Source organism: Diadema antillarum, unplaced genomic scaffold (assembly GCF_040938485.1).
Source record: "Diadema antillarum isolate AM-2024a unplaced genomic scaffold, OU_Dant_1.0 scf00000183, whole genome shotgun sequence".
In the NCBI taxonomy this organism is placed as follows: Eukaryota; Metazoa; Echinodermata; class Echinoidea; order Diadematoida; family Diadematidae; genus Diadema; species Diadema antillarum.
The window spans coordinates 2818826-2963004 of NW_027271072.1; the positions used below are offsets into that span (position 1 = coordinate 2818826).

The 144179-nt window shown below is 39.4% G+C and overlaps 7 protein-coding genes across 7 annotated transcripts in view; 4 read left to right on the plus strand and 3 right to left on the minus strand.

The window, feature by feature from the left end:
• LOC139723214 (sodium/potassium/calcium exchanger 3-like) overlaps positions 1 to 17456 on the plus strand; it is a 125433-nt gene extending 107977 nt beyond the window's left edge. The window contains exons 5-17 of the mRNA XM_071634473.1: positions 962 to 1046; positions 3321 to 3424; positions 4918 to 5018; positions 5980 to 6033; positions 7392 to 7495; positions 11505 to 11598; positions 12185 to 12281; positions 12759 to 12883; positions 13619 to 13713; positions 14147 to 14428; positions 15664 to 15776; positions 16542 to 16607; positions 17274 to 17456. Coding sequence (XP_071490574.1) covers positions 962 to 1046; positions 3321 to 3424; positions 4918 to 5018; positions 5980 to 6033; positions 7392 to 7495; positions 11505 to 11598; positions 12185 to 12281; positions 12759 to 12883; positions 13619 to 13713; positions 14147 to 14428; positions 15664 to 15776; positions 16542 to 16607; positions 17274 to 17420 — 1467 coding nt within the window. The 3' untranslated portion in view covers positions 17421 to 17456. The remainder of the gene's footprint in view (positions 1 to 961; positions 1047 to 3320; positions 3425 to 4917; positions 5019 to 5979; positions 6034 to 7391; positions 7496 to 11504; positions 11599 to 12184; positions 12282 to 12758; positions 12884 to 13618; positions 13714 to 14146; positions 14429 to 15663; positions 15777 to 16541; positions 16608 to 17273) is intronic.
• Positions 17457 to 48575: 31119 nt separating this feature from the next.
• On the minus strand, positions 48576 to 64267 carry LOC139723215 (serine hydrolase RBBP9-like). The gene is made up of 5 exons (XM_071634475.1): positions 64149 to 64267; positions 51352 to 51391; positions 50494 to 50599; positions 49724 to 49809; positions 48576 to 48813 (listed from the first exon to the last, which is right to left on the minus strand). Exons 1-5 carry the CDS (start codon positions 64248 to 64250, stop codon positions 48587 to 48589), a joined length of 561 nt encoding a protein of 186 aa, XP_071490576.1. The 5' UTR covers positions 64251 to 64267; the 3' UTR covers positions 48576 to 48586.
• Positions 64268 to 66751: 2484 nt separating this feature from the next.
• LOC139723263 (actin-related protein 2-A) lies at positions 66752 to 98800 on the minus strand. The gene is made up of 10 exons (XM_071634521.1): positions 98684 to 98800; positions 93855 to 93965; positions 86817 to 87032; positions 84276 to 84348; positions 80782 to 80918; positions 77694 to 77779; positions 75807 to 75870; positions 74659 to 74784; positions 72791 to 72943; positions 66752 to 71074 (listed from the first exon to the last, which is right to left on the minus strand). The coding sequence occupies exons 1-10, from the start codon at positions 98729 to 98731 to the stop codon at positions 70904 to 70906; spliced, it is 1185 nt and encodes a 394-aa protein (XP_071490622.1). The 5' UTR covers positions 98732 to 98800; the 3' UTR covers positions 66752 to 70903.
• Positions 98801 to 99024: 224 nt separating this feature from the next.
• On the plus strand, positions 99025 to 103292 carry LOC139723216 (neudesin-like). The gene is made up of 4 exons (XM_071634476.1): positions 99025 to 99183; positions 100471 to 100531; positions 101158 to 101261; positions 102059 to 103292. The coding sequence occupies exons 1-4, from the start codon at positions 99025 to 99027 to the stop codon at positions 102179 to 102181; spliced, it is 447 nt and encodes a 148-aa protein (XP_071490577.1). The 3' UTR covers positions 102182 to 103292.
• Positions 103293 to 108751: 5459 nt separating this feature from the next.
• LOC139723217 (JNK1/MAPK8-associated membrane protein-like) lies at positions 108752 to 117455 on the minus strand. Its single transcript, XM_071634477.1, has 6 exons — positions 117364 to 117455; positions 114624 to 114706; positions 112604 to 112724; positions 111469 to 111638; positions 110609 to 110685; positions 108752 to 109355 (listed from the first exon to the last, which is right to left on the minus strand). The coding sequence occupies exons 1-6, from the start codon at positions 117438 to 117440 to the stop codon at positions 109155 to 109157; spliced, it is 729 nt and encodes a 242-aa protein (XP_071490578.1). The 5' UTR covers positions 117441 to 117455; the 3' UTR covers positions 108752 to 109154.
• A 7419-nt stretch (positions 117456 to 124874) lies between these two features.
• Positions 124875 to 132042, plus strand: LOC139723264 (protein yippee-like 5). Its single transcript, XM_071634522.1, has 3 exons — positions 124875 to 124968; positions 126833 to 126996; positions 127568 to 132042. The coding sequence occupies exons 2-3, from the start codon at positions 126856 to 126858 to the stop codon at positions 127796 to 127798; spliced, it is 372 nt and encodes a 123-aa protein (XP_071490623.1). The 5' UTR covers positions 124875 to 124968; positions 126833 to 126855; the 3' UTR covers positions 127799 to 132042.
• A 1795-nt stretch (positions 132043 to 133837) lies between these two features.
• LOC139723218 (protein yippee-like 5) lies at positions 133838 to 138371 on the plus strand. The gene is made up of 2 exons (XM_071634478.1): positions 133838 to 133938; positions 137370 to 138371. Exon 2 carries the CDS (start codon positions 137404 to 137406, stop codon positions 137767 to 137769), a length of 366 nt encoding a protein of 121 aa, XP_071490579.1. The 5' UTR covers positions 133838 to 133938; positions 137370 to 137403; the 3' UTR covers positions 137770 to 138371.
• The last annotated feature ends 5808 nt before the right edge of the window (positions 138372 to 144179 follow it).

Here is a 144179-nt window from a genome sequence, read left to right on the forward strand (position 1 = left end):
GTTGTATGTATGTGTGTGTATTAATGTATGTATGTTTTGTACGTGTATATATATTTATGCATGTATGTTATATTATACACATACAGTGTACATGTATATGGATATATATACTGTATATCCATATATATATATATACATGAATATATACATGAATAGATAGATTAATAGATGGATAGATATGAAATGATTGTATGTTTTGATGCTTGCCAGGATAGCTATTCATTCAAGCCGTCTTTTCAGCCAGCTGGCATTTGTTCCTGATTTTGCTTGAGGGCAACGATATACTAGAGCTTTATTCATCAAAGCTGTCAGTAACTTGATTAGCAAACTCTACGTTCGAAGCCTAAATACAGACCTTGAAATCTCTAAGCAATTATGAATTGCCCCAGAACGCATTCGATAGATCACGCACTCATCATAAAATGGAAATAGTATATCTGTAAAATCGAACACTTCGATTTTCTCATTTCCTTAGGCAAGGTAATGATATCCATACTTGGTCTCGTGTATGGATTAAATTGAAATTTTGTTATGCCTGCGGGATTTCAATTGATTCTCGTTTTGACAAGCTGCATGTGACTTGTTTGCTCATTGTCTTCCTAAATTCTTCTCTATCTCTCTTTCATTTTATATCTCTATCTATCTATCTATCTATCTATCTATCTATCTATCTATCTATCTATCTATCTATATCTGTCTGTCTATCGAGAGATAGAGATAGAGAGAGAGAGGGGGGGGGGTGGCAGGACGAGGTCGAAATAGAGACAGAAGGAAAAAGATGAAACATGTATTCTTCAACCTGCCTTCATAGCCAACGATCTGCAGTATGTAACATGTATTCTACCATGAGTCTTTATATCCATCTCCCATTGCGGTTCGCATCTTTATATCACTTTTTTTTTCTCTATCTCACCCTCTCTTTCCTCTCTCGCATCTCACATCTATTTTCTCATTCATGCAGAAACTGAATCTCGCGGAGGATGTTGCCGGGGCAACGTTCATGGCTGCCGGAAGTTCTGCGCCGGAACTCTTCACCTCCATCATAGGTATGTGATTACCGAGTGCATGCGAGGCAAGATCGTTGGGGGGAAAAGCGGTCACCCTGTTATCTCATGTTTCTTTCAGCTTCTCTCTAGGGATATCAACGGGAAAGCGAAGCTGAGGACATTTTGAGGTTTACGATAACAATGATGGCATTGCTGATAGCTATAGAAAAATGCATTGTGTTAGTGAGGATATATTACAGTACGCTTTGGAACATAATTTAGATATGTGCATTTATTTTTGTGTGCATATGGATGTATAAATGCTGACACGCACAAGAAAATAAAGACAAATCTATTGTGGTCATCATAGAACACTATTAACTGAAAACAGTTTTTTTTTTGTTGTCTATCATAATTATGATTAAAGCACAAACAAATGAAACGAGGGAGTTGTATAGAACAATATCATTGGTTGCTTGGTTGTTTTATCTATTCACTGTAAAATCACAAAATCTTAGTGTAATATACATTAGAGTAATAATCTGAGGAGAAACGGCTGGATTGCCTCAAGTAGCCGCTCTAGTCTTCCTAATAGTCTTTACCAGTCCCAAATGAATAATCACACTTGGAACTTAACACAATGAAATCAACAAAAATAAACGAAATCATTTCAAACTAACACAATATTGTACAATAATTAAAAAAAAAAGTACAAGAGGTCCAGAAGAAAACTACCGAAATCCCTCCCATCCCGACTTCCACTATCTCCCCACCCATCCGCACTTCATCCCAATATACCGTGATCATTCACGTAGGGAATTTTCATATTACAATGTCCAATGCGAACGTAATCATTTTATTGCGTTCTTAAATGAAATATGTGATAATTAAGTTAAACGGGTCAAATCCCGTTTGCATGATTGTGAAGTCACTGTTTTGCGAAAAAAAAACCCCGACGAAATCTGAAAAGTCTACCAATTTCTTGGATTATATTCGTTGATAAACAGAACAAATAATCAATGTTTTGTTCGTATGTCATTACCTGCAGCCTGAACATGTTTAAGGAAAGCCCTGTAATGTCGGGGACGGAAGGGAAAAATATTCCATATCATAACATCCAGTGATGATTATTTATCGCACTTAAATGAATTACATGATGATGAGGTTAAACGGGCCAGATCCCGTTTGCATGGAATCAATTCACTATTCTATCTTTTAAAAAAACCCACACGAAATCTTTAGAGCCTACAACTCTCGTAGATTAGCTTCGTTGGTCAACAAAACACAAATTCAGTGCTTTGCTCATGTGCTCAACCTGAACATACGGTTGGGAAGCCCTTTAATCTAGGTAACAGAAGGTGAGGAAGAAAAAAAAAGAACAAAAGGAAAGAAAACAAAACACTACATCAAATCGTGACGTCACGAAGTTTGCTCGACTGCCTCGTGGTATGCGTTCATCCCGCAATCATATTTCTCCAGCGAAGAGTGGCATGCAAGTTCGGGAGACGTCAACAGACGTCTCCGAAAACATGTCGTTTCAAAAATAACTTGATATCTACACTTAACGCACACGCACACACATGCGTACACGCAGACTCAGAACACTCTCACGTACACAAATATAATACACACACGCAGACGCACAAACACTGGCGCGTAACGAGAGCGAGTTAGCCCGTCACCACTTTTGTTATTGCGTGTGTGAAGGTGAAGGTAAACATGACTCCTCGCACGATTGATGGTGCTTAATCGCGCCACACAATCTGCCCTAAAAAATCTGACATTGCTCTTTGTTGGACATCTAGAGAGGGCACAAAAAACAGCACCCATCTGCCTGCTACTGAAAGCAGACGACTCATATGTCATTTCTTCCTCCCGACGTCACGCGGAATGCCATTGAAGAGAAATCTAGAACCTGATTGCTTCGCGCCAACGTGGCTGATCCGCGTATGACGTCGAGGGGAAACCAAAATGGCGGATTGTCTTACGGCGAGTCAAACTTGAGAGTGGAAAGAAAATATTATCATCGAAGTACAGTTGCGTGCCTCACATTAGAAAATAAAAACACAGTTCACGCCATCATTAGCCCACATAAATTTAATCCAGTCATGTCGTCAAGAACTTTAATGTCTGATTATTTACCTTAGAGATTTTTTTTTTCCGCGTCTCGCCTCCTGTATAGGTTAAAGTTGACGACCGTGCAAGAAATATAGTCCTTGATTCAGCCGCTCGCATTATTGGGTTACGTGCCATGCGGTCATTCTCAATACCATGCTTTATTTGTTGCCGTGTTTCAGGCTTTTAATATGTGTTCTCCTCTGCCTGTCACGTTAGGGGTGTTCATCGCCAAGGGCGACGTCGGAGTCGGGACTATCGTAGGATCGGCGGTGTTCAACATCCTGATCATCATCGGAATCTGCGGACTGTTTGCCGGTCAGGTAAGAGAGGAGGATGAGAAGTCGAAAAGTTAAGATTTCATGAAGATGAAGATGATGATCTTGATGATGATAACAATAACAATAACATAACTGGGCGAAAAAATGGATGATGGATTTGAACACAGATAAGTGTAAGGTTTTGACAATATCCAGGAAAAGAAGAAAGGTGCAACACGTGTATCATCTAAATAACGCCCCTCTTGAATCTGTTGAATCCGTGAAGTACTTGGGTGTAACCATCACTTCTGATTTGAAGTGGACCCAACACATCAACAATACTGTCAATAAAGCCAATAACGTGCTTGCATTTCTAAGACGCAATCTTCGCATAAAATCTTCTGATGTTAAAGCCACAGCTTACAAAACGTTGGTTCGACCAATTGTTGAGTGTGCTTCCACAGTTTGGGATCCATCTACCAAGAACCTAATCCACCAAGTGGAAATGGTCCAGAATAGAGCTGCGCAATTCACTTTAAATCGCTATCATAACACCTCGAGTGTCACCAAAATGCTACAAGAACTTAATTGGACCACTCTGGAACAGCGCAGAGAAAATGACAGGCTAATTATGATGTACAAAATACACAATAATCTTACACCTCTTTCAGCACAGGACTATATTATCAAACAGGCTACTCAGATGACGAGAGCCTCGCAACCACACTCCTATCAGGTACCATATTCGAGAACTGAATCGCATCGCCATTCGTTCTTCCCAAGAACTGTAAGGAACTGGAATTCCCTGTCGTCAGAAATTGTTTCAGCGCCATCTGTGGGATCATTTCGAAACCGTCTAACGGTTGATCACAGTGGCTAGTTATTTTCGTCATATTTTCTATGTGCTTGTAAATATCTGTAAATAAATTGTATTATAATGTAAATAGCACCAGTCTGCAAGAATCTTCAGTCTATTGAAGGAGGCAGACTTAATCAGAAGAAGAAGAAGAAGAAGAAGAACTCACTACTACTACTACTACTGATAATAATGATAATGATAATGACAGTAATATTCATGGTAATGATAATGATGTTGATGATGATGATGATGATGATAATGATAATAATAATAATAATAACAATAATAACGGAAATATCTATGATAATAGGAAGAACAAGCAGAAAAATTTTGACGATAATGATATTTACAGTAGTGATTACTTGTATTAAAGAGACAATGAGTATGATCTTTTTTACTTAGACCATACGCACCTTCTTCAGCATTAGGACAACTTTTCCAGTGAGTCTTGCCACTGGCATTATCCCAGCATTTGAACCGTCCATTTGTACTCACTAGAAGATTATTGATCAGGGATGCATTCTTAATGCCATCACCTCCATGCGAGTTCCCGCGCCGCCCGCTCTGCCTGTTACAAAGTTTGTTGCGAAACCGGACCAATCCATTATTTGTTTGTGCTATTCATGGTGTACAGATGACTGTTGATTTTCTTTGGCAAGGTTCATTCTCACCCATTTCTATGGATTTTTCCTCCTAGGTCGTCCCTCTAACCTGGTGGCCCCTCTTCCGAGACACATTGGTCTATTCCCTCTCCGTCATCACCCTTGTTCTCGTAATACGCGATGGATACATCCGGTGGTAAGTAATCAGTGACATTAAAGTTACACAGACGGAAATAGATGAGATTAAATTTTTGGATTTATTTTATTATGATTATTTTCTTTTTTTGAACTGTGCAATGAAAATCTGGAGATTGTCGTGTATATGGACGTTAGAGGTTCACACAAGTAAAATTAGAGAAAGAAGAACGTGAATATCTCTGCACGCTCCCACACAAACACCTTACTTAGATGCAAATTCCGGTAACTAATAATAGTCATAATGTCCCTTTCGATGCTGAGCGAGTGATGCAACGTGAAGCCTTAATTTTGGGCTTAAATATTGTATAGTTTTCTAGAAGTGAAACGTTAGGTTTAACAGTGCAACTGGATTTACTCGACGAGATTGGACTATTTTCCCACCGAGGCGTAAAAGTTCCTCGTTTTACAATAGGTCGTGTCCGAAATCTCAGTGACGGGGTCTGGGGGCATTTCATGAAGCATTTTGTCCGACAAAGTTGGCGGACAAATTTGCTCTCAGCCAATCAGATGCAAGGATTTCAGTAGCTTGTAACAGTTTGTCACAAAAAAATCCGACCAAACTGCTTCATGAAAGGCTCCCATGGTCGCCTATCTTATTACGACGTCTGGAGTCTCACGATCGCACAGCGGTATGGTGTAGTCCGCCCTCTATAGGTTGTGTGCTTCGAATGTGTGGAAACAAAATTCTTCTGAATCTCACTGATAATCGCGATGAGATTCGCAATGCAAATCGTAAGAAGTCGTGCGATCCGAGTATGACTATCGCAACTATACAGTGCGATTTATATTTCCCATCCTGCGGTCTATTAAGAAAAGATAGAGTGTTAAAAGGTATGTTAAATACTATCCTTCTGTATGTTTTTCTCTTCTTAAGATATATCTCTGCTTGTAAGTGAACCGCCATCAACTAATCTCTTTGTATAAATGTGTTATGATTGAATTTGTATTTCTTTTGACAGGTACGAATCTCTCGTCATGCTGTGTATGTACTTTGGCTACGTCATACTGATGTCGTAAGTTTAAAAGCTCATTGTAACAATCACATGCTTTCTTGCTTTAAATACTCTTTTTAAAGTACATTTCACTTTCCCTCTTACCTTTCCTTCCCTTCTCCATTTATCTGTCCTTATTTCTTCCCATTCGCTAGCACTTTTTTTCCCCTCCCCCTCCTCTTTCTTCTTCTCCTTCTTGCTCTCTTCTCTCTTATCTTTATAGTCGCGGGGAAACATTTCCATTTCTGTGCTTTTTTTCCCGATTATGCAAAGTCTCTCTTCAAAAATTGTTTTGCATATACAGTATGGTATTCTGTTTACATGATTCGGAATACTATGACATGAGAATCTTGAATGAATCCATTGATTTTGAGAATAAGAGTTAGTAAAACGTAAACGTATTATTATCACTTATTCGAGCATTCGAAAAATGCAACAGAATATTAAACCAAATATCTTTACATCCTATAATCTGAGAACAATGAAAAAAAAATTCTGATATACTTGTCAAAAGTATGTTCTGTATACTTGATGATTGTGTCGTAGCGACTGAAATTAAATGTTCAAAGTCAAAACGGCGAGGTGGCTCAGACGGTAGCATAATATCTGCCTTGCAATCAAACGGCTCGGGTTCGGGCGCGTGTTCGAAGCCTAGACATTATAGTCCCATCTCGTAGAGGCAAAACACCCTGTACCTCTAATAGGGCATAAAACTAGAGGTCCAGTGTGTAAAAGGTTACAACCCAAGCACGTAAAAGATCCCGCTTCATTCTTTCATCGTAAAGAGCAGGGTGCATAACCTGTGGCCCGTTGCATAAAACTTACCGTTGAATTTCAATGGTAACTACCATCAAAATTAGGCGTCATAGCCAATCAGCATCAAGAATGATAAAATTTACCGCTAATTTGAAGACTTACCGCTGGAAAGGAGCGGTAAGTCCAGCGGTAAGTGTTTTATGCAACAGGGCACTGATGAAGCGGTCCTCCCCAAGTACAGTACACACAATCACTTTGATGCAACTAGCCTCCATGGGAGACCAGCAACACTTAGCGGCTGAATATGGGTCATATGGCGGTTTTGTCTAGTTCAGGTGGAAACTGGAAGCAAACAAACAACGAACAAACAGACAAACAAACAAACAAACAAACCTTAAGTAGGAATCGAACCACCACTTGTAAGAGCTCAGGACATCAACCAGTGTACCACAAAGTCTCTTAAATTGTTGTAAGTGTACCGAATGCATTGAACTTTTTGTGAAATTATTATCAATCATATTATTATTCATATGAATATTGATTGATTAATTAATTTTCTTTTTTTATCCAGTGACCAGACAGGTATTCATGTTTATTCTATTTGTATGGTTTTTTTTCCACAGGTGTAATCCACGCTTAAGCAGTGGTGTTCGGAAGTTAAGCGAGAGGAGGAGAAAGAAGAGGGAATCGTGCAATAACGAAAAATCAGCCATCCAACTCGAACAAGGTGAGACGAGTGACGCAATCTACGTCACTATTAAAGAGTCGGACGAGGTCTCCTTTTTCGCAAATCCATCACAACGCAGTATCTATAATGATTCGTCATTTCAACGCGCGAAGTAATGGATGTTAGAGCCCGTCTTCTCCTTAATATAATGGTAGTTCATTTGCATCATGTCACTCAAAGTGTATAGGCCAAGTCGTGTTTGATCACAGTGTGTTTGTTTTTGTTACTTTTTTTGGTGCAGGCGTGACGTCACTGCCATTTTTTGGGAAGTGGCCATATTGACACACCTATGTTAGTTTTCTTCTGTATTTTTACCTAAGCTTGGATTACATTGTTAGGCAAGGAGAAAATATTCTGTGTCCAGTTTGGAATGTTGACTTTTTGTTCCCCTCTCTGTCTCTGAGTGGTTTGATAGACGAAGCAGCATGCTTTCCAATGTGAGCGAAATATTCTTTCGAGACTGGAGGGATTTTGAGAGTAATTGTATTTGTTTTGGTCATTTGATGGGCACGATGCCCCTTCAGGGGTGTTATATGACAGGGGGATGACGTCAGACCAGATTGTATTTACCTTTTAGCATGACATTTTACCGATGGTGGCGCTGTCTGTGTGCCAACGGCAGGACGGCAGTGGCCAACGGGCAAGTGGCCGCGGGCTCGCACCGCAAAGCCATTGCATGCTAATAAAGCGAACCGGGTGATGACCATGATCAATATACATCTCAAATCTGGATAGCATGTAGTGCGAGACACACGTTCTAGGCTAAAGGCAGCGCCTCTTATAAGGACAAGAATTTTCTGTTGTTACAGTGTGAGGCAATTCGATGGTTGTCCCTCGGCATAGGTAGATGAAAGACCATTGCTCTTTAAGCACCATTATTTTCCTCATTTAATTATTTTTTAGCCCAAACTACCTATACACACAGGACAAACTTTTCAATAGCACACAGAACTTGCGCTCAGCTGGTACTAGGCTACCTGTTCAAGCAGTTCATGTAAAAACAAAAACAAAAACAATCCCCATGATAACACATTAAACCAAGCAAAAAAAAAAAAGCACAAACCAATTAAAACAACAACAACAACAACAACAACAACAAGCGGGTGTGTGTGCAGGGTGGGTGTGTAAATGGGTGGGTGGATGAAAGGTGGATGAGATGAGAGGTGGATGAGAGGGAGTGTGTCTGTCTCGGGTAAGGAGGTGGATGTAGTGTAGAGGGTGGGGAGGTGGTTTAGAGATGAGAAGGACGTTTTTTTTTTTTTTTTTGGGGGGGGTTTAAAGTTTAAAGTTATGAGTAGTTGAGGGTTGGGTATGGTGGAAAGGTGGGAATGAGGGTGGTTTATGTTGTTGTTGTTGTCATCGTTCTTTTGATATAATAGAAATTTCATTTCCTGTTTTTTTAGTGTTTGGCTAAATTGCTCACAAATGCATATATGAATTCCGCTTGTTTGTTTTGTAGTTAAAAAGGAATGATCGGATAATTCATTTTATTTCCTCTCTTCTGTTTGATATCTGCCTTACAATGAATTGAATGATTATTCTTGTTTTATGGATTATGGATTATGTCTCATAACTGTAGGAATATCTATATGATTTATGACAGATGTTATGCAGGATGTGTGTAATTTTTTTTTGAATTGTTATATTCTCAAAGGAAATGGAATTAATAAAAAGATCACTGAAAACAAAAAAACAACAACAACAGCATCAACAACCAACAACAAAACAAAGAACTGACGTCAGAGACATTTCTAGCGGACATGAAACTTTAACCGATTCTCTTATAGGTGTGGTTTTCTCATTCTGATGTCTCCCTCCTACCTACCAAGTACCTGTTCGAAGGAATTAGAAGGAAGACACGTTCTTTGTCACACATGACAATCAAGTTTCCTATAACCATATAGTGGCATGTAGCCGATTATTGGGCGTGGTTTTCGCATCGCGTAGCTAGCTGCCTGCCTTGTTCGCTGGAACTCGTCTGAGTGAAAGAATAAGATACGATCTAATGTTCCCCATAACATCATCAGGTTCCTATATAACGTATGGCATATAAGATTTCAGCTGGCTTATACATCTATAGCTCATTTGCGGCAGACTATACCCTGACAATGTCCCCGAATATAACCTCATTCCATCACGCTGTCCAGGGTAATTGAGGTGTTATTGCCACTGATGTGGAAGGGCTTCATCGTCGGATGCATGTTTTCGGTGTTACTGGGCTTCTAAATTGTGGCGGGTTCTCTGTTCTGTGGTAACAACACTCGTTGATCGCTCGAGCAGACGACAAGGCAGGAAGCGGGGGCGTTGTGGGGTTCGCAACATAGCGCACATAGCATTTTGTTTTTCTGTGTTGCTGTTGCTGTTGTTGTCTATTCTACCGCGATTAAGACACCAGACTTTTTTTTTTTCAGAACACGTACGTGAAAAGTTATTGGAAGGTATCATCACTCAAGAGCATCTCAACAGGCCTCTAATGCAGTTAATGCGTCACGTAGATATACGTCGTGGTCTTTAAAGGGGACATGGATGCTGAAAAATATCACCATAGGGAATAGTGATGCGTTTGTTACGAAGAAATGTATGGGATGACTACACTAACAGACATCTTACTTGTTTTCTAGTTTCAGTGTTTGTTTTTTTAATGTTGATTTCCATTTTATTTTTGTGTCGTTGAGCTTGATAATTACATCATCAAGAGGTTTGTGAAGTAGAGTTTCGTCAAGGCTCATGCACGAAATTCAAATTTTCAGGTGGATGGCTTGTGCTTGGCACGTTCGTAATTATGTCAGTTCCGTATAAACGTCTTGTATGGAGTCTATTCTAAATGAACCTCTGCCCATCCAAAGCGAAAGCAGTAGTGCGTTATAGAGAATAACATGTCGGTGAAACGTAGCTCCTGATCTAAGTGTGAAACATGAAAACAGACTGCTTTTATCCTAGGACTAAAATTGCAATACTCACGTAAGCGAATCAAGGCACTCATATTCACACCCAAGATAGTAATCCGTTTTCCCGCCCTTTAAAGAAAAAAGAAATAGTTCCCCTTGATGTTTATAAGAATCAGGATTATTCAACATTATATACAAGGATTAACGTGCTGCTATCACTCATAATCCATAGAAACAGGAGTGGGTAAGAAAAGAGATATTAGTCTGTTATAGGGAAGAACAGTGCGTTCACCAGCAATCCTCAGGAAAATAAATTTCTTTGACTTTTTAATCATCTTTGAGAATACCAAAATTAGTTGAGCAAAGCAAGCGAAGAAGAAAGCAGGACACAGGAAGAATGCCATAGTTTATTTTCTTAAGGCGTTCTGCCCCCTTTTTTTTTGTTGTTGCAATTTCTCTGACACCTCAGATATCCCAGTGCAACACTCAGTTAGATTAAAAAAGTATAGACGCATATGGTATGCTTCCTTCTTTTACTTTCATTTGTATGCTTGTCAGTTTTACACCACCACTCCGGTGAAATTGATATTGCTCTCATGCTCACGAAAATGTTGTGGATATAGCAGAGTTGGATCTGTGATTTGAAAGTGCAATTCTATCATAGCCGTTATCTTCTGTAAATCGCATCGGTAGTTGAACAAAGTGCCTGCGTTCACTAACCTCCACTGAAGACGGACTAAAAGACGTGATGTGTACAAGGAACTTTTGTTGTTGTTGTTGTTGTTGTTGTTGTTATTGTTTTTGCCATTGTCAATAGCCAAGGGGGAAAGGGGAGGGGAGGGGAGGGGGAGGGGGCTCAGAAGTAGTTTCCTTGTCATCTCTTTCGATTGTTTTTCAACTTCAAGAGTTTAAAGTCTTCAGTCCTTTTCTGTTTTTCGACCTGTTATTATATCATTTCAGTTCTAACGCATTACTCTGTACAATAAAGTGGCAATCATGATGGTTATGTGTCTGATGGAATACACATAGGATTCCACAGATTTGAATGCATCACTCGCACACATACTTACATATTACAAGGGAGTCGTTTTTTTTTTTTTTTTTTCTGTCATTTTGTAAAGTTACGCCACTCAATGCAACAGAAGAGCCTACGTCAAACGGAGAGAAAAAAGACGCGCGGATGGTGGACGAGTATATCGGGAATTCCCCGAAGAGGTGAGTGAAGCAGGTTTCAACTTTTGGGACCAGAGTTCTCTCTTTCTATAACAGAACGTGACGAGAATAAGACATGGATACCGAACGTGACATGGGTGTCATCCCGTCTTGTAAATCACCACGGTTTCAATGCACATAATCATCGAGATTGAATATGAGTTTCCCTTTGAATATGGTATTGATATGCAATTGAGGGATGTCGGTATCTCCGGCCGGAGAGAATAGAATGCAGTTCGTTGACATTTGATACTTTTTCTTTAATTATTCAGAAGATGGTCACGTATTCCGGGAATATCCGCGAATATACTTGCCCCACATAATGTAAGCTCGAGTAGTTCTTTGTGTGTAATGAGAGAGTGTGTAGTTTCGCGTTTCTTCAGTTGATGACTGCAATAGCTTCACCTTTTTTTTCTATAAAGACAAAGAGAAACAACAATATCTTGCATACAATCAATACACAATTGTCATGATTAATCAGCAGATTTAGGATGGGGGAAGTTTATGGGGAATTATAGTCGGTCTCGCACGACAGTATCCTGAAACCCCGAGAAATCACATTCTGTTTTTATTTTTCCGGAACCCGCAGGTTAACATTTTCAGACGCTGGGTTGAGACTGATGTTGACCAAGCAGTTTCCCGCTCGCACAAGACTCAGAACCGCCTGCCGATTGATCATCACCGAGGTAAGAATTCGTATACCAATACGTCTTAGACCTTAATGAAGTTTTAGAATATAATTCAAGTGACAAATGTTTGAGAACAGATGCATTCCGACGCCGCGAAAATAACCTAACACTAACTGTGCTGTCGTTTTATTGTCAAGAAAAGTTACTCATTGAAATGTGACTTTAGCATCGACAAGTCCAATTTCTCAGGTTGCATTTTTAAGGAAAATTCCTATAGCGTTATGAGAAGTAGGGTTGAAGTTTTGTCTTTATAACGTTTTTTAGGTCGGAAAGTTTTTTTTTTTTCAAGTCTACCAACGTAAACAATAATTCTCTGTTCAGTCTGATCAAGATACTGATTGATTGCGATATTTCACTGCGCCGGTCTACATAAAACATCCCAGGTATGTCGCAGAAAGAGTACTTGAAAAATAAATGATAAATTTATCATTATTGATTATCATTACTATCATTTTCTCCTTAAAAAAAATCCAGCAAAGGCAGATGATGGAAAATGAGGCGGCCGAGTTTCCGTCGACGTACGCACACAGACCAAGCCTGGGCGACACAGAGAAGAACGGCAGTGTACCAAGGAGTGACTCCATTTGTAAGGACGAAAGGTGAGTGGTGCGTTCTTGTCACGTGACGTGAACACGTTGCCAAGGAGATACATTTGTCGTAGATCTCATGGGGTTATAACGGCGCACATCTGATGCAACTGAGGACTGGTTGTATAAGAATCTGTCACGTGACGGATGAGGACTATGTGATGTGTGCTTCTCTAGAGTACAGGTTGAGTGTAGACATCCATCTTGCAGTCGCATCACGAATAACATTCGGTATAACGACTGCTTGTAGCTAATAGTCTGCCCACTCCCACGTTTTTTGTTTTGTTTTGTTTTGTTTTGGTGTTGTTTATTCACGCCGTAGATAACAATTGTGGAAATAAAAGACATTTACAAAAATTTTTAATGGTAAAAATAGTGATGATGATAATGTCATCATAAATCTAGTAATAATGATAAGATATCAATTGTAATAATAATAATAATGATGATGATGATGATGATGATAATAATAATAATAATAATAATAATAATAATAATGATAATAACAACAGCAACAACAATAATAATATTAATGGTAGGGCCTAATAATAATTATAATAATTGAAATAATGATAGTGATACTAACAGTAGTAATGAAAATTGTTATTATCATTATTGTTATCGTTATCATCATTGTCATCATCATCGATATCATTGAAATATGTCTATATGTATGTATGTATGTATGTAAGTCTATCAGTTTGATAAATCATTCATGGCGTCTTTCTTTGGCTCTTTTATTTTCAGTGTGGATATGTCGGTAGAGAAGGAAGGTACTGAGGATGCCATGAGCGAACAGACCTTCCCCGTTTCGGAAGCAGAGTCGCCGCTGGCAATACCAGGTGAGGAATTTCTCAAATATTCCGGAAGTGGGTATAGTAGGCCCTAGTCATATTCGATTACTGGTGACATCGTAGAGCCGAGATGTACCGAGAAGTGTCGAACTGGTGTCGAAACACTTTGCGAAGTCGCCCGAAGTCCGGCGAAGTGCTCCTTCTTGCTTTTTGGAGTCTGATTGAATTTTGTTGAATGGTTGCATGGTGAGAGGCTAACTGCTTACTGAAGATCAATTAGAGAGACTGCTTCAGTGGAAGCTGTAGATATAAAATTCGTGTTTACTTTGTAGTGCGCATTGTGAACACCATCTAATGATTTTTTTCCAGACCAGAACCTCAAACATTCTGTCAACATCACTTGGGCAATAATTATGCCAGCACCCCCAACGGGACACGCCCCTTTTCATCTTCTGTTTCTGTCCTCTACCTCCTCCTACAGACGGCAAACTGAACATTTTCAAGTGGCTGATGACTCTGCCCATCAGCGTGCTCCTCTTCTTCACAGTGCCGGACTGCCGGCGGAAGCGCTTCGACCGGTGGTACATGGTCACTTTCTTCATGTCAGTGGCCTGGATCGCCATCTTCTCTTACATCATGGTGTGGATGGTGGCATACATCGGCTACACCCTGCAGATTCCCGACACCATTATGGGCATTACTTTCCTAGCCGCTGGCACCAGCGTTCCGGACGCCATCGCCAGTTTGCTGGTAGCACGGGAAGGTAATAGCACCAACAAACAGATCAATCTACCAACCGACCAACCAAACAACCATCTCTCAAACCCACCAACCAACCGAACAAACAAACATCAATCAATCCATTCAACCACCAACCAACCAACCGAACAAACAAACATCCATCAATCCATTCAACCAGCAACTAACCAACCAACCAACTAAACAAGCAACCCTCCAACCCACCAACCCGTGAACGAGCCCACTTACCGACCAACCTATACCTACAATACCAACCTACCGATGAAGCAAGCAAGCAAGCAAGTAACCAAACAACTAACTAAACCTTTCACCTACTAACACACCGACCAACCGACCAACCAACCAACCAACCGACCAACCGACCGACCCACCAACAAACCAACCAACCGACCGACCAACCGACCGACCCACCAACAAACCAACCGACCAACCGACCGACCCACGCACCCAACGATCGGCCGACCAACCAACCAACCAACCAAGCAACCAGCCAACCAACCAACGAACCAGCCAACCAACCAACGAATCTACCCACCAATCAACTAAGATATCAATAGCATAAACAACATATGAAAAATGAGTCATGCAATCCGGAGGTCTCGGGTTCGAATCCTGATGAACTTTCATCTTCTTTGCTCAATATTAATTTTATATTATAAGCTTTTCTGGCTAGTTTCCCTTGCTTGCATATCATTTAAATTACACGTTACGAAGAAGTCAGCATCTCTCAAAATAAGAGGTTAGACACTAGTCATATTATGATGAATATAATTATCTTAAGGCTGCTGATTGTGAGACGACAACACGTGATGTTGTACGGTCAGACAAAATATGTGCATCCAATGACGCTAAAGTTAGGTGTTCTCTGGTTTTCATTTTACTGCTTTCATGGAAAATGATTTATCGTGTGACGTGAGTCCTTCATGGATAATGCTGTGCCTCTGCCCTTATTAGAAAGCTCTTACACTGAAATTCATGGGACTCCGTTTGAAAATAGATGATTGAATAAAATACAAATTCCTTTAAAAAAAAACATTTTAGGAACATTACACCCATGGGCATTACACCCACAAGATTTACTTCATAATTAAACCTCTGAAGACTAGTTCCTAGCATACTTGTGTCTATGGGAAGTGCGTGTTACAGGAAAATCTGCTTGTCCTCAGTAGGTTAAAGCCGGATAATTGATTGATTGATTAATTCTTTAATATTTGCCGTTGATTCCCTACTATCTTCAAGGTCTCGGTGATATGGCAGTATCAAACAGTGTCGGTAGTAATGTCTTCGACATCCTCGTCGGCTTAGCATTACCATGGTTCGTGAAGACAACGTGTATTAATTACGGATCAGTGGTGAGTATATAGCGTGCCCCTATCATATCAGTGAGGAAATTACGGGGTGTGCCCCATCCCCCATACCCCTTTCCTTATCATAAGCGTGGTTGCTGATTCATTAATGCTTGAAGTATCGTGTCACTCCATGTTGAATAAATTGATAAATTAATTCAACACATTAATGAAAAAGTGAAATCAAACGAATGGGATATTGGAGCACTTTGAAATGTTTCAGTGAGGGGTGTTTTATGTTACATATTATGTATATTTAGGTTTTGGGGGTCGCGTCATTTTTTTTCCCTCTAATGACTTTTTTCTTGTCAATTCTTTTCCACCTTTCCCTTCTTGTTAAGTTTTTCTTATCTTGTCTTTTATTTTCCTGTGTTGCATGGAGCAAGAGATGATGAAATGACTTTTGAGGAAACTTTATCCTGCCCTGAAAACATTAATAACCATTTAATAATTACGTGAAATATGAATGTCTATTTACATATTCACGAGATTAAGGTAGCCCAATAAGAGGGTTTTACCACAATTTTCCTTCATCGTGTAGTTCACCTATGTCTTTCCATGGTTTAAATATTTAGCATAGCATAGCGTAAATCAAATGCAAGCAGATTGTGATCTTTTTGATAAACTTTGACCGAAGGTATAATCAGTTGTTCGTTTATTGAGTTTATCAATAATCACACCGTAACAGCCAATTGATAAATTAATAAACGGATGTAGACATTCCTTTAAGGAGCCACTTCTCACTATATTCTATTTTCCCCTCTATTTCAGATTCGAATCAACAGTAAAGGTCTCCTATACTCGGTGCTCCTCCTCTTTGCGTCGGTAGCCGCTACGGTATGTTTAAAAAGCAAACAAACATAAAACATTTAGCTGCCTTTCAGGAGAGTGAAGGTGTTAAAAACGTATAACTCCCCTTTCGAATGGGAGGGGAAATATAAGTGTCTCTTACACTGCTCAAACATAACAAAATATTTAATTTTGCTGTCACTATGCCACAAACCAGCTATGTGATACATTTTAACACAAAGCGGCAGAAAACGAGTTTTTGATTTAACAAAATGTTTAGCTTTTCTTTGACTCTCCCATAAGTAAACGGTTTTACTTAACTAGTCTTTTTCCAAAAGACGAATGTAGTAAACACGTTCTCCTTTGGGAAGACCAAGTTGATATCCAGGAATGTTTTACCCAGTACAATTACCAATTTGAAGAGATTGGTTAAAACTGTATTGTAGATTTTTAATCAAAATCTTTAAAGTTACGAATGATTTTTTTTTTGTGTGTGTGTGTGTATAATCTGAGCAAGCAATTGCAAGTCATGACTACTTGAACCTCCAGTTTTGGTTAACAACAAGAAAGTAACAAACTTATGATGGAAAAAAAAACAGCAAGAGTAACGGCTGTAACGTAATGACATATTGCACAAACGCATAATTTCTATAACCCGTAAGTACTCCTTATACGCGTTATCTTATTTCAATAAAACCATTGATTCCATTTCAGATATTGGCTATTCATTTCAACAAGTGGAAGCTAGACAAGCGGCTTGGAGTGTTGCTGGTCCTCTTTTATCTCGTCTTCCTTTCCTTCTCGATCATGGTGGAATTCAATGTATTTGGCTACGTCAACCCGCCAATTTGCGCCCACTAGCGATTACGGTGCTCCCAGCCAACACCGAACGCAATGATTGGGACTGAAATTTCTCGTTGAGAGAGAAGCCCATTTTCTTCTTGTTGTTGTGGGTGTTTTTTTTTTTTTCATCAAATTCTTCTTTTTGTTATACGATAACTGACGTTCTGTTGTCACAACTCAACTCCCGCCAATCCTGTGACTCTTGATGAACGTGTGACGCAGTTTGCGATGAGGAGTATTATATTGGACATGGGAAATGACTACTTCACCATATAAAAGTGTTGTTTGTATATTATTGAAGAATCGCACAACAAAGTTTCTGAGTGAAAGTCGCAGCGCCGAGAGAGGCAATCAACTGTATGCATGTCTATTTCAGCAAGTGAATATGAAAGGAATTGTTCTACGAGTTTGTATCAACGAGACATCCACGGAATATACCAATTATTGATATGTGCACTTCCAACTTTATACTCTGTGAAAGAGAGACGGCTCAAATTATGAAAGACCAAAAGGACAGAAAATGAGGATGGATAAAAACATGAAGTGCTTAACAAAGAGTAGATATGCGCTTTTGCTAAAGCTTTACCTTCTTTTTTTTTTGTCAAGAGAGACCAATTCTACCAGTGATCGCGTACTCTGGATTAAATTTTATGATCCTGCTAATATGAGTCGACGATCTCTGCGACATCGACTTCGACAACGCCAGCAGCTCGTTCCACCCGTGAGCAGCCTCCGTATTCATCATAACTTTGGAATGCGAGCTCCAACGCGCATGTGCAGAGGGATCAAAAATCCTCCCTGGGATTTCATAAAAGCTTCGTAGTAATTGCATGTTGCATTACATCAAGGATATATCTGATTTCTGTAATGAGAGATTTGGGCGAAGGGAATGAATGTGATGCTAAGTAAAGAACATTTCATTGTTTGCTGTCACTAGTAAAAGTTATATATATATATATTTTTTTTTTTTAGACGGAAACGCCAGAGCTATCTACAGAATCAAATCGCGAGTTGTTGTTTATTTAAACGTGGAATGGACACATTATAATTGCTCATGCGCAGCAGGTAAAGTTGAGTTAAATAGAGTAATAATTTTGTCCTTTTAGATGATAGTTAAGATTATAGACCGTTTATATCTAACCCCGTAAGTCATGCACTCAAAGTCGAATATTGTTTATCCAAAGTTGTGTCCCATTTGTGTGTGCTTTGTTATCCTTGTTCCATAACCTATATAGGTATATTGAAAGGCTGTGGATTCCCTTTTCTTGAAGCGAAATTTAGAAAAGTGGACATTCAGAATGAAAAATTTATAACACAGAAATAAAGGAGGAAGACAACTGAATATACGAGTTTTGTTCTCCTCCGTGCTCTTGGAACTAAACAAAATAATCGCATGAAGTTGAGTTGAAAGCAATGCTGTAACTATCAGTGTGGTAAAATGTCGTCAAAGAAGCAATAGGAGATGAGTTTGTTGAAAGTAAAATTCGTGTTCTGCTTCAAATGAATAGGTAAGGTACTACTGACTGTTGACAATTCTAAGGTGATTGCAAGTTGTTGTATAATTTCATAATTTGTCATAAATTATGGTGTGCTCCATGGACAGTGTGTTCGGAATTTTTGTCACGTGTTTCAGACGATGGATTTTGGCACCAGAGGGTAAACGGCGATAAGTAAATAGGCGAACTACGTGCGGTGTTCTTGGCAGTAAGATTGTTTTCCGCCCGGACGACTCAACGGACAAGTGCAAGTTGAAAGCGCCAAGAGGAATTATCGATTTATTTATTGTTTTTCAAGAGTAGTAATTTTGTAGGGTTATACTTTCATATGAATGATTCTGTTGAGCACATTATTACTTAACAAAATGTCATTTTTATGAAGCATTTGTTGCAATACACAGATGATTATTCGTCTTTAATTCTCTGTCAGTATACTGCAATATGTAAACATTGTTGAAAACTTATAACCGGCTGTAAGTGCACTTGTAAACGTTGATGACGTCTTAAAATGGTTTCACGTGCCTATCACGTGACTTTGAGCGTGATGTGTAGAAGTAACATATGATATGGACCTGACCTCTTTTAATACCATTCATCCGCATGACATACATATTTTGCGGGACTAACTTTTAGTGGCTGCGTTTTTCGCGGTGTGGAATATGGAATATAAAAGCTCTGATACCATGCGTGTAATACTAGTACTGACCTGTCACTCTCAACGAATCCATATCCAGGACCTATGCTGACTAAGATATGAAAGTTGAAGAAGACGCTGATGATTAGATACTGTCACATTGTGAGATCGACGGCGAGCTTTGGACTCCCATGCCATAATTTATATCACTGTGCATTGTACCCTCTGTTACGAAGGTACTGCAAAAAGCAATATCCACAAAGAACAACTACACTTAACAGAGAATTATAATAGGCACTTCAACAGCTCTCCCATGACGTCATAATACAAAGAAATAAAAGGGTTATACTATGATGATGTAATCACTTCTCATAATATATAGCTTATTGTACTTTTGACAAGGTCTCATGCACTTGTGTTTAGACAATATTCTTACTCCGGTGGAACGGTTACAGGGATAGAGACACTGTATACGGATAGGGGATATACTACATCTTTTTTCGAACCCATTTGTCAAATGAAGGGGTATTCAGAGCAGCTTTAACTTCTAACCAGGGGGATGTTTCATCAATTTAGTCAGCGCTGACAAGTTGTCAGTCACTGACAATTTCAGCAAAATCCTTGGTTTTGATTGGCTGAGATGCTCTGGTCACTGACTGTTTCTATGGTGATTGTCAGAGACTGACAACTTGTCAGCGCTGACAACTTTCATGAAACGGTACCCAGAAAATGCTCGATCCACGAAGTATGCAATACTTGTTCCATAACACTGGAGTTGCATTCTCAAAAACAGCACACTCCAAATGAGTTGAAATTTTGGAACACTGATTGTATTTGTCTTCTGAGACGGTCTTAGATATCTGACAGGTTATATTTTACAAGAAGGTTTGACAAGACTAAGATATTACATGATATATAAACTATGCAGGCGTTTGTTACGTAATTAACTCTTTTGGTTGACATACTATACTATTGTGTTTACCCACTTTACATCATTGTTAGATACACTAGGAAATTGATTAACAAAACATTTATAAAGTATTACAAATGTAACTATTTCTGGAAGTGTGTAATATAGAGTTGAGTGTACAGCCACAAAGTAACTGTTTTACATCAAACAGGATACTTTGACACATTTCAATGTGGTTTATAATATTTTGTATCGATATTAACCAAACAATGTGAGTTCAATTGAAAATATCTGCAAAATGTAAATTAAGTATATACTCAATATCAGGGGACGATTGCTTAATGTCGCTTTAAATTGCATCTGGAACTATACAGAAAAAGGGTATAATGTTGTGTGCAAAGGTATGATTATGATATCGTGAAGACGAGTATTTCGTGTAATCGACGTTGTACATAAACATGTACAGACCGGAAGTGTAGATAAAACTGATGAACTCCATTTTCCTACGCTGTGCGTAAGGGGCGCTCGCTGTATATGCATATTTTTACATTCTCTGAAGTTCAGCGCCAATAACTTGTATCACGTGAGATTGTGTTGTGTCAATAACGAGCCAGGTTTCTCCTCTTCCTCCTCCTTCTTTCCTTCTTCTCTTCTTCCTTCTCTTTCCTCCTCCTCCTCCTTCTTTCGTCTTCTCGCTCTTGTTCTTCTTCTCCTCCTTCTGCTTCCTTTATATGACTTTCCGAACATGGCCTGTCAACTCAGTATATCTTGCCAGTCGCATGCATTGTACTCTCAGATTGTGTGTATAAGACAGTCGCACCACCAGCCCCAAATCTGTAGATTTTATTTCAATTCATAAAGTGAAATTCTGTGCATTAATGTGAGCATAGGAAAATAGAGCGAGATAATTTATCCTGTTACCTCTCCTAATTCTTCTTATCTACCCTAAATCAGTGAATTCGTCCTAGCGCTATGTCGTCATCCAAGACATTTTGTAATGCTAGACAATAAAGCTCTGTTCAACATTTTTACGTTTCATGAAATACTATACTATTAAAAAAACACATGACGATTTTCGTTAGATGCGCCCAATGACTGTAGCATAGGTTGTTATGCCTCCGCCACGAAGTGGTGCCGGAGGCATTATGTTTTCGGGTTGTCCGTCCGTCCGTCCGTCCTTCCGTCCGTCCGTCCGTCCGTCCGTCCTTCCGTCCGTCCGTCCGTCCGTCCTTCCGTCCGTCCGTCCTTCCGTCCGTCCGTAATGACTTTTGTGGACAGGGTAACTACCAAAACCTTTTAAGGTATCCTAATGAAACTTGGCATGTATGTGTATTAGGGGGTGAAGTTGTGCCTATCAACTTTTGGGTGCACATGCTCAAGGTCAAAGGTCAAAAGGTCAAGGTCAAATGCTTAAAATTTTACTATTTCCCCCATATCTATGCAATGCCTGAAGATATTTTCTTGAAACGTAGTGTATACATGTACTACCCAATTAAGATTCTCTGGTGAAAGTTTGGGGTCATTAGGTCAAAAGGTCAAAGGTCAAAAGGTCAAGTAAAATGTTAAAATTTTACTTTTTTCTCTGTATCTTGGAAATTGTTCAAGGTATCTTCATGGAACATAGTATATATGCCTCTACTGACTGGCAGTGGTTATCTAGGGAATTTAGGGTGCATGGGGTCAAAGGTCAGGGGTCAAAGAATAAGGGCAATACTTCAAAAATTTTTACTATTTTCCTTATATTTATGCAATGCCAGCAGGATTATTTTTTTTAACTTGATGTATGCATGTTTAACCCAATTAAACACAGGTCAAAGAAGGTAAACATTCAATGCATTTGTGACAATCATGTCATTTCAATATTTTGCCAATTTTGTGAAAATGTAATCACACATTGTCCACATGTACTATAGACCTATTAGGAGAATCATGCATTATGGTGGAGGCATACCAGTCGCCATAGCGACATTTCTAGTTTCTGTATGATTTACAACTTGAAGCGAGCATTTATTGTTCTTGGTAAACTGGGAGAGAGTTATGATATCATAATTCCCTGCCTCGAATTTGCATGGCCATTGCGCTGTTGTCGCGACTGCCCGTGAAGTATCGACGCCATTATATACAGCCCGCTACCACTGTTTGTTCTGAAAGTAACAAAGCGATTCGCAGAGATTTCAGTACGCCTACATATCGTTTGATCATCTCACAGTATGATGTTACAGAGACAGCAAGATTAATATTAAAATTTGTTGCAAATTGTCTACAAATTCAGTTATACGAAACAATAATTGGCTATTCTGAGTTTTAGGGGTTTAGATCAGATTGACTGTATAACCGTGGTGTTTTATGAGACCTTGTCCCACCTATGCATATCTCTGTTCGCGTTTTGTCTGGATTTCCGAGAAAGGGGGCACAGCAGAATTTTACATGAAGAAACCGCGATGACAAGTAAATCTGCCGAAAAAATCACAACCATGCACGGACTTCTTCAAAGCTCTCAAAGTATGTTCCCATAATTTGTCTCATGAAAACTATAAATGTCCAGTCTGCAGATGTGTCCGCCAGAAAAGAAGGAAAAAAAGAGGAGGAGGAGGAGGAGGAGAAGGTTTGCTCCACTGATCCTCTCATGTAAGAAATCCTCTGCGCAGACGATCGATATCCCGCAATGAATCGGTTTGCTTCTATTATCGCGATATAGGTTTTGCTCAATGTTTGCAACAACTCTTATAGGAGAACGCTTATAGGGATCATGGGTATAGGAGTCTTGAATCACAGCTTTAATTTGAAATTTGTAATGAAAAACGTATCACGATATACTTTGTAGTCAAATCAACAGATTCACTTGAAAATAGTAACTGATTCTAACCCACTTCCACATCCGGACGCAATCAGAATGGTATAATGCTGGTACGCACATACTAATCCTGGATGGAATTTCGAAACTTAGAAGAATATATTAAAAATAGATTATACATGCAGAGTTGTCTTTGTTTTTAGACCGCAGTCAATACTGAATGAAAAAAAGAAGAAGGAATGAGCAAATTAATGTGCACTGTGCACCTTTAATGGTTGTATGCAGGAAAAAAATGGTCTAAGATTTGTTAGTAAATTTAAGTGTATCTCGCACATTCAAGTGAAGACAACGTTCTTCCAGTAAAGTTCGAACGCGTTTTCACGCGGGCGTTTCACCATCATGTTTTGTTTTGTTTTTCTTGACGATTTTGTTAATGTGTACAGTATATAGAAGCAAGAATGTATCAATACTATGGTTTAATAGAATATTAACGCAACTCTTTGGCTATAATGTGCTACCACCAACTCTGTATCATTATAGTAGTCTTCCATGTGAAATAGAAGTTCTAGTAAATCTTTATTCTATTGTGCCGTGCAAATAATACAGTGATTTCGTTTGCTATTGTGCAAGATGAAACACATAGGACTATTCATTGATTTTTTGAAAGAGGTTTATTGATTTTTGATGACTGTATAGGTAATAGATCAGGGACAACGAATTTGCTGACTGTACGATCGATGAAAATGGAAAATTTACAATAAAACTGTATAGAAAATAATATGTGTATATATAATTATTATGATAGAGCGTGACGAGTACTAACATATTTATAACTTGTGCTAATTGAGATATTTGAAAATCGTGTCGCGTTTGTTTATTTCTCCCAAATAAAATGATTTTTGTTATCATTCAAACAGTATATAAAGAAACAAACAGACGTTTTTGTGTTTGGACTTAAGCATACCGAGGTGTCCACTAATTGATAGAAAAAAAAACAACAACAACACCCAAAACATGTTAGACCGGAGCAGTAGCGTCAAACTCATGTTAATGGCTCCGTCACATTAAAATGACTTGTATACGGAAAGAAACTACGCTGCATGTTACGTACTCTTGTACTCTTGTGGATCTGTACGACGAAGTTTGTTGAAATATCTAATGTCAAAGAAACGTTGATTTCAGAGAGAAATCATGGCGTCATGGAGTCACTACCCCGGAATATGATTTGGTTCATCATGACGACATTATAAGAAGCAATTTTATTATGGTAAAGCAATTTTTGTGCAATGTACAGCCATGAAGCAATGCTTTGAAATGTTCTTGTTGATGTTTACATGCTATACGCAAGGATTATAGATATCGACGTTTGAAAACAAAAATAATGATCTTGTTAAGAATATGAAATCAAGATCGCTTTCTTATCTAGTGCAATTGATACATAATGATGAGTGGTCATTTATGATTTAGATATGATCATGATTTCGTAGCCTTCCGAGCAATGGAATTGCACCTGATGGGGCATATTGTATTTGTTAGTTTGGATGCCGTTCTATAATTATGCAAAATATACGTTCACATAATACACACAGTTTGATATAGGCTATAGGTCCTATACCTACCAATAAGTCTTATGTCAAAAGGAAACCAAGTCGCATGAAAAAGAATGGGAAAATCGATCAGGCTGGCATAGCTCATTGAAGAAGACTGTGCTGGCTCGCCGGTTCGAATTCCCTGCGATGTATCGCGAATGTCAAGCATAATATGTAGCAAAATTCTTCATCTTCATTGGCCAATACGGTATTACACTTGCAAGGTGAAAGATCGCATAATATGATATACCTACTTAGGTTGCGTGTGGTGTTTTGGCATAACATATTTTACGACACAGACTAGCATCCACATAACAAGTGTACATAATTGTGTTTGAGGAAATTAAACTGGGTTTTCCAAAGAACCCGCATACTTATATGTGTGTATGCTTGTAACAGGGAGGTGGTCCCTACTATTGCTGTGATGGTGTTATCTTGTCCGCGGGATTGTAAACGACTTTGCCCGACGCTTGCCAGTTTTAGCATGAACTCGTGGGGTATCTAATGTCATTATTAGATTGAAATACTATGCACGTAATTAATGTTTCTGGACGTCCGATGGTTACCACTGCTTTGATGTGATGATTATGAATACATCATTATGCACATTTTCTACTCCAAACTATAGAAGCATATGCCCGAGTAGATTACTGCTGCTGCCTGGGCCAGAAATTCTGCCACATTTCAATTTAAACCTCTCACATTATTAGGCCTGTCTCTACTTCATTTCCCACTTGACGCATACCAACCAGTAATTGCCATATTATGAGAAAATAGATAAGCCACTCCGCGTGTAATGGCTGTGATCATGTGGACATGCGAAACTGTCGTCCGACAAACTCTTAGTTTCTTCACTCTTTTGTATCACATTTACAGCAAGGACCAAGTTGGTAATGGGCCCAATCGTCCAGTGTTTGACCGCATTAAACAATGCCACGGGACAACTATTTTCCTGGCATGAAGAGAATCATTGCCCAACATTGGCTTAGAGAAGGAAATGTACTCATGCACCTGGTCGGACCCTGGGGTACCAAAGTGATCATGTCACAATAGCTTGTGTTGGAACCAGGTGCGAGCATGGTTTTAACAATAGTGTTTACAGATGAGGCCAGGTGTGGTTGTTTGTAACCGAATTCCTTGGTGATGAACAGCTATGACAGCACACTCCGGTATGTTTATGACTCTTGTTTACCTCATGGCCAAGTGTGTGTATATAATTATATACATAATATACGTTTGCACTGTAGACATGGTTTACTTTGCTGAACTATGTGGAGTTTAAGGTAGTGGTGTGTTTTTCCACGTTTCCACTTGTACAAAAAAATGTTCTTCATTCTCGTGAGAGTCCTTTGTGCTTAAAGGCGATAAAACTTGTATGATACTGATCGTTTCGTTGTCGCGTGTAATCGCGAAGGGTATTCATTTGCGACGCTCAATGACAATCATGTGAAAAAAAAAAGTTTCATGTGTAGAATTGCAATAGTGGAAAAGAATTATGTGGTACTTTTTGGTTGATGTAACATAATGTAACTAACGAAATTCTGCTCGATCCATCAGGTGATAATAGGTTATGTTCCCATGTAGAGATAGGAGAGTACAAATGCCTTTATACACTCGAAGAAACACATGTTCAACTTTGCACCATTACCAAGGGTCACACTGCAGGGAGCACCTTTACGGGTGGAACTTTGCACCTTTTAAGACCAGAAAGGTGCGAATTTGCACCTTAAAGGTGCTCCCAGCGTGACAATGCTAACTCTATAAAGCCCAAGGGGCGGGGGAGCGCATTGTGCACCCTACCCCCTTTTTATTTGCCGCGCTTATGCCTTTAACCCAATTTCAACCAAATTTGGTGACTTCCTATAATTTTCTTAAAATATTGCTGGTTGCCATGGCAACTGTAAACTGACAACCATGTCAGTCAGATTTTGTGTTTTTCTGTTCGAATTTCAGTTAACATTAAAGTACTGGATGAAATGGGGTTCTCTTGGCTGTGACGTGCTGAAGGACCAACATTTGAAGTAATTATGGCTATGAATGGCCCTGAAATTGTGTTATTTCCTTTATTTCTGTATGTGAAATAGGCATCAAACAATACGTATGATAGAGATAATTAAACACAGTATTTCCCAAAGATTACCCTTTTATTTTGGGTAATTTTCCATTTTGAATTTTTCACACAAGTCTTGCTCGTAGTATTACATATACGTATTTATTTATCATGTTATTAATCTGCAAACTCAAAATTCCAATAATATCACGGAATTATGAAATGTGATGTACCTATACAAGTACCTGGCACAAACAGTACATCATAGGTCTCATTATATTTCTTCATATTTTAACGAATAGCGCCATATGCGGTGACCCTGATAAATTTTAACCATAACAAACAATGAAGCTTGACTTGCTTTTTCTTTTGTGGCAAATATGAAAATGACTGGTTTAAAGTAAAACATTTCAAATGCAAGATCATATAGAGTTTAAGTTGCTCTACCCATGTGCTACATAATGTGACGGTGATACATCAAACTAATAATGAGGAAGGTACGTGTATATAGGGGGCTCAATATGCCCTCCTTGGGCGTGGAAGGGTCAAAATAACTTGGGCTTTATTTGGTTAAATGTGGTAGAATAGAGGTGCAAAGTTGAACCTATTTTCCGTAGAGTGTACAGCCATTTAGTTTCCATTGCTGGTTTGTAGAGAGAAAAGAGATTGTATATACACCACTTAACTTATTGTAAGTGGTATCTATGGCTGGTTAAGTATACACAGTGTGTATTTAGTCAAAGACCCTATAGGTAACGGACTAATATTCAAAACAGGATATTTCGAACAACCGATGCATGCTAAGTTGTATTTTTTCTTTGACGCTCATGTCGTCACAATTAACATGCATAGGAATCAGGCCTATAGCGACATACACAATACTTGTTACCGTCGTAAAAAACAAAAGCCTTTGGAATTGACACAGGGCCTGTACATACAGAGATAGATCCATGTACTGTATGTAACAACTGAAATAAAATCGAATCCTTTCCTATGAGATTGGTGCAAGAACGTCGAATTAGACCTCTCACAAATTTTGTGAAAGCATTCAGACTTTCTATACCAAGGACGACCCACACCAGGGACTGTGAAAACGGCTTTCGAACTGAAGTGTGCACGATGAATTTATTTACACGACTGGTGACTGATGCGTTGTTATTGCGTCATTTTGCGTTAATTTTGGTACTAGGTATTTTGTATTTGGAAACAGACAGATGAGTTGCAAACTTTATCGTCCATATGTCGCGTCCCATACACTTCCTTCTTTGACCAACGTAGTCTGTACAGTGACGCAGCATGCATGACAAACTCTCGCGTGTCACCTTAAATCTCGCATATCAGATGCGTTGCTTTAGGTTTAGTCATAATCCGGTCCAGCAGATTATTCAAGCAATAAGTATGACGTAAGTTGGGATGTGTAGTTTATTTGTAATTGAGAATTTCCAAGTATGTGCTCTAGTTTGTTTATTCAGGAAGTTTAATATGTATATTTTCTGTGGATTATTTTTGTACCATTTTGTGTTTCCTTTCGGTGTCCATGAGCCTTAATTTAGAACGAGATCAGAACTTCGCGAGAAATTGTACGACGGTTGTTTTTGGAAAACTGCAAATTCATGGACAAGTCCATGTATGTGCCGAGAATTTGTTTTTGTAAGTGAGTTATTAGACTTCTTGATATGTGGACCCATAATCATTCTTCAGTTGGGTCCTTTAAGTAAGTTGATTTTCATTGTGATGAGGAATGCTACAAAACGGATGTAGATACTTTGTATTAAACGTCATTTCAATTCCTACCAAATTTGTACGTTTGTCAGGATGAAACAGGTAATATATCCGTTACGTAATCACAATTTGCCGAAAGTAGGGTCTATAGATTGCACATACGATTATCATTTTTGATCATCATCTCTGCACAATATTAAGACATGCAGTTGATATGTGTTGCTGACATTAATTTTGAAGGCTAGGGGCCGCAGATGTAACGAGGAGGGGAAAAACAACCTAAAACAAAAACAAACGGAAATTTGGAAAGCGCCTTTATGTGTGTAAGACTTTCCTTGCATTGGTATTGCTCGTCTCGTCGGGGCATTACATCACTTCAAAAGTCGTACAAGGTTGTCCGTGTATTCTAATCAACCTTTGCAATCAATCGCAACACTCGATTCTGATTGGTCAACTTGACATTGCCATCAATCACCGTGCACTGACTGGTTGATTGACGGAATCGTTTACTGGAACTGAACCCGTATCTTAGTTGTACCATAATTACGCTCACCGATCTGTTTGAATAATGAGTAATGCTTGAAGTGTCTGTGCAAACAATCCCCATTGCAGATACATTGTACAATTGTATTTGGAAACTTAATATTTTCGTTAGCAGGTGGATGATTTTGTACTACGAGTGTACCGAAAACAACAATATGTTTTGACAAACATTTTTACGCCCGTTGTATTACAGCAGTGTTGATTTTACAATACTTCAATAAATGTTTATGTGATATCTTTGAGAGATGAGCCGTTTACAAGGCGTTTACTTTGGAACACGTACAGGTGTAATATGAGCGACGGTTTAGTGGTGTGTTTGTGTGTGTGTACTGGAGATGTGCCTGTGCGTGTGTGCATCCTGGTGTGCATCCGCTCGTACCTATAGGTGTGTCCTAGGGCGGTTCCGCAGTCCCTGCTTTCAGTGGGTGTGTTTTAGTCTTTAGTTGGGTCTGTATGTGAGACACTGACTTCAATGGTGTTCACATGCCGCATTAAAAAGAGGAGGTACAGGAGTACATTTTGAAGTACATTAAAAACACAAAAACACTATCACCACCAACACAAACACTGACACAAACATCTAATACAGGCAAAAGAATAATGATAAAGATTAAAGAAAAAAATAACACCAACACCACACTAAAAAATGTCACACTAACACAAACACCAACATCCAAAACAATTTCAAACCACACCTTCACCACCACACAAACACATTTACACATACTGTCACAAACGCCTGCAACGTCAAAGACAATCACGAAACCACTACGCAAGCAGATACACAACCACCAACCACGTGCAAAATAATATCACAAAAGTACAAATTCCTTAATGTTATCTGGGTAATCGTCATATCAAATTTAATGAACAGATTGTATTTTGATACATCACACGTATATACAATGTAGATACGTTTTGAAATCTATATCTGTATCGCAAGGAGTACACACTTGCGTTGAACACAGTGCTAAATCTCCGAAGGTATGGCCAAGAAGAGACATTTAAAGATTTCAAGATATGAAACAGACTGTTGCCTCGTAGCCATCAGGTTAGCTATTGAAATTGTTAACAATGAATGGGTGAATCTCAAGGTATCAGGTATATGTCACAATGATACAGCCACCTCATCATGGTCCAAGCAAGGCAGACAAGAGAAAAAAAGAAAGAAAGCGATGATATATAAAAAAGCAAGAAACAATAATGAAAACTTATCCAAGTTGTAAAAATTTTCGTCATTGGCAGGAGAGGGATGAAAAAAGCGAGGATATTTAGTAGTACACGTACCAACAAACATCCCCTAGGTTTTAGAGCAAGTTTTCAGAATTGACCATTCATTGTGTACAGCCATAATCATTCTCTACATACATTACATAACCATGTTTTCACTATTCTGCACGGACATGGCATGGCACATAGTTCGTGTAAAAGTATTGCAAAGCTGCAGAAGTACACTGTATAAGAGTCTGACAAGTTTGTTCAAATTATTTTGGGAAAACAACATAGGCCAAAATTTGATTATGTGAAAGTCGGTAATAGATGAGGGTTGGGCTGGAAACCCGACTTTGGATACATCAGTGCACGTGTTTAAGCCAAGCTGGAGTGCTGGAAAAGCTGACCGGATGTCACCTTGGTTCATGTTTTTGACCTTAGGCCTAATGTTGCGTTTACACCATGTTCCCGGCAACCACGGCATCAACGTTTCAGGCCATGGTAGACACACCGGGATGGACGTGAAACAAAACGGTGCGACGGGATAGGCAAACGTGACAGGCCGTGATTGCCGTGTCAAATTTTTACACAGTCAAAAATTTACCATGGCAGTCCCGGTGCTAATAAGGAATCTTGTATGCCGTGATAAAACGGGGTGAACGCAACGAAATACGACGGCACGCAACAGGTCGTAACAAAAATGCAATACTTGGAGGCGGTCCCAAGCAGGACGCGACGGAAAATATTGATAGTCTAGCCTGACAAATCGCCGTGAGAACAGCGTGTAATGGCCATATGTGCATCGGGGAGAGGACTGGAACGAACAAGACTAGAATACGAAGGAGGGAAAACAGGAGAATGTCTTATCTGCCCACGGCGCACTACGTTTCGGGCAAACGGGGCAGCCGTAGCCGCCGGGAACATGGCGTAAACGCAGCTTAACAATAACAACATTGTTTGAATGAAGACTGCAAGGAAACTTATCCATGGACCAAGTTGTCCCGGAGGTATAGTCACAGTAAGGATCAATGTGGACTGTCGTCCAAAGAACAATGAAAGCGGACCGAAGTACATATCATGAGCTATACGAGCTTCACGTCACTGTATTCAATTGTAACAGTTTCAAATATTAACGGGATTCGGGAAGTTCTGAAAGCCCTGAAGTTTGTGATCAGTATTCTCAACTGAACAAGAATTCAAGTACACCGAGTAACATCATGTCTGTCACATGTTTCCGGTAAACTTCGTGGGGGGCCCACGTTGGTCACACTACGAGTTTAGTCAGTACAAGATCAATCATAACGAGCAGTTCATAGATGCCATACAGGATCCTGATTACCGATTTTGAGCCAATAATGGTCATCCTTCTTCTCTTACTGAAGCTATATTGGGGCAGCCGTAAAGGTCGAGGCATTTCAAATAGCCAAGTGCAGACGACATTTTTCCAATGGAAATAAGTCCGTAATCACTAATGTGAACATAAGGAATAAGGTGGGTAACGAAAGAAGATGAGGCGGTCGTCTCTGCAGAAGCAGTGGAGAAAATTGTAGCTGCGGGCCTGCGGTTATGGCAGAGCTGTCAGAGGCAGGAGTGATGAAAAAGACTGGCTTACAAAGAGATTCTGAGCCCACACAATGAGCGGACGTTCGTCTGGTTCGCCGAGATGTTGGAAATGTAGAAGACTTGGACACCTCCAGAAGGATTGCAAGAGCCAGAGCCCCGGAGGTAAAATGCCTGCACAACATGGTGGAACTGTAGAAACTAGGCAGGGAAACGTAACTCAGCTGAGTCCAAGGGTCGAGGACCGACAGTAGCTAGCTCACGGCCGAACACAGTGTTCACGTTTTTGCAGTGGAGAAACAGATGGCATTATATACCAGGACAATTCAACGGACAAGAAATTCACTCTTTGGTAGACACGGGAGCAAATGCAACAATATTGAAGTGTGAAGATGTCTGAGAAGTTCCAGCCAAATCAAAAGCCTTATTTACAGTGGACTGATCTACACACATGACTATGGCAGATGGAGAAACCACACCAATACAAGGAAGGGCAGAATAATCAAGACTGGGAAATGTATAACCCAGAACCATGACATTCGGACAGCCGACATAAAGGCACGAGCAATAGTCGGGATGGATCGGTTAAAGAGATGTGAGTGTACCATTGAACTAGGCCAAAAAAAAAAAGGGTTCGGGTTTGGGATGAAATCATTGATGCAGAACAGCATGGACCCCGTTTACAGTGCGAGGCTCGGCCGCGGCTCGGCCGCGGCCGTGCCCAGCCCCGCTTCAGTGTAAACGCGCAAAAGGCCAAATGCGAGGCCCAAATTGGCCTCGCATTTGGCCTCGCTCTGGAGGTGGTCTCGGCCGCGGTCGAGCCGCGGCCGAGCCCGGCCTTTTCTTGGTGTAAACGCAAACTGGGCCAAATGCGCGGCCAATTGCGCGGCCAATTTTAGTCTGACTTCCAAACCCTCTGCCTGTATCTTTCGCTATTCAGGATATTAACCCCCTCAACGTCGAAAACTAGTATAGTTTAAGGTGGTTTTGTCCTGCAAAGGATTCTTTCCTTCGGCAAAGGCCTTTGCCCGAACTGCGACTTCGTCGCCACGGAATTAATTTGGCAAAGGGTCTGAAAACCAGACAATACCAAATTGCATTTGTTTACAAGCAGAGCGCCACTACGACAAAATATTGAAAGGTTTGAATCAAAAGTGCGGCTGAGCCCAGCAGTGTAAACGGACAAAATTGCGAGGCTCGGCGCGCAATTGAGGCCGGGCTCGGCCGCGGCCGAGCCCGGCCCCGCACTGTAAACGGGGTCTTTGATACCCAACTGTTTACACAGTGCGTATAAGACCCCGTTTACAGTGCGGGGCTGGGCCGAGCCGCGGCCGAGCCCAGCCTCAATTGCGAGGCCGGGGTCTTTGATACCCAACTGTTTACACAGTGCGTATAAGACCCCGTTTACAGTGCGGGGCTGGGCCGAGCCGCGGCCGAGCCCAGCCTCAATTGCGAGGCCGGGCCCCGCAATTTTGTCCGTTTACACTGCCGGGCTCGGCCGCGCTTTTGATTCAAACCTCTAAATATTTTGTCGTAGTGCAGTGGCGCTCTGCTTGTAAACAAACGCAATTTGGTATTGTCTGGTTTTCAGACCCTTTGCCAAATGAAGTCCGTGGCGACGAAGTCGCCGTTCGGGCAAAGGCCTTTGCCGAAGGAACAAATCCTTTGCAGGACAAAACCACCTTAAACTATACTAGTTTTCGACGTTGAGGGGGTTAATATCCTGAATAGCAAAAGATACAGGCAGAGGGTTTGGAAGCCAGACTAAAATTGGCCGCGCAATTGGCCGCGCATTTGGCCCAGTTTGCGTTTACACCAAGAAAAGGCCGGGCTCGGCCGCGGCCGAGACCACCTCCAGAGCGAGGCCAAATGCGAGGCCAATTTTGGCCTCGCATTTGGCCTTTTGCGCGTTTACACTGAAGCGGGGCTGGCACGGCCGCGGCCGAGCCGCGGCCGAGCCTCGCACTGTAAACGGGGTCTAACAGAGACGATATGCATCGAAGCCGAAGCGGGAGAAGAGAGGTCAGGGAGGCTGGAGGGAACAGTAACTGTTCGAGTTATAGTTTTCGAGTTTCGAATAATCTTTTTTCGAGTTTTGAGTTATTTTTTTTTTCGAGTTTCGAGTCAAGGGCTGATTTCACGGAGCTCGCACACGATTTACAAAGGGTGGGAAAGGCAAAGTCCAACATTCGTAGGCCCTATTCAGTCTGCAAGAGTTCGACAAACGAACGCGGGGGTTCGGAAGCGTCGTCAAATTGTTCGCGGATGTCGTTTTAATTTTACTTTGGCGAGAATTTCGAAAAAAATCAGATTTTTGCGAACCTTTTCCGCACACTGGGTCGTGATCTCCTCCTGATTTGTTCTCGAAAATGTCTTTAAAGCCTCGTCATATGTGCGCGACACTCGCGATGTTCGCAAAATAAAGATATTCGTAAAATCCCAAACACATCCCGATAGTTTAGAGAATGTATCACGCTTGTTTCGCAAAATCCGCGAAGTTCTTCCGATCGTTTCTCGACCTAATCGCGAACTGTTCGCGTACGTCCCGAGACATGCTTTTGGGTATATTTCAGGGTAAAATCTGCACCATGTGACGTCTGACCGCATGACTGACGTGACAGCATGACTTCATTTTGATTTCAACTCGCCATCATCTGCTGTGGAAATATACCGCCCACGGGAGGAAAGAGGCGTAGCCGAGGGTTTGGATCAACCAAGAAGAGGAGGATAAACACCGTCCCAGTGCAGGAGGTGGAACAGGCGCAAGCGGCTAGTGGTTTACAGGAGGAGCAGTCAGATGAGCCGCCTCAGTCTCAGCATGACAAGGACCTGGACCAGGTCCAAGACTTGCCAGAGAAGCCCATGCGCGAGAGCGGGGATTGCACCAGTGATGCGGGCAGCGCCACTTGCAGTATCAAGGGCCCAGACAAGCGGAAGAAAGAGGAGGCGGAGAAGAAGGGGTATCCATGGAAAGAAGAACACAAGCATCTCTTAGCATAGTCTTTTTTTTTTTTTGGGGGGGGGGCAGCATTCTATGACAAGACTCTGAAACGCTTCAAAGACAGAGCCTACAAACTCTCGCTGTGTGAATTATTTCCAACAAAGCGTCCTCCGACATGCAGGGAAGTCAACAGATCCAGCCAATTTCAAGAGATTGAGGCCAAAAGGCTACAACATAGATGTACAATCGCAATTACAATGCCCTGAAAAATCATATGCGAGGAGAGTGACCTGCTTGGTTGGCTTAACTGGTGGCACAAACGCAAGGAGCACACCTTTCGAGCTTTCAAAATACTCTCAACACCAGTTATGCAGACATTGGGCATGCAGAACTTCACAAACTCGCTAACGGCAAAAAAGTCGATCTTCTTTATTGGAAGCAGATTAGATGTATAGCTTTCGCACTAAGACAAGAAAATCTAGATGTAGCTTTCGCACTAAGACAAGAAAAAAGAAATGATGAATGCTACACTGACTGGCAATGTAAGTGGGCCCTCAAAGCTTGATCTGAAAAAAAAGAGCCATCAACGACAAACAAAAGAGCAAAAGCGTAGGGAAGGAACCTCAATGGGTCTTCAGATGAGGATGGAGATGGCCGTGAAGAAGTAAGACCACAACAAGATGAAACTTATTCAAAGAATCGTTACAGATCAAGAATCAGTTGATGTAAATGATTATGTACAACTGAAAGTGAAAATATCAAAATTGCTTCTAGTAAAAGTATTACTTCATGTATCGGACGTTATTTAGCATTCCATCCATTCTCAAGAAGTTAAAAGAGATTTGCTAGGAGTTAACCCTATTTTAACTGGGGGGGTCAATTTGATCCCCCCCCCCCCCCCCGTCGTAATTTTGCGACTACTTCGGAACCGCGGCAGATATGAAGTGCTCCTTTCATGACTTTTCTCTTTGAAGTCTTGCGCAATTTTTGGTACCAAGTTTTTTAAAATCGGACCGAGCACTCGAAGGTCACATGACAATTTAAGGTCACAGGTCATCCAAAAATAGTGCCTTTCCCATATATGTGTGTATTATGGAACGGACATGTTGTAAACTTTGTGTGAAACAATTCATTTCCTCTATACAGTAGTACATTTACATTGTATTTGAGGTTGTTATTTCAAATATTGTCAAGATAATAAAAAACATAAAAAACAATAGAATACAAAAGAAAATAAAACTATATGATACATAAGAAATTCAAACACGATCCTAAAAATAACACTTATACTTGATAATCACTGTCAATATATTCTGTTACTTTATATATCACTCCATATTGAAAAGGAAATTAATAATACAAAACATAAAAAAGGATACAAAAGAAAATACAAGAGAATACATAAAAATTCAAAGACGATCCTGAAAATAACATTTTTGCTTGATAACAACTGTCAATATTTTCTGTGTTACTTTATATATCACTCCATATTGAAAAGGAAAGTAATGTAACATTGTCATAAGATAATCAAACTTCTAATACTCAAGAAACAACCCCTAAATTTGGAAGGACAATTTAGATACAGCACTTGCACTCAAAGGCTAGTGTTGAACACACAGCTCTTTTGTTAGCTGTTGTTGACACTTCTCCCCTCCTTCTTCTCTTATATCTCCCTAATCCCCTTCTCCCATGTTTACACTTCCCCCCTCCTTCTACCCTTATCTCTCCTAATCCCTTTCTGCCTAAACTGAGTTAGATGGGTCTAAGACAATGGGAGTACAGAAGGAGTTGTCACTTTCACAGCTAATTTGCTTCATTCACTGTTGTGCTATAGGAGCAGAGTACACCTACATGTTCTTCCATGTGCACATGACAGGAGTACTGGTACTAGTGGAACTTTGTATTCAGGATACAATCATGGCAATATCTTTAGGGAGTGTTGCAAGAAAAAGAAAGAGAAAGGTAAGAATTTCTGTCTTTTCATTTATGGAAAACAGTTCAGTATGTGTATGCTAAAGCATTATTTCGAAATGGTTACAGCGTTATTGCCACTCTGTTGTTTGGCTCCGTAAGTTATATGAGTGTGTGAGTATGTGATGAATTTATATAAGTTCATTGATTCTTTTCATCATACTCTGATGTATTTACGAAAGTTTACTGATACATTTTATCGAACATGTATATATGCATGTAGTACAAAACCATCTGATTTTTGCCTCTCAATCTTTCTTTATATTACAGGAAAAGAATGTGGAGCCTGATCAGCAAACTGTTGACCCTGACCAGGAGAGTGCGCAGCTCAATCTAGAGATGACAATCCTCCAGGAAATATATGGTGATGATGGAGATGACCTGGATGAATTGTTGGGACAGCATTCTGAGTCTGATTCTGACTCGGATGTGGAAATGTATGATGCCGAGTCTGAGGTCGATGAACCACCCTTACTTCCAAATAGACCTGCGAGACTTCGACATCGAGCTGTGAAAGACATTGAGTCTTCTTTGGATCCTGACAACTATGACAAGTGGAATCCTCCAAGTGAGGTGAAGACCTACTCTGTTGTAACACAAAAGGCAACAAAAATGACCAGGGACAGAAGGTTCATTGGAAAAACCAGCCTCCCACTCAAAGAGGTAGGCAGAATACTGCAAACATTCTGACAGGAACCCCTGGAGTAAATCATTCAGCCAGTCAAGCAAAGACACCGGTCGAGGCATGGAAAGTCCTCTTCACAGATGACATGATGGACTTAGTGGTAAAGGAGACAAACAACAAGATTCGCGAGTTTCGACAGAACACCAGCCCAGCATTGCTGTCAAGCCCTAAAATCACCTACCTTCATGACACAAACATGCAAGAAGTCGAAGCAGTGATTGGCTTGATGTATGCCAGGGGTCTCCTGGGCATGAATAACCACGACATCACTCACCTCTACGACGATGAAGTTGGAAATCCAATATTTGGTGCTACGATGAGCAAAAATCGTTTTGCATTTCTACTTTCGAAACTCTCCTTCGATGACTTCACAACCAGGCATGACAGATGGAAACATGACCGTTTCGCTGCATATCGTGAGATGCATGTTCATCTTAACCGCAATTGTGCATCTGCAGTCACACCAGATGAGTTCCTCACCATCGATGAGACTCTCTATCCGATGAGGACATCCGTTGGCTTCAAGCAATTCAACCCAAACAAGCTGGCCAAATGTTTATGGAATGCTCTACAAGTCGATCAATGCCTCACGGTACCCATACACATTCCTTGCAGCCCCATATTGTGGAAAGCCTGTGGAAGAGCCAATGCCTTTCTACAAGTCAGGTACTGAAGAGGTTGTGAAGGACATGATGGCAGGAATGATGACGCATGGCCAACTCAAAGGACGCAACATATCAGTTGATAGGCTCTACACATCCCTTCCCCTAGCTGAATGGATGCTGACAAATGGAATAACTATCATAGGAACGATGCAGGCCAACAGGAAGGGATACCGGATGGGGTCAAGAGCACTGATGGCAGGGAAGAGTTTTCGTACCAGGTGGTTTGGAATGAAGCGAATCAAACAAACAGCAGCAAGCCCATGAACCAGCAAGCAAAAAGATGTTGGCGTTGTGGTTCCAGTAATCATCTACCACAGGACTGTAGATTCAAGACTGAAACCTGCCACAAGTGTTCAGAGAGTGGACACACACAAAGCCAATGTGTCAGTGTGCACGCATACAGAAGAGCTCGGAGAGAAAAGTCCACACATTTCCTGGAAGGAAATGATTATGACAGTGACTCTGAAGAACCGCCAAATTCTGCAAGCATGAGTCATATAAAGGATAATACTGTCAATAAACTCTCTAAAAATTCAGCATACCATGTCTCCGTTAGTGTTAATGGAAAGCCCATTACGATGGAGGTGGACACAGGCAGTCCATGGACTATCATTTCAGCAGAAACATTTTGTACGATTGGCAGTGCAAAACTGAAAGCAACGAACGTCAAGCTCAACACCTATACTGGAGATCAAGTTCCCATAAAGGGTGAAGCCATAGTGGATGTCAGTTTCAGCCCTGATCCAGCCCCTGGTGGTCAGACCTACAAGTTGCCTTTACTTGTTGTCGAAGACGGTGTAAGCCTCCTTGGTCGTGATTGGTTACAAGCCTCACCAATCCCCCTTGATAACTCTTCCTGCCCTGGACCAGACCACCCAGAAGGAAGCTACGGTTCACAAGATACAGAGCCTTGAAGATGTACTGGAACGAAACAAGGATGTTTTCGACTGCTCTACCTTAGGGAAAATGAAAGACTTCAAGGCCGAAGTGCATCCCAGGGAGGTAGCAAATGAGAAAATGTTCTACAAGGCAGCCCCAGTGCCCTATGCGAGACGGTCTAAAGTAGACAAAGCTCTTGATGAACTGCTGGCACAGGACGTCATTGAACCTGTCAAGACAAGTAGAATAGCATGCCCCATTGTCACCGTAGACAAACCAGACGGATCAGTCCGGATATGCGGCAATTACAAAGTAACCGCAAACAAACTGTTAGACTTAGAACAGTATCCGATTCCAACGTTAGAGGACCTACTCCAGGATTTGGAGGGTGGACAGCTGTATTCAAAACTGGATTTGTCGCACGCATATCTCCAAATTGAATTGGATGAAGAAGCCAGGCAATACACTACGATAAACACTCATAGAGGGTTATATCGATACAAAAGACTCCCATTTGGAATTGCTAGTCAGCGGGAGAACACCAGAGGAGCATCTAGCCAATCTGGAAGCAGTTCTGAAGTCTTTGGCAGACAATGGACTTAGGCTGAAGGAAGAGAAATGCGCTTTCATGCAGCCAACCATCCAGTACCTGGGTCACAAGATAGACCAGAGCGGTATCAGCCCATTACAGGAGAAGCTGGATGCAATCAAGGACGCACCCAGGCCAGTGAATCAAACGCAGTTACAAGCGTACTTGGGACTTCTCGGTTACTACCGAAGATTCATTCCAAATCTCACTGCAGAGATTGCCCCCCTGACAGAGCTTTTGAAGGCGGAATACACTTCCAAAGGGACCTCTTGGAAAGGCAACCAGAAGAGGAATAACCCCGTAGATCCTGACTCGAAGTTCCGATGGGGACCACAGCAAGAAAAGGCGTTCGTCAACTCCAAACGACTCCTTCAAAGTCAAAGAGTGTTAACGCACTACAGCACCAGCAAGCCTTTATTGCTACAAACGGATGCCAGCCCCTATGGCCTTGGAGCCCTGATAAGCCATCAAGATGAAGACGGCAGAGAGCAGCCCAAAGCTTTCGCATCCAGGACTCTTTCAAGCAGCGAACAAAAGTATGCTCAGTATGAAAAGGAGGCCCTGGCAATCATCTTTGGCTTGAAAAAATTCCATAAGTATCTTTATGGAAGGCATTTCAGCATCATCACAGATCACAAGCCCCTTCTTGGGATATTCGGGGACAAACCAGCCAGTCCCATGGCATCAGCAAGGATAGCCAGATGGCATGTGATCATGTCGGCCTACGAGTACGATATAGTGTACAAAGAGGGCAAAAAGCATCAAAATGCTGATGGACTGTCAAGGTTGCCTATGCCTACAGTATCGCCCGAGGAATGGTCAAATGACAACTTCGCCGAGTTCAATGACCAGCCTCTGTGCAGAGTAAACTTACTCACCGATGTGGACACCAGACCAGTTGATGCTGAGGAAATCAGGAGCAAGACCAGGAAAGACCCTGTGTTGTCGAGAGTCGTGCATTACACTCAGCAAGGGTGGACACAGAGTAATCTGAGTGATGAATTCAAGCCATTCACCTGTAGGAAGGAGGAGCTCACAGTAGAAGATGAAATACTTCTTTGGGGTTCCAGAGTTGTTATTCCTTCAGACCAAGACATGCGCAACAAGTTGATCGATGAATTACACAGTACACACCCTGGCATAGTCAAGATGAAAAGCCTTACTCGATCATACCTGTGGTGGCCAGGAATCGATAGAGAACTGGAAAGGAAAGTGAGAACTTGCCCCATCTGTCAAGCAGACCAGCGTAGCCCTCCAGCCACACCGATCCATCCATGGGAATTCCCTGACAAACCCTGGATGAGATTACATATTGACTATGCCCAGATCGAGAATCAAGATGTCTTGATAATCGTGGATGCACACAGCAAGTCGATAGACGCAGTGCGTGTCAGTAAAGCTACAGCTAGTGCAACTGTTGTTGTCCTTCGCAGACTGTTTGCCACTCACGGTTTGCCAGAAACCACTGTCAGTGACAATGGCAGCCAATTCGCGTCAGAGGAATTTACCAAATTCCTCACCAACAACAACATACATCACGTCCAAACTGCTCCAAAGCACCCCTCAAGCAACGGACTTGCCGAAAGAGCAGTTCAAACAGTGAAGAAAGGAGTCAAAAAGACATCCGGTGACAACCTTGAAATGAGACTCCAGAAATTCTTGTTGATGTACAGACTCACTTCTCAGGAGACTACAGGCAATAGTCCCTCCGAACTGTTGCTGAAGAGAAGGATTCGCAGCAAACTTGATCAGATCCGGCCAGACCTACACAAGAATGTGAAGCGCAAGCAGACATCCATGAAAAGCCGAACTGATAGGAGGAAGGATAGAAGGTTCACTGTACAGGATCTTGTCCAAGTCAAGAACTTCTCATGCGGACCAACCTGGTTGTACGGAAAAGTAGTAGAGATCATCGCAGAATCGATCTACTTGATAGAGCTATAGATGATGGCCGTCATGTGAGACGTCATGTAGATCACATGAGACATTGTATTCCAGCAGATACCGGGAATCAATTGCCTCGTGAAATCCTACACCCTGCGAGGTCATCTCTTGAAAATCCACTTCAGTCTCCACTAGAGCAGGCTGCAGGACCATCAAACAGCCAAGCAAATATGGAAATGCAGAATCGACTGAAAATGATGTAGGACAAAGGTCAGAAACTGTGGATATTCAGATAGAATCAAACACTGAAACTGTACCAGAAGTATCTACACCAAATACTGACACAACACCAAAACCACAAAGATCTTCACAAAGGCAGAGGAAAATGCCAAGTAAATTCCAAGAATATGTTGTGTACAAGTAAACTCACATGCATCATCAAACGGACAAAAACACCTAACATACCCATGTTATTGATATATCATAACCATGTAATTCACTCAGTATGCTGTTAGTTATACCCAAATACACACCAGAGGTTGACATAATCCTATACTATAATACTCGAAGTTGTTGTTGTTGTCGCGGCCTTATGTATTTCCTGTTTTATTTCGGCGTTGCTGGTTTCTCTATCTCCTCCCGAGCCGTCGGCTCCGGGCAGTTGCGACCGGTGCCGTCGGCCGCAGGAGAGTATCCTACATCGAATGGCGTGGGTTTCGTCCCCTCTCCGCCTCCGTGTCGACGTCGAGGACGAAAAAGAAAAATTAATTAGCTACATGCATAATGCATTTTTGTGCGTGACGAAAGAGCCGAGCTTTTCAATATTCACCGAACCTGCGCTGGCCTCCTGCTTTCTCGATCTTCCATCTTTTAGCTTGCAGAGACACTGGGGGATACTAAAGATGATGGTGCAGCGAAATCTCTGACATCTTCCGGCGGACGCGCACGCACACACACAATGTACCTCGCAGAACTCTATACACACTCTACACTGTGTGTATATAGTTCTGTGATGTACCTTTGCCTCCGCCTGTTACGTGTACTGAATGTGTTGACGATGGTTACACGAATCTGTGTGTGCGTGATATGGACTACAAGGGCATTTACGTACAGTTCGCCATTATTGGCGTCCCCAAATGAAAACAACGAACGTTGGTTATGTAATTGTATTTTGCACAACTGCAGAATACTATATGCAGCTCAGGTACGTCATTTAGTTTGCTCGCCGTTTGCTCTCAAGTCCGGTGTCATTGTACGCAGACTGTTTAGGACGCGGCTAAATATATTTGCCGATCGTACCCTTCCATATCAGATTACACGCGCAGCTGTGTCCATTCGTTTACTGCAGAGCTGCTGTAATCATACATATTCATAAGATGAGCGGACGTAGAGGAAAACCTCGCTTTGCCGACCGCCTATTTTTAAAATTGCAAGTGGAAATAGAATGTGTGGTTCTATGGTCTATCAAACCAAGTTTTGGTGACAAAAAAAAAGAGGGAGCAAATGACGAATGCAGTGATGTATATATTCTTCTTTCTTCCATAACATGGGAACAATATTAAAGAAAAAAATACGAGGTCGTGAGAACCTACTCCCACGGGTGCCTATTAAACCTGATATATGACTATGATCTCCCCCTCCCCAAATAATAAAAATGATGATAATAATGATAATAATAATAATAATAATGATAAGGATAATGATAATAATGATATAATAATAACAATAATAGGAGCAATAATTGTAGGCCTAATATTAATTATGATAATGTACAATCTGAAGCAGATGTAGTTCTATATTAATATGATATATCAAGCCAAGTTTTGGTGATTAAAAACAACAAGGAGGGAGCAAAATTATGAAGACGAAAATATCTTATTTTTCTCTCATAACGTGGGGAAAAGAAACATGAAAAAAAAAAACACAAAACAATTAACCGAGGCCTTGAGACCAGCCGTGGATTCCCGCGGGTGCCCGCGTGGATGCAAGAGCAGGGGGTAATCAAAGTCATAGTGTTAATATCTTCCCGTTTCGACGGGAACAACCTGTGGGCAGAACTTTCGGGGAATCTCATTTGCGTTTTTGGTAATTTTTCCCTGAATGTTTTTGTTTTTTGCCCTGCGGAGGTGGAAATGTGTGTGTGCGTGAGGGGGGGGGGGGAGGGGTGAGGGGCAACAAGACAACTGTTGGACTTCAACGGGTGCAAATAACCCCTCGAAACTCAAGTTCTATAATAAAAGCAAGTAGTGGCGGGAATGATCCCTACCAATGGACCGGATCGCCTGGCATATACTACAAAAATGTATTATAAAATTTCTGGGTGGTCATTTAGAAGACAGCACAATTAACGAAAGAATGAGAAGACTTTTCTTTTTATTTCTTCAATAAAAATGTGCAAAATCGTATTATGAGAAAAAAAAAATAAAACCCCTCAGACCCGTGGATTTCCACGGGTGCTGCTATGTTAACATAATTTGCAAGTGCTTGATAAGTAAATCAAACACTTAATGTTTAACATAATGGTGTAGTGATATATGTACTGAAAATATATAATTTGGTGATGTTAATCTTGTGTTTGTCAAGTGAGACAGCGGTTATAATTTTTTGTTCAAGACAAAGTTTTATATATAGAATTAAGTTGATCATGAGTAGTTTTTAAGGTCATATGTTGATGTAACAGCGCCTATACTATTCAAACCATAGTTGGGACAAGGAAAGAAAAATATACTGCACTTTGTTTCAACTTTCAGGATTAAGCTCAATATGGAGTAAATTATGTGTTGGCTATAGTTAATGGAGAAGCAGAAGGTTGACTGAAGTTGAAGTCAATAGGTTTATGGTTACATATATTGGAGATAGAGAGAGCTAAATTATACCATGACAGGAAAATATATACCCATCATTTAAAAGGAATACATTTGTATTTAGTTTGTTGTTATACATGTACTAAGGGATTGCAACATGATAGGTTATTCATGAAGGTGCTTAGTTTTGTACAAGCCAAATTTGTATAAAGTAAAAAATGGTCATATGTGTTAGTTTTTTGATAGATATATTGATGATATGATACTGTTATGAAAATGATTTTGTGAACAAAAACTTATGTTTTGGAATATAGTCATATCACTTTAAGAAAAACACAGCAGGAAACTCAAAATAGTTATGTTTAGCATTTAATAGGTACATGTATAATAAAGACATTCAGGATTACAAAATAAGTTAATTCGAATAACTGAGTTCATATTTTGAACAGTGTACATGTACATATAAGTGGAGTAAGCCAGTAATACATACCTGTAGTGTGCATTATGTATACATTTATGGAAGCAAGTTAAAGAGAACAAAGTTAATTTTTGGAACTACTTATTAACCAATACCAAAGTTATGGTTATTTGTTATATTGCCCAGCCGGCAAGTATTTTGAACCCTTCCATTCATTTAAAGGGGGAGGGATGCTATGTATCGACTTGAATGTAGACTATTGTGACGCATCCTATGTAACACACATGTTGTGTGAGTTGTTCGTGATCGTCAGACGCCGACCGAACCGAGTAGAATAGAAGTTATGTTTCAACCTTACTTCTTTGTGTTCTTGCAATTATTGGAGTGAGCCTCCACAAAAGTAATTAAAGAACATAACAAACAATGAAACCCATCCTATGAAAAACACGAGACGATGGCAAGAAGAAACCGGCAATCTACAAATTGTACGATTTCACAAAAGGTGGGACCGGCATAATCGATCAGCGAGCACAGAGCTACTCAAGTAAGGCAAAGTCCAAGAAATGGACCATGGTAGCATTCGCCTTCCTACTTGACACCTGCCGTGTGAATATAATGTAGTGCCACTATTCATGCAATGAACAATGGCCAGGATCCACAGAGAGTCGACTCATTCGACTATGGATGGTCCCTCTGTAAGAGCCTTACTGTCCCGTACATTCAACAACGGTCACTTCGAGGCCTGCAAGTGTCAGTTGTGAGAAAGGTACATGTCATGACTGGACAGCCTCTGCGTCAACTTCTAGAGCGCCTCCTGGAAAGCAAAGCCGATGAACGACGAAGATGTAGACAGTGTCTTGACGAATCACATGGTGATGGACACAAGCGCACTAAGAGAAACATGAACAAAGTCAGCACTAGATGCCAACACTGGTGAGGCCTATGTGTCCCACCCATGCAGTCCTCATGTGCATGTCGTGCTATTCGGAGTAGACTCTACATGGATAACTATGATGTGGAACTTAAGTTTGAAACATGGTATTCAAAGGACTGTCAGTAATGATCATAATTGTGTCATCATGCTTACTGATTTGAATTTCAGGTGGGTTTTTTTTTGTTTGTTTGTTTGTTTGTTTGTTGCTTTATTGGGCAGGATTGCTTTATGATTATGCCATCTTTTTTTTTAGTTGACTTATTTTAGTTCTGTTTTTACCCAAACAATAATATTGATGACTATTTTGAGAGCATATGTGACAGTATGTGGTGTAACTGCATATAGATCTAAAACTGATCCATCATTTATTGATTCATGTTACAAACCTACAATGCAGAGATTTGTGTTGAGGTAAGAAATACATAAAGGTGTGCCTATGATAGTACATCCTTTTGAAAGTTTTCATGTATGTATGACCCACACAATGGTATGCAGTGTAATTGGTAGATAATTAACACATTTACATAATAAATAAATCCAAGGAGAAGTTTAGAGCATTTTTGCTAGTCAGGTAGAAATTTCTGTCCTTACATTTTCCATATAAATTCTCCTATTCATGACTCCATAGGTAAAGTGGTAGGGAATGCAATACTGATGTAATAGGACCTACACAAGTTTGTGGTTGATTAGCATATTTGCATAATTAATGACTCATTAGAAAGGTAAAATATCTTTGCTGCAAGAAATTTCTGTTCCATACATACAAGTACTATGTTCACAGGGTATGCCATTTGTATACTGAGGGAATACACAGGTCTCTTTATTATAGGTACTGGCATGTATAAAATTATTCATGCTTTCAGTATAATTTATGCAAATTACATGCAGAATCATCTTGAATCCTGAGAGACAGATCATGGTAATGATGAGTAATAGCATAAAAACATGGAATTCTATGTATGTGTTCCGGTTCAGTGAGAAATTGTGTGTACTTATGAACAGCTCATCAGAATCATACTTTATGTTGATGCATACTCATCTCATTTGCATAATGAATGATATGACTGTATTTTGTTAATTAGAAGAAAAGAAGAGACTCAAATGTCATTAGAAGTATATCATGACAACTCTTACTGTGTCTATTTAGCTCAAAGATTTGCTTGGCTGACAGAATAAACACGGTTTTTCAGTGTCTTCATTCCCATGTGTGTATGGCAATATATGCAAATTTTATGCATATTCATGTAAATATGTAAAAAGATGACACCATGGTAAAAATATAAATACAAATTGTACCTTAATGTCAAAATTATCTATGTCCATGATTCATTTGAGTCCGTGTGAAACTTTTTACCCATTTTCTTTGCAAACTAGCAAAAATTACCATACTTCGCTAATTAATATGCATATAATTTGCATATTTTACATTCTATCTTCTAAACGAAAACATGAATGCCTTCCTAATACTTCAATGTATGTCCATGCAAAATTTCGCGTGAATCGGACAATCGGTCTCCGAGATCTTGGGGGGGGGGGTCAAATTGACCCCCACCCCCAGTAAAAACTTGGTCTGAAATAGCCCAGTTAAAACAGGGTTAAGTTATTGTGTTTGTTTTTCCTTTTGCAAAGTCAGAATGATATGGAACTGTTTATCACATGAATATCGATATCCTACTGGAGGCTGAAATTAAATATCTTCATGTACACTATAAATCAAGAGATATTTAAATCTATTACAGAAGAACCTCAATTGTAGTACATGTACGTATATTTCACTGCAGTGATACTTTTTATAGAGAATTTGTGATTAGTGTAATGTCGTATATGTACATATGATGTTTTCATTTATTTGTGCCATTTCAATAGTAATCCAATACCTGTACAGTGCGCTCCCGTTATAACGAACACGGTTATAACAAAATTCTGGTTACAACGAAGTAAAAATTTAGGCCGAAACATTATCTGCTCTTATGTATTTTTATTGTTTATCTGTTCGATATGACGAAAGGAAACTGCCGGTCCCGAGGACTTTGTTATAATGGGAGTGCACTGTATTTCTGCATCTGGTAAATGCAGACTGAAACCAGGACTGCCCTTCAAAGTCGAAAGGACACTGGTAACAAGAAAAAAGATTTTCTGTATCTGGAGTCTATCAGCCTGGTACCATCATTAAGTGGCATTTGGATGCCTTAATTTAAGCTTAAATTTTGCATTGGAACTGACAACAGCAAAGTCATCAGCAAAGTGGAGCACATTCCTCAGAACAGAGATGGAAGTAGATTGACAGTCTAGGAACAAAGCACACAGATTCCATGTCGTCATGGCAAATAGAGTTCACCTCATCCCACACCTCTGTCTGGGATGGCATTATGGGGTCATCCCACAAGACCGACACCCATGAGTCATACAGCCCACGAGTTCGACGCTATAGGCAAATAGGCAAATAAAGCCCATGAGACCGACACTAGGTAAAAACAGCCCACAAGTTCGACAGATACAACACGGGGTTTAATGTGTCGGTCTCGTGGGCTTTGTTTGCATAGTGTCAAACTCATAGGTTGTATGACTCGTGGGCTGTATTACTCGTAGAATGTATGACTCGAGAGTGTCGGTCTCGTGACGTACACCTGGCATTACATCCAACAAGAAAGAACTGTGGAAAGGCAAGAGAGATATTGCAAGATTTGTACACAGTTTTACCTGCATTTAGATATTGTGTTCATCCCCTTCCATGCATTTCATGAAAGTCATATGTTTCTACTCTGGATACATGTATTTGAACACATAGTCCTTCTACACACACACACACACCACACACACACATACACATACAAATACACACACAAAATGAATTATATCAAAATATCTATATATTGATGTAAATGTCTTCTAGTGCTCATAATCCTATACAGTCTGTAGGAATTTTCTCACAACATCCAAAAGTTCAGGAAATGTACGCTCCATGAAATGACCACGGTGCGGAATTATGTGTGTTTCGTCAGGTTGGAGATTGTCCACCACCTCCTGAATTTCTCTCAGAGGAATGAAGGGGTCCGTGTCTGATCCAAAGATGGCGATGCAGTTTGTATTTTCCTTGATACTCTGCCACTCCCAAGGGCGACTGTAATACCCTAAAAGTCACATGAGATGAAAGTAGTTCCAACTTTGGTTACTTGATCATGATACATTTTAGACGAGTTGAAGAAATTCAATGCTCTCATATATAGTAATCTATCCATCAAAGTAACTGAAAGCCCTGATATCAAAAGCAGTAAAGACAATATCTGACTATGTAACAGAAGAAAATATCTCAATGCAACGATTAGAATATTCATAGGTGTAAAAGGTCAAAACCACTAAAGGTGAAGACATAAATATACATTTATCTGTTGGCTAACCTATCATCAATATTGTTCTGGCAGAATTTTATATGCATAAATTTGTTAAAATTGCATCAGCAAATCTTGACATTTTGATTGTAAAATTTGACCAAGTACCATACACTTGAGCTGTTCTGCTCAATGTGATATGAATGAAACTATGTTGCAGTGTTTTCTGAAAAATGTCCTTATTTACAGATGCTTGCTCTAATTACACAAGTCTGAATCTATAAACTATTAAACATGCACCTTCATAATGTCTTTGACTGACAAAACAATTAACAAATAAGCACAAATGTCTACATGAACTTTATCTCTACGCAATACCTACCCCTGCCCCCAAACAATAATAAAATGTATGTACAATATAATTTACAGTACTCTTGAGTGTGATATTCTACAATACTCTTTACTGCCGTGCAATTTTACCTGAATATATAAGGGTGGTATTCATGATCCTTTTTGTCTCTTATGTTTCGAATCCACATCATTAAAGGATATTTCATAGACTGATATGACTGGAAAGCAAATATACTGACCTCACCGCTTTATCATTGTCCACTTACTTTATAAATAAGGAGCATTTTAACATTTATAAACATATCTTAACTGATTATTCTTGGATGAATTCATAGAGACATTCCCTCACTTTTCAACTTACCACTCGCCCTTTCGTTCTCATCTCCAAGATGTGTCACACAGGGGGACACCACCACAATCCCATGCACTTTGTATTTCTCAGCATACCTGAAAACAGAGAAAGAGAACAGTTTTAGTTTTCTTCCATCCCTTGAAAATGGGCATTCCACTACTCCTTTTAGTATCATAAGGACATTGACTCTCAGTGGAGACAACAGCCTTTTGCTTCTCAGCTGACATGCTTTTATGAACTTATATTTAATCAGTATATTTACGCAAACAGAAAGAAAACAAGTTGTTCAATATGCCTCCATAAGAAATCTGTTTGTTCGTAAATGAAACAAGATGAACATATGCCTTCTACTCAAAACTTAGGAAGTTGAAATGAATGGTACATTGTAATATCACACTACTAATCAACGGATGATGTAGTAATGCCACTTCAAAGGTGCACAACTTTCACTCTCATTTCAATCTCTTGCAAACAAAGTCATGCACTTCCATGCGTGCCCTACCAAGCAGTTATATACATTCAAGGTTAGGCTGCAGTGTTGCCATTAAACCATGAACAAATGGACAATGCTGACAGGCACTATAGGAAGATCACTACCCATGACTGAAAATTACATGTTTAAAACCAAAGTCCCACAACACCAGAGCATATAATTACAATTCTTTGTCATTTTCGTCTCAAACTATGAAAAAGTGTGATTAAAAATATCATCTAAAGAATGACTGAGAGAAAAAAAAATTGGGAAGAAGATCAGAAAGAAAGAGAGACAAAGGACTTGCCTGTTTGCAGCAACTGCTCCAGAACTGTGACCAACAATCACAGTCTTTTCATCACATCCCATCTCCTTATGCATAAAAGGAATCCAGATGCTCTCCCTGGCTACTTCTGGTAAAGGATTAAAGAAGAATTGCGATTTATAGGATGACTATCGAAAAGATATTCGAAGTCAAAGGTTGCATTATCTTTTGTAAGATATAAATATTTCTTCAAAGGAATTTACTACGGTCACCTAATGTTGTTGCACCTGCTCACTTCATGTTTTACTCACAGGTTGATGACTTACACATCCACTACCCAAACAAACAAACAAACAGGCAAACTGGATAACTGAACAATGTGTGCTGGTGATATACTGAAAGAGTGATATCTAAAATTTTACATTATTTTCTTTACCTTACATGTCAGTTTATTAGAAGAAAATAATTTCACTATTTCTTACCACTTGTCCCTTATTATCCTGAATTGTATGCTTTAACATGAACATTCCATAGATTATTCACCCAAGTAATGTATTGCATACGTACACATAAGAATGGGAAACTTCATGTATGTTGACATCGCATTAAAAATCCAAAAACAAACAAAAACAAAAACAAAAAACAAAACAAAATCACAGAAGTCGATGTAATGAAGAAAGTCCAGAATTTTCCTTTCTTTTCTTTCGTGATTTTGTTGATTTCCATGTAAGTCAACATTCACAGCAGTCAACAGATTTTTCTCTGGTCCTTTTTTCTCTAAATTTAATGTACATACATACAACTTGTATTATATTATGAAGTCCATACTTGACATTTTGAGCAAAACTCTTGTACCTAAGTGAAATCTAGAAACATAACTATAATTAGTATATATCCCACCTGGATCTGGCATTGACCTCAGTATCACTTGAATTCCTTCCTGTTGGTAAAATATAAAGGAACGTAATATAACAAATCATATCTTCAAATGCTCAATACCCTTGACAACATATTTTAGTTCACAAAGGCTGAAAGCTGATGCCAAACAGATTTGCAGGATTGACCTGTGCACAAGGAGTACATGCATTAGCACCACCAAAATATTAACTTTGTCATTATCTTTAGTACTGGTATTTTTGTGTATGTATGCAATATGCGTATAAAAGGTTATTAGGTAATGTTAGGTTAGATTGGGTTAGGTGGGTAGTAACTATACACAGCTCAGTGCTTCACACAGCGTCTGTTCGGGCTACTAGGTGGGTAGTTATACATTTAACAGTACAGCAAAGTCCTCATACAATGAAAGAATTACATTGAATGATCATGTCTTACAAATTGATTGATTTTTAGATTGTGTGTGTGCACGAGAAATAATTCACCCTTTGCAATTTTTAGTTCACCAAGGCTGAAAGCTGATGCCAAACAGATTTGCAGGATTGACCCGTGCACAAGGAGTACATGCATTAGCACCACCAAAATATTAACTTTGTCATTAATTGACATTTTTAAAAATAAATGGATTACTGATTGAAATCTTTATAAATACACACACACACATAACAAATACACACACAAACAAGTGTTTTCTGTGTCAAAATAAATTCAGTCTAGTTAATCGCAAACATTGCATTGTACAGGACCTCAAAGAATATGTCTGCTTAATCATTTTACCGGTATTTAAATTATCTTCTAAGAAAGTTCATTATATGTTGGGGTGGAGATCTGGAAGTGTAAGCCGCCAGATATTCTGCTTAATTATCTCATAATAAATTATCAATTATCTGCTTAACTATTTAACAATGTTGGGGCAGGGATCTGGAAGTGGAAACCGCCAGATATTCCTGGGTTAATTGTAATCTAGCTTAAGGCATTTGTATTGTGACAAATTTCTTCTTCTTCTATTAAATTCTTCTTCCGTGAGAGTGACCACAATAAACTTGCTGATTATTCTGTCACTTTCAGGGAGGTCCAAGTTATGTGAGTCTTCAAAGCATCCAATATAGCTGCAGAAAATGATCATCCAAATAAGTAGAACTCTAAATAAATAAATAATGAATAAACTGGCAAGTCCATAAAATAATACTAATAATAATTACAAAAATGAAAATAATAATTTGGAACATGTGACATTGTTGGTGTGTTCCTCTTGAACCTTGTGTAACAAAATTGGGTTTGCCCCAAGTCAATGGTCAACAGAGGGCGGTTGATACACACCCTTAAATGTGTCCAATATACACAAGTACATTTAACACAAGTTACCCAACTCAAGTTCACCTGCTCAAGTGCATGCACCTCAAGCCTTTGTCTGAATGCACTGAGGCATGTCCAGTGGACATTGGCTGTCAGTGACCAAGCCCCGAGGGGATATAAAAAGGGGGTGCATGCGCTGGGAAGGGTCAGTTGTTTTGCAGTTAGAGTTGTTTTGCAGTTAGAGTTGCAGTTTTGCAGTTAATTTTTAGTTCGATGCAGTTGGAGTGGAGTTTCAGTTTTGGAGTTGCAGTTCCAGAGTTTGCTTTTTAGTATGAGATAGCCCAGCAGTTCAGTTCATATAGTTTTTAGTTGTTCAGTCAGTTAAGTTATGAGTCTGTGTCATTAGTAGCCCATTGGGAAATTGCCTGTGTTGTAAACTACATTCATCAGGACGGAGCCGACTTGGTCTTCGTGAATAAAAGACAACTTTGAACGGTATGTATCCTCTTGGATAACTTTGCATTTTTATACCATTGTACATCATATAGTTTGTGATGATGTCACTATGCTCGAGTGTGAAGTGTGAAGTGTGATGTTGGTAGACGGATGCTGGATGCGGTGAGCGCGAGATGTTGACATGCCATATACCATATACTTTGGTGGAACTCTTGCCAATGTGCACTACAGGTGTGTGTGTGTGTGTGACCAATAGAAACATGACCGCTCGGATGTTGGGGAACAAAGGAGCAAGGAATGAGTAAGACTCCGGAGCCTTGTATACAAACAAGCCCCGACATAAAGAACAGCACACAAAGAAAAGACACACACCAAACCCAAACTTCCTAAACACCTACCTTAAACGAGAACCGTCACATTGGTGGCAGCGGTGGGATAATGGCATGTTAACAATAGACTCCCACACCAGCAGAAGTTTACAGCTTCATGCACACTATAACACTATAAGCAGCTCAGTTTTTGAGCACCAGTACGTACAGTAGCTCTGCCAAATACCAGTATAAAGGGGCTATATGTGCAGATCTAAAGGAAGTTCAAAAAGAGTGCTTTGGATGCAAAGCAGATGGCTCTCAATGATGCTAAAATGAAGCTCATGATATAGATGCCAATAACCCTAGCTCAATGATGCAATATAGATCTGTGTGGCCAGTAGAATTTGGCAGACAAGAGAAGTAGAATGTACAGAAAATACTAATGTTGCATATAGTGACACAGAAAAACCCAGTGCTCGTGAGCAGTGCTTGTGAGCAAATAGCAAACAGTGCTCGTGAGCAACGCTTGTGAGCAAATATCAAACAGTGCTCGTGAGCAACGCTTGTGAGCAGTTAGCAACCAGTGCTCGTGAGCAATGCTTGTGAGCAATTAGCAAGCAGTGCTCGTGAGCAGTGCTCGTGAGTAATTATAACAAACAGTGCTCATGAGCAGTGCTCATTACAAATTAGCAAACAGTGCTCATGAGCAGTACCCATTAGCAATTGGCAAACAGTGCTCATGAGGAGATAAAGAGAAACAGAGCTTGTGAGATATGAATGAGATGAGCAATTTATGGGTAGATACACCATATATTTGCAAAGCCTATCTGGTAATACTTATTGTTTGCGAAGATAGTTCCATATATCACAACACTGTTCGAAAGCAGTGTATACCAAGGTACGACAGTTTCTGACTATGAACGATTAGACTACATTGTACCTATTATGGCTCAAAGTAGAAGCATATTATGAATTGCTCTGAACTGATGCATAAAGAATCTGAAGAACCAAGTAAGCTTACATCATAGCTGAGTATAGCTATATATAATTATGTCCAATTTATCAGAAATACGCTAGTATGCAAGCTCATAAACATTAATGAGTCAAGTATACATCTATAGACACAAGCATCTGAATACTACATAAAGTATATGTAGATGGCTATGAGAATATTTCAGTGCTTATGATACCCATGTACGTGCTTACCTCCCTTGCATAGTTACCTGCACATACAGTCCGGTTGATATTTTTTTTTTATGATGAGAATGTATATGTTGTATATGTCTACTGGGTTATGAAAACTATTCTATCTTGGAGTTACTATTGTACATTGATGCATTTGTACCTAGAACAATAGCCTAGTACTGGATTAACCTCTAGACTTTGACCTTATCTACTGAGAGAAAGAGAAAAAAAATAATGGATTCTCCTGGGGTAAGGGAGATGGAGATAGAGAGGGAACTGGTGAAATTGAGGGAGGCATTAAATCGATCAAGGATGGAAAAGGAATTGTTGGACTGGGAAAAGTCCCACACAACAGAGTCTCCATCAAGGATTGAACAAAACAGAAATGCCGAGAACCCTCTGCCAAGAGACAGTCCCACAGAAACTCCTACCCCCAGACCTGAAAGACAAGGTGAAATATTCCAAGAGGTAGATTCTGAAGTGAGGTTCAAGTTGCCACAGGCAGCGAAGACATATAATGATAGAGACTATGCAACAGCCGAACGTACATTGCAGGTGAATAGAAATCGCTTCCTCCAAGACACAGAATATATGTCAACCCCAGTAGCACCCACGGTGGTGAATCCAGAACGAAATGCTGGAGACAGAATTACATCAGCTATGTACAGGGAAGATGCATTCATTCCGAAGCAAGGCACAGGGATAGGAAATGACTATCCGCACTACACTAAAGCCGGTGGTGAACCACCATATACACAGACCAGAATGCAGCATGTCAAACGTGAACGGCCAATTTTGATACCAGACAGGTATAATGGCCAGACAGCATGGGAAGAATATGCGCAACACTTTGATGCATGCAGACAAGTAAATGGTTGGGATGATCACCAAGCAGCAATATTTCTCAATGCCAGTTTACAAGGCAGCGCCTTGAGGACAATAAGTGATGTCAGCCCAAGATTAAGGGATTCTTACAGTGAGATGAGACAATTGCTTGCCCAACGTTTTGGCACTAGCCATCAAGCCGAAAATTTCTTGGCGGAATTACGGCACAGAAGGCAAGCCCCAAAAGAGTCTATCCAAGAGTTAGGCCAAGCCATCCATGAATTGTCGATTAAAGCTTATCCTGACATTCCTGCCCAATCCAGAGATAGGCTGGAAAGAAACCATTTTATTGACGCAATTGAGAGTCAGACAATCAGGGAAGGCATATACAGGGCTCGGCCAATATCACTAAATGAGGCAATTAGGGCAGCCTTAGAAACTGACAACTTTGAGAGGATCGAGACACAACGACGACACGAGCGTCAAATAGCGAAACCTCGCTTCATTCGTGCAGCAGACCACGATAATGAAGATCGTATGCAACGAATGGAAGCACTATTAGCTCAGCAGTCGAGACAGATGGCTTCACTCACAGAAATTCTGGAAAAACAGAAAAGAGAGCAGAAGTCACCAATCCCTAAGACCGATAACCGTACAGACAAGAACAAGTGCTTTAACTGTGGGAAAGTGGGTCATTATGCTAAACAGTGTCATTCCAAAAAGAGCAACACAAATGCTCCTAAGGGGAAGGGAAACGACACTCAGCCCACCGGAGGGTCCACGGAGAGGCTGCGACAAGGCCAGGACCCCCAGAACCCACCATCGCAAAACCAGCGATAGACCAAAGACTTGTTCACATTCCAGCCCTAAGGAATGAACCTCAGCAGGGCCTGTATGTACAGGGCAAAATTAGGTCACTCGATTGCTCCTTCCTCATTGACACAGGGTCAACTGACACCATCATAAGTTCAAGCATATACTATAGCATCAGGAGTGAACAAAGGCCAACATTAGAGAATTCTGATATGATCATTCGGCAGGTTGATGGGACACCACTGTCTATACTTGGTGTAGCCTGGGTAGAAATCCAGATAGGAAAGACCACACAAACAGTGAAAGCAATTTTTGCAGACATCAATTGCCATGGAATTCTGGGGATGGATTATCTCCTCCCAACACAAGGTAGCCTAGACCTCAGAACTCTAACACTCAACATCAATGGTGAGCAAATTCAGTGCACAAGCAAATCAGGCAGACAATTTAATGCCAGAGTTGTGGTAGCTGAAACCACAACTATTCCTCCCGGACATGAGGCCATTGTCCAAGCATATGTTGCAAAAAGAGAGGACCATATGCAAGGCCCAGCCCTAGTTGAATCTATAGAGGGAGGAGGCGAACTGGGAGAGAAAGGACTCGTGCTAGGCAGAGTGCTTGTAAAAGCAGAGGACGAGGTTATCCCAGTACGTATATTGAATCCTGGCAACCAAAAATTGATCCTGAAAGAAGGCACCACAGTTGGCATGATGACTCCTGTCAGTATTACCAAGAACGAAAGCAAACCAAATAAACCAGTTAAGGAAATACCTCAACATCTGACAGACTTATATCACAAAAGCATACAGAACCTAGACCCTGAATTCCATGAGGACATAAAGGCCTGTCTGATAGAATACCAAGATATATTCTCTCGAGACAGCAATGACATTGGGAAGACAGATATCGTCCAACATGGTATCAACACAGGAGATGCTACACCCATCAAAGAAAAACCAAGAAGACAACCTGTTTGTAACCAGGAGGAAATTAAGCGTCAGGTAAAGGAACTAGAAGAGCGTGGGGTCATTGAACCGTCAGACAGCCCATGGGCTGCTAATGTGGTCTTGGTAAAGAAAAAGGATGGCTCGAAGCGTCTTTGCATTGACTACCGTGGGTTGAATGCGGTAACAATAAAAGATGCATACCCAATACCCCGCATAGACGATACACTAGACGCACTAGGAGGAGCAAAATGGTTCTCCACCCTTGACCTTTCCTCAGGTTATTGGCAGGTTGCCTTAGATGAGGATGCCAAAAACAAGTCTGCCTTCGTGGTGAGGAATGGGCTGTATCAATGGAAGGTTATGCCTTTTGGCTTAACGAATGCCCCAGCCACATTCGAAAGACTAATGGAAAAGGTGATGAAGGGCCTACAATGGGAAATCCTCTTGATATACCTTGATGACGTAATAGTCTATGGTAAGACTGTACAAGAGGAGATTGAGAGGCTCCGAACCACTTTTTCTAGATTGCGAGCAGCCAACTTGAAACTCAAACCAAGCAAGTGCCACTTGTTCCAGACATCCGTCCTCTATCTGGGCCACATAGTATCTGGGGACGGGGTAATGACAGACCCCGACAAGATAAAGGCAATCAAAGAGTGGCCAACACCTCGGTGTCTGAAAGAAGTCAGAAGCTTTTTAGGCTTGGCTTCATACTACCGACGGTTTATCCGCGGATTCGCGGAGATAGCCAGCCCTCTTCATGACCTCACTTCGAAGTCAAAGAAGTTCCAATGGTCAGAGCCCTGCGAGCATGCATTTCAGGAATTGAAGCTAAGATTACAGAATGCTCCCATCCTGGCATACCCACTGCCAGAAGGAGAATTCATCTTAGATACGGATGCAAGCGCAGAGGCCATGGGAGCAGTTTTGTCTCAAGTGCAGGATGGAGAGGAGAAAGTAATTGCGTACTTCAGCAAGAAGTTCAGCAAACCGGAGAGAAATTACTGTGTCACACGACGGGAATTGTTAGCTGTTGTTGTGTCCCTGAAGCAATACAAGCAGTATTTGTATGGGCGCAAAGTTAACATCCGCACAGACCATGCTTCTCTTCAGTGGTTGCTGAACTTCAAGAACCCTGAAGGGCAAACTGCACGATGGCTCGAACAAATAGCCGAATACGACTTAGTAATCCAGCATAGACCTGGAAGAAAGCATGGAAATGCTGATGGCCTTTCTCGACCAAGGTGCAAGCAGTGTGGAAGGGAGGATGAAGAGTCAGCCAATACATGGGAACCTGAGCCTTCTAGTATGGAAGGGAAAAATGTCAGGCGTATTGCTGCAAAACCTACCCTTGAAAATCCACAAATAAGAGACGCTCAGCTCGATGATATCACAATGTCCTGGCTGGTAACAGCCAAGGAAAATGGAGAAGCAAAGCCGGAGTGGGAAACAATTTCTCACTTACCTGCTGCTTCCAAAACGTACTGGTCACAATGGGACCAGCTAGAAATTCACCACGGTATGCTGTGTAGGCGGTATGAATCGGATGACGGAAAGTCTCTGAGGTGGCAAATAATTTTGCCAAAGAAACTTCGGGAAGAAGTGCTTACCGAAATTCATGGCGGTCCTCTGGGAGGGCATTTAGGGGTGAAAAAGACCCTTGCCAAGGTGAAAGCTAGATTCTATTGGTCTGGTCTGACCGAAGAGGTTAGGTCCCATTTGAGGAAATGTAACTTGTGTGAGAGGAGGAAGTCACCTCCAAAGAAGAGACGGGCACCACTCCAGCAGTATCGAGTGGGGATGCCTGTCGAAAGGGTCGCCATTGATCTTCTTGGTCCACTACCAAGAAGTAAACTGGGGAACCAGTGGGTGATGGTAGTGGGAGACTACCAAACCAAGTGGATGGAGGCATATGCCATCCCAGATGCCCGTGCCTCCACCGTAGCCCAGAAGCTGGTTGAAGAGTTTGTGTGCAGATATGGCGTCCCATGTGAGTTACATTCAGACCAGGGAACCAATTTCGAGTCTGAGCTCTTTGCTGAAATGTGCAAACTCCTTGGCATCAAGAAAACTAGAACCACGGCCTATAATCCCAAATCAGACGGACTTGTTGAAAGATTCAACAGAACTCTGATGAATACAGTAGCCTTGCTAATTGAAGAAGACTCGGATGAACGAGACTGGAATGAGCTTCTCCCATATGCAACCAGTGCCTACAGGAGCACGCCACAAGAGACGACAGGAGAGACACCCAACATGATGATGCTGGGTAGGGAAGTTCGCCTCCCTGTCGAGCTCACTATGCCCACTATCCCAGTGGAACAGGAGGAGAGTGGTGACTTTGCACAGAATCTTCGAGATAAAATGCAAACAGCTCACGAAAGAGCAGAAAAAGTCACCAAAAAGAGAGCCCACAAGCAAAAGAAATTGTATGACCGGCAAAGCAGTGATGCAAACCTCACAGTCAATCAATTTGTATGGCTCTTCGACCCCTCCAAGAAAAAGGGTATCTCACCCAAACTCCAGTTGCGATGGAAGGGACCATATCTCATTATCAGCAAATTGTCTGATGTGACATTTCGGATCCAAGCTACTCCCAGATCCAAACCCATAGTAGTTCATTGCGATCGCTTAAAGCCATATCAGGGGGAAAAATTACAAACTTGGGCATGGCAGACACCATCTCATCCCACCATCGAAAATGAAGGGGAAGAAGATAAGGAGGAGACCCTCGATGAAGAGATGAATAGAAATTCCAATGAACAGACTTCTGAGTCAGAAGGAGAAGCAGACCAGCATCCCCTCTCTTCTCCAACAAATGACTCGAGACATGGATCGGAAGAGAATGAAAGTGATGATGATAGAATAGATCATCAAAATAGGAGATATCCAGGGAGGAACCGCCACCCTCCCAAATATTTTGTCGAACTTCACAACATAATGCACATATTCATATATAGCCAAATTTATTAATGTTGTGATTTTTTTTTTTGTATATATGTTGATTACACAGAATATGGCGGACCAACTTTCCATCCGAAAATCCAATGTGTGCCGAATTTGCGACGCAGGGTTCCAAAGGAGGTCCAGGCTGTTCGAACACCTCCAAGAAGCACATAACATTGGCACTCCGAGGAACTACCAGTGCAGGAGGTGCCCATACGAGACCAACCGTTCCAATAACCTCAATCGCCACATCCGCCTCAAACATGAAGGGGATCAGCGAGATTCACAAACTTGGTCACGGCCCAGGTCCAGATCCCCACTACGCCATACTGCCGGAAAGCCTGTGACAGAACAAAGGCAGGTTATCCGAAAAACTGAAAGTCCAATTAGACACCCAGAGACAGGAAAGAAAGAGGCAGCGAGCCCAACAATTTCAATTTCGTGCTCCCCCACATTTACCCCACCGAGGCCAAGTGGAAAGCCGCTGGCCATGTTGAGGAACCAAATGGCGCAAGAGTCCGACACATCAGACTCGGACTCAGAAGAGGACGAGGATGACTACAACAAAGAAACATTTGGAAAACCCCCAACACCTGCCGAGTCCCCAGCTCCATCCCCTCCCCCTTCCCCCATCCAAAACGACAACCGCGCTGCCGAAGAAAATCCGTCCCACATCCCCAAGGAGGTGGAAATCCCCACCGGAAGGGATGTTAGGAACATTCCACCTGGAAAAATCCTAGCCACCATGCAGGAGAGGAAGACAATCCAATACTTTTACAGAGGAAAAGTCATTCGACGGGCAGAAATCTTGGAGACATTCCCAGTTCTGCTGCCTGCCTCTTGGGACCAAGATGTGGATTGGCAACATGGATTAGAGAAGTACAATTCTAGTTAATAACTCTGTTTTGTTTTGAAATATTAATGCAGGTAAAATCATTCATGGACATTATGTAAGTTTTATAATCGTGGTTTACATAGGCCCGGTACATATATTTCTTTCTTCTTCTTCTAGCATTGGAGAATGCTGCGAGATAGTCATTACTTTTGAATTTGAAGAGATCTTCTAACAAATCATTCATGTGTGATATTGTGTAGAATTATAAGCAAGGAGAAAAGTCACACATGTATCTGTTCCTACCTCATTGGCTTTAATTTTGTATAATGATTTCCATGCGACATTTTTGCGCTTTTTTTTTTGTTTTCTTAATATATCTTTCCCTTACCTACTGTTTATTTCATTCTCCATCCTCTCTCTTACTATTTTCACTCTTTCTTTCTTTCTTTCTTTTTCTGTCACTTTGCATGATAGAAATACTTAAAGTGTATTACAGTGCATTGGTTTGTTATTGAAACTTTAACTCAGGTATTATAGTGTAAGGTGCTGAAGGATTTAAAGGTATTTATTTGAAATCTACCCGGTAGATTTATGTGGATAGAATAATTATCTTATGTATTTCATCATGAAGGGAAGTGAACATGGAGGATTTTGGTTCATTTCATTTAACTGTGCTGAAATGTTATATACGCATGTATACACGTGCTGCAAATGCCAAAGATGAAAAAGTGCCTTGAGGAAAATATGCCAAAGATTATTTTTCCTGCCATTGCTTCTTGCTGAATTTTTATATGTTTATACATTATAGCTGTAGCACCTTGTACACAGGCTATGAAGGGATATGTTGATAAAGTTGTTTAAATGTTGTAGATTGATTTTCATGAACGAAATTTTGAATGTGTATTTGTTGTTTTCGGACATTGATGTGATAGCATACATTATACATTGCATTGTATATTACCCTCTGTTTTGAATTTCTTTCTGCTCTCCTGTCTTACTTCCTCCTTTCTCCAATTTCACTCTGTCCTCTCCCTTCACTTAAACTATGATCCTTTTCTTTTCTTTCATGTTGCTCTATAGTATGCGTGATAAGCAATGGTCACACGATAATCTGAACTTATTTCAAATTTGTTTTGTGTATGATGTGGCAAAGTGTGTCAAGTTTTGAGAATTTGGTGTAGTATTGATCATTTTGATATGATACAACACACAGTTTAATCAAGTAATTTGCCCAAATGGGATTATCCAAGCGATGTCTCTGTTGTGTTTGCTGAACAAGTTGAGGTTTCAGCGAATTATTTACGCTTATGTCAAGTTAACCGACGATATGAATTGTTTTCATGATCGCTTTATTATTGAACGTTTTTTCCCCTTCATACGCAAGATGATATGACAGTGAGGCTTTTGATATGTTTGAATATGAAGGCTGAGAAGGTTGAATATGTTTAATATTTTGAGATGGCCATGATTTGCCACTTACATTGCATATTGAAATAGAGATACTCAATTTGCCATTCCATGAATACAACTCGTGTGTGAAAAGAAAGTACGGTGTGCATTTTAAGACATGGTACTTAACGTTGTGTAATGCCAAATGTAAATATGTTATTTAGATGCATGCATTTGTGTAGATTGATAGTTGTTGTTGTTTTTTTTTCTCTCTTTTCGTATTTACAATGAGTTCAACCGTTCAATTTTGTTATTTTTAGTGGATTTGTGTTAAACGAGGACGTTTAAATCTTGGAAGGGGGGCTGTGTAACAAAATTGGGTTTGCCCCAAGTCAATGGTCAACAGAGGGCGGTTGATACACACCCTTAAATGTGTCCAATATACACAAGTACATTTAACACAAGTTACCCAACTCAAGTTCACCTGCTCAAGTGCATGCACCTCAAGCCTTTGTCTGAATGCACTGAGGCATGTCCAGTGGACATTGGCTGTCAGTGACCAAGCCCCGAGGGGATATAAAAAGGGGGTGCATGCGCTGGGAAGGGTCAGTTGTTTTGCAGTTAGAGTTGTTTTGCAGTTAGAGTTGCAGTTTTGCAGTTAATTTTTAGTTCGATGCAGTTGGAGTGGAGTTTCAGTTTTGGAGTTGCAGTTCCAGAGTTTGCTTTTTAGTATGAGATAGCCCAGCAGTTCAGTTCATATAGTTTTTAGTTGTTCAGTCAGTTAAGTTATGAGTCTGTGTCATTAGTAGCCCATTGGGAAATTGCCTGTGTTGTAAACTACATTCATCAGGACGGAGCCGACTTGGTCTTCGTGAATAAAAGACAACTTTGAACGGTATGTATCCTCTTGGATAACTTTGCATTTTTATACCATTGTACATCATATAGTTTGTGATGATGTCACTATGCTCGAGTGTGAAGTGTGAAGTGTGATGTTGGTAGACGGATGCTGGATGCGGTGAGCGCGAGATGTTGACATGCCATATACCATATACTTTGGTGGAACTCTTGCCAATGTGCACTACAGGTGTGTGTGTGTGTGACCAATAGAAACATGACCGCTCGGATGTTGGGGAACAAAGGAGCAAGGAATGAGTAAGACTCCGGAGCCTTGTATACAAACAAGCCCCGACATAAAGAACAGCACACAAAGAAAAGACACACACCAAACCCAAACTTCCTAAACACCTACCTTAAACGAGAACCGTCACACTTGTAAAAATTATGAATAATCCCTGCAGCAGCTAGTAGAAAGCTAAGCCGATCTTTATTATAATACTCAATCTTGAGTGATACACGCCATTAACAGAGACTCCAACCCAAAGCACCTTCTGATCTGGAGATTCTCCCGCCCGAAACCCCTAGCAAACGGGAGACTCCAAGTTGATGTGTGCGAAGTTCCTAGGGTTCTAGATGTTCTCTGGTGCTATCTAAGGCTTATTTTTTCAACTATATTAGTATATATAGCACTAAGTAAGAAATCCTTTCCACCGGGAGACACAGAGCCAGGGCGGGAGAAATCAAATCTCAAGCGGGAGAACGGGAGATTTTGCAAAAATGGGCTTTCGGCGGGAGATCTCCCGTCGAAAACGGGAGAGTTGGAGTCTCTGCATTAAAACCAGAACAACAACAACAACAACAACAACAATTATGCATGTCAATACAGGTGTATGTTGTCTTACCACGAAGATAACATATGTCATAGGCTAATGTCCAGTAATGAAAGAAACACTGACTTACCTTCAACAGCTGGTCCCTCAACCATGCATACCAGTTTGCATTCTCAACATCTCCACACCCATTTCCCGGTACTATGACCACCTTGGCATCAGAAGACGACATTTTGGCTCTGTGACACAACACAGGATGTAGACAGAAAGATCCGTCTGTCCGGAGGACTCTTTTGTATTTTGCCATTAACGCCGTCCTCCGTAGACAGACGGAAGGTTGTAGTACCCATTGCTGTGTGGATGTTCTTAACCACTGTCTCTATGGAAAATTGGGTGAGGTACCTCACCCTTCTCGATTGCGTCTAATTCACGGCCCTAGTTCGGCAAATTTAAGCTTGAATAGTTAAATCAACTATTCAAGAATAGACTACACTCACCAGATTAATGAATAATCCAATATTTCGGTCGAATTTTCAACGCAAAACACACATCAACCAGCCCGTCGCGTCGTCACGTTCAAACTGCAGAAACATACAGTATGAATCTATTAGCCAATCACATGCGAGGTAGTTTCTATGTGTTTTTTTTACTTAATAAAGTACCTCGCATGTGATTGGTTTACAGATTCAAAATGGCGACTTACAGCTAGCGAACGGCGATGTTGCGATATGGATAAAATTTCTGCATTATAACCGCGTTACTGTGAGTATTTCGATTGCAAAATGTGAGAAATTAACCCCAAATATTGCTGCATAATGTGTCATATCATGTCAAACTTGTTTGAATGTAAAAAAGCTGCCTGTAATTTGGTTTATCGTAACGTTTTATCTGTGCGCTACTGCCACACAGTAGCTGGCATCATTGACTTCGGTCTGTATACGGAGGGGATCCGTGAAGCCAGACGCAGTCTCCGCGGAACATTCCCCGACGGACAGATACAGACCGATCTTTCGGTCAACACAGGATGAAGCAACGCTTACACGCTGACGTATGCGGCGACTAGTGCTGCAGCAGTGGTGGTGGTGCGTGGTGAATAGTCTCGATCGGTGGATAACACCAATATGTACGCGTGGGTCATGCATGTATAGCTCCAAAGTCCAAATGATGAGGAATGCATGCAATCATTCTATAGCTCTGTCCTGCCACAAGATTGAATTACATGAAATCAATAGCTAAAAGATAGCTGTACAAGTCAAATGTCACTGATACAGTTCGGCTTTTCCTGGGTATATAGTAAGGACGATATTAAAAGAGTAAGTTTGCGTTCTGCATACAGCAGCCGAAAATTAGTCTTGAACCCAGACGTACATGTGCATTGTTTAGTGAATGCAGGGCGGTACAAGTGGAAGAGATCAGAGACGACCACTCCTTGGTGAATGTATGAGAACTCACTTCATTCATGATATTATGGTAAAAAAGAATGGTTTATGTCCAGCTACATGTATATAACAAAGCTTGATGCTATGCTTTCTCTTTTCTTTTCTTTTAAAACTTTGTTGATTTGGCCTAAACATATTTACTGGTGTTGCAGCAACTAGTGAAACACTTCTACCGTTGACAAAATTGACAACATCGTGAAAGATATATCGTTTATGTTTGTTACTTTTCTGCTGTCTCAAAAATATTGCAAGCACATGACTGGCATACTTTCAATTCTTAGCTGTACTCTCACAATCACAAGCTGTAGACCTATATGGTTGTTGTGGTGAAAGAGTAGCAAGATTTTTTTTTTTTTTTTTTTTTTTTTAAACCTGGAAAGCTGTTAATGGCTGGTTCTTCAGTATTGACTGTGGTTGATTTGATTTCTGAATACATCTTCCCTCTAGAAATCTCTGATCACATTGGTGTGGCATGTTGGTTCCACACAACAAATCAAATCATATGTTGGAAATAGAGCATTTGTTGCATTTGCTCCTGTCTTGTGGAATTTGATGTCCTCCAGAGTATGCAATCAAGGCCCATATGATCATGTATTTCAGACAGCTTTGAAAACATTATTTTTTCCTTTACATATAATTAATTACTGAAACAGATGTATCAATTTGTGCTGGTTCATCATGTTGAGTACCCCTCTGTTCCTCAGAATAGAGACACTAGAGTTATGGCACATTATCAAGTGCTTTGTATTACTATCATTATCATTACATGGAGAGTAATATGCAAATGATACATATCAGCCAGAGCATTAGTTGGAATCACCCACTCAAGGTACCTTTGTTAACAGTCTAACACGCACATTAAGGCGATAGCTAAGGGCATTTGGACTGTTTTGAAGGTACAGATATTGGGTAATTATACTTAGGACCAAACAAAGTGTGTTATTTACTTTATAAAATGATGATACAGATCCTTGTATGATAAATTACCCTCATCGCAATCAAATAAAACATCATTATAATTCACTAATGACCAGTCATAAGTAAAATTACGTGCTAGGCAAAATGAATGCCTGGTGATATGTGTGCTCTCATCAACCAATCATCCAATTAGAATGTGCTCCATTTTTTCATAACAAAAAGTTCCACCCCAAAATGGTGTTCCTCAAAATGTAATCTGTTGCTCCGACACAAACCCAAACTCAAACACAAACACACACTAACAAAGATGCACTCATACATGCAAAAATACACCAACACAAAATGAAACTCCTGTTGGTTCAAGGTAATTTACTGCTTTTCTTTTCTTTCTCTTTTTTTTTTAATCATTAATATACTTCTGCAATATGAATAATATTCTACATGATCGTACAAGGACAGAGGTAACTATACTACATAATGAAGTAATTTGTTTGGTAGTGTATTTAACCTTCTCCTTTTTTTCCCCCTCAAATTTTCCTGCTTGGTGGCTATGGTGATGTTGTACAGAGCATCAAGCTCGTGTTAATAAACCTGATACAATACCAAATCTTCTTTCTACCTACACCACTGGACTCCTCTCGCCACTGGTGAAGGCACATTTCACTCCTAGCATAATACTTTAGAGTAAAAATCAATAATGTATAAAAACACCATATATGATCTCGAGACAAAAATCAAGAACAAATACACACAAAACAAATCTGTAATATGCTGAAAAGGAAAAGGGAAAAATAAGAGGGAAGAGCAAAAGGAATTTGTCATACATAATCTACATTTTCCCCATTTTGCAGGGAAAGACACTTTACAAATAAACAATCTATGTGCAAAATATATAGCAAAAGATTTACATTTATTTCATAAAGATTTACTATATTTCTACTAAAATGCCACACAATTATCACTCGAGTATAATCCATCAGTGGTTTGGTGAAAATTTCTCATCATGTAGTGAGATATAAGAATGAAAGAATGTTTTGCTGACGAGAAATTCCACGCAATACTGTCGGGAATTACCATTACAGATGATTTGGCAAGTAGTAAATATAGTATGCAGGGAGTGTAAATGATCTTTAGAATTACCTGATGAGAACCTTTACAAAAGAAGTCCTTAATATAGTGTTAATATCTTGCCTTTTTCATGGCTAGGCTGCATCAAAATACATTTCAACCACCTTTTGTTGTTATTGTTGAGGAAAACGTGTTGCACATGTTCAGGGAATGTGTTGATGGGTGAACAATGCCACCTCACTGGTACACACCACATGTAGCCTGGTACACAGTTGTTGCACTTGGTGATAACCATCCAAGCACCTGCGAGTATTGATAAATGTGCAAACAGCGCTAGCAGTGAGGCACACAGTAGATAAATAGCCGGATAAAATCACAGGAGACAGGATAGATGCATTAATTGAAAAATTGAGTAGGTACACACATAATTCTTCCTCCCTCCCCGAATGGAACATAGTGCCAATAGTGATTATTGTTTCAACATACAGTCAACCTCGCCTAGGCCGAATCCAAAGGGACCAAAGAACATTCATCGACTTACGTGAATTTCATTCACACAATAGAATAAACACATGTTTATGTTTATATCCATCCAGGATAATTATTATTTTTTTTTTTTTGACTTAGCCAATTATCCCACTTGTGCGATGTCGACGTAGGTTGACTGTATTTTCTCTACTAACAACAATCTTTGATTTCTTTCCCTGTCAAAGTCTCAACCTAAAATGATTACAGACTTCTTGTCTTCCTCCAATCCCTCTGCTAAACTGTTGAGGAAGGACGTAGACTCTGGCCTTCGGTATCTCCAACAAGCTAAGGAATCCATGCATATGCTTGTAAGACCAGAAATGTTTGCATGCATTTTGATTTTGCAAATTTGCGAAAGCAAAGATCTGCAAAATTAAAATTGCCATAAAAGTTCCTGTCTACATTCATTAAATATGCATTGATTGCCAGTTGGCAATTCGTGAAAATGTCATGCTGTCAAAAAGGCCGTCACCTCAAATTCATGAAAATTTCATGCTGCGAAAATCACTTGCTTTACAGTAGTCCAGTCTTTTTTACAGTATATGCCATAGCCACAAAAGGCAGGGGAGGGTCACACAATAAATTCTGTGTAGCAGCCCCAGAGACAGGAGGGAAACATGAGATTGTATGTATGGGACTGGTGATTACAGCAAAGACACACAAAGGAATGCCTAGATAAAGAACTATGTCCCTCTCATCTATACCTGTGCAATATCACATCTCATCCAAGATGAAGACCAGACTGTCTTCTACTACCAAAGTCCCATAAAGACTCACCATCATCATGGCTATAAACTTGAGCAATGTTTCAAACATGTCCCACATACAAATCTCTGATACAAAATTATTGAGTTATTTTTTTTTTTCTTTTGATCTGATGACATTAGTTTTATTTTGTTTTGCTTAAGCTTTGTTTGTTGGTTTTTGGTACAATTCCCAGGTATCAAAACATACATAATTCTAACTTCTACAATTTACATTGTGGGGGGGGGGGGGGGGGGCATTTGAACCATGAATTTGCTTACATGCATTAATTCACAGATATAAATTCATTGATTCACCAATCAAAAGAAAAAAAAAAAAAAAAAATCAAGATTATCTCTCAGTATGAACATAGTTACCACCATCTGACTCAATAGACATGTGAAACAATTACAGACAATGCATAGATTTAAATGTTCAAAGGTTTCCATTACACAGGACTCACAATATTTTGCCTTGCACGTATCATTTTCACATCTTATACTCGGCAGAAAGTGCTGCCTTTAAAAAATGTGGCAAATTGCAGGTTCACACATGTACATAAAACTGAAGAGAAATAAGAGAAGCCATATCTTTTTTTTAAATACAAAAACTTCAACGCCCGCCATCTTTGGTGAAAATGCATCACTCCGAGTGCACGTGAGAAAAGTAGTTTTTTGTGTATTTGTTTGTTTGTTTTTTTACAATCTGTACAGCAGAAATGCAAGGAAGCAAAAGTTTGACCCTCTTCTAGATCACTGCAGTGGTGTGCTTCACAAGCCATGTGAAACACAAGAACAACAGAGGGCGCTACAGCTGTCTATTTCTTTCAAGTCTCCCCCAAACAGCCTGGCTCTGGTAAATTTTCCTACCTAAATATGCTCTGTCCACGTAACTTCTACACCGAGTAAAGTGAGCATTACCAATCATCATTCGCAATTATCATATGTGCTATCTTCTGATCTATCCACACTATTATTCCTTTATGCAGAGAAACAAGAAATTGTTCATTTTGTGATTTTCGTCAAACAAAACCAAAATGAGACTGCAAAATTACAGTCACTTTCTGACATCTTTCCAACAGAAGTTTGTGTGAATGCACTAGCATGTTTGTATAATAAAATAGAGCTATAAGATCCATCGAGCCCACAGCAAAAAAGGAGTGTCTAGAGAAGCAAACCAAGACAGGCAATTTCTTTTCTTGTCATACGTATCGTGTCTCAATGGTTTCAGGCACTGCCACAGAGCTACAACTGCCTACTGTACAACAGAGCCTCACACAATGGAAGTAACAAATAAATTCCCAGCGATGCTGACATGAAAAAAAAAGAAGGTAAATAGAGTTAGCAATCTTCCCACACTCCCGAACAAACATTATCCATGGAATGCTGAACATGTGTGGCACGATGCGTCGTGTGCCTATAATCAACGCAAGGGTGGCAAGAACGTCAGGAACTTCCCCTACAACGCTCACTGAAAGAGAGCATCAGCGTCAGAGCTTGATGCCGAAGACTGTTTGAAGAACGACGAACGTCAATGTAACATGCATCTCGGAGATTTTTTGTTTTTTGTGACCATACACGGGGGAAAAACCATCCCTTCGTTCTCCTTGAGCAAAGATGTTTTGTACTTCTTTCAATAACCTTTCCTGCAAGATGGGCAAAGCAAGGGATCACTGCTTTGTGGGTAAGTATGCATCCCTTCTAAACAGCAATGTGTGGAATTGCCACCCTCACATGCCATAAACAATATCACAAATCAAACTGTAATGTAATACATTAACTGACATAAGAATCACTAACAATCTCAGTGACAGATGAAAAGATATCGTCACCAGTTGAGAAGCAAAAGAGTTCATATATTTGTACAAAGTTCATGCTCTTTGGCCTCTATGCTGATGACCTAATACAGTAATTCCCCTGCAAACAGAACATAACTAATCTTTAAGATCTTCCATTGATCTCCGCTGTGCATTTATTCTCATCACATGAAATTGATCAAATCCCATGGACCTTGAAAGGTGATAAATGACTCTGAAGAGCCCTTTTTTGTGTGTTTTCTTCTGTGGTTCCTTTCTGTTAAATATTCTATCTTCTTTTTGTCCGTCCTGTGTTTTTTCCTCCTTTCTACACTCGCTCATCGCGACAGGCTAGGCTGGACTGTCTGTCTGTCTGACCATCCCGACTCGACCTCATTTCGGGCTGACTCCTAGCTTCTCCAGACAGCGGACTCCCTTCTCCTCGTACTCCTGTCGACTGATCCAGAACGAGTCCTTGTCTTTCATGATGTCGGCCAGCACGGCTCCACCCAGGAACACCATGTGCTTACGGCGGGGAGGGTCCTCAATTCTCAACTTGAATTTCTGGGGGTGGATGTCGGAGATTTGGAAGAAAAAAATAAACAAGACAATAAAGAAAGAATTATAACAGATGCCGGTAAAGAGGTGACTTCAAAACATTCTGCTACTTGGGCTAGAAAGTTTGTGAAGGCACTACTCAAACAGTTGGGGTGAACTAACTATGTACATCTAAAACAAAGTGGAACTAAACTATACATTACATGATAGTTGAAGTGGTAATCCACTGTACTATGCCAAGGTGCACTAAGTGTTTCTTCGTTGATCCAGAAATATGGACAATATTTGCAGAAAATTACAGCGATGGGGGATTAAAAACTCCCTTACTTTGCACTGCTACATTTAATGCTTCATTGTCAAACACATGCAAATAAAAACAAAACAAAACAAAACAAAATAAAAACATAGTAACTTACTGCAACCATAGGCGCAGTCAGACTGGCAAAAGATCAAGAAGTTTAAGATCGCAATCTTTAAAGGTTGTATCTCATCAACGGAGACGTCTCTGCGACGTCTCCATCTTATCAGTCGCAGCAGTCGCGGAGACGTCTCCAACAAAAAAATGACTTGTGGTCTCACCAAGGAGACGTCTCTGAGACGAGTTACGACAGGTGTCAAAAAATTTCAAATATGATAGAGCCGTTGCAGGATCACCTGACTTGATCTAGGCAGAATGTCAGCACGCAGATGGTCGCATGGTTTCTAAAATTAAGTCAAACAGCGTCAAATAGAGTCGCGGAGACGTCTCTGCCAATTCTCAAACCAGTTTTTCTGGTCTCCAGCAGGTCTTGGCAACGTCTCGGAGACATCGCAGAGACGTCTCAGCAGTCGCGGATATAATTAGTCTCCGCGACGTCACAGAGACTTCGCGAAAAAATCAAACATGTTTAAATTTCTTGCGACTCCTCAGAGACATTTTCAGGAGACGTCTCTGCAACTAGCAAAACTTGGAGTCGCGAGCTAGTTTCAAGCCCGGTGAGATACCCCCATAAGATCTTGAAGTTTTGCCAGTGTGACTGCAAACTTCCTGCGAAACCTCTTGATCTGTTTGCGAGCGGTGCCTCTGAAGCTCGAGGCCATTGTCATGTACAGATGTGCATTGTTACGTCACAAACACTAGCCATCGGACGGCGCACTCTTGCTTGCGCGCGTACCAATGGCCCAAACTTCGTGATCTTAAACTTCTCGATCTTTGCCAGTCTGACCCACTCATTTCATTAACATCCACAAAATAAATCTCTTGCCAAGAGGAATTTTCACTGAGTAGCATCCCCAAAACCTGCATTCGAATCTTCATCACCAAAGTATCAGCAAGGCGTCACAAAATCAGGAAGTGGCCTATCAAATCAAAGGAAATTAAGGCCACATGCAATTCCAAAGCTCCTGAAGAGTACAAGTTCTGGTGACTCTTAGTACTTTGTAGACCAAGACAATCACCTAATGATTGACGAATGGTCATGAAGGTTACTTTCAAAATTTTATTGTATACCTGGTGTTCTTTGGTACTAGGAAACAAATGATGTGACTCTCCTGTGAAGAACAGGGTAATTCTTGGGAATTTCTTAATCTTTTAAAATACACTGCAAAGGGCATGAGGCAGGGTGTTTTTTTTTTTGTTTTTTTTGTTTTTTTTTAAAGCTTTGATGGTAGTTTTCATGGGGTAGAGAAATGAAGCTTGAAAAAATAAATAAATGACGGACAATAGCTATGAGTAGAACTTACCGATAATCTTGACGTGTCACCCTTCAACACTCTCTCAAGGTAAAGCTGCTTAATCTCCCTCTCCAGCCTGGAGGGGAATCCAGGGTACATGGTGGACCCGCCCGAGAGCACGATGTGTTTGTAGAACTCTGACCTGGTATCAATGTCTGCGGCCTATTGCATGTGAGATAAATGATTCGTGGGACAGAGGAAAAATGCAATTAGACATTTATCATGGTGATCATAAAGGCAAGTCATTGCTTGCAGTCTTGGAAACCAATTTTGTGCCAATAATTATCATAATTACCCATCATTATAGTCCCCAATGTTGTGAAGCTTTCTACAGCCAATTACACACAGTAACTTGGCCAGTATGTTTGTTCAAACACAGCTGGCAAGGCATGGGAGTTCTATTTTCATCCCATCAAAAAGAAATAGCTTAATACAAAGATTGCAAGAAAAACTAGAAATGTCGCTATGGCGACTGGTATGCCTCCGCCATAATGCATGATTCTCCCAATAGGTGTATAGTAAAATGTCTTCACAATGTGTGATGACAGTTTCTCACAACTGGCAAAATATTGAAATGACAGGTTTGTCAGAAACGTCTTGAATGTTCACTTTCCTTGAACTAGGCTTGCTATAATTGTCTAAGAGTGCAGGTACATGTATTGGGGGAATTGAGGAATTTTACTAGACTTTTGACTGACCCTTTTATAAATTCATTCATTGAGTAGGCCTAATTTTCAAGGTATGAAGAAAAAGTGTAATTACAGTATAGAATATAATATTTCATTTTGCATTTTTGCCTGGCCTTTGACCCTTAACCTTTGACCTGGCAGGAAATTTCCCAGAGAATCTCCGTTAGGTAATACATGTATATATTAAGTTTCAAAAATAATTCTGCAAGCATTGCATATACTAGTACATGAGGGAAATAGTGAAATTTGGAGGAGTTGACCTTGACCTTTGACCCCCTGACTATTGACCCATGACCCCTAAATTCCATAAATAATCCCTGCCAGTCAGTACATGCCTATGTACCAAGTTCCATGAAGATGCACTGAATTGTAACATTTTCACTTGACCTTTGACCTTATGACATGAAACTCTCTCTGGAGAATCTTTACACAGTAGTACATGTCTACACTAAGTTTCAAGAAAATACCTTTGGGCATTGCATAGATATGGGGTAAATAGCAACATTTTCACCATTTGACCTTGACCTTTTGACCTTTGACCTCTTGCCAACTTCACTAAAAAACTACTCAACTAATGGCCCCATCATATGTCATCCTTGACCAAGTTTGGTGAAAGTTGCTTCATCCAGTTTTGAGTTATCACATAAACAGATAAATTTTAGGATTTGACCTTGATCTTTGACCTTTGACCTCTGATTTCACTCAAAAACTAATTAAGTAATTGTCTCATCATACATCATTCTCGGACAAAGTTTGGTGAAATTTGCTTGATCCAGTCTTGAGTTATGGCGTAAACAGGTATAATTTCATGATTTGACCTTGACCTTTGACCTCTGGTCTTTAGCCGATTTCACCCAAAATCTAATCAAGAAATTGCCCCAGCATACTTTATGCTCGGACCAAGTTTGGTAAAATTCCAGTCAATATTACTCAAGTTATCGTGTAAACGAATGCGGACAGATGTACGGACGGACGGACAACTCGAAAACTTAATGCCTCCAGCACCACTTCGTGGCGGAGGCATAAAAACAGTGACTATGGCTAATGATCATGGCTGAAGAGCTAAGAACAGCTGCAATAGTGTTGTGGATAGTGTGGTTACAGACAAAAAGACCTCCACCGGCTTTCGCTGCATGCAAAAACAAGACCGCTTGGAGTCCATCATTATAGATAAGGGTGTGGTCTAACCTGGATGGTGTTAAAGAGAAGTTCTGAGATGCCCACTCCCTCCAGGTTGATGAGATGGGGCTGGAAGAGGGCTTCAGGGGCACCAAACCGCTCCCCTCCGACCTTGATCACACGGCCATCAGGAAGCTGGAAATAAGACAAGAACATTCATCACCATGTACTGAATGTAATACACATGTGAATATCTAATCTGGAATACACAAACACTTACAAACTGAAGCCTGATTCATGGTGTCAAAGGCAGATTTTTAACACAATTCAACAAGAAGTTTCCCTTCCTTTTCAACTGAGCGAAAAAAAAAAAATGTAATATTGATAGCGAGCTCAACATTAGTGGTGGCCCTGGGGACACTAAAAATTGGCCATGAAATTTACCTTTTGGTGGCCCAATCTGACAACCGAGACTCAAAATGGATTGTTATGCTTGTTTATTTCTGGCTAATACATTTCCTTTTTGGGCCATCAAAATTTTAGATTTTAAGATTTAAGTGGCCCGAATGGGCCACTAGAGAGAAAAGTGAATGTCTAGCCTTGTGTTAATAAAAAAAAAAGTATAGAGGTGTTCATGGATTAATCTGAATTAAACTGTACAAAACTTTTTCTGCACCTCGTACAGTGCTTTAGACTAATTCAACAGGAATTTGAAACATTATTCACGATGATGGCAAAACATGAAGCCTGGTCATTTTTTCCTTTTCCATTATGAACAAAGAGAGACAAGGCAAGACCAAAATATACTTGAACAAAATTAGGATTTCATAAACTACTTTTGTACACTTTAGTCCACTTTACGTAATCTTTCTTCCTTGCAGCAAACATTCAGAACTTCTTAGAGGTGTTCCATTTATTCACCACACATGATCGTCTGGGAAGATAGAAAGGTCATCCTCATGTCTGCACAGAGCAAGGGCTAAGAATATGAACAACTAAAATAAAGTAATAGACTTGCCCCTCAATTAAAAATCTCAAATCCAGCACAGTGTAAGTGCACTTGATTGCACAAACATTACAAATTAGTAGGTGTGTTTAGATAATTAATCAACAATGTGGTGGAAAACTGGTCACTCTAAAGTAAAATCTTTCACACATATGGACAGAATTTGTTTGTTCTGAAATGGTAAAGACAAAAAGACAATTTGTTCACTCACCGTGTAGTTTTCAACCAGTACTGTGGTCTCATTTGCCAAGATCTGCTCTTGCTCAACATTGTATCTGCAGATTAACCAAGAAAATATTGCTAATCTATATTCATTAAACACTCTGTCAGCATGTAGAGGTCTATTACAGGCCTATACATGGAGGCATAACCAGGTGTTGAAGGAGATGGCGGAGGTGGCGAGGGTGGCAGTGGAGGCAAGGAAGAAGAATGGGCCTCCTAGGGTGAGGGGAATCCGGTTTGTGAAGGAGGGTGTGAGATGCAGTGTGAGAAGGAAGGGTCAGAGGGATGATGGTGGGGGAATCTTAGCAGCGGGGGATGATTGGGAGGTGCGGGTGGATGAGGGAAACCGTACAGTGCCAGAGGAGGTGGTAGTAACTCCCCTTCGGCCGGACATGGTGCTGGTGGCTAGGTCTGTGCACAGGTTAGCAATGGTGGAGCTGACTGTGCCATGGGAGACAAGGATGGATGAGGCAAGGGAAAGGAAGCTGGATAGGTATGCTGAGTTGAGGGAGGAGTGTGAGAAAAGGGGGTGGAGAGCGGAGGTGCATACTGTGGAGGTGGGGTGCAGGGGATATGCTGGTCGATCGGTAAGGAGGTGGGTCAGAGGGATGGGAATAGGTGGTAGGGACGGGGAAAGGTGGATCAGGAGAATTTGTGGGGCAGCGGAGACAGGATCTGCATGGATAGTAGGGAAGGCTGGGGGGGGGGGGGGTGGTGGGAATAGGGGGGTGTAGAGAGAGTGTTTCGGGAGTGAGGAGAGGTGATTGATGCCAAGCTTTTTCTGTCTTGTTTTGTGATGTTTTGTTTTGTTTTGTTTTTTCTTTGAAATGCCATGGGGGTGCTGTCAAGGGGATCCCAACGCAGCACCGGCCAGCCAGGGGGAGGTGTACAGCACTTAAATGGCCGAAACACTGGCGATCCCTGGTGTGCTGCTGACGACCCATGGCATTTGCGGAGTTAACATCTTTCCGTTTATTTTCTTTTTTTTTTCTTCTTATTCATTAAACTGTTGTTGTAAACCTGAACTAGATTAGAATGTTGAAAACCTGTACTAGATTAGAATAATATACAGTATTTGAGTAATACATGCTTCCTGTAACAAAGGAGTACGTCACATCAATAAGAGCTGAAGCTAACAAAAATATAAATCACATCCTCTTTGAAATTCCGATACTTGCAATGACTAAACTGTACATGGAAGAGAGAATATAATCTAGAGATCAATTTGGGAGCAATAAAATGATAATTACCTCCCACAAGGAAGGAGTTTATGATTTCCTTGGTGTTGGTTTGTTTGTTTGTCTGTTTGCAAAATAACTCAAAAAGCTGCGAACAGATTTGAATGACACTTGCATGAAAAGTTGATAATGACACAAGGAACAGATGATCAAACTTTGGCAGTGATCCAGGAATTTTTATGGAGTTTTGAAGGATTCATGGATTTTTGATCCTTTGGCAAACAGGGTCAATGAACTTGGAAGTTCAAGCTGCGCATATCTGAGGTTTGCTCACACGCACTAAATCATGTACTCTGCTAAAGGTGCCACACAACATGCAGGAAGCTTTGTGATGTAAACAAAAGGTTTCTACATTGGAAAAGTTAGCAATTCTCAGCATGCGAGTATGGATGAAAATGAGCTGCTTGGCGGGGGTCAATGCTCTCTGAGTGCTTTTCTAGTTTTTGATGTTATCTTTCTTCATGGTTCAAACTTTTTTTTCTCTCTCTCTAAAGAAAGCATCTCCTGAATCTAAGTTTATCTTTGTGACTACATCATACAAATGACAATGATGAGAACATATCATGATTTTGAATAACAACATTTGCAATAACAAGGTTCATGTAACTAAGTACGATGAATTTAAGACACAGTCTTACCCAACATAGCACAATTTCTCCTTCATCTTGCGGACAGTCTCAAAGTCAGCGGAGTGGTTGAAGGCATACCCCCTCAGGAGCAGAAGCTGTGTACAAAAAAGAAAAAAAAACTCAGTTTCAATCAATGCACTCCAATATTTTGAGTTTAATTCATCAGACACCTATCCTTTATAAGGGAATTCAAGGCCAGTTACAAGTTACTTAGGAAAGAAAGAGTAAAATGTCACAAGCAAAAGAGTGAACATTTCAGCAAAATCAGAGAAAAATTAGGGAAGTTCTGAAATTTTAGTTTTGCCCTTTTTTCACGAAAACAGTTCTTGAACAGTCAATATGAATATGCAATAGCAAGTTTATGATGTCATCACCTCAAAACTTGCCCGTTTTTGGTTCAAAATAGATAAGCCACAGTGTCAAATCCTAATATATCTAACTGATCACAAATTTTGAAGTTATTCAGCCAGGAATACTTTACACTTTTATGGCAGAACAAATTTAATTTTTGTCATTCTTATGATCAACAGGAAATTGTGAGGTAATGACATCATAAGCTCACTTATTTGCCTATTCATATTGAAATGTAATACTGATAATAACGCTCCTACTTATATGCAAGAGGGTGATGCTCGTATTGATGACCCCATAGATATAGCCGAAGTTTTTAATGATATTTTTTGTGAACATTGGGCCAAATCTGGCTGATAAAATCCCTAAAGCACAGCGGGAACTTCGCTCTTTTCTGGGTGATAGGATTAGGAATATGGAATCTTTATTTTTTGTACCGATTGTTGAAGATGAAATAATAAAGATTGTTGATAGGTTGAACAATAGAAAAAGTTCGGGATATTATGGAATCACAAATTTTTTTGTAAAAAATGTGATTTATGAAATAATTTTGCCTCTTACTTTTATTTCCAATTAGTCTTTATCAAGTGGTAAAGTTCCTCACAAAATGAAAGTAGCCAGACTTGTTCCCATTTTCAAAAATGGGGGAAAAAGAATTTTTAATAATTATCACCCCATTTCTCTTTTAACTTCCTTTTCAAAGATACTTGAATGACTTGTATAGAGATGTACCCTTTATTTTCTTCTTTAGGCAAAAATATTTACTGAATCTCAATTTGGATTTCGGAAAAAATATAGTACAACTCACGCATTACTCAAGTTTGTTGACAAGTTTGCTCATGCCATAGATGATGTTTCTCATACAGTTGGTGTTTTTCTTTTCTTCTCCAAGGCGTTTGATACAATAGATCTGATATTTTACTTTACAAGTTAAATCATTACGGAATTCGGGGAAGGGCTCTAGAATGGTTCACTGATTATTTAACAAATAGAAAACAATTTGTAAGTATCCACGGTCACTACTCCCAGCCAAAACTGATTTCTCGCAGTGTTCCACAGGGTTCCTTGTTAGGCCCACTTCTCTTTATTCTACACATTAAAGATATCCAGAACTCATCTGAGATTCTTTCTTTCGCTTGTTTTGCAGATGATACAAATTTGCTCTTTTCTCATCACAATCCTGATGCACTTATAAACATAATAAATAGAGAATCTGTTTCTATTTAATCTTGGATTTTTGCAAACAAATTATCCTCAAACATTGATAAAACTCATTATATGTTGTTTAGTAATTCGCCACCTGTTTTACCTCTCTCTGTCAAGATAAACAACATTGATTTGTCACAGGTCAATAGTACAAAATTTTGGGGTCTTAGACTCCTTATATCAATAGTGATTTAACTTGGAGAACCCATGTTAGTTATGTAAGCAGAATCATTTCTAGAAATACCAGGGTTCTTAACAAACTTAGCTATTTATTTTCCTTGTAATGTTCTACAGAGTATATATTCAACTTTGATATCTCCCTACAATATGTATCTTAATTATGGATTCTGGCCTGGGGAAATGCTTCTAAAGACCTTATCGATTCGTTATTGATTGTGCAAAAATAGGCTGTTAGAATTGTAAATCACACTGGATATATATCCCACATGAATAAACTTTTTGTGAGTAACAAAATTTTGAAAATTCCCGAGTTATTTCATTACAACATTGACCCGTTTATGTGTCAATTCTCAACTGGCCAATTACCAGATGTATTTTCCCAAATGTTTAAAAGAAATTATACAGTTCATGATTATCCAACCCGTCAACGTTATGCATATCACCTTCCACGTACCTGAACAATTTTCGCGAAAAAAAACAACATGATGTTCACTGGGCCCAAGCATTGGAATGAACTCCCTAAGGAACTTATAAGTTGTACCACTGTAACCTCATTCAAAAGAAAATTAAAGCAATGTCTTCTTAGCAGCTACGGCATGCATAGTGTATAGTACTTGTTGCTCTTTATTTTACCCCTTGTCTATCCGTTATTAGTAGTCCAACGGGATCCTAACCATGAACACTATTTTTGATCAGTCTGCCTGTTGCACTCTTCAGGCAACTATTGTTCCACTTGATTATCGAAATTCTTGCGCGTGACGGTTACCATGGTCACATGGCCTGCATGGTTTTAGGACCCAAGCTGGAATGTGACTCATGAGCTCTATTGCCTTTGTACGTATTGTTTACATTCACGACAAATTTCATTATTATCCCACCTTCCACTTATGTATTTGTGTCATATTGTTACGCCATTATTTATACCTTCACATCCCCTGAATCTCTACAATCTAAGTCGTTGTTCTCCCAATGTCCTTACTTGTAGTAGGTGATAATATTGTTGCAACATGTGACCTTTCTGTATTCTATTCAGTAACACTTATGTGGTTGGATTTTTTTTTTTTTTTTTTTTTTTTAAATCGGTTCCCTCAGTATAGTTTGGTCTTAAAAAATACCTGTATTTTCAACTTCCCCTAATCTGATTTATCAGAGGACCTGCGGCTGTACAAATGAACTCTGTTCGGGGGATACAATTAGACCAACTGGTATTAGACCAAGTGACAAGGAACCCTTTCAACAGACTTTTTAAAGCCTCAAGGAAAACAGACATTGTATAACTTGCTTGGGGCTCCCTTCCCCTCCCCCCCCCCCCCCCCCCACTCCACTCCTCCCCTGCCACAGTCGTTCTCCCTGAGCTCACCTTGATGAGGTACCTGGTGATGTCCCGCCCGGCGATGTCCAACCTCCTGGTGAGATGTGGGAGGGCGAAACCCTCATAGACGGGACAGATGTGAGTGACACCATCACCGGAGTCTATCACCACACCAGTAAGGAGACCTGTGTGATGTCAAGACGACAGGTGTAAGTTTTCTTGTACAGTTCAGCAGCAAAACTGAAATATCATCCTTTTGGTAATTTCAAAGTTGGCAATTAATGACACACAATTCCATGTTTTCTAGTGTTAGGTTGTCTCTGATAGAGCCCAAACTGATTGCCAAAGTAGTATACAGTAAAACAATTAATTTTCGTGTGCATGGAACTTTTGTAAATTTTGCAAAGGAGCAAGAATTCATGAAAGTAAAATGCACGCGAAAGTAAATTGTCGCGCATGTCTGTCTCGGCTCTTTTGCTAACATACGCCCCCCCCCCCAAATTTGTGAAATTTGGAATTCCAAGCACTCATAAAGGTTTGAGAAATCATTCTCCTATCCCCCACACACACACACTCACGATATGTGACCCGCTACAACAAAAGGATCCGAAAGTCGGGGGAGGACAATTTTCTGAAAATGGCATATTATTCCCGTACTCTTCTACTTTAATTTCATATATAAGGCCAAGTAAAAAAAGAAAGCAGTTTCTCGTCCGGGTTTTTTGAGCAAGGCGATGAGGGAGGTCCTTACTATTTGATATCTTACTATTTTTTCGAGGATTGTCAAAATGGAAGTAATATGTGTTTCTCGTCGGGTAATTTTGAGAAAGGTAATGAGAGAGGGCTTTACTATTTTTCTATATCCAATTTATGAAATGAAATATCACTCTGGTTGCTGTGTTATGAGAGACCAGGTCCCAAGTGTATGTCTTGCCTGCACTCTGTGCATTTTCAAACAAATAGACCATACTTGAAATGAAGCTTCATGCATGCAGAAATACATTTGCTTTTTCTTTCCACTACAGATGTCAAGGGAAAATGACCATCTTAATACTGGTATTTAGGCCTAGTGTTGTAATGGCATTTCTGATACCCGGTACCAGTGTAAGCTTGCAATTCTGATGTATTGTGCTATTGATTGAAACAGTTAAAAACATGTCTTTCAACAAAATACCAATGTACGACTGAAATAAATTCCATGATATTCAAAACACTGATTTATTTATCATTGGTATTTGTGACTTTTTGTGTCCACATCACAGCTGGTATGTATACTCTCTAAAAAAAATCGAGTGAAAATATTCACTCTTAAAAGAGTGAATACAAAGAAGAGTGAATTTAGAGTGAAATTGGAGTTAATTTTGAGTGAAAATGTTCATTTTCACTCGTTTTAGAGTGACGTCAAGGATCACTCCAAAATCTTCGAGTGATCCCTGAGGTCGCTCCAAAATGAGTGAAAATGAACATTTTCATTCAAAATTCACTCCAATTTCACTCTAAATTCACTCTTTTTTGTATTCACTCTTTTAAGAGTGAATATTTTCACTCGATTTTTTTTTAGAGAGATATCTGCATCTCTTCACAGTACAAATATATTGTAGCACATTCAACTGGAAACTGGCTTGTACAATTGCAGATGGATGTCAAAATGATACTGATATGGCATTATAGCATGAAACCTTTAAAGATGTTTCTTCATGTTCTAGACATTTGATAATCATTTTTGATGATGAATGATTGTATACCACACTACAGGGGATACGACTCACGGTCGTGTCCGTGAATTTACATCGTAAAGAAAAGTACATGTATCCCGCAGAAATACGAGACAAACCAGAATCCGTGGAAAAGTTATTTATTTTGTAGATACACCCATTTAATAATTCTACATTTGCTGGAGAAGCGCATTCATTTTCTCTTCAAAATAGAACAAATCCGTCATCGCCGTCAGATGCAACGTTACAGAGTAGAGTGTACGGGCCTCTACACATTCGAATGTGTTCATGCGTGTGTGCAGACAGCCGACAGGCCAGGGGATGGGGACCCTGATGACACACCTACAGACAGTGCAGACAGGCATACGCGCGCGACCGGCACGGCCACGGTGCACTGGCACCGTACCGCGACACTGCACACACATGCACATAGTCACAATGACATGAAAATGTATACAAACTCGATACAATCCTCACAAGCATTTGTACAGAACAATTCATTCGCTTAAAATATGAGAAACGGGGAAAATACGAACAATGCGCGAAATATAGGTGGAATATCAGCGATTGTTCGAAAAAATGTTGCCGCTATCGCGTTCATGACGTACCGAGTGCGCTGTATCCATCACAGCCCAGGCCCGCGCCCGCCCGCGCCCTTCCAACTATAGTTCGACTGCTTTGTGGGTCATTCCTTCTTGCCGAGCTCGCAGTATGAAATGCATGCGTTATTACATACGCACTACGGAAGCTACAGTTATACTACAGCTAAGTAGAGGACGCAAGGCGTAATTAGAAATGAGACATCACGATTGGTACTGGTAGGTGAACTGTCGATTTTTTTTTTTTCGGAGGCCGAAAAATAGTAAATATCAAAAAAGTCGATGCGGCAACTGAAAATCGATGCGGGCGGGGAGCGGGCTGGGACGAGAATTATGAATTTCTTGGTATTTTCAGCGCCATTTTGAAAATAGTAAATAGTAAAAAAATCGATGCGGCGGCCAAAATCGATGCGCGCGAGGACGAGAAACTGGTTTCTTTTTTTACTTGGCCTAACACAACTAATAAACGTAGTGGGTTGCAGAGATATCGATGATTTTATCAGCATATGTCAAGTGGTTGAGGAAATCAGAGGTTCGAGAAAAACGCCTTCAAAGTTGTCCTTCCGACGCTATCATGGTCATGGGGAGGCGAGACGGTTTTCACCGCTTGACAATAGAAGGCACGCTCCTAGCGACCTCCGCCGTGTTCAGTCAAGCTTAGCGCCAGCGGTCTACGCACGACCAATCGGTAATCAGGATGCCACGCACTGACCAATAAGATCACTCCCTCGTTGCTAGGGGCGGAGTCCAGCTGCGGCGCTAAATCCAAATCTTCGGACACGTTTCTCTTACATTTTAAAGTCGGAAAATCATGGCCCAGAAAAAACGCTAATTTCTTGCTCTTCCTTTGATCATTTAGCTTCAAAATTTCGGCAGATAATTGACAAAACATCAGACTACAAAATTATGCCAAAAGCAGAAATCCGATTGTTTTGACCAATTTGGATGATGTGACTTCAAACTCGATTTCCTCGGCTCGGCCGTCAGCGACTTTAGGATCCTTTTGTTGTAGCGGGTCATATATTTCCACACACTCTGCATGTGTCAAAACATGCATTTTTTCAAAATTCCTCCACACATGTACAGTGTACTTCTTCCAAATGTTCTCTCCCCCACCCCCCCCCCCCCCCCCAGTGATGACATACTACTTCAGTACATAGTATTGTGATTATCACATTTACTCAGTTATGTAAAGAGAACTGATGGTTCCCCTACCAAACCAACTCACCTTGAGCGTACAGAGTTAGCACTGCCTGGATTGCAATGAAGAGTCCACTAAACTGATAGGTTTCAAACATTACCTGCCGCAGGAAGATGAAAACCAGAAACAGATTAAAGTTTGCAGCATTTTTCTTAAAAAACAAAGACAAATGCAAGTAAAGATAGAGTGAGTACATATATATTATATATATAAATATATATATATATAATATATATACTCTATCTAAAAAGGAATGAAAGGTTTGTAAAGCAGGTACATTCAGAACTTCTTAGAGGATTAGATACTTAACTCCTCATTGATTTTCGGGAGTAAAAAGGAAGTCATCCTTATGTACTGCTTTGTATGCACACAAGCCTCATACTTAACAGACAATGTACATGAATATTTACTGTAAGAGCAGGTGCAGTGACTTTTTTTTTCAATACAAATTTTGCGAGTCCATTGACATCAACACATACATGCATGTGAACATGACAACTAGCAAAAATTTTGCTTCCAGTAAACATTAAATGCAATGTGAATCATTCTCAAGACAGCATTGCTAAGTTTTCTCTTAAAATGGTAATACTTATCCCTCATCCCCTTGCAGCAGTTTTAAACGGCAAAGTTCAGCACTCACACATGGTCAACATTTTCTTAGAAGTCCCAGTTCGGGAACAATTATACAGTGTACACTCACAAAATATATGGTCTGGTATATAACATACAATACGAACGGAAGGTAATCAATAGTTTGTGAGAAACATCACTATTTTTTATATCACTGTAATGAGAAAGAACTACAACACATAACTGCAGAATGATAAATGGCCAAACATTCCTTGGGAACAATAAATCATAATTATCGTCAGTCAAGCCAACCTTGTAAAACAGCCTTGCAGAATTCTGAGGCCTGAAATGGCATTTTTGGGGTTTGTGGAAAAATACAGATTTTTACCTTTCCTGCAATGGACATATGTGTAGTAACACATTGTGGAAAAAAAAAACAGTATAATCTATGAAACCTGCTGTATTTTTTGCCAAAAACGCTGCAACAAAATAACACTTGGACTCTGTTTTATATACAGTGTAACATCGCAAACCATTAAATTTAGAACAAATTAAAAAGAAGAAACACATGCATGTACACCGAATAAGACTGAATAGACCAATGTATACATTTGTATGTATCATCACTATTGATGTGACAACAAAAATCATGTGGAGTTCCCTGTATATCATGCTCTAGTCGCCATATCATCATATCAAAGCCATACATGCTACACACATAGATGGAACACACTGTACTGTAAATCAGGGCTGTTCACACCTATTTTTATTTCTTTCTTTTTTCTTGCCAAGCACTTCCTCATTCTATGTCTGCGAGAGTAGCAGGAAGTACATTGTAAATCACAGGAGACATATGGCAGGGCAAGGCCCGAGAGCTGCCTACATGCCTTGCCAGCATTCACTTTCACAGACTGATCACTTCCCACAAATCTTTCTCTTTCCAAATGTTTACTGTACAAATTATGCAGGAACTGTTTTGAACAAGAGCTTCGAGAGAGACCACAGACATGGACTGACCATACAGTCTTGTCAAGGCCGGAGTCTGACCCGAAACCTGCACATGGACTAGACTCTGCCATGGTGGGGAGTGTGGCACTTTTGGAAAATGAAGTAACAAAATCCTTGAATCTAAACTTACATGAACATGTAATCATTCACTAAGGACAGGTACATTGTATATGAACTTGATAGAAAAACAAAGATAAAACAACAACAAGTGCTACAGTGTAAGTTTAGTTTAGTGCTTGCTTATTCTTAAATGCATAATTCTATTCGTTTCTTTTTTTCTTTCTTCTTTTAAAGAGCAAAGATTAATCAGGGAAAAAGAAACTGAGGATGACACTTGGCACCCAAACTGCAAGTACATAATTTCTATTCAACTTTCATGGGAGCTGTGCAGAATGAGCACTCCTTGAATCTGTGTTCACCTTCTTTGCACACATTGCCAAAATTTTGCTGCCTTCAGAGAAAAGAGTTTATTTTGTCAAGACTGATTCAACTACGACCATAATACTGAGAGATGTACAATGTAACATCTTGCAAACACGGGTTGCCCTAAGAAGCTGCAATGACCAAAGTTCTATTCAAGACCCCCTTCCCGCATTTGGCAAATAAGAGTATATTACATTAGTATAACACACTACATCACTTGGACACATGTTTCACATGATCCCATCTCCAGGAATCCTTTCTTCATATTTATTGCTATAGAGCAAATGTCTTGAGATGGACATATTCATGTTTGTATTAACTGGTCTATGCCTTAAACCAGGGCCTGACATTAACTCATTTTTTTCTCTGGTGGCCCACTAAGACCACTATAATCTTTACATTTGACAGTTTGGTTGCCCAAAATAAAAGGAAATGTACAACAATCCACTATAAAACTTTGTTGCCTGATCAGGCCACCAAAAGATAACCTTTTTCGAAATTTGTTGGCCCGATATCAATTTTTAGTTAGTGTCGAGCCCTGCCCAAACCGTGTATACTAGTACTCACTTCAACCATCTTTTCCCTGTTCTTCATGGGATTCATGGGCGGTTCTGTCAGCAGGAGCTTGCACTCCCGCGGGTTGATGTTTAGCCGCTGCTCACCGAATGTGTAGTCCCATACATGTTTCATGTCGTCCCAGTTCCTGACGATCCCATTCTCCATCGGGTAGTTGACCTCGAGCATTGATCGAAGCTGGCTGGCCTCATCTCCAACCATCAAGTCCTGAGTGATCGGACAGAAGAGGAGTATTACATACAACTCATTCAAAAAATCGAATTCACCCAGGAATGTAAAGTTTTCCTCTTTAACATATCGTACGATGTATGTCACATTATTTCAGTTAAGTGAAAAACATGAAACATAAAAAAAAATTCCAAGGAAATACTTTCCCCCCCTCCTTTGGTTGTCTCTGCACACGTACTGTACAATGTAAGATGTTTGTGTGTGTGTGTGTGGCGCTGAACTTCCTCATAAACAAGCCACAAGTAACATACAAAACATCCGCAAATAATGTCCTCACTTGTATAGAGGAAACTGTTTGAATGGATTTTAATTGCAAGGATATGCTACACTGTACATTTAATTATTTTTTTAAACATAATTTTCATGATATTCTTCTCCTATAAATGGCCCATATTTGTTGTACATGTATTACATTCTTTCAATATGAAATATTTTCTTTCCTAAACAGAGCCAGCATACACATGATGTGCTTTTCATAGCAGAGAAACCTAAATATCTAAGAAATCTTCAGTTCACTGGTAGAACAAATCTTGGGTGGAATTTACTGTCTTTTGAGGTTAGTTGAAATTAAATTTATTATTAAAGCTTTTAAAGGCACAAAGTACTTTCATCCTGAATTCATTGTCCTGATGCATCTTTTTACATATGTTTTGTCATTGTAGCCATACCATAAAAAAGACACCCTAAAAAAGAAAACATGCATTGTACCACGCATTAGTCAAATACTCCTACCCAACGTCATAAAAATTCACTTTTGAAAGGGGAAAATACCACATAATTTCAGTACAATTTTATAGCATAGACAGCTATTACCTTTACTGTCACTCTTGTAATACATGTATACATATACTGATTTCAAATTTTTTTCACATCACTGACAGTAAAACTGCAAGAATACACAGTGTACATTGTATATTCCTTGATATGCTTTGGATGTTTTTAATTAGAATTGATAAAAGGAAAGAAGCTACACCGCATTCTCACTGGACATGTTTTCTTTGAAACAGCCTCGTATTTAAAGAGCAAAGATACAAACATATCCAATACAATGCTTAATGCTTCTTTGTTTAAATAGCTTGGCATTTCCTAAAACCTGTTGACACGAGGCTCTTCAAAATTAATTTTGATGACAAAGTTACACTTCCTAGCTACATTGTATGTACGATACTGCACAGGTGTCAAAAACTTCAATATTAGTTGTGTATACTCATGGTATGCCAGCCACACTGGAGGATTTGTTGAGCACTAAAATTGTACAATTTTGTACAATCATGTAGTTTGCAGGGCATCAGTATGCACTTATTTTCCCTCTGACGTAAGTCTGTCATTTGTCAAAAGTAAAATATACCAGTCCTGTATGAGATCAAATTGCGTACATATATAATACAGCATTATAGGGAAGTGTTGGTTACTAAACCGGTTGCAATTAACAATTAATTACAAGAGGAAGCAAACACTTGTGCAGGGAGAACCAAAAGTCACGCCGACAGAATAAAAATCTGAAGATTTGCACATCGCAGAATATTACAGCAATAAATCACAGCACACTATTAGGAAACTCCACTAGACTGAAACTCATGCACGTTGTAAGCTGTTAAAAAGGGCAAAACTACAGAGCAGGACAAGTGACTGTTCTGATAGTGCCAAAAAAAGGGGGGGGGGGGGAACAGAGAAGAAAAGACATAAGGCTATAATGTTGTGCAGGCTTGTGTATTGCTTCGTAGGAGCAAACACATTACAACTTCCTCTTACAACAAAAGTACATGGGTTCTGCATTAGGCAAATACAGTATAAAAAAGTAATATATCATTAGCAAACACGGCTGGTGTGAAACTGAGCAGCAAACAGTTGCAACTGTATGTGGATCACTATTTAAACTTGGCTTACATATTTCTTCTTTTTTTTTAATTCTTACCTCTGACATGTGTGAATAAATACAAAAATATCAACACTGCTACAACACAATCAACTGTTAAAATTTACTTCATACATTAATGCAGTGACTGTACCATGTGTTATAAATGAGGTACAGTAGCAACTGTTTATGAACATGCCATACATTCGTTTCCAAGACTCAGAACAGTCATCCAATTGATGTGCAGGTACATGTACACAGAGATCATTCCATTATGATTGCAATACATTCGTGTAAGCAAATACATGTAGTGTTGCTACTTCAGAGTCTTGTCTTCTTGTTATAGTCTTCTTCTTCTTTTTTTTTCTTTTGTGGGGGGGGGGGGGGGGAGGGAGGGTAGTGTACCTTTGTACATGTACATTCAAACCATGAAACTGGATCAGTAAATTATGCCAAGTTTTACTCTCACCTTTTACAACTATGTACCCGGTACTTGCCCCAAAAGATAATTATCTAAATAAAGTTATTCAAAGAAATCTGTGAAGCCCTTGGGCTTCAGCAGGCATGAGACAGAGAAAAGTGAAAAAAAGAGGAGGGACTTTGCGAGGGAGCGGAGCGACCGAGCGGGGGGAGGGTGTGGGAGGGGGGTGTCCCCCCTCCCACGGTGAGGACTTTTTGAAATCTAAGGTATGAAAACACTCATTTTAATGCATTTTACAACTGAAATTTACTATTGTTATGAGGTACATTTTACAGAGAAACATTGTGATAATTGAACTCATGAATGACACATGCAAAATGTAAAGGAAGGAATACTATAGTATGCTCAACTGTTATACCTAGGACCTACTCAAATGTGAGTAAATAATAAATCACAGTAATGTACACCCACTGTGACCCAGGTGACGTCTTGCTGGATTCAGTTCATACGGGTACAAAAAAAAAGGGTGTCCAGTTATAAATCACAGCTTAGCATTGCCATTGTTGGCTGTCTTTACCTTAGGGTTAGTCCATTAATAGTTTACAGTGTGCAGACCAGGCAAAGTATTGCTGATCTTGGTCCATGTAGTCTAGAGAATCATGTACTAGTATGTAATACAGCTGAAAATAAATCGTACATGCAGCTCAGCATTGTTGACCGTCTCTACGTCCATGCAACAGCTAGACTATACCTTACAGGAGGTACAAAAATTTGTAGACCCGGTTAAGTCCATAAACAGCTAATGTAGACCAAGCAATTGAAGTATTGGGGTTTGGATGAAGTCCAGAATGTAAAGCGAATCCCTTGGCGGATGATCGATGTATCACAAGTTCCAGGTCCCGAGGAAGTCGATTGACTCGCTGGCCTAGAAGACGAAACTGGTTCTGGGAGATCAACTTCATATTCCAACCACTGCCACTTGAACTTACTGTATTGGAGACATCTTTGTCAATATCCGCTACGCGAGGGTCATCCTTATCGAGGGTCTTCATTTTCTCGTTGAAAAAAGAAATATTCTCACCGGTCCACAAAATCACGATAACAAATGTAGGTCACGCCAACGTAATCAGCGGGATACAAAAGCAGCGCATCGCGTTGACCGTAAGGTCGGTCTGTATCTGTCCGTCGGGGAATGTTCCGCGGAGACTGCGTTTGGCTTTGCCATAACGCTGTCCTCCGTATACGGAGGGGATCCGTGAAGCCAGACGCAGTCCCCGCCGAACATTCCCCGACGGACAGATACAGACCGATCTTTCGGTCAACGCATCGCGCTGAATGCTGCGGCAGCATGCATGCCGAAGCTCCTTGATAATACGCAGTTACTGTACAGCCTCACACGTGGATTGTGTGCATCATATCATCACACCACACTGCAAGCTACAGTACGTGTAGCTAGAAGTTGATCGACATGCACGTTTCACATCCATTTCACGCACGAAACATGCAACATCGCACAGCTGCCCGCTGACAAATGCACTCATCACCATTCACACACGGCGAGATATGGTGGCTGCAAAAACAAAAAAAAAAAAAGAAAGAAAAGAGGAAAATCACGGAAATTTTCCCGACTGTGTATTTTCCCCCCAGAATTTCAAAATCCGCGGAAATCCGCGGATCCGCGGAGAAATCTCATGCCTGTTCAGAAAAATACAAATTGGCAAATTTTGTACGTAAATTGCTTGTTCCCTTTTCCCTGTTCCCAATAAACTTCTGCCCATGGTAACGGAGAATTAAATTGCACCACACTGAACAATGTGATTGAATTTGGTCTGAAACAATCATTTATCAGGCACTGACAAAAGCCTATTTATAGCAAACTAGACTATGCTAAGACGAGTGATGGAACTTTTAGTTCAGATTTCAGCCAAAGTGAGATACAGGAGGAAAGAAGGTTTTGTTGGGGAATGCTCAGCTAATGATTCAAGTGTAGCAATATATGTACATTGTACATACTGTTAAACACTCAAAATATGAGTCACACAACTATTTTTAGTGCCATCTACACAGTGTACTTCCTTGTATTAAAAAGTCTGACTTTGGATGTCGGGTAAAAGTTTCAAAGGCAAAATAACCATAAATAAACAAACCAAAATGCACTCTTCAACTTTTCAATGTCATTGACAGGGAAGGTTGAAAACTATAGGTATGTAAAGCCAATACAACTGGATTAAGCATACAGTCCAAATATGTATTTTTTTCATGAGATGTACAATTATCTTAACATTTTGTTCTGTGAATGGTTCATAACATGGGTATACTTTGTGTGTCTCACAATCTGAAAAATAATAATAGAACTGTTCTGAAATGCATGAAATGAAAACACAATAAAACATTTATATTAAATGAAATACGACAAGAGATACACTTTGTATGTTGCGTAAGAAAAGAAGACAAAAAAATCAAGAACATTGGAAAGAGATGTGGTTATGCTGTTGACCAACCCTCTTTGTTTAGACAAGTGACAGGAAAAGCTGTCATATTGAATATATTCTTATTACTTGTACGGGTCAAATTTGGGGAGGGCGGCATCTTCAAGAAGAGGAAACAGTAACGGATGGTAAAATGTATACTGTAAAACACAATATTTTCGCGGCATGACATTTTCGCGAATTGCCTCTAACATTTAACGCATATATTGTACTGCAGACAAGAACTTTCGCATGCATTTTAATTTCGCGAATTTTGGCTTTCGCGAAATTCGCGAAATTAAAATGCACGCGAACATTCCTTGTTTTACAGTACTTGTATCCACAAAAATGAGATAATAGAGATAGTTGCCATGTACTTAGTTTACAAGGGTCCAGCACATTGTCCAACAAATTTTGTTTTCAAGCAATTCAGACAAGTGCATATTGGTTTACACCCAGAACAATTTGTTGACACTAGCATGCTACACATTCAATTCGACCAACGGCTTCATGCATTTAAAAGCAACGAACACCAAATGATGACACATGCTTAGACTCAGTCATACATTATGTAGTACTGAAATCTGCTCATCTGTACAAGGAAGATTACTTTCAAGGGATACAAGTGTATTATACTGCACATGTACAATGTATGAAATGAACCGTATTTTGAACAACTGTAGTGCCAACTGGCAAAAATAATGTTCAGTGAGCATGGGACAGCAACAAGGGGATATGTCCAGTATTACAAACAGCATTAAAAAAAGAAAGAAAAGAAAGGAGACATCATTGACAGCAAAAAAAAAGAACAAAAAAGACAGCCAACAATAACGCTATGAAAAGAGATTGTTCCAACACCACAAAAAAAAAAAACACCAAGAAAAACAAATCAAACAGAAAACCAAATGAAATAAACCAAGTAACTATACCTTATTAAGCTGAAAGTGATGAGAAATAATAGCAACAAGAGTTGGTTAAGAAATCATGAAGAAATCAAAGGATGATTTTATGATGTTTGATGACAGACAAGACTTATCAGAGCACAAAAGTTATATCAGCATGAATTTCTGGAAAGATACCTATTCCACTGTTATTCCATTCTAAAGAAATGTACAAGATACAAAACACATATTGTGAAGAATGTAGAACTAGAGTAAACTTTATCCAAACATCTGTGGAAAAAGTGACAAGATATATAACTTGAAATACTACTTTTTTGTCAACATTTTACTCCTTCTCATACAAGCTGTCCTTTCTTCCCTCAGATTACAGGTGCACCCATTAATTACTACACACAACAGGTCACATATTTTCATGGGTCATTTACAGAAGAAAGCCACAATGCACCCAAGACCCTGTCAGTAAATCAGTTCAAACATGTTTAATACAAGCACAGGATTCATCTTCAAATCGATTTACAGCACAAATTCCACACCATTTTCATGTTGACTTTGATATCAAGAGTTGGTGAAACTGACAAATTGATATCTAGAGGTTTTATGAAAATCAAACCTTCAATGTAAAATAAGACTAGATGTCTACATGGAATTTTAAAATTCTTTTACAAACCACACAGAGAAAAGGCAGGTGGTGACGAATATCATCTTAAAAGTCTCTCTTTAACCTATACATGAATATTTTTTTGCTAAATATTGACCCCGAACCGAAGTTTGACAACATTTTTGTGTATTATAAAACCAATTTCACTTTGCAGAAGTACAATGTAGCTGCAAAATACCACCAGGTAGAGAAAACTTGTGGAACTTTGAATTTCTGAAACCTTTTGTCTCTGATTTTAATGAGTCCTCTACTAGTCTATTCGCCTAATTTTGATCTACAGGTGTACATTGTACATTTGTATCTATCAGTCAACGTGAACATGCTGTGGAGTTGCATTTTCCAGAAATATGTGTATCTTCAGATGCTACAGAAGCAGTCACCAAGTACTAAAACGCTATCTGCTGGCCTATTTTTCAGACAGACACTGTAAAAAGAAAAATTCAATTCATAATTTCTAGGCATCATTCACATGCTTTCTCATGTACTCTTCCACTTACCTTGATTTCTATATCTCCTATTTTGGCTGAAGATCTGATGATGGGACGGCCCACCAGTGATGGAAATATATGGGAAGGAAAGTTGGTGCCAGCAAAACCACACTTGACAAACTGCAATGGGATATTGAAAAAACAAAATATGTACAGTGTATTGTGAATAAACTACAATTCTGTATGTTCATTTCAAATGTATTTACCCTGCTTATTATGGCATGAACTAATGGAATCAAGTAGAATTTTTTTTGGATGATCCAGCCAGCTTTCTCTGCTCGGTCCAGCAAAACAAACTCACACAAGTTGCAAATTCATGCTTTCTATGACTGTCAAACGCCAGTGCAAATTCATGTGGACAAAATAGACATGTTCAACCCAAGTCACATCATTAAGAAAAAATAATAATAATAATTCGCTTAATTTCAATTTTACACTGGTATCACGGAGTGTGAAATGAAAAACATATCTCTGCATTGTGATACATTCCATGTTTACTCCTCTCTCCTTAATGTATGATATAATTTTTTTTTTTTTTTTTGATGCTGTAAATGATACAACTACTGGTATGTTTTTTTGAGGTGTACATATATGTTAATGGCATTAGATCTACTCTAAATCCCACACCTGTACACGTACATGTATGTAATTTTAGTATGACACTGTTTCATTTTTGATTTACAGTTCTGTCACGTCATGTACATTTGAGTTCAGAGAGCTAAATCAAGCTTTGAGTATATTTCCTAAATTACCCTCTAGAGCTTTCATCCTATCCCTACTCAACCCTAATTCTTTGCTGGTTGAGGAAGTAACCAACAGAACTAGCAGAATGGAGAACCTCCACATCATCTGGTGTAATTGCATAGGCCCTATACAAAATGGGATTTCAAGAACTATTCTATAGTGGTGCAGTACTTCAGAAGAATGAGTTATCTACATTAGTACAATACAAGTATTAAAAAAAAAACAATAAAAGGAGGACATGCTGTTTATCAATTCTTGACGGTATGTTTTTACTTTCTGGTGCTTGAGCCTTTATGCACATCAGTTCCATGTAATCTGCACTTCCTCATTGCACGGAACCCTTCTATAAGATAAATCATGCATGTTTCTCAAGCCCCACTGAAATACAGTAGAACCATCTGAATCTCACAACTCAGGAGGATCAGGTTTATATTGTAGAATGTGTGCTAATGACCACTGGTTTAAAAAAAAAAAGAGTCTTACTGTGGGAAGGGGAAAGAAACTTGGCTAAATCTATGCAGATGCTGTGATGAACACACAGCTACCATTTGCATACACATGTATCACAGTGGGGGAACAAATGGATGCTGTGATGAAACCTGTATGTGAGCATTATATAATATTTGGGCATTCAGTAAGTGTGGAATATCTGGCAGTGATTTCTTCTTTTTTTTTTTCTGAATTTCATGTTTTATTTATCAAGTGCACATGCAATTATTGTAATATCTTTTTTTTTCATTCAGTATTTATTGGTAAAAATTATATACACAATGTATATTTGATATGGATACACTGAATATGCAGAAATACTCTGAACTGCAGTCAGAAGTGAGTGAATTTCCTTGAACTTCTCCAAGCACATATTACACACACATACAATGTACAGTACATGAATTACAGTAAGTGGGCAATATTTTCCACTTTCACGGTACAGGTTGAATTGTAAATCTAGAAAGTCTCTGTATCTTTTGTAGGTAGGCAAAAACAAAATGATAATCTCAAGCAGTTTTTTTCAACTTGCATTAATCATTGTACAGTGATCTTTTAGCTCCCAGGATACTTGAAAGATATCACATATTTATTTAGATGGCTAAATTCTTTGGGAATTGAAGGGACTTGCGAAGAGTGAGTTGTTTTTGAGCGGCAATGTGAAAGTTGATGTTGATACAGTGCAGTCCCATTATAATGAACACAATTATAATGAAATTCCAGTTACAATGAAGTATAAATTCAGGCTGGGGCATTATCCAGTTATTTTCATTGTTTATTTGTTCGGTTATAACAAAATTTTGATATGACGAAAGAAAACTGCTGGTCCTGAGGACTTTGTTATAACGGGAGTCCACTGTATCAATCCTTTAATCCTGGAAACTGATTTGACCAGTTCAAATTTATGTGAATGATTGGAAACATACTACTATCAGGTGTTTCCCATGGTTTTATAAATGTGTGGTAATGACACAAACACAAAAGTACATTTATAGCACTTGCACCCAGAGGTGCTGCATGCGACAAAGACATGTGACATTAGAATAGAAACATCACATGCATATGATAGTGCCTACACAATTGAAATCACGTAAATTTGGTGTCAATTATACAAATCACTCTATAAATTTGGCAATCCAGGAGTTTTGGGCCACCATACACAGTTTTGACCCCTAAATGAGTCTACATAGTTGATATTTTGGGTGTATATTCTCCCATGTTTCAGCTTGTCTATGATGTACAGTGTACATATATGATGCAACTGTGGACAAGAGTAATTAAATTATTGTACTAAACATTGCAGAGTACATGATATACAGAAATAATGAATACCAGTTCCAGACTTGCTCACTACTCATCGTATGCGCATGCGCATACAGTTAGCCTGGTGGAGGTGATGTTCTGCTGAAATTAGCCAGCAAATGACATGGGGAAAAATCAGGGTACAGTGCATGCTGGCTTCTGCTAATAGTAATATAACACTTCTGGTACATGTATGGGCCCCATGGTGTTGCTGGAAACTTGAAATGCAATCAGATCAAACACAACTTCACATCAAATGCAAGTATCGGCCACAACTTTGCATATGATCACAATCAAACGCAAAGTTGCATTAGATATTTGCGTACAAAGTCAAACGCAAGTCCTTTCAGCAGCAGACTTGCGTATGATTCGGGGGACTCGCGTTTGATATACAGTCAACCTTGTCTAAGCCAAATCTATTTGGACTGAAGAAATAGCTTCGACTTAGAGAAAATTTGACTTATGAGGGGTTAAAATTAATAGAATATAAAGGGAAGAGGACATGAAAAGACCTTAGACTTAGGCAATTATTTGACTTATGCGTGGTCGACTATAAGCAAGGTTGAGTGTATTTCAAGTTGTGTTTAAATGATCAATTTCTAATTCTAGCATCAAGGTCAAACCGACTTAGGAGCATTAAATTTATATGATACTGTTGACCGAAAGATCGGTCTGTATCTGTCCGTCGGGGAATGTTCCGCGGAGACTGCGTCTGGCTTCACGGATCCCCTCCGTATACAGACCGAAGTCAATGATGCCAGCTCCTGTGTGGCAGTAGCGCACAGATCAAACGTTACGATAAACCAAATTTCAGACAGCTTTTTTACATTCAAACAAGTTTGACATGACATGACACATTATGTAGCAATATTTGGGGCTAATTTCTCACATTTTGCAATCGAAATACTCACAGTAACGCGGTTATAATGCAGAAATTTTATCCATATCGCAACATCGACATTCGCTCGCCGAAGGTCGCCATTTTGAATCTGTAAACCAATCGCATGCGAGGTACTTTATTAAGTAAAAAAAACACGTAGAAACTACCTCGCATGTGATTGGCTAATAGATTCATACTGTATGTTTCTGCAGTTTGAACGTGACGACGCGACGGGCTGGTTGATGTGTGTTTTGCTTTGAAAATTCGACCGAAATATTGGATTATTCATTAATCTGGTGAGTGTAGTCTATTCTTGAATAGTTGATTTAACTATTCAAGCTTAAATTTGCCGACCTAGGGCCGTGAATTAGACGCAATCGAGAAGGGTGAGGTACCTCACCCAATTTTCCATAGAGACAGTGGTTAAGAACATCCACACAGCAATGGGTACTACAACCTTCCGTCTGTCTACGGAGGACGGCGTTAACAAAATACAAAAGAGTCCTCCGGACAGACGGATCTTTCTGTCTAATGATACTGTAGCTTTCCATCAGAGTGTATGGCTGGCTAATTTCAGAATATGATGTGTTTACGCAAGGCGTTCGCGCATTCGTATCAGGGCGGGGAGTAGGCCTAGTGACAGTAGTGTCACTGTCAGTAGTGACTGAAGTGAGCAAGTAGTGAATCGGTACCACTACGTCTACAGTGTGATTTCTTGCATCCATATCCCGCAATATGTACACCAGACCCCATGGCAATTCTTTCATTATTGATTGCCAAAGCTGGTTCTCAGTGACAGTAGCTTCGCTGAGAAGCTGAAATGTATCAGAATACATTTCTGTGAGAGTGTACAACAAAATGTAAAAACCTAAAGTAAAATATCAATGTGCAATTGTATTGTTTGTATGGAATGTCAGGTCATAACACTACCACCACCAGTGCAGTGTGTCAGTGGTCCCTACATGTACGTACGATTTGTATCAGTCCATCAGTTCCCCTTTTGCCTTGGCCAGTCCATGATGGCCCTGGATGAGCCGAGCTGGATTGCTTTAACTCTAAATTTAGTGTAATTTTACTGGTTAGTAGGGACAGTTAGTTTAATCGTCTTGATCTTCAGTAGCTAGCCGGCCGACTCCTAGCCTTGTAACATGTGAAAGGTGCCTTATTCAAGTTATTGCAATGTAATGCTGCCGAGGGTCGTTTAGGAAGAGAGGCTAAAACTAAAAGCCAGCTATCACTGTACAGGTCCCCCGGTGGCCCGCCTGTCGCGCGTCGGTGGCCGCCTCATACCCTCGCTCTGGCAGAGCTCATCCTCTCCACTTCAGTTCACTTCCTGTTTAAGTTCACAAATTTATACGACGATTTACATTCCAATTCGTACAAAAGACAACAAAATACTGAGCAAAATCACATAAGTACTTACTCCTGTGCCATTATCACACACTACGACTTTCCTTCCTTGGCTATCCATTTTGGATTTGGGTCGATATTCTGCCCAGTTCGGCAGCCCTCCCTGTCACAAAATTACACCAGGAAGAATATTCTGTAAGCAAGGCACCGCCTATCCGTATTTCCTTGTTGAACAATTTGAGTGTAGATAAGATAGTATCTGATTTTTAGAAGTGAAGAGAAAAATAAAATAAAAAATTACTTTAAATATTTCTAAAATTGTAGTTTAAATTTTTAAAGTGCTATTCAGAGAACAGGTATTTTAGTACATCAGTTTTATACTCTATGCGCACGAAATATAATTTTATTTTCAAAATGGCTGCGCCCATTGCCATTTTTGGATTGGTTACGTGTGTGGTTTTCAACAGTGTTTTGTGCGAAAACCATGATGGCGAGAGCAAAATTAAGGTATCAGTAGGGAGTCCCATGAAGGTTTTCACAAACAAGGAGATATCCCGATATGACGGCACAAATGTGAGTACATCATACTTCACCCCATGGTTCCCCATTCAACATGTTCAACAGCCTCTGCCCTTCAGCTGGACTCGACTGCAGGGCCGGGCGGCGCCGCGCCTCTTAGCTTGCCGTGGGTGGTCCGGTGTCTCACCGGCAGCGCGGTGTCAGCATCACGGTCGACGGGGCGGGGTCCAGGGACTGTGAAATTGTGTGAACACGACCCGAACGGCATAGTTTTATTACATGCATGTGTTGTTGTTGTTGTTGGTGCTTAAAGGCGCGTCATTCAATATTGAATATTTACGCCTTTTATCTCATATATGGAAATTCACACTCATTTTTCGACAACGGAAAGAATAATAATTCCATTGTAATATAAGTAAAATAATAATCATGATTATAATTAAGCGCGGGGAGCAATCTGTACGCATAAAGGTTGAGATAGAGAAAAGCACCTCGTAAAAGGCTCGCAAAATCTGGTCAGCCCGGCTCGGTAATGTTGAGCAGGCTTCTCGTGTTACCATCACCATTACCTTATAAAACAACAACAACAACAACAACAACAACAAAAAGCAAAACAACACGAAACAAAACAAAAACCTAACTGGGCCGGGTACAGTGTACGCTGTGTAGCTGTTGGATCACTCCACAAAGGTATCTCATTGTCTACAAAATTCATCATTCTAAATCCCTTCACCAAAATAAAATGATAACTTGTTATCAATTTTAAGTATTTCATAGTGTAGAGTGAACAATTATCCAATTTCCTGTCAATAAAGGCCTATGGCATTTCACATTATTAATTGCTTACCAGTTGCAGAATATTTCTACACCTAAATACCGGTAGTAAGTTCTCTGACTATGCTGAATGGGTCTAGCTAATCCCTGAATTGAAAAAAAAAATCCAAGCAGTTTGAGATTAATGTAATCTGTTTCTCATATTGGCAAATTTGCACATATTTTCCCTGAATATTGTGTAAATTTCATGAATATAACTAGTTCCATCTGATCGAATTTGAATTCTCCCAAGAATTTGATGGGTTGAATGAATAATAATAGTGGATATTAACACTCTGCTAATCATATTATGTTGAGATTGATATGTTCTTACATTCTTGCTAAATGAAACGATACTGATGAAAATCACAATAAAACTTATAATCACAATAATGTCTAATGTCTTGTCATAGAATGTCTTGAGTTTTTAACTTTTGATATCATGACATCACACTTGAATTATGTGCATTCTAGGCATTCTCATTCTTCAATGATTGTGGTGTCGTTTGTCCTCTGTTTTGTTTGCAGCCTGATCTTCCAATATATATGGCAGTCAAAGGGGTTGTGTTTGATGTCTCCACAGGAAAAGGTATTCTGTTAAATATGAATGTTTAACACTGTGATTAAAAAAAAAAAAAAACTCACAAAAAAAAAAATAGAGATGAATATTTTTGTTTAACTCTCTCTCTCTCTCTCTCTCTCTCTCACTACAGTGTATCTTACAATGGACAGATAGAAGTTATGCAAAAAGTTTTGTGCATATTACCAGCCAAGCAATGTCAGATATCTTCAGTCATAGAATGAATCTTCTTAACCATGATTATTGTTACGATACCACAATTTTTATCAATATTATTGGTCAATACACTCTAACAATAAAATGGCAGAATAATAGGGCCTACATGCTACGGTGTACATTCATCTCTGTATTGGACTGCCTCGATAGAGTGTTGTCAAACATAGACATAAGTCCCATATAATCTCATAACAAAGTGGCGGCACATTATGAACGTCATACAAATGCCTGAGATCGTCATTGCCTGCTTCATAGTCGTATGCAATGTATCTTCATCATTTGACTCAACATTTTGTCCACCACAAACAAAATATGTATTTTGAGATTCACATCAGTGTTGTCAAAGATTGGCTTTGTCTTACCTTTTACCTCTAAGCCATAGCAGTCATTTGTTGTTCACATTTCTTTCTTACATTCAGAATTTTATGGCAAAGAAGCCCCTTACAATGTTCTTGTTGGGAAAGACTCTACCAGGGCAGTCGCAAAGATGTCTTTGAAACCTGAAGATCTTACTTCAGATGTTGTAAGTATCGTATATGTGAGTTACTTTTCATTTGAGCATGTCGTCCGTACATGTACTACAGATTCATGAAGTATACAGGTAGACATGAGGTAGGTTGTGCAAGTCTGCATGATGGTAATAAAGCTCCCTCTGTTGTTGGTATCAGAACAGTTACACTGTTAGTCCTGTAGTAATTAGGCTTGGCAAACAGACATGAGAAAACCATTGTTGTCACATTCATAACAGCTGAAGATGAGCTTAGTGTTTTAACCCGTTGAGGACGGGCTGATTTTGCTACAACACGCATTTCCCATAGACACCTGCCCGAGTATGCTCGGGACTCGTCTTCAACGGGTTAATGTGTGTTGAATGTCATGCTCCCCCCCCCCCCCCCCCCCCCCCACTGTGATATCTGTCAAAATTATCTGTGAAATTGATATGTATAGCAATCCTCATAGTCTCAGTGCATATCCCAGGTGGTCCCTTTACCATGGGGTAATTTACTCATCATATTACAAGTACATAGCTTTTCTTTTGCCAAGTGCCTTTTCCCTCACTCTCTTCCAAACTGTGATACATGTACAGTAGAAACGCAATGTAAAGAGATCTGATGAAATACCTGATATAACAAACTGACTTCCCCTGTCCAAATGAATTTATTTCCTTTGTTTTGTATTGTTTATTGACTACTGATGTTACAAAATATCTGATACAAAGAACAAATTGTCTTAGTCCCAAGGATCTTGTTTACTGAGTTTCCACTGTATATGTATTATGGTAATGTTCTAGCGTTTTGTATCACTTTGTTTTTAATGCAGACGGGCTTGAATGACGCAGAGCTGAAGTCCCTCGAGGACACGTTCCGAGACGTCTACAAGGCCAAATATCCCATAGTAGGCCACATGGATTTCAACAAAGTTCACAGGCACAGCGACCTGTGACACAGTAGTGAAGTTAAATATATGTGTCAATTTAAAGCCTCAAGTTTTCCTGATCTTGCAAATCTTTTCTTTTTGTTCTTTTTGCTGTTTTTTATTCAATTGGATTTATTCCTAAGATCTCGTAGAAGATTCCCATGTGCTGCTAAACCGCACAAAACATTGTTTTTGTGGTGGCGGTGACTCATTGGAAAATGCATACAAACCTGATGTAATGATACATACTGATAAAATGCATTGTGCAAATATCCATGTAGCAATGAATTCTAACATTTTTTGATACAGTTTTTGAAAGATTTATCATTTGTCTGCCTTACACTCGTCATCTATCCTTTTCTGAATATCCTCTTGAATTACAATAATAAAGTCACAACAGAGGAATGCAGGGAATGCATTAATAGCCAATCTTGATTTAATGAATAATCCGAATTTTCGAGGAACCTTCAGGTAGAGATGATGAGCAAGCTTATTGAGTTGCCAACGAACCAGTCATGTGTCATGTGTTGATACATGTTCTTTGTGTTGATAGTAGTGCTCCAAATTATTATTTTTTTTTCTTTTGCATTCTAAGAAAAATATGGAATTAGGTACACTGTATTGTATAATGCTAGGAGATATACATTGTTGTACAGTGGATTTTTGTTATAACAACTCATTGGGACCAGTGAATTATGTTACATGTACATGTGTGTATATCAAAATTTTGTTCTGCCTGCATTACAAAACAAACAAACAAACAAACAAACAAACAAACAAACAAACAAACAAACAAACAAAAGACAGACAAACAATCAAACATACAAGCAACAATATAACAGGAAAGAGACACTCTGGTCCAGAAAATTTGTATTTGCTTCTGCGTTTTTTGTGGTTTTAAACGTTTTTTCATAAATGTACTGTATTCAAAACACCTCACTCGTCAGTGGATATGGCCACTAGTGATTTTCATATCAGTCAGAAATCACGATGCCTTTCCTGTACATAAATGACTTCAGGGTACTCTTCCTGATCTTATTTGATCTATATCATACGGTATGTATATTTTTGCTAGGAAATGTTTCTATAAAATTTTGCAGGCCATTCATGTAAGTAGATTGTGATTAAAGACATTCATACTGATGACAATTTTGTTGACAATGTATTTTTTTTTCTGTCTCTTTTGTTGCATGCACAAAGCACAGAGTAATGCATGAGGTACACAGTACATGTAGTGGCAGAATGATATTACAATTGTACTGCAGTATTGCTGTTCAAAGTGACAATGGGAATAGAATACCAGATACACTGTACATGTGTATGTGTATGATAATTCAGTACATGTGTGACATGCAGATGGCTGTAACTTTATCGCCATTTGTGATTGCCCCCCATCAAAATCTTGATTACTCCTGAAAACCTAAGGAAGGATGTTGGAGGAAGTGAGTCAGGATTTGCCAAAGGGCCAAAAACTTGTGTGTGTGTGTATCCATGCTGGCACTCTGTTTAAAGGTTCTCAGACATACAAATGTAAGTTGATTTGTGTTGATTTATGATACCCTCAAGATCACTTTTGAGGTGAAACGAATATCTAAAAACATTCCGTATATGTACATATTTTTAACTAATTTTTCGTCAGATTACTTGGATACGCCCAAAAAAATCCTTCCAAAGCAATATTCCTGTTGTGACCTCATCTGTCAATCATTACTAAGGTACTGATATGTTTAACTAAAGACATTGGAATGCACCTTCCCCTCGACTCAGCATAACTTGCATGTTTCTGTGATATTAATGTGACTAACAAAAAACCTGGCGAGGGAACATGCAAGTTATGCTCGGTCTCGGGGAGGGTGCATTCCAATGTCTTTTGTTAATCATATTACGTGTAGTACTGGTACTTAAACAATGATTGACAGATGAGGTCACAACAGTAATATTGGTATGGAAGGATCTTTTTGTGGGCGTATCCAAGTAATCTGCAGAAATATAGAAGAAAAATTGGTTAAAAATATATGGAATGTTTCTAGATACTGTATTCATTTCACCGCAAAAGTGATGTTGAGGGTATCATAAATCAACACAAATCAACATGCATTTGTATGTCAGAGAACCTTTAAGATTAAATCTGTTTATTTAAGGGCATCAGCCTTGATAATATGTATAACAGTACAGTGTACACTGTATCAGTTTCCTTTGGAATCCCACAGCCACTCTGTCCCTTGGACGACAGTGCCACCTCATTCTAGTTTACTCAGCAATTGTCATATTTTTTTTTTCCTACGATAAAGTGAAATACATGTACATATACAACAGTGTCTTGCTCACTGGCTGGACACATCACCATGCCCAGCATCAATTCACAACCATGAAATCAATAGTCGACAGGGCAACATGCTTTATACACTGTACACTCCATCCTGTGGAACATCTTTAATGTACATTGTATCGGTATTCAAAGATGCCATACTCGTACAAAATTTAAGCTAAAGACAGTGATGAATTTTATACATCAATTGCAGTCCCTCCCTCTCTCTCTCTCTCTCTCTCTCTCTCTCGTTTTTTTTCTCCTTTCTTTCCTTCTTTTTTTGTGGTCAAGTCAGATAGTGTCTAAAATGTCAATTGTGGTTCCTTTTCTTTGTGAGCTCAGCAATATGGAGTTTTGGAACATCTACCGGTATACCAACTGACTTTAACATACCTTACCACATTTGAAACATGAACATAGGGCCTACAGTGCACTCCCATTATAACAAAGTCCTTGGGACTGGGCGGTTTTCTTTCATTATACATTGCATGTATCGAAATTTTGTTACAGTATTACAAAACAGTAAAGCACATAAAGATACATAGACGATCATTTTGGGACCTGAATCTTCATCTCAATGTAACGAGAATTTTGTTATAACCATGTTCCTTAGAACAGGAGTGCACTGTAAGTTTGCTACATGTATTAAAATGTTTTAGCCTACATGATGAAGTCTCAGAACACATATTCTCTTTCTTTTAAAAATTGTTAAATGAATGCAGTCAACCTTGCTTAAGTCAACCTCTTCTCTTTGTATTCTATTGATTTTAATCCCTCATACATGTAAGTGGAATTTTCTCTAAGTCGAAGCTATTTCTTCAGTCCAAATAGATTCGACTTAGGCAAAGTTGATAAATTTCTTAGGTTTTTCACAAAAATCACACTTAAATGCAGCAAAAAGAGTGAAACAGTCCTTAAAACTTTATACTTGTTACCATGGTTACTCCAGTAGTAATTTCACCAGGCATTCAAGTCAAAATTGAAGTGGACAAGTCAACATTGTGAATTTACACTCATCGTCTTCATGGCAAAATTTCCATTCTGGCACAATCCTGGTAATAGTCACATTCTTTCTATTTCTAAAGCCTAAAAAAAAAAAAAAAAACTAGAAATGTCGCTAAGGCGACTGGTATGCCTCCCCCATAATGCATGATTCTCCTAATAGGTCTATAGTACATGTGGACAATGTGTGATTACATTTTCACAGTATTGGCAAAATATTGAAAATACATGTTTGTCATAAATGTGTTGAATGTTCACCTTCCTTGACCTAGGTTTAATTGGATGAATAGGAGAGCATGTATTTGGGGATTTAAGGACTTTAACTTGACTTTGACCCATTCATAAGTTTATGTATTGAGTAATTTTCAAGGTATGGAGAAAAAGTGCAATTTCTGTATTGAAAAGTACATTGTTACCATTTTCATCTGGCCTTTGACCCTAAAATTCATCTAGGATAATCACGGTCAGGCAGAACATACATACATATGTAGTCAGTTTCAAGATAACTTGAGCCACTTCCAAGATATGGAGGAAAAAGTTAGTTCAGCACTTTCCCTTGATCTTTGACCTTTTGACCTTTGAGGCAAACAAAAAAAAAGAGAAAAAGAAAATTTCCAGATAATCTATATTAGGTTATACATGCATACACCAAGTGTTAAAAAAAAAATAACCCTGCTGGCATTGCATAAATATGAGGGAAATAGTAAAATTTTGAAGTATTGCACTTGACCTTTGACCCCCTGACCTTTGACCCTATGAACCCTAAATTCTCTAGATAATCACTGCCAGTCAGTACATGTACATATACTATGTTCCATGAAGACAGCTTGAACAATTTCCAAGGTACGGAGAAAAAAGCGAAGTTTTAATATTTTAACTTGACCTTTTGACCTTTGACCTCATGACCTGAAACTTTCACCAGAGAATCTTAATTGGGTAATATATGTATACACTAAGTTTCAAGAAAATATCTTCAGGCATTGCATAGATATGGCGGAAATAGTGAAATTTTACGTATTTGACCTTAACCTTTTGACCTTTGACCTTGAGCATGTGCACCCAAAAGTTGATAGGCACAACTTCACCCCCTAATACATATACATGCCAAGTTTCATTAGGATACCTCAAAAGGTTTTGATAGTTACCCTGTCCACAAAATTCATTACGGACGGACAGAAGGACGGACGGACAACCTGAAAACATAATGCCTCCGGCACCACTTCGTGGCGGAGGCATAAAAAACAGTTTGTAATTTGGGTCCTGTTCACCGACCCCAGAACCATTTTTGCAGTACTGTACTGACTATTTTACAGAAATGTACACAGTCAAAGAAGATTTGTCATGAAATCAATACACTATATCAAGAAACAATTCTGGCAAGTTTGATAGATGGACTGATTTACAGGGTTTTCAATCATCCTGAAATAATAACCCTAGCTGGTGTAGTTTCTAGCCAGCTAGCTTTTCTTTTCTTATTCTGGGGTACCTGGTGCATGACCAAATTCTATGAAAAACCCTTGGTCTCCAAGGCTTCAATTTTAAATATAAATATATTGTACATGATATAAACTTCCTGTTTCAACACATGTCTCCTTCAGCGTACGTCAAAGATATGCACTCGAGGGAACCCATGTTCTTTGGTTCCCTCCTGAGTGTATATGAAGGGTTTGTTCACAAAATGACTAACTCCATTCTTGCTCATTTGAGATACATATTTGCGATTAAAGCTGCTAAAAAACAAGGAAAATTATAAGAAAATATGAGACATTTTAGCCAGCCAAGTAAGGTAATATTTTTGTGATCTCCTGACTCTTTAGACTCTTTAATCAGATGAATTCTCTCATACAGGATGCAATGTTTGTTAATGTTGTACCATACATTTTCACATAAGGACAAATAAGAAAATAAAAATGCTCCAGCACCCTTTGGGTGAAGGCATTGGAAAAAAAGTGACTATGAACATGTTAACATTTTCAGTTGATCAATAGATAAACACCACATATTCAAAGGTCATCTTAATTGTTAAGTGTTCATACCACCAGAACTTAACAAACAAAACAACATCAAAGCCACGAGGAGAACAAGTCTACGCAATAATAAAATTGTTCTCTGGCTCCATCAATTCATGTGTAGAGCCTCAAAAGTATTGCAACTGCCATACTATTTACACAAATGATTTGCAAGATAGTATAAAAAAACAAGAGACCCGCGGGTCTAGCGCTCACCTGAGTATCGCAAGTTCACCTTTCACGCAGTCACTCATCTAATTTATTCACAGCTCTACCAAAATTTGACCAGGCATTCTCAAGTAGAAGATGAAAATGTACAATAAGGGCCCAAATTTTTTTAAGATTCCTTAATTTGGGGGGATTGGGGCCCCCTGGGGCCCTCTGGGTGGGGCATGGTGCCCATTTTGATAAATTGAGATCCTGACCCCCTAGGGATGCTACCTGCCAAGTTTGACGAAAATCCATTTTGAGGTTTTCAGGAAGAAGATGAAAATGTACAATTCAGGCCCCCATTTGGACCTTCCCAACCACCAACCCCAGAGACTCCAACCCCAAGCACCTTCTGATCTGGAGATTCTCCCGCCCGAAACCCCTAGCAAACGGGAGACTCCAAGTTGATGTGTGCGAAGCGCGAAGTTCCTAGGGTTCTAGATGTTCTCTGGTGCTATCTAAGGCTTATTTTTTCAACATACAATAGCAATAAGTAAGAAATCCTTTCCACCGGGAGACACAGAGCCAGGGCGGGAGAAATCAAATCTCAAGCGGGAGAACGGGACATTTTGCAAAAATGGGCTTTCGGCGGGAGATCTCCCGTCGAAAACGGGAGAGTTGAAGTCTCTGCAACCCCCCCCCCCCCCCCCCACTCCTGCCCCCAAAAGGGGCACCCCTGGATCTCCTATGCACAAACTTGAAACTACAGTCATTAATGTACTCACTCATAGTATTATCTTAGCTCTATAACTTCTGATTCTAGAGAAGATTTTTAAAGATTCCTTCATTTTGGGGGTTTGGGCCCCCCCTGGGGGCCCCCTTGGTGGAGCATGGTGCCCATTTTAACAAATTGAGATCCTAACCCCTTAGGGATGCTACCTGCCAAGTTTGATGAAAATGGGTAATGGGGTTCTCAAGAAGAAGATAAAAATGTACAATTTAGGCCCCATTAGGACCCCTCTCCACCCCCCTGCCCTGGGTCACAAGGGGGGCACCCCTGATTCTGCCATGAACAAACTTGAAACTACAGTCATCAATGTACTAACTCATAGTATTAACTTAGCTCTATCACTTCTGGTTCTAGAGAAGAAGATTTTTACAGATTCCTTAATTTTGGGGGGTTTGGGCCCCCCTGGGGGCCCCCTGGGTGGGGCATGGTGCCCATTTTAACAAATTGAGTTCCTAACCCCCTAGGGATGCTACCTGCCAAGTTTGATGAAAATCGGTCTTGGGGTTTTCAAGAAGAAGATGAAAATGTACAAAGTTTACGCACGACGGACGACGCACGACGGACGCCGGACGAAGGGCGATCGCAATAGCTCACTTGAGCCTTTGGCTCAGGTGAGCTAAAAACCAGTGACTTCTCTGACTCCATTCTTCCAATGCATTGAACTTTCATTTTCAGTTCTGAGTTGCACCTGAAAAAAAAGAAGAAGAAGAAAAAAAGAAAAAGAAAAGGTGGAGCTAGAAGCTATACGTGCAGCCTGCTTGGGTGGGTGAACTGTGCCGTTACAATGTAAAAGACAGCTGGGGCTGGAATGAAGGCTAGCATTGGACCATAGATGACAGGGTTCTCCAGCGTTGTCAGGGCAACGATCCCGTAGGCGTGTATCAACCAGTGGGAGAAAAGGATGATCAGGTTGCGTTTCTTCGACACCAGCAATTTGGGCGTCTACAGCGATTGTGATGTAAGGAAAGGGAAAGAGAAATATGTAGCTCACTGAAAATGTGCATCGTTTATTTATCACACAGTTGCATTTGACTATCTTGTACAACCACACAAGACTGAGTGCAATTCCATACATGTACCATATTCAAATGGGCTTTTATAAATAGAGTAAAATAAAGCAACAGGAGAGTAAGGTTCAACAACATCAGACCTGCAGTAATAGTATGCCATCATTGTTCGCTTCAGTCACCTTGAATATATGCATTCTGGGTCGGAGTTCATTTGCACGACGACGATGACGACGACGACGACGACAACAACGACAACAACAACAACAACAGCATCTCCTTGGCAGTATATTTGATATTTACCTGCCCGTGTGCATCTAGCTTCTCTTATTGGTTAGAGGGAAATTTTAGTGCAATTGAAAGTTGTCAGAAAAGGAGCAAATTTTCTTAGCACAACAATGTATATTTATTCAAAATCAGATGAAAAATACCCAACACATTTTGAAATTTTGCTAACTTTTCAGGAAATAATTCTTGAAAAGTCAATAATTATGAACATGCAAATAGTGAAGTGATGATGTCATCCCCTCACAACTTGAAATATAGTTTGTACATAGAATTTTGAAATTTTCAGATTTTCAATCAAATGCAATTACGCCCCAGTCTCGAATGTTGCTATATCATTAGTTTGAAGTTATTCAACCAGGAATAACATCATGTTTTATATTTTGATAACAAAAACTTTTAATTTCCACAATTTTTTGTACACTCATTTGCATATTCATATCAACTGTATGAGAAATGTTCTGCAGAAATTAGCAAAATTTAACAATTTCATAACTTCCCCCGTTTTTGTCAGATTTTGATCAAATTTTCACTTTTTTACTCGTAACATGTTAGTCTTTCTTATTATAGACTTACTTATTATTGGACTGGAATTCCTTTATGAAAAAAACAACAACAAACCAAACAAACAAACTACAAAATATAGACATCTAACAAAATTAACACATCTGCCAATGCAAAGATGGATAGTGGCAGCTTGTAACTTTTACCCTTAAGCAAGGCCATTATTACGGACCATTATTATGGACCGATTGATTGTTTGACCAAGAAAGAGAACGTAGGATTAAGATTAAGCTCCATTTACAACAGATTTGTTAAAAAGTAGCAGTCCTAAATGTTTCTCTGTTCGAATGTTCTAGACATTCTAGTCATCAATTTGCATATTATATCAATCATCCTTACCTCAATCTCTTCCTTCGCAAAGTGGACAGCATGCGTTACCAGTGATATGATGAGTGTCAGGTATGGATATGAATAATCTGAAAATCAAAAGTACAGATTCTGTAAATGATTACAACATCTAAAAAAATACCAATAGACTCTGTCACACCCAATGCCATCACAAGATGTCAAAAGTAAGCACAATTCTCAAAAGACTGGAGGTAATTAATCCCTCATCTCCATCAAAACAACTTTTTTTTTTAAAGTGATTTTTAGTTCATAACAAATTTATATTCAACCACGTGTATACCCTCCTCCAGGAACCAATAAATATTATATTTGATTCTGCAAGGCTTCCAATTTTCAATTTTTAAATTTTACAGAATGAATTGTATGTGGCGTCTAAAGCCCTCCGCACACTATACGATCAGACTGGTCGTCCAACCCTAAGACTGGAAGTGTGACGTCACCAGCCTTGCCAGTTTCCAGTCGTGTGACTGGGTCATAGTGCCAGCCATAGAGATTTGATATGTTGAATTTCCACAACTTGTCGTGGGCTGTCAGCCAATCACGATACAGTATTATGCAAAGAGTACAGAAGTGCAAGCAATGTGCACTGCGTGCACTTCTATACTCATTGGTAAAATGTACTGAAGTCTGAACAGTTGTAAGCCGAGTTGTGAAGTCTCACTGTCTGATCATATAGTGTGCAGTGTCGAGTCGTACGACTGGTCGTATGCCCTAGAGTCGTGCGACTGGTCTGATCATATAGTGTGCGACGGGCTAAAATGCAATGACATGCTGAAAGCTGCTGTGCAAACAGCCCCACACACATCACACAACACCCACATTCAAACAAAAATGATGTCGTTGCTACTCACAAATCAGTCCTGCAAGAACAGCATGTGCCACGGTCAGAATGGGTATGAAGTATAGGGCCGCGTAAATGGAACTTCTGCCGAGGTTGTCAGACAGCTTGACCAACAGGGCAGGCCGGACAATCATCATGAGAAGGAGATGGATACTGTAGTAGATGAAGACGGCTGTGTACCTGTTGGGCCAAGGGAAACATAATATATGGAGTTGAAGAGATTGTTCTCTGTCACAAAATGTTCTAATAGTAGTACCATCCTGGTAGCAGCAATATCCATGGTCCATAGTCATCATCAAATAAAAATGTTCCTCTATCTATCCATTTTCCCACAACTAAAATGCGGTATTTTGCTTTTTGATTAACATATTCCCAAAACACTGATAATGTTTAATTGAAAAAATTCTGTACACCTGAAAATGTGAGGAATAATGTTTCTTTTCACATTCACGCCTGCCTCCGTCAATCCTACAATGAATAGAGGCATGGAGTGTGATGTTAGCATCATGTATGCTAGTCCATACACATTGTGTTTTTTTTTCCAAGGATCTCTCATCATAGCATTGGCTCTTATGATGAAAGGCTCATCTGTGTTCTCTGTTGTAACCTGAAAGGCTGCCAGTATTCTGGCTCTCGATGTACAACAAGCAAATGCAGAACTAGAAAAGCACTTGGAGAGTGCCAATCTCTGTCAAGCAGCTCATTTACATCCATATACACATTTTCTAAAAATGGCCCTATTTCTCAATGATAACGAATCCTTTCTAGTGTCTCACTACCTCAGCTTCCTGCTGCGCATTGAGCACATGCTCAGTGTGGGTATACGCACGTTCAATCCCCTCATTTGTTTGCCTATTTCCAAATGATAAACAATCCTTCAGAAAATTCAAAAACATTCCTGGAACCAAACAGTGACCCAGATAACTACCAAAATGTAATCATCTCTTCTTTGATTCATTATCAACTATTCTTGAAAATTTCATCCAAATCCTTATATAACTTTCTGAGTTATTTTGCAAACAGATGAACAAACAAACAAACAAACAGACATACCAACACCAACAAAAAAAACACACAACCTCCTTGGCGAAGGTAATAGGAACCGCATAAAGCCATGTCACTCTAGTACCCCATGAAATGCTTACAGGGGGAAGACGGCCTCCTGAGTGCAGTGTAGTGTGGTGCTATACTGGGGCTGGGGGTTCTTCAGCATGGTGTACCAATCAGACAGCTGGAGCACTTGGCAAGATCGGAGCTGGGGTGTGCCTGACAACAAAGATTGAGAATTAGTGATGCAAGTTAATTAAAACAAAATCACAGCTGCAGCACTGAAATCTGAAGAGATTAACCAATAACCCAAAGGATAGTGTTTTGCTTTGGGGTTTTTTTTTTAGTTTTTTTTTTTTTTTTTTTAAATAGAGAAATCAGAGTAGTAAAATAAGCAAATAAATGAAGTTATGATCACAATCTGGCAGATGATATGCAAGTTAGAGCTGGGGTGTGCCTGACAACAAAGATTTAGAATCGGTGATGCCAGTTAGAACAAAATCACAACTGCAGCACTGAAATCTGAAGAGATTAACCAATAACCCAAAGGATAGTGTTTTGCTTTGGGTTTTTTTTTTTAGTTTTTTTTAGTTTTTTTTTTAAATAGAGAAATCAGAGTAGTAAAATAAGCAAATAAATGAAGTTATGATCACAATCTGGCAGATGATATGCAAGTTAGAGCTGGGGTGTGCCTGACAACAAAGATTGAGAATCGGTGATGCCAGTTAGAACAAAATGACAACTGCAGCACTGAAATCTGAAGAGATTAACCAATAACCCAAAGGATAGTGTTTTGCTTTGGTTTTTTTTTTAGTTTTTTTTAAAATAGAGAAATCAGAGTAGTAAAATAAGCAAATAAATGAAGTTATGATCACAATCTGGCAGATGATATGCAAGTTAGAGCTGGGGTGTGCCTGACAACAAAGATTGAGAATCGGTGATGCCAGTTAGAACAAAATGACAACTGCAGCACTGAAATCTGAAGAGATTAACCAATAACCCAAAGGACAGAGTATGGCTTTGTTATTTTTGTAAAGTTTTTTTTTAAATAGAGAAATCAGAGTAGTAAAATAAGCAAATAAATGAAGTTATGATCACAATCTGGCAGATGATATGCATGTTAGAGCTGGGGTGTGCCTGACAACAAAGATTGAGAATCGATGATGCCAGTTAGAACAAAATGACAACTGCAGCACTGAAATCTGAAGAGATTAACCAATAACCCAAAGGACAGAGTATGGCTTTGTTATTTTTTTAAAGTTTTTTTTAAAATAGAGAAATCAGAGTAGTAAATGAGCAAATGAGTGAAGTTATGATCACAATCTGGCAGATGATATGCAAGTTAGAACCACTTAAAAATCAGACATTTATCAACATAGCATCCTGAAGTCATTGGTCACCTCAGAACACACATCCTCGACATTCATTTTCACTGTTTACATTGCAGCAAATGTTTAGATCTATATTTATATACACATTGTATTTATAACCACATAAAGACAAAGTTACATTCACATCTGTATTCACTATGAACAATTTTCACACAATGTTGGTTTTCAGGTCATTGTTCAGGTCATTACATGACAGGGAGAAAAAGTTACATGCATGAACTTTCTCAAAGCTCTACAAGTAGAGTAAATTTAACTTCATGAGTCTACATTCTATGAAACATCAGATTGATATCTTGTCATACAGTGAGATGCTATGCTCTATAAACTTTCTCCCTAATGTGCCAGAGGATCTGGCCAGCAGAAGTTTGTAGCACCAATACCCCATTTATAAATAGTCGGGAACAGGAGCAGTCCTATAATGCTTTAACCCATGCTTTGGTGAGTTTGTTCAGATATATGAGTTACCAACCGCCATGACCGAACATGAAGAGGCCGAGAGAGGAAGAACCGACAAGGTAACCTTTGCATATGTGGGAACTTTGGACATATGTACAGTGTGTACTACTTCCAGAGCACTCTAAACACTAGTGACTATCTATATACACTGTAGGAGTTCGAGTGCTTCAGAGCCACGGTGTCTGTTCATACAGAGTTCAGAGTACAGAGCACGAAATGCTCAGTGCAAATGGAGTATGAGTTATGACTCCTCCTGATTCTAAGAGCTTACCCATGGGATCAAGCACCAGGAGCGTGATGATGCTGGCTATGCAGCACTCCAAGGCAGCTGAGATGTGCAGAGTGATGACTTTACTGTCAAGGGGAAGGAGAGTCAATACAAGACATTGATTACCTATTCCATTAAATATACCCTTTCTGACTTTGACTGAAGTTTAAAAGCTTCAAAGTTCATTGCAATTGATTGGCAAATTGCCCTACATTGGTGTAAATACACACAGAATTGATCAGTGTTTTTGCAGTGGCCATGACAAAAGAAATCATTGGCATAAGGCATGCATACGAGCAGGATCGAACCTGCAACCTCCTGATCACTGGACAGGTGTCTTATCCACTATCTTATCCATTTCAAAGTTCATAAATACAGATTTGTTCATGTGATGCACATTTTTCTATTTCTCCAACATTCAGACCATCACAGTATTAAGCATACAAGCACTGGACAAGCTTGCAGTGCTTGAAATGAAAACTAAGACATTGACTTTGTGGCAGGAAAAATAAATAGAGAGGTGGTGAAGTAATAGCGTACATAGTAGGGACAGTTGAATTAAAGCTCAGTCCAGAAAGTGATATTGGTATTGAAACAATTTCTTGAACATGTAATATTTCAGACCTTTTACACTATGCAGAAACTCATTTTGAAAACTGCAATGATCTATTCACAGCCCAATGAGGCAATGAAACGAAGAAAAAATAGTTCCGAACTAAAGCAGAAGTGGCAATAACCCTAGAGTGCTGAAGAATGAATTGTCAAAAGAACTAGATTGTTGATCAGTTGCAATCTTCCTCTCCCAACTCAATTCAGCATCAGCACTCAAAACAAGCATTATGCTGAGCACTAGATGAAAGCTTGTGTCATTGCATCAACTTCATAATAGATTTCTATACATTTCTCCTGCAAAATGTTCCCATTAGGCAAAGACTTTCTCATGGTTTTCTAGTTGATAGTTTTCTAGTAAATGGTTTTCTAGTGGGAACAAATGAATAGACAGTTTACAAGGTCTTTGATGGAAAATATCCATTAACTTTTATACATGAGGACACCATTCTATTCATAGTTTTAGGCAGGTATAAGGGAGCATGATGATCCAGGTACCTTATCTAGTGATGACCAAATGGCTCCTTTTCAAAGTACCACTAGGCAGACTAAACCAAGACCATCATGCACCTGGTTTCATCTCTTTTTTTTTCTTTTCCTTTTTTCCAGACTGCACTTGTTCTTGGTGACATCATGTCTTTGACAATGATGTCATTGAAAATGAAGAGTTTACATTCATGAAATCTGGATGAAATTACTTGCAAGAGTATTTACAGAAAGAGGGTAAGCACTAGTCAGGGAATAACTATAGCACAGAACTAATTAAGAACCCCACCCCCTCAAAAAAAAAATTGAAAAGAAAAAGAAACCAAGAACACATTCATATGGATGATAACAGGGTGGCCAACCTCTGCAGATTTAAAAAAAAACTAGATATATCGCTACGGCTACTGATATGCCTCCGCCATAATGCATGGTTCTCCTAATAGGTCTATAGTACAATGTCTTGACAATGTGTGATGACAGTTTCACACAATTGGCAAAATATTAAAATGACAGGTTTGACACAAATGTGCTGAATGTTCACTTTCCTAGAACTAGGTTCAATTGGATGAATGATTAAAATGTCAGAGTGCAGGTATTTGGGGAACTGATGATTTTTACTTGACTTTTGACCCTTTTATAAGTTTATGCATTGAGTAATTTTCAAGGTATTGAGAAAAAGTATAATTTCAGTATCAAATGGGAAAATAGCATTATCTAAACCTGGCCTTTGACCTTTGACCTCACAGTTCCAAAGAGAATCACTGTTAGGTTGAACATGCATAAATATGTAAGTTTCATGATGATACCTTGAGTTACTTTCGAGATATGGAGGAAAAAGTGCAATTTAGCACTTTCACTTGACCTTCTACCTTTTGACCTTTGACCTTTTGGCAAGAAACTTCCCCAAAAATATATATTGGGTAATACATGCCATACATCAAGTTTAAAAAAAAAAAAAAACTTCAGGCATATATTGCATTTTGAGGAAAGTAGTGATATTTTGAGGAGTTGACCTTGACCTTTGACCCCCTGACCTTTGACCCATGACCCCCAACTTCCCTAGATAATCACTGCCCATCGGTACAAGCATATATACTAAGTTCCATGAAGATACCTTGAACCATTTGCGAGATATGGAGAAAAACATGAAATTTCAATTTTTTTTTCACAAAAATAACCTGTGACCTTTGACCTTTGACCCTGTGACCCTATAATCCACACAAAGTATCATCCCCCAAGGATATACCCTCATACCAAGTTTAATGTAAAACCACCACACGGTTCTTGAGATATCGACAAAAACAAAACGGGACGGACGGACGTACGGACGTACGGACGGACGGACGGACGGACGGACGGACGACCCGAAAACATAATGCCTCCGGCCACTTCGTTGCGGAGGCATAAAAAATCCCCAAATATCAATGAACGGTACACAAAAAATAATTTTCTGGTTTAAAAAGAATGAAAGAAAATTGCACATATCAAGCATGCGATAATCAAAGGTCATGAAAACACATCTTTCATTACAACTCCGAATTGTTCTTGTGTCAAAAGAAGAAGAAGAAAAAAACACACACAAAAAGAAAAATACCATGTAGAACTTTGCTGGCTATGTGACCAGAAACGAATATTCTACAAGTTGTACCTCTTGCCATCAGAGAAGTAGTCGATGAAGAAGATGTGGAGCGTGAGAGAGAGGAGGACCATGAAGCCAAGATACATCCAGTCATAGAGGTCCGGAGCCCATTCACACGGCGTGCAAATGGAAGAGTTGTTTGGGCGCTCCCCTCGTCCGCATGCCTGAAGTGTACAGTGGTGAGAGTGAAACATACAAGTGTGCATAGAGATTTGGAAGTTTTTGCAACATTAGTGTTCTTGAAGCACTGTCAATCAATACGCCTTCTTTTGATTCGACAGTCATCTCTACTGACGAGTTTCCCCCCGCATCATTACATTCGAGTATTCGACAGCCAAATTAAGGCTTGCCAGAGTTTGACTGTTTGTCTGTTGGCGACGTTCTTCAAATAAAGTATGAATGAATTTTGATGAAATTCTCAGGACAGTTCCATTGTGATAAAACGAACATTGATAATCGTTGTTGTTGTTGTTTTGTTTTTTTGTTTTGGGGGTGTTTTTTGTTTGTTTTTTTAAGGTGGTGGTGGTGGTGGTGATCCACATTATGACCCAGATCCAGGATTTTTTGAAAGGGTGTAAGCATTTCTTGAGTGTCAGCCTTTGCAGCACTCCTAATGCCTCCAATGTTGTGCTGAAATCTGGTTCGTCACTCAGACCTAACTGCCTTTAAAATATGTTACAATGAGTAAAATAGTTCCAGTAGATACTCTAGTACTCACCCCACAAGCACTGTATGTAACATTTCCAGCATCATCTTGGATTACAGTCCTGCCACAGTACAATCCGGGGCAAGTCTTCTGATCAGGAACAACTCTGTGGACTAGTTCAGATTAGGGTAGATTGTCAGAACATTTATCAAATAAAACTGTCAAAGTACGCATCTCTAAAACAAAAATCAATAATAAATTAATATGGTCTACACCTGCACCAAAGACTAAAACCCTCTCTTTGGTACCAGCACAAAAATTGGGGGTAGAGAATGTCTAATTGCATGTTATTTTAAATGAAATTTTGATGTAAATGTATGCTAATTATGTTAGGAATAATATGTACATTATAATTCATGTGGGTTTGTCTAGGAATTTTGTACTACAGTGTAGTTTTAAATCCCCCTTTTCCTATAACAATTAGATAGAAAACAAGAGAATCACAGCAAGAATGCATCTGGATAATAGAGAGATCTGGATAAAGGGAGGCTGGATAAGAGAGGTCGAACTGTACGTTATTTTCAGTCGCTATAAATTTGAGCCATATCAATCATCAGGAAGCGTCGATATGGACATCAGCTTTCATATTGTTTCAAAACCACTCGCTCTTCTTGAGCAATCGAGGCATATACAGTACACTTGCGTTGCCTGCACGATTTGAAACTCAAGTTAGCCGTCTAATATTATCAATATGCGACGAATCTTTCAAGTTACCAAGAGCAAAAGATGAATGTTCAAATGATTTGGCACGTTGAATGAAATGGGATGAGAAATGCAGTTCCTAGACTTCAGAGATCACAGACAGACAAACACGTGCATTTCTTCAATTACTGACTTCTTTCAACTTACAGTGATACAATCATTGCAAATATGGCATACTCGTGAATAGGCCCAACCACTACGTGTCCATACTAATACTACGGCAGCTCACCTGTTTATACTCGTGAATTCAGCCCCACCATGTGGGGTTCATCCAGGGAGGTGTCCCACCTCCCTGGTTCATCGGTACATGAGCACGGCTTCCACGGCTTACTAACTTCAGTTCTCCAGATTGTGCAGGCAGCGTAAACTGCAATCTCTCGAGAAGAGCGAGTTTATTTTGAGCGACAAAATTTTACTCTACACCTGTTGACACTTTCCACGGACTGGAATTTGAGATCTCTAAGTGTAATTTACGTGGACACGAAAGTATACATTAGCATCCCCCTTGTTTTAACTTCTACTAACAATGTCCCAATGTTTTAGGTTTTTAGGGACCATACCAATTACAAACTTACGTGGTTCGAAGGGGCTGACTACGCCGGTTCCTTGTACCAATACACACCAATTTACCATCAGTATCAACACGAAAGCTACTCTGCTTGGTGGCTGATGCGACTTTCCATTTGGATCCATAGTCGTTCCTTGTGAGTTGTGACCATTGACAGGGCAGAGTTCCCAAAGCAGTTTGTACTTCTCTGGTTCGTAGATGTATTTACAAATCTATTTCCTCTCTTTCAGTGACCACCGTTCGCGTTCCCCAGTTCCACAAACCACAATAGTCAACAGCAAGCACAGCTAGAGAGTGCTTTGCGTGTGACCGATCGTGATTGAATGAAATGAATGCGTCAATCCGAGTGCAGTGTGGCATCAATCGACGGAAGAGGGCGGGCATCGTCGTCCAGAAGCAGTGCCGTGAGGTTGGACAGAGCAACATACCATTATCTCTCTCAATAATATTTTTATGTAAATGAAATACATATTTGATAGGTTGACTAATAAATAATCAGTCAACCTGACTAATCAGCCTGTGAATTATGTATTTCATTTACATGAAATTATTTAGAGGGATATGGTATGAAACTTGTGCACTTGGGTAGAATATCATCTGGAAATTTTCGACAAAAAAAGTAAGATGATGAGTTGGTTAAAAAACGACGACCTAAATTCTATAAATGCTGCTTGCACTCACTCACTAATGAATAGGCCCTATAGTAAAGAATTTGAAAACGTATTACATGATTGCATCTAATATAAAGCGCATGCAACCCTCCTTGGGGGGGGGGGGGGATGGTATAGGTCATATCCTTCCCACGCGAGGGCACCTTTGCATCCTTAGAGCTATGCTTGGAACTGAAATTCAAGGATCTGATCATGGACCTATAGGTCCATGATCTGATGCACATTTTAGAGAAATCTTTGATTTTTTTTTTAAGTAAGAAGATAAGATGATTAATCGTTTAAACTGCAAGAAAATTGCGCCACTGGTATAAATGCTGCATGATATAATATGAAAATCTTAGTAGCACAGCAACCAAGTGGGAATTGGGGAGTATCTCCCCACACCCACATTGAAAATGCTGCATGGAGCTATTGCATCATTAGAATAATAATAATTACTAAAATTCAGCGATCGGGATCACTCACAACAGTCACTTTGTTGAAATAATTAATGGAAAGTTTCAGTCAAAAAGTAAAAAAGATATATAATCAGGGATCAAAAATTCAGGGAAAACATGAGATTGGTATAAACATCGTAATAGCTGTTGCCTTTATTATTCCACGTGTGCGTCTTCATTGCAATTTGTGTGTGTGTGTGTGTGTGTGTGTGTGTGTGTGTGTGTGTGTGTGTGTGTGTGTGTGTGTGTGTGTGTGTGTGTGTGTGTGTGTGTGTGTGTGTGTGTGTGTGTGTGTGTGTGTGTGTGTGTGTGTGTTAGTCTTACTGGGTGTGGCATGTACTGGGGTATTATTATCCTCTTCCCCCCACTCGGGAACTTCTGCATTTTTATGATTTAAGTTCAAAGATCTGGTGTAAACTTTTGTTTAAATGTTGGATTTTTCTATTTTCTTTATTTTTTCAATATTTTTTTTAGTTAAGAAAAACAAACATTCTGGAAAAATGTGAATAGCTAAATCGTATATTGGTGGTACAGGCCTGTCAGCTCTTGCTCCGTGTGCGCATCTGCACTGTGTATAAGTCTCTGGTCATGGATAGCGCTGACCTGCTGTATAGTACAAAACAAAGAGCAGTGAATGTAGATGGAGAGGTGACAGATTTCTTGACAATACCACTTTTCGCACTAAGAAGGAATGTAATAATTAGCAAAATATAAGAAATAAAGGAAATCAATATACAATTAAATAATTCTTTTATTGTTAAGCGATTTGCATTTACTGATCATAAACATATTTGAAAATGTGACATACCAACAACCACCCACCTGACATGTAATTTTCACCAACTGCAGCTCCATTCTAATTCGTGTGTGTGTGTAAATTTCACTTCATTTTTGCTTCAAGTCATTCACTTTTCCCAGGGAGGTGGCCACCTCCCTGCTTTTCCCACCCTGCATATAATAAAGAGGTAAATAAGCCTACTTTGAACATTCAGGTTCTATCAAAGATCCCATGATTACACTATACATAGTCTATAGGAACTAATTTGGTTACACATGGGAGAAAGACATGGTGAACAAACAGGGCATGGCACCTTCTACAGAAATATTGAACCCAAAAGACAACTGATTAGGCATTTTTGTTTTTTTCGGGGTCGGGAGACTTGAAGAAGATGAATAAAGTCTAACTAAACAATAATTATTATTTCGAAAGCAAAATCATCGAGAGGGAACCGGCATCTTGAAAAGAAAGCACTGCAGTGAAAAGAAAGAGGGAGTGCGGTGAGATCATTATGTTATAGAAGTTGAAGTTGCACTATAATAGTGGAGACGGAAGAAAAGGGGACAATGAAAGTTGTTAGAAAAATGAGTAAAAATAAGGTGATTCAGGGCTTGGAAATCGTTGGGAGACGAAAGATGACAAAGGAAGAAGGAGAGAGGGAGAATTGAAGGTTGTATTATGGAGATATACAAGAGAGAGAAGTGATATATAGATGTGGAATTCCGACATGCGAATGGACTGCATGCAATCAAAACGACAAAATGAGGAAATAAAAGAGAATAAAAGAGCTAAAAAGTCGAAGAGAGATGACAATAACTGTAAAAACATTCAAACAACACATAGGAAAAGGAGTACCTATAAGCTTATTATTAGTTCAAATAACAATTAAACGGCGGAAAGTGTATAGATGCTATATACGCAATTAAAGGGAAGATAAACCCCAAGAGCAATGTGGATTGAGTGAAAGCAGCAACATTAGTAGAACACATCAGTGAAAGTTTGAGGAAAATCGGACAATCGATGCAAAAGTTATGAATTTTTAAAGTTTTGGTGTTGGAACCGCTGGATGAGGAGACTACTAGAGGATATGACGTATGAGTGGACAACAATACAAAGAAAATATAAAGGAAATTCAACAAAAATTCACTTTTCTAGAATTATGAAAGAGCAATGGACCAACCTCTTTCAGAAAGCAGGGGGAATAATTGCTATACCCTTAACATATGTCAATATCAAGTTGATGGAATTTGTAAATTTCATGAAAAATGGATTTTTGTAGAATTTTCTTTATATTTTCTTGGTATTGTTGTCCACTCCTACGTCATAACCTCTAGTAGTCTCCTCATCCAGCGGTTCCAACACCAAAACTTAAAAAAATCATAACTTTTGCATCGATTGTCCGATTTTCTTCAAACTTTCACTGATGTGTTCTACTAATGTTGCTGCTTTCACTCAATCCACATTGCTCTTGGGGTTTATCTTCCCTTTAAGATATTTTAGCATTAATGCACCCGGCACCTTTTAATCACAGTTTATATGGAGTTTAAAGACCCTGTCACACCTTTCCGGGCAAGCCTTGCGTGTGATTTGCGGAAAGCAATTTTTGCTACCCGGAGATCTCCTCAGATGGCCCGTGTAGTAGGCATGACAGTACCTAGCACGTATCTCGCCCGTAGTTGCCCGGAGGTGCGGACGAAAATCCTATTTACCCGCATATTACCCATGTTTAGGCCCTGTCACAGCACCTTTCCGGGCAAGCTACGCGGGTTTGTTGCGTGTGGGGATTTTCCAGCATACCGGGCAATTTCTGAGGGCGAACCAAGGATTTGGGCGAATTTTGCATGCGTCTTACCTACTGGATGCATGCTGCTTGAGTTCTGCTTGCGGGTATTTTGAGTGACCTGCGTGCCAGGCGCGTGGGGGCTGACAATAATGAAGGAATTCCTCTAAAGGGCAATCTCCGCCACTCACCCAGAAATGAGTTTTGGTCATGCTCAAAACTTGGCTGCGAGTAAATATGACTTGCGTGCGCATCTCCGGGCAACTACGGGTGAGATACGTGCTAGGTAGGCTACTGTCAGGTGCGGGCCAACTGCCGGGAGGTCCGGGTATAGATAGCATTTTTTTTACCCCCGCAAGTTAACCCGCAAGGATTCCCGAGACACGGTGTGACAAGGCCTTGAGCATGCTAAAAACTCGTTCCGGGTGTGTCGCAGGGGTTTTCCCGAAGAGGTACACGCAGAACATCCGTAGGGGGCACTTAGCGACAGCACCTTGCAGGTAACTCCCACGCAGGTACTTCGCAGCTGTAACGCAGGTATACTTCGCAGTCCCCGCTTGTCGCTCGTAACTGAAAACGAATCGGTTTCGAAGCTCTCACATTGCACAGGTCACACGGAAGAGGCCTACACGCAAGTAGCAGGTTAGGCAAGTAGCACGCGTCTAGCAGGTACGCACCACGTACGGAACTCGCCAACATCCTTGTCCATCCGCAGAAAATTCTCCTGCGTGCTGGAAAATCCCTACATAAGGAGGTTCAAGAGCTGTAGATTTCCAAGATGGCTATGATTTTTCAAACAGCGGACAAAAACATTCACAGGTAGGGCTACATTCAGTGGCGGATCCAGGGGACGCACCTGGCGCGCCCCCATATTGTTTGTTAAAACAAAAAAAAAATAAAATAAGATAAGAAAAAAATGAAAGAAAAATTGATTTTTTTTTTTTTTTTAAAGAAGCCATTAATTGCGCTGGCCTTTTTTCTTTCTTTCTTTCTTTTATCTTTTTTTGCTTGTCAGCCGGAAAATTGCGCCGAAGCGTTTTCTATTTCTTTTTCTTTTTTTGCTTGTCAGCCGATAAAACAACGGAAAAAAAACCCCGGAAAAACCGCGCTGAAGCGAAGCATTTTTTCTTTTTCTTTTTTTCCCCCTTTGCTTGTTACTTTTCAGTTTTGATTCCGGCAAATGTCTGAAACTGATCAAGTATATAATTCTCTATAAATGTCAGACCCCTGAGGGCACGTCCGTTTCATGAAAGTCTTATAAGAGACTTTTCACTCCCTAAGACACACTTATGAGAGACTTCATGAAATGGATTTGAATATTTATTTTGTGTAATCTCTATAGCTACTATGAGCGATTTTTGCCATCTGAGATTTGTGTAAAGACTTTTATATGGTTACTATTGTTCACATTTTGTATATTTAACAATACTTATTTGATCATATTCAATAGCTTTTTTACATTGGTTGTTTCTATTCCTAACTGACCTTTAAGAACTATTTTGATGCACTAAAACTGGGTTTTATTCATAGAGTTGGATTATTAATAATACAGCTCTATGGTTTTATTTCATCTGAAAGGTAAATGATAAGTGCAGAGTGTTACATTTTACACTACACAATATTCATAATGAGCGCGCTCAGCTGATCCCATTGGGCCCATGGGCCATGCACCACAACTCTCGAGGGAGATCGCTGGGCTGGACGCTGGTCACATGCACATCATGCGCGCGCTCGAGCCTCCACTGTGTTTTTGTTTTGATGGCTCAGCCGTCAGTGCGATAACTCCCCCTCAACTCTGTGCTCTGCAGGTGCTTATGCTGTGCAGTGGTTACGTGTGTTCTCTGAACGACGTGTATCACGTATAAGTACGTGCGAATGCGCTTCAAAGAAAATACGGCAACTTCGGAGCTTCGTGAAATACAGGATCGGGACTGTCTGCAACGTCAGCTTATTAGAAATTCATCTTAATGTGGTATGTTTCCTTTCACATATTGTTACCATGCTGTTTTGCGTATGGATGGCTCTTGTAATCATTTTTAAAGGGGAAATGTGATGTGATTTGTTTTGGAAAGTGTCATACATAAGTTCGACTCCATGACCATGTGCATTTTGTTTTGTTGTCATTGGCCGCCATGATGAATATTAAATGCCCCATGGTGAGACGTTTGGACAAGGAGAAGACACCTACAGACCGCTTTTAAAGTATGATAACCACATGGATTTAGTCTAACAACCCTTCGTTTATTGTGTGATAATAATGACACGAAGCTACACGGCGTATTTTTAGATCTATCCTTGGCACGACGTGTTAAATAGGGTAACCGAGTACACCGAGCGTAGCGTATCATAGGGAATGCAATGCCAAAGCTATGCATGGTGTCTTGGTGAAGTCGCGGACATAATCGAGCAGCGGCATGTAAATGTAAACACACTGCAATAAAACGCCCATCGTTCCCTCCCCCTTTTAATTCCGCCGTAACTGTTAGACTTCTACTTCTTATTACTGTACCTTCTTTGGTACTCGACAGGATTCATCACTAACTACTGAATGTGTGAAGGAGTTCACATTTTTGTAGTCTAAATTTACACTGTAGACATAAAAGTGTATCTCCTGAACAATTTAAGCAACCAACAAGCAAGAATCCAAGGCAATCCAATTGGCAATAGACATGATTTTTAACACCGAGTGCAGCCTTTGCAGGGCTGAACACTATCCAATTTTCTTGACTGGTCCATCCTGACTATGTTGCCGTGTTGGGCCAGTAGATACCCAGTTTTTCCTTTTTCACTGGTTAGAACTTAAAAAATTTACTAGTCGTTTTTTTTTTTTTTTTTTTGACTGGCCCCGACAATTTTACTATGACAACACTCGAAATGCCCACTGCACCGGCCATAGGCAATTTGCCACCAAGCCCCTCCCAATGGTTGGAATGCACCTCTCAAAATCAAATTGTTCACGGCCACAATATTTTGTTACTTGTGCTCCTTTTTTGAGTGGATATTTGCGCCCTCAAAAATAGTGGTCTTGATCCAACTTTGATGAAATTTGAGGCCTGCTATTACAAAATACCGTACTATTTTGACTATATTGACAATGTTTATTTTGTTGTTTGGTAAATGAATTTCATTTGATTTCATTATCATTAATATTACATTAATTTACCTGTCATGTCGGGCCAGTATCAAATTGGGCAATTCCTGAAAAGTTACTGGCCTGACTGACAGTGACTTTAACAGGTCTGGGGGGTACCATTGACCTTGACCCCCTCTCCAGTTCAACAGCCCTCTCACCCTGAAAAACATTTTGTAGCCCCTGGATATTTGTGGAGAGTTGGACTAGCTTTTGTTTAGTTAATAATACTCTTCTTGACAATGATTTTTTTTTTCAACAGACGATTGCATTTAGATCTTGGTCATTAGTAATTGCAAGTACCTTCATGATGGAACTTCTAAAAGAGCTAAAATCAATGAGAAATAGCTCTTTATGTGATATTTCATTCAAGAAATCATGAATTCAGATGTTTTGATACAATAATGGTAGGGTTGCTGAAAAGATGATTTTTTGGTCATTCTAGTTGTGGATCATACTTGATAGCACTGAGCTCATTCTTGTGATAGCACTGACTGGTGTACAGGAAGTATAGAGACCATTTTCTGTGTGATTGGAAATACTGTAAGCACAAACAGGCCTACTGGCATACTGTGAATATGCTGTAGAGCTTGACAGCTTTCCAGTTGGTAAGTTATTCCATGAAAGCCCGACAGGAGATCAAATGACGGAAAGGTACAGTGTACTGTTAAGTGTTATGTCTGTTATTTATTTATTCCCTTTGCAGATTTGACGATCTCTCCAGCCAAGATGGGTCGCGTGTTTCTCGATCATATGGGTGGCACCAGGCTCTATTCTTGCGCAAACTGTGACTCTAATCTCACCAATCGAGCTGAACTCCTGTCCACACGGTTCACCGGGTCAACAGGCAGAGCTTTCCTCTTCAATAAGGTAGCAATTTCGACTGATTTTGAATTTGATATTGCATCAGCAGTAAAGTTTGTTTCTTGATAATAAGTTGCACAGTGAACATTATATACTGGTACACACCAGTTTTTGTGAAGTGAACCTCAGACATACTGTTCAGTAATAAGTGAGTTCAAAGAACATTTTGATAACACTGCATTTGTATATTTCAAACATATGTCAGTTTGAGTTGAATCGTTTTTGTATACTGGAGCACAGATGTCTGAAAGTGACCTGTACTCAGTATTTGCCTTTTACAATTACTCTTAAACCTTGAAATTATTTTTCTCATTGCAGTTATCACTATATATACTTTCTTCAGAAAATTCAGAGTATGTTTATGATAATTCAATATGAAGTACTAAAAATATAATTTGAATAATGACAAGCCACAATGGTATATGTACATGTACGTGTATGTAATGTGTTGTTCTAAACAAACAAAATACAGAGAAATGGAATAGAAATAAGTAGAGGAAAGAGAAAGTTACATGTTTGAGGTTACAATGACCACCATAGCAATGAATGACCTGTGGTGCCTCTTTGCGATGCGCAGGTGGTGAACTTGTCGTACAGCGAGGTGCAGGACCGCATGATGATCACTGGCCGCCACATGGTGCGAGACGTCTTCTGCAAGAACTGCGACACCAAGCTGGGCTGGATGTACGAGTTTGCCACCGAGGACAATCAGCGCTACAAGGAGGGCCGCACCATCCTAGAGAGGGCGCTGATCACGGAACGGGATGGCTTTGAAGAGCCCAACACGAGCGACACAAGCAGCAACTGAAGAGGACGCGAGTGGGGAAAGTGGATTCTAGCTGAGCTATAAATCCAGTGACGTGTGTACTATACAAAAGGAGGATACAATACATAGGTGGAAATCTGAGTGTGAAAAAAAAAGAACAACAAAAGACATGGTTTCACCATGAAACTAGTAGTACTATGGCCTGAACAGATGTTGCCAAAGTACATGTACATCACGAGCAGATAACCAAACTGCAGACTATGTAAACAAATGAAAGTTTGATGGCAACATTGTACTTGGTCTATGTACTTGCCTCAGTAAGAGAAGGCATGGTACTTTTCATGCATATAGGAAGGGACAATGAGGCTGTAAATAGTTTATGGTCTTGCATGGTGGTCGTATACTAGTAAGAGAATATCCCAAAGATGTTATCCTGTAGCAGGTATCAAGTTCATGGTATTGTAGTGAAAGGCCTAAAAAAAAGAGCTGCTTCGGGGGTAAAGATATTGGGTCAGAATTGATGAGATGTGCCGCTGGAAGGTCATCTGCTGAGTGGTTAATAAATAGATACTATTGATACTGGATAAGTGATTGATTATTGTTTAATAGGGGAACATGCAAGTGTGACTAAAAACTACAGGACTGTGATTACTGCAGAGTGTCTTAGATGGAAATGGCATCATGAGTTTGGTTGATATACAGTAACATGTCCTACATGTACAAGAGGAGTGCAAGATAGTGTGATTTTTTTTAATGGCCGAGTGTTCAAATCCCCATACATGTATGTATATCAGAGATGTACACATACCTTTTGACAGAAATCCCTGTCACATATTCCACAGCTCCTGTTAGCAGGCAAATGTTGATAAAATCAGAGAAAAGATAAAAATTTGTGTTTAAGAGACCCTGTCTATATATACTACTTGGACCAGTGTAAAAGAGGGCCTTGTTCCCCTGTTTTGAATAGTTACCATCAGACACTCATGTCCTTATTTAATCATTTTTCCCCCCTTTTTTGTACTACCCTCACATGTTCCAGGTGATTTTTTCTCTCTCTCTTTTTTTTTATGTGGTTGTGAAATAAAAGCTTTTATTGGTGATATTCTGATAATCTTCTAAAACTCTCCTCACCTATGTATTTAATGGATTGAAAAAACGAACAATAACGGCAACAAAAACATAGACCACTGAAAGCTGTGATGGCTGTTTCAGTCTCATTTCATTTACTAGCAAAGATCTGAATTGATCTACATACATGTATATTTACATGTATATTTACATGTATATTGAACTGTAAGGTGATGGTTTCAGGGGCATACTCCTTGAAAGAAAAAAAAAATGAAAGTAAACGAGCTGTAATACCAAGTGATTGCTTGAAGCTGATCTTGAGTTAGAACAGCAAAGTTGAGTTTATGTTCAGTGGACAATACAGTGAAATTGCTATTGATGTTATTGATTCATTAATTCAAATATGATTTGAAATGATTAGAGGAGAGAAGTGAGTGATGAAAAAGGAATGAAAGGAGACTAGAATGTATACTTTATTTTCTTATTTCTCTGTAGATATATATATTTTTTATGGAAAGGATGAAGCATTGTTCCAAGAAAATGACTTCAGGCAAGTAAAAGTTCATTGAGGCATTCAACTTAATTTGCATATTGATCTTACAGGGTTTCACAGTGCAGCCACTAAAAGCTACCAATACTTGAGATATGTAACAATTCATCCTCTGTCTCGAAAATGAAAATAATTATTCATTTCCAAATCCAGTACTTAAAGCTATGACCACATACAGTGAAAAGTGGCTTCTGAACATGGTGGAATAAACACAACCATTTGCACGCACCCAACAGTGTGATTCTCTCTGTACAGTTAATGTTGACAGTTGCACATAAATGTAAACATTCGTTACTTAGATGATGTTAAACATTGTTTAAGACAAGCTCTTCTACTTTTACTCCGTGTACCATGGCATCTACACAATGTATGTACAGTGTACATATGAAATCTTGTAGTCCAGAAGTTGTAATCTATTCAGGAAGTGAGGAAATGTTGCCAATAAGGATATGAAATATACAAAGAAGCCAGTGGATACAAATGAGCGGCACAGCATTGCATGTCCATTGCAGAGAAGTACATATGAGAGTCACCAGTGGTACATGTATATGATTGTACCATGCGGGAAAACTTCAAGCAACTCAATAAATTTCCACACATCCCCATTAACAACCTTCACAAAAATGATGCTTGAGCTTATACAAGAATGCTGGCTTTACACACGAAATATTTTTGTAAATACAATGTACCGTGTATATCATTGGACATGAGCTATGCTGATATTCACACGTCTCATCAATGCAGGGGACGTGTAGATTACATCATTCGAAATACATTGTACATGTAAGTTCTGTCGTGTGGTGACGTCAAAGTTCAAGCATCTTCTGTGTATCATGATTGTGTGCCCTCTACCTGCACATAATTTCGCAAATCGTGTTAAGATGAACTGATTTTGCATTTTCCATAGACACATGACTGAGTATACTCAAGACTAGTCTTCAACGGACTACGGTATTGCTGGTATACATCTGTAGATAAGGAAAATGACTGATGTGCAGAGCCTTTAACAAGACATCATCACATTTTGGCGCAGAGAGTACTGAAAGAGTATTGGTAAACATGATACATAGCCAAACTCTCCTGTGTGAAAGAAGTCGGAAGCGTAAACTGATGACGTACATGTACAATGTACCTGGTATTTTGCTCCGCATGTTAGCTCCCTTCAATCTCACAAGTAGCTAACCAAGAATTTTTCTTCTCTGCAGGAATTCTTACAAAATACATGTACCTTTATATTAATGTGAACATTTTGAGATGTGCCTTATCATTCCCCATGAAATTTGTTAGACATTGTGGAAACTATAGTAACTCCATTTCAGCATAGAATGACTTTTTCACATTTGCATTTGAATTCATCTATTTCTGTGCTAAAGCAAGTATCTTGAAAAAAAGGGGAAACATAAAGAAAAACTCTGAATATTCCCAACTTTATGTTCTGGATTTTCATCATGTAATCAGAATTAATGGCCACACACACTTTTTTGGAGGATGACCCTGCCAAGTGGTTCTTGGGACCAGAATGTAATCCAACTCCAGTCCCACCCCCCCCCCCCCCCCAGTATGTGAACTGATGTACATGTTTTCCAGTTTCAAGCAGCAACGGCAAAAGGCTTACATGTAAATATCCTGTTATAAGTTATGTCTGGCACACACTCTACATTTAACAGCAATATCCCTACTTGGTACATATTTCTTTTGTCCTGCTGTAGTTCAGCAATGTATTCCTTTCTTCCACAGAGTTGGTGATACAGAATGTATTTAACAAACCAATTTTTGCATTGTTGAACACTGCTTGTCAATTTTCTGTAACCACAAAGACCAATAGCTTGGTAAACGGGAGTGATTTTGTATTGAAGCACAAATCTTTTTATTAAAAAAAATGCAGGAGCCATTACTTTTAAATTTTCATCATTTTTTTTTTTCTGATTAGAATTTTATTATTCATTCTAGTCAGTACACACAAAAGCACAAGATTCTTTAAGATACAGAAATTAGCTGATCAAATACAATGTGTATGATGCATGGTACATTTCTGCATGATAATACTGCTTTGTGTTCACTGTTTTTTGAAGCAGCAAAGCTATCTCATTATTAATCAGTGGCACATTCTTGGGTTCACAACATCATGGGGAGTACATGTAGGTCTGCTTTGAGACTTGTACATTGACACAAAATGTGTTTTTGTGTTGTGACCTTCCTAAAATAGGATATGATGCTCATTGATCTGTAAGTGGTTTATTGTGCTCTTTGTCATAAATTATGGTATGTGCCTCCTCGTTACAGCGAATGTGTATTTTGGAAAGGATGAAAATGTGTTGGTTTATTGGGATGAACAAAAATGGCATGATGCACCGCTGGTGTGAAGCAGTGCAGACATACATTGTACAGGGTTATGCTATAAAGAGAAGCCACACTGTTTTTGTGTGCATGTTGACGACATGTTGACAATAAAACCATATTTATCGTAATAATAAGGACATCAGTGCGTAAGGTTGAATTTGTGTTCCCTTTCACATGCTCACACTTGTGATGTAGGGAGTGGGAGGTGGCCACAGCCCCACTTGGTTACCTGTAACGTGTGATTGCGATGTTGTTTGTCTATCAACGAATGTAAAATGAGCTTGTACATACCATTTCTCTTGACCTTTGCTTCAGAAATAAACATAACTTGCAGCAGTAATGTTACTTGTTAAGTTGGAAGTTGTTGTCAGTAGTTTTGTTTTCTTTGTCTTGGTTTGTGTGTGTGTATGTGTGTATCATGTGTATCTGCGTACACAATGTATGTCAGTTTAATACTGAAAGAGAAAGATGGACAGACAGAAAGATTGACAGATTCCACTATTTTACTTTTGTGACACATCTTTAAAAGTGGATTGCATAAGATTTGACTGACTAGATGTGAGAGTTTTGTGATGAGAGCAAATAATGTTTGATTGCATTACAAACAGTGTGTGTCTTTTGCAAATCATTTCATAATACATGTATGTTATGAAACTTGTACTTCATAAAGAAAAATGTTGAGATAAAGTACTTCAGTGACTATTGAATGAAGCACTGTATGCAAATAACCAGACAATAATGATATTCATCATTCTTATCATACATGGTACAGTTTCACTTTAACCTTTTGTGTATGTTGATGCCAAATAAAGGGAATGCACTCTGGGAGTCCATTATTCCATTGTAGAATCAGAGATAGTTTAACATTTTGATGGAGATAAGATTTTTGAAAAAGTGACCATTATGAGGATTGGTACACCATCTCTTATGGCACTATTAAAAAATATATATATATTTTTTCACTGTGACAATTTGAGCATATTACATATCCTTGGTTTAATATTATCTATTTTATCGTTGAATGAAACATTGTCTTTTTGTATTCTTTTGCAAATTACTGCACAATATTTGCCAGTACATGCATATCAAAAAGAAAAAAAAAAAGGGGGGGGGGTCATTTTTCGGACAAAGGAAAAAGGCACTCTTTTAACCTATTGTCTGTAAAACACATGATGAGTTCTAGTTCAGTAAAGATCGTAGGAATGTGACAAAGACAACTATACTGGATATGGTAGTGGGGATTGAATGACATTTTAATCTATGAAACTATCTTATTTTTCAGAGAATAGTATAATTCTTCATCTTTAGGTTTAATGTATGTTGGATCCAGTTCCCAAAAGCTATGAATTCATTGCTACCAAGCTGTTCATAATATTCTTGAATACCTGTGTGAGTTTGACCATGTGTTTGTTTCAGTGATGTCACTGAGAATAATTTCTTGGATATCATGACCCTTAAATGGTGCTTAAATTTTATTCTTAACAAATTTTGAGAGGAAAATATTATGTAGGGCTACTGATATCAAATTAATGTGTGAAAAAACCCTTCTTTTTTCTTTTGTTTCCATATTCCATTAAAAAAAAAAGTTTTCATATAATGTAAAATACAGTTATCAAGTATTTGACTGGAGTGATAAAAAAAGATACTGCATATGACTTCTGGCAATCAGAATTATTAGGCAAGCAGAGTTTGAAAAATAGAATTGAATACATTGATTTTTCATTCTTACAAAACAGCCATTTGCTCTGTTTGTACTACTAATAAACCGTATCAACTGTTATACATTGTGCAGCCATTTATTTTGTGTTATCTGCAAGTTCAGATTACCTAGATAGATGCGGCAGAGGCATATAGTGAGGCATACACATGTGGTTGTTCTGAGAAAAGAAAGGCAACAAAAATAATTAGTGGACTGTACTATATAATAGAGAAGAAGAAAAGAAAAATAGTGGGAGTCGTGTAGTATACAGTAGTACACCAGAATTTAAAGGCTTTTGTGTGCATGTCAATTAGCCATTTAAACGCGCGCTATCATGCTGCTATTGGCGCGCCAATGCACGTGGTATTGTTATTAGTCGAGCAATGATGACGTCAGACTTTGTTTTCTATGCGGAAGAGCTCCTTCGGCCAGAGGACGGGAAATTCCGTGGACACAGATAATCACGAAAACAGAGACGAAAGCTAAACAAATTCCTTGCTTTGATCTGGCGTAGACATCGATAGGGTGAGTATGATATACTTCTCTACATGGTTAGGAAAAATATGTTTTCTGTTTATGGAGATTAAGGGTGTATTTAACGTGGCAACTTTTACGGGGTACAAAATTTGAGAGAGACCATCGGAAATAGTGCATAGCTGTACACTCGCTTCGCCCGCACTCTAATGCACACGGCACTAGCTAGCTGCGGACTGAGCTGAAGCAGCTGATCGCTCGACCTCCCAACTCCGTAATCGTGTCAACCCGGCGCATTTCCATAGTTGCCTACACGTACCACCTCGCTTTTAACAAAGGACAGGCATGATCGATATGATGAAAGACGTTTTTCCTACCGCAACCTATAATACACCCAACAGTATAGTGAATCCTCAAATGTTCTGTCGAGTTATATATCATATACTAGTAGACTGAAACCTGTAGGCCTCTGGCTCTGTTAGTGTTAAATCTTGTAATTTCCAATGAGGCAATTTGCCATCGTTAGAATGTATATAAATATATATATATATATATATATATATATATATATATATATATATATAATTAATATGCTGATTGCATGCTGAACATGTTGAATTTTGTGTCTCCAACAGCAACACCCAGTCTCAAACCATATGAAACATTTTTCTTTTTTTAAATTGTGTTTGCATCAAATTATTGAACTTATCACAAGCAGAATGTAACACTATCCTGTGTATACACCGAAAGACTTGATTAGATTCTTCTTCTACTTCTGCCTTCTTTCTTTCTTTCTTAGAAATTCTTTTTTAACTTGCTCAAGAGAAGACTGTTTATCATATAGTTTTGGTTGAGATCTAACTTCAGGTTTCTAACATTTTTGGGTGAGATAATGAGAAACCTCTTATGAAATTTGAAAGAGCATGTAATTCTAAGAGGAATTCAACGTTTATTTGATGAAAATTGTTTTGAAACGGCTGAGATACACAAAATAGAGCAATCCTAATAAAAGGCAGGGATGCCAGGTTAAAAAAAAAACTTATGAGTGAGATTTTCATGACTCAACGTCTCGGCGCTCGCACGTGCGCACGAGCGAGGGTGTGGGAGGGGTTAGTAGGGAGCTTTTTTAATTTTTAGCTATTAATGGTGCGATCAGGTGCATACTTAAGTGACTATTTTTTACTTATTTTGAAAGACAAAAGGGAAGTATACCTTGAATTGCAACTATTCCTTTAATCCTTTGAGCTGTGCTCATTATTAATAGGCCCAAGTTGCAGATGCACCCAATGCGTGAGAAAAATGGGTGCCATGCGTGAGATCGTGAGACAGACCCTAAATGCTTGAGTCTCACGCAGAATGCGTAAGACTTGGTAGCTCTGAAAGGGTGGGACCCACTTTTATTATGATCACTTTATTTTACTTTGTTTTTGGATGTCTCAGCCATTCCAAAACCGATTTTCATCTAATAAACTTTGAATTCGTCTTATTAGAATATAATGCTCTGAACTATTTCATAAGTGGTTTCTTGGTATCTCACAAAAAGTTAAAAGCCTAATCCTTGCCTCCACCAATACTGTACCATCCTTTCAACACCAAACATTATCGGGAATATAAATTGAAATACTGTAGGTCTATATGAAAGAGCCAAAAAAGATTATCACCTTCTGAGGTGGTTGTTTCTTGCATGAATAATTAAAAGTTAAAAGATGGGAAATCCTGGGGTTTACATCACTTTATGTTTATATTTATGTTAAGGGCATATTTAGCATCATAAACTGATTAGATTTGCTAAATAGTCCTCTGGTTTACTCTTTGCAACATTATTATATGGTCATCCCTTTATGACAATCTAATTATCCTGAAAGAGACTCTCAACTCAATTTCTTAAATTTATGCAGCCTCTTTATATACAAAACTAGACATAACCCAATTTTAGCATTTGCTCCATCTGGTTTGTGCTGTCCATTTCTGTCACTAGATATAGCTTTCCTCATGCTATTCTGTTGGAAATTGCAGAGAACTCACAAGTTGTATTTCAAGCACAGCATTCTATAGCAGCAGTAAAGAAGAATTAAGGAAGAAATTGACCAAGATGCTGGTGATATTGGTATACTGTAATTGCTAGCATTTGTGTAAATGGTTGCGTTGAAAAAAAGAATCAACAGAACTAGTTAAAATTATCTTATATCATTCTTACACCATGTTAACAAGTACATAGCACATGGGCATGAACACTGTATGCAGGCAGACATACAGAAATACACACATAGTACAATTCCAACAGCAATATTAAGTGTTTAAGACATACTCTTGTAAATGTAACTGAGTAAACATGTCAGATCAGAGGTGCACCTGTTTCATTCTCATACACCCACTCTTAAGAAGCAACAGTACCCTGTAAGGACTTTAACTTGGCACCATTGTACCCTGAAAGAAGGTAATTGATCGGTACACTTGTATGATCCTTAATGCAGATTAAAGGGACTGGTTAGTTCCGAACAAAACCAGGGGGACATCAATAGTCATTGTTTTCTACAGAGCTTATTCAGACTGGTGGTGGTAGCAGCAGCAGTGTATTTAGTTGTGTTTGTGTCTGTGTGTGTAGGGGGTTGGGGGTGGGGATTGAAACAAAAGCAAGCTTTGAGTTCAAGAGTCAACCCTCTTTACCCTACTGTCAATGCCAATCAATATTCTGTACCACCAGAAGCAGAGACTCCAACCCTAAGCACCTTCTGATCTGGAGATTCTTCCGCCTGAAACCCCTCGCAAACGGGAGACTCCAACTTGATGTGCGCGAAGGGCATATCATGAGCACAAAGTTCCTTGTGCCATGGCCGGGGTCCAGGGTCCACTTGGGCCCTGGAAGCTCTAATAATTAGGGTTCTTGATGCTCTTTCGTGCTATCTAAGGCTAATTTTTCAACATACGAAGACAAAAAGTAAGAAATCATTTCAAACGGGAGACACAGAGCCAGGGCGGGAGAAATTAGATCTCCAGTGGGAGAACGGGAAATTTGGCAAAAGTGGGCTTTCGGCGGGAGATCTCCCGTTGAAAGTGGGAGAGTTGGAGTCTCTGCAGAAGCACATAAGTGTCATCTTTACAGGGTTGTTACATTTTTTCTCATTGGTATATGTAGTTTTGCTAATACTGGCTGTGGTTTCGTGGAGGCAGTGTATCTATGAAATGCAATTGAAGATACATGTGCTCCCTCAGATCATGTAGGACCTATGCAACAGCTTATAATGACAATATAAACCAATCTGACATGAATACTGGATGGAATCCATGCTCCTTTTTTATTTTTATTTTTTAAAGAAATTCAGTTTATTCATAGGTAGATCTTAATTGGTGTTTAGTTTTGCCTATTGGTTTTCCCAGAGTTTTTGTATATATTCTAACATTATAACATTCTTTCATATTCTGTTTTTCTGTGGAGAACAAGTTGGATGATATCAAGTAGAAATCCTTCCTCTTTTTCACAGAAATCCTGGGCTCAGCTTTAGACATTGCTGCACCATGGGTCGAGTCTTTTTGGAGCACATCGGGGGCACGCGCCTCTTCTCCTGTGCCAACTGCGACACCGTGCTGACCAACCGGGCGGAGCTCATGTCCACGCGGTTCACAGGGTCGACGGGCCGGGCGTACCTCTTCAAGCGGGTGGTCAACCTCTCCTTCAGCGAGGTCCAGGACCGAATCATGCTGACGGGAAGGCACATGGTGCGGGACGTCTTCTGCAAGAACTGTGACTCCAAGCTGGGCTGGATCTATGAGTTCGCCACCGAGGAGTCGCAAAGATACAAGGAGGGCAAAGTGATTCTAGAGAGGGCGCTGATCACGGAGAGTGAGGGCATGGAAGAACATGTGGTTGTCGGAGATATTTGATGCTATCCTCAAGGCTTTTTTTTGGTAAACTGTGACTTTTTTAAAAATGCCAGATTTGGTCTTTTAGCTAGATAATGTGATATGATATTTATATACCATTGTAAATAGGAACATTCTCTTACTGCATATACTCGTAGTTAGTGTCATTGCATTGACAATTATTGTATTAAAAGAGTGAATGCAGGGAATATGTGAACTGCAAGAGCAACGTGTGAGGTTTATGTAGTTGTCTTTGTTGAAAGACTCGGAAAAATACGGTTTAGCAAGCAGCAGCTGGAGCACTATACAACTTGAGTATGGATTTATAATGTCCACGCACAAATATTTGTTTCACGTCTGTGTATAGTGCAATAAGTACATGAATGTACAAAGTGGCAGAAAAGAGAAATATGCACCCAGAGGCTGCAAGCCCAAACATAAATTGATGATAGGCACTGAAAACAGCGTGTCTGTAACAGGTTAGAACTGTGAAAATCTGACTGGTTTTTAGTATGGATGCATTTGCACTGAGCAGTGATGGAAAGCTCATGTACAGCGATGCGTTCCTATTGCAACAGGCAAAAATTCAAGCTCAGGGCTAGCTCAGGTGATGGTTCATTACGATGAAGTGTACATGACATAAACGTACAATTGTATATGCAAAATATCTGGAATTTCACCATTTTTTCTGGGGGGGGGGGCAGGTTGTTGGTGTTGGATTACACAAACCATCTGGATGACATACCTTGATTAAGAAGACGACACCAGCTGCAGAGGTATTGGTTTTCTCTGGCATGAGCTTTAGGGCAGGGATGTATTTGAAGGAAGGAAGGAAGGAAGGAAGGAAGGAAGGAAGGAAGGAAGGAGGGAGGGAAGGAAGGAGGGAGGGAAGGAAGGAAGGAGGGAAGGATGGAAGGAAGGAAGGACGGAAGGAAGGAAGGAAGGAAGGAAGGAAGGAAGAAGGAGGGAAGGAAGGAAGGAAGGAGGGAAGGAAGGAAGGAGGGAAGGAAGGAAGGAGGGAAGGAGGGAAGGAAGGAAGGAAGGAGGGAGGGAAGGAAGGAGGGAGGGAAGGAAGGAAGGGAGGAAGGAAGGAAGGAAGGAAGGACGGAAGGAAGGAAGGAAGGAAGGAAGGGGGAAGGAAGGAGATCACAAAAAGAAAGTGGTCACAGATCATGTAGAAGTGACAAAGGAGCATTCTACACTGTATCTGACATCTCATGACTGTGCTTCAAATCCCTGCAAAAGTTAGCGAAGTAAATGTATTGAAACCATGTGAAACAGTTGAGCCAGTTGGTATTTTAATGCAACACTGCACACTGGCACTGGTCTGACAGTGCAGGACCAGTAGAAATCACTGTTGGACCAGTAACTTTTTCAGGAATGGACCTGTAAAATATTGAAAAACTGGGAACCTCTTGGTCGAACAGACAGGTCATACCGGTAGGAAAAAATGGGTTAGTGTGCAGCCCTGCTAATATAAGCATATATATTGGCTTGTGTGTTGCAGGCTTCATAGAAAACCAGTGTTCTTATAATCACTGCAACATGACTGAGAGAAAACTTGTATGGTGTGTACAGACATCATGGCTTAGTCAAGTCGGCTTTGATTTATTAATTAGAATGATATGCATTGGCAAGCCATTTCATTAGTACCATTTCGAAGAAAGACATTTCTGTGATACATAAAGATAATCATACAGATACAAATGAATGAAAACATTCCTGACTACTTTGGAAGTACATAGGATTTGACATTAAGCATAGTGCTGTACATAATTAACCTAAGAAAATCAAAGGAAGATGTGGACGTATAAAAACCCATAAAAAGGGCTTTTCTGGAATGGATCATAAGGATCAACTTGATAATGAATCCCAATAATCTTGTCCAAAATGTTTTAAACTTTTTCACGAACGTTTGCCGTGGAAGCAAATATTTGAGATGAAAACTTTGTGCACTAAGTAACAATGGGTTCCGTAATGGCAACTTGCCACTGGGTCAAACCCTGTACCTGTATTTTGTACCCTGTATTTGACCAATAGCTGGACAGGAAATGCCATTCCTGGTTGATCATGCTGCCCATATTGCTGCAGTCGATTCTTGATCATTTTTGTTTTTGATATCACCCTTTCCTCTGTGAAAATAGTAATTTTTGTCGTAGGTGTCACTGTGTGACCAAGGTTGCTATGTATCTTCAATCCTATGCATTGCATATATATGCTTGTCAAATATGCATTTGATTTTACACATCTATCATATAGCTGGCTGGTGCATAGTGATGTTGCCTTGAGTAAAAGGTTTGGTGGGCTTTATGTTCAAGTGTATTGTTTGTCAGATTTTATGATAATGGCATGAAGAAGGAAGAGAAAAAAGAAGAAGGAAGAGAAAAAAGAAGAAAAAAGAAAGGGCCAGCGCATATTTCCTTGAACTCATTTATCAGAAATACCCCTAAGTCTGAGATTTTAAGTTCTTAAACATTCATCTTTATTTGAGTTGTCTTCCATTTCCTATGTTCTATAATTCCCGTGATTTAAGTCCTTATGTCAGTGTGTGTGCGTTGAGAATGTCCTGAAGATATGTAGATGTATGTATCATCAGCTATCAATATCACATCAACCCTTATTGGAGTGCAATAGTATGCCAAATCTCGGTTATTTTATATGTCAAGTGTCCATTGCATCATTATGTTGAATATTCATTCTCCAAAATTTTTTTGGTGCTTATCCCGGAACTCATCTGCAGTTACTACAGGAGGAGGATGTAATGGGTTATGATATGTGATCCCATACATGTTTTAGCCATCTGTGCTTATATGTTGAAATGCTGAAACAGTTTTTTTTTTTTTTTTTTTTAGGAGGTCCAAAATAAGTGCCAAACCCACCTAAGTGAACTAGTTTGTATTTTCAAACATCATTTAAACCCCGTTGAGGATGGGCTGATTTTGCTGCAACACATATTTTCCATAGACACTTGCCCGAGTACATTGTATACTCAGGACTTGTTTTCAATGGGTTAAATGTGGAATTGTACTCTGTGCAAAGTGGGCATGGTCATTGTGATGAAGATTTCTGAATTCTTGCTTTTCTTTTTTTTTTCCCCTTTCAAATTCCCATCCCATTAGATACCAAGAAAACACGTATGAAATAGTACAGAGCATACCATTCTAAGAGGAATTCAAAGTTTATTTGATGAAAATCGGGTTTGGAATGACTGAAACATCCAAAAACAAAGTAAAACAAAGCGATTGTAAAAAAGTGTGGGTCCCACACTTTATTAGAATTGCTCTGTTTTGGATATCTCGGCCATTTCAAAACCAATTTTCATCAAATAAACATTGAATTCCTCATGGAATTACATGCTCTTTCATATTTCATAAGAGGTTTCTCATTATCTCCCCAAAAAATGTTAATAGAAACCTGAAATTAGGTCTCTACCAAAACTATACGATCCCTTTAATTGGCAGTGGTTTGTTGCCTTCCTGGCAAAGTATCATAGATGTTAATTATTTGTATGATACTATAAGAAACATATCATTGGAAAGTAAAAGCCCATCATTATTACCCCCCCCCCCAACATTCCTTATATAAATTATGTTTTGCATTGGTGTTTAGGTAAATACTACTCATCATTTTATGTTCTTTCAAATGCCAACTATGTGTACATTGTCGAAAGATGTTTTACGTTTGGAAAATATATCCTACCTCAAAATCATAAGTATTGCATTCTTGAATGGCACCCCATGATAATTATGTCCCCACATATATTGGATGGATCTCAAAATAGACCATTTCACTCTTTTAGGCCTGAATTCACAAAGGTGCTTTAAACTTAGACCATGGTTTAAATTTAGACCATGGTCTTAAATATGCATGAAATAATTTAGGCATAGGGCCTACCTTTGACATGCGCTTTATCAGCGGGCGTTTGTTACTTGATGTCTGATGGCGCACGCAATCTGTCAATCGTATTTGCGCTGAAGAAATTTGCATAAACCATGGTTTAGATTTAGACCACCTTCGTGAATTCGGGCCCTAGAGTCAGTTGTAATAGATCTACAGATATGTACATGCTATGTTAATTTCTGTATGATCTTGTTCTTTAATAACCTCTTGCTTCTTAACCCCTTGATGTAATTGTAGCTGATGTAAATGATGATCTTTTCCTTTCCTTTACCCTTACCATCCTTCTTGTTGTATTTTCCATCTTCTACTCTTCTTTCCCTCCCTCTTCTTTCCTCTTCTCTCTCCTCCTTCAGTTTTGTTTGTTGAAGTTTGCCAAACTAAGCTTTGATAAGAATGATTTCAGGCTGATGATAAGCAGAAAACCTACTCAAATGTTCGTAGTGCTAGACTCGCACAAAAATGCACAAAAGCTTACTTGTCAGTTGGCTTTGATTTCATTCCTGCCTACAACTCTGTTAGAGATTTGTCCTTGTGATCATTGTATAGTTTATACTGGAAATACTGGGTGCTGAAACTCCCCCTCACTGTACACATAGGTGCAAATTATGTTAAGTCCAATATAACTACTAAGGCAATGTCTTATGCATCCATGGTAATGCTACATACAATGTGCAGTGGCAGCTGTGTTGTGGAACTACACATACTAATTGTAACACTTTTTGGTATCAAAAGGCTCAGTGTAAGTCAGTGACTACTGTAAAAGTGAATATTTTTGTGCAAGTATTTAGTTATTTATTTATTTATTTATTTTTATTTTTTTGCTCAGCCAGGTGAGATGAATTTCATGTATTTAATTCTGCACAGTCAAGACATTCATTAGTATGAAGAGCAAAAAATGATTGTGTTTTTTTTCTCGTTGTTTTCTGGTCACGCAAAATGCATGAAAATTTCCACTCTACAAAAAATTTCAACTTTTACAGGAGTTGTCTTGATTCTCTTATCGATTTGTATTACAATTAATAAGTTGAAGGGATTTTTGACTATGTCTCCTGTGGTTCTTGAGTAAAAAAGGATTTATTATTTTTATGGCTGTTATCATCATTAGTAGGCCTACATTATTTTACAGCTCACAAAGAATGTGGCAGAACTACCATATGCAGGATGTAGATTACTTGTTTCCTTGAGCAAATTTGTGTTGATGATAGATGTTGCTGTGAGGAGAGAAACACCTGCACTGTACACAAGCTTTAACCCTAAAAAGACTGGGCTATTTTGGTAGCTCGAAAGACTGGGGGGGGGGGGGGGGGGGCCTAAAGGGCCCCCCCTTAAGATCTCGGCCGTGGATCGCGCGATCGCCGCAGAAATTTGCACAATGGTAGTGTGCGATGTAATCTACAAGATCGTATATTTAAATTTTCCAAAATAGTCTTCTTTTATTTTATTTTGATTAATTATGCTAATTTATGCGAGAAACCAGACTTTTTTATCTAAATCAGTAAATAAAGCTCCAAAAGTGCTCATTTTTGGTCTAGATATTCTTTGTAGCATTCTTAGCAAATGTACTTAACAAAAAAATCGGTATCAAAATTAATTTCTTATCTATTTTATTGTTTTATGAATTTCTTATGTATTTCTTTGTTTTTTCGACCTTTTGTTTCTGTTGTTTTTTTCAGCAAAATTTGTGGCAGACCCTTTTTGAAGCATAATACTACTAAAACAAATTGATTTTAGCCATTGAGAGTAAAAATACGCATATTTATATGAACCATGTGATAAAACTCAATTTGTATTGACTTTGTACACAAAATCACATTTTTGAGCCATTTTCGGTCTCACGTGCATGTACAAAAAGTTATGTAACTTCAGAACCGTACCCCCGGGCGTCACAAATTTGGTGTCAAAATGTGCGGGAAACTCGAAAGAAAAAAGTCATAGAGCATCGTGGCGAGAGCATTGCGTGTTGCTGAGTAATCGCGCGAAATGTCGAGGGGGGGCCTTTTAGGCCCCCCCCAGTCTTTTTAGGGTTAAGGGTCTTGTTGGCAAGAAATTGACCAGTAGAGGGCAGCATACTGACCTTTTAGCCAGGGAAGAATCGGCAAGTTATTCCCCCTTCAAATTTTTGTTTGGTTGTCCTAATTGATTATATAAAAATCAGCACATCCGATTCAACCTCTGTTTTCCGTTGCTTTAATTTGCCATGGGCAGCTTCTTTTTTTCTGTACCGGTAATTCTTAACTGCAGGAAGTTAAACACTGCTGTTCTTGCTCTGATAACTATAGATTGAGAAATTATTGAATTTTAGAAAATTTGAGTACTTTATGGTATCTTGGTGTCTTGACAAGAGGCAAGTTTGATCCAAATATTGACACTTGCCTACTTGATACCAATTGTATCCACACATCAAATTTTCTTAGAAATTAGGATTTAAAGAAAGAAAAGAAGGGGGAGGATTTATAATGGGTGAAGCCTTTTTTTTTTAAAGAGTGTAAAGGGTACTGTATACGCCATATATTTCGCGAGTCTAAATTTTC

Coding starts and splice junctions, on each gene's coding strand:
- LOC139723215 (XM_071634475.1), bottom strand. CDS start 64,250: ATGTCGTCTTCTGATGCCAAGGTGGTCATAGTACCGGGAAATGGGTGT. Junction 50,600..51,351: donor GAGGTCAATGCCAGATCCAG/GTGGGATATATA, acceptor ATCCTTTACCAG/AAGTAGCCAGGGAGAGCATC. Junction 48,814..49,723: donor TGAGAACGAAAGGGCGAGTG/GTAAGTTGAAAA, acceptor TGTGACTTTTAG/GGTATTACAGTCGCCCTTGG.
- LOC139723263 (XM_071634521.1), bottom strand. CDS start 98,731: ATGGATAGCCAAGGAAGGAAAGTCGTAGTGTGTGATAATGGCACAGGA. Junction 84,349..86,816: donor ACAGGGAAAAGATGGTTGAA/GTGAGTACTAGT, acceptor TTCCTGCGGCAG/GTAATGTTTGAAACCTATCA. Junction 72,944..74,658: donor TTCTCTTTAACACCATCCAG/GTTAGACCACAC, acceptor CACATGCAATAG/GCCGCAGACATTGATACCAG.
- LOC139723216 (XM_071634476.1), top strand. CDS start 99,025: ATGGCTGCGCCCATTGCCATTTTTGGATTGGTTACGTGTGTGGTTTTC. Junction 99,184..100,470: donor CCCGATATGACGGCACAAAT/GTGAGTACATCA, acceptor TTTTGTTTGCAG/CCTGATCTTCCAATATATAT. Junction 100,532..101,157: donor TGATGTCTCCACAGGAAAAG/GTATTCTGTTAA, acceptor TCTTACATTCAG/AATTTTATGGCAAAGAAGCC.
- LOC139723217 (XM_071634477.1), bottom strand. CDS start 117,440: ATGTATCTTGGCTTCATGGTCCTCCTCTCTCTCACGCTCCACATCTTC. Junction 111,639..112,603: donor CAGGAGGCCGTCTTCCCCCT/GTAAGCATTTCA, acceptor TTGGCCCAACAG/GTACACAGCCGTCTTCATCT. Junction 109,356..110,608: donor TTGCGAAGGAAGAGATTGAG/GTAAGGATGATT, acceptor CAATCGCTGTAG/ACGCCCAAATTGCTGGTGTC.
- LOC139723264 (XM_071634522.1), top strand. CDS start 126,856: ATGGGTCGCGTGTTTCTCGATCATATGGGTGGCACCAGGCTCTATTCT. Junction 126,997..127,567: donor GAGCTTTCCTCTTCAATAAG/GTAGCAATTTCG, acceptor TGCGATGCGCAG/GTGGTGAACTTGTCGTACAG.
- LOC139723218 (XM_071634478.1), top strand. CDS start 137,404: ATGGGTCGAGTCTTTTTGGAGCACATCGGGGGCACGCGCCTCTTCTCC.